Source organism: Ochotona princeps, chromosome X (genome assembly GCF_030435755.1).
Source record: "Ochotona princeps isolate mOchPri1 chromosome X, mOchPri1.hap1, whole genome shotgun sequence".
Classification (NCBI taxonomy): domain Eukaryota; kingdom Metazoa; phylum Chordata; class Mammalia; order Lagomorpha; family Ochotonidae; genus Ochotona; species Ochotona princeps.
This window is the reverse complement of record NC_080865.1, coordinates 70,172,270-70,294,165: the sequence shown is the minus strand read 5'-3', so window position 1 is coordinate 70,294,165 and position 121,896 is coordinate 70,172,270. Positions and strand designations below refer to the sequence as shown.

At 40.9% G+C, this 121,896-nt stretch overlaps 1 protein-coding gene and 1 non-coding gene across 3 annotated transcripts; one reads left to right on the top strand and one right to left on the bottom strand.

The window, feature by feature from the left end:
- Positions 1–3,295: 3,295 nt before the first annotated feature.
- On the bottom strand, positions 3,296–68,057 carry RADX (RPA1 related single stranded DNA binding protein, X-linked). Of its 2 annotated transcripts, none has more exons than XM_004590241.2 (14): positions 67,256–68,057; positions 53,368–53,510; positions 52,220–52,412; positions 50,288–50,396; positions 50,000–50,091; positions 49,768–49,890; positions 46,198–46,302; positions 45,286–45,453; positions 44,539–44,699; positions 43,611–43,786; positions 37,127–37,200; positions 21,997–22,275; positions 13,580–13,747; positions 3,296–4,476 (listed from the first exon to the last, which is right to left on the bottom strand). In XM_004590241.2, the coding sequence occupies exons 1-14, from the start codon at positions 67,893–67,895 to the stop codon at positions 4,346–4,348; spliced, it is 2,562 nt and encodes an 853-aa protein (XP_004590298.1). In that variant the 5' UTR covers positions 67,896–68,057; the 3' UTR covers positions 3,296–4,345. The 2 variants fall into 2 exon arrangements, with proteins under 2 accessions (XP_004590298.1, XP_058514989.1); XM_058659006.1 differs by having other exon boundaries at positions 45,286–45,450.
- A 47,352-nt stretch (positions 68,058–115,409) lies between these two features.
- LOC118760536 (U6 spliceosomal RNA) lies at positions 115,410–115,516 on the top strand. The gene has a single exon (XR_004996843.1). It is a non-coding gene; the product is annotated as a U6 spliceosomal RNA (small nuclear RNA).
- Positions 115,517–121,896: the final 6,380 nt, after the last annotated feature.

Genomic DNA, 121,896 nt, shown 5'->3' with positions numbered 1-121,896 from the left:
GTCAACTTCCAACCTGGAAAAGCTTGGTGTTTACTTGTACTTTGAGTCATGCTCTGAACATTTAGGAAGTATTTTACAAACCACATTTCCACAAGTGGCAATTTGACAACAACTAGGATGATATCCTTGAGAAAATAAAGCCCTATCTGGGTCATTTTCCTGATTTCAGAGTAAAGGAGTTCATATTAGGATTTCTCTACAAGCTCTCTTCCAGATATGGCTAGACATCTATAAAAATGACAGTTGCATAAAAATAACCAATTTCAGGCCTGGCGCTATGGTGCCAGCATCCCATATTGGTGCCGGTTTCGTGTCCTGCCTGCTTCACTTCTCACCCAGCTTGCTTCTGAGGGCTTGGGAAAGTAGAGGAAGGTGGCAGGAAATGCTTGGACCCGTTGCACCCACGTGAGAGACCTACATGAAGCTCCTGGCTACAACTGGGCAAAACCCTGCTCATTGCAGTCACATGATGGAAGATATTCTCTGTTTCTCGTTGGCTCACTCCTGCCCTGTCTTCCACTTAGTCTTCATGATAACATTCTTATCATGGCCTATAAGGTTCTGCATAGTCTGCAAGGGCCCATATACATTTATTTGTCTCCCTCCTATTCAATCCTACTTTGTGCAGTCTAGCCACATCAGCCTTTATTCAGTAAGTTTTTATTCTTTAATAATTTTGTGAAGTTTTTTTTAAGATTTCTTAATTTTTATTTCAAAGGCATAGTTAGAGAGTGTGTAGCAGTTAAGATGGTATCTGAGTACAAGTCCTGGCTGTGCTTCTTATTTCAGCTTTCTGCTAATGCATACACTGTGAGGCAGGAGCTGACAGTTCTAATAGTTGGGTCCCTGACTTCCACATGGGAGACCTGAAGTCCTGTGCCAGTCCCAGTTGTGGGAATTTGGGGAGTGAGCTGGTGAACAGATCTCTGTCCATTTGTCTCTCTTAAGCAGGCAACAAACTAGGAGGATTATTGACAGCAAAATAACTTGGATTAACAAATTTGGGGGAGGGATTACAGTATCACTAATTATAATCAATATGGCTAGGAATGGTTTGATGACTTTAACATGTTCCTCATACAGAATCACTTTTGCATGAAATACATGAAAAGAACTCAAAGACACCTTCGGTGCTTTAATATATACCAACAGATCAAAACAGCAATATACAAGGGTAAGATCATTATTATGCCAATTTTATTAATAACAAAACTAGGACCAAGAAGTTTAAGTGGCTTTCCCTAAGGGGGGATTAAGGAACAGAACTGTTACTAACTTTAAATTGGTGCATTCCAAAAATTATGGATTTTTTGGGGGGGTTGCTGTTTAGCACAAAGGGAAGCAAAAACTTAAGAGTTATAACAGTATAAGAATGAGGAATAATATAGCTGGTGGTGTGATCTGGAAAAAAATGTTTTTAGTGTCTAGAAATTCCGTTTTGGAAACTTGACACCAACTCAAAATCTTGGGGACGACCTTTATGACACAGCAGTTTAAGCTGCTGCTAGCAATTCTGGCATCCCATGTAAGCGCACATTCATGTCCAGGCTGCTACACTTCTGATCCAGCTGCCTGCTAATGGCCCAGGAAAACAGCGGTAGATGATCCAAGTGGTTGGGCTCCTGCCACCCACATGAGAGGCCTGGATGAAGCTTCTGGTTCCCAGATTGTGCCTGGCCCAGGATCAGCTGTTGCAACCATTTTGGGAATGAACCAGTGGATGGAAAATCTCTATGAAATTCTGTCTTTCAAATAAATAAATAAATCTTAAAAAAAAAAAAAAAAACAAGCCCCAAACTACAAGTCTCAAATAACTGAAAATGTCATTTAATTTTCAAATATCTTTATATAGTTTTAAAACATTTTAGGGCCTGGAGCAACAGCCTAGCAGCTGAAGTCCTCACCTTGAATGCTCCTGGATCCCATATAGGCACCGATTCTAAACCCGCAGCCCCACTTCCTATGCAGCTCCCTGCTTGTGGCCTGGGAAAGGAGTCAAGGACAGCCCAAAGCCTTGGGACCCTGCACCTATGTAGGAGAACCGGAAGAAGCTCTGGGCTCCTGGCTTCAGATCGGCTCAGCTCTGGCCATTGTGGTCATTTGAGGAGTGGATCATCGGACGGAAGATCTTCCTCTCTGTCTTTCCTCCTCTCTGTATATCTGCCTTTCCAATAAAAATAAATGAATCTTTAAGAAACATTTTAAATTTATTTACTGAAATTAGCTGATTACTTCAACAAGCAGATTGGTTAATGTATATCCCATCTTCCAGCAATTTACTAAGGAATTATTGGATAATAATGCTTACCACAGGAAAGTAATGGTACCTGAAAGTTCACCAATGAAACAGCAAGCAGATCAATTACAAGTCATATGCATGAATGTAGAGAAATGAAAATTAGAGCTTATAGTTTATATAAAATAACATTGTATCACCAAGTAAGAATTTCAGATTTCTTAAAAATACTTGATATGAGTAAATTAAATACAAGGTAGTTCTGACAAGCCAATCAGAACGGAAGATGGAGCATGTGGTTCCATTCCTCCTTTATCAGTCTTCAAAAGATTCCAGGGGTCCATCCAAAGCACCACCCAGAATCAAAGGCTTCATTGAGAGACTGATGTTTTGAGAAATGACATCGTTCATATTTTACTAATGCTCTGTTACAGTGAAGTTGTATCATAATAGTGTGTTTTGTTGCTTTGTGATTAATGAATATATATTATCACTTGAAGATAGACTTTTCTGTGGTTTGCTACTTTGCTCACCCAGTTTTTCAACAACCAGAAATGATGGGCACAGATGCTTAACTCCAGATATAGACAGAAAAAAAAAAAGGTTACAAGAACAGAAATAGGGAAGTTGTTTGTAAAACTAAAATTTTAAGGTAGCTCTTGCTTTCCATGTAATGTAAAAACAAAAATTATACCTGTGTATAGTTTGGAAATTTTGTCAGAAAGTTTCCTATTTAAGCAATTTAAGGCTTTTTTTCTTCTTACAAAATTCATGTTGCACTAAAATTAAATTGACTTTTTAAAAGTTACAATACCTCAACACAAAACTCATATTTCATTTCATAAACATCAGTCTTCAAACCCATATTGGAAGAATTATCCTGGCTCATTCAGCAAGTACATACCTACTCCCCAAATGAGGAAGAAATACAACATACCTCAAATGTATTCAAAATGAGATTGGAAACCAAAAACATTATTGCATTTTAGCTTCTTTAATAACACCCAAAAACTGTAACAAGAAGAATCCACTATTTCAATAAATGCTTAAATACAGTTACAAAGAATGAAACAAACACATTTATAAAGAAACTGCAGTATGTCTTTAGGTTTGCAGGCTGTCATACACATTTTAAATATGTAGCATATGAAATCTCAGAACAACAGGGCTACAGAGAAATTCCACATGTTAATAGCTTAAACATAATCAGATTAATCTTGATACAGAATAATCATTAAGCTCACTTAATGCCCAATCTGGCTCATCTAAGAAGCCACATAGATGTCAACCACAGGGTTTTACAAATATGGAGTGGCCATTTACATTTCAAATGAAGTACAATGGATAACCAGAGTAAAAATTATTCCCTTAGCTACTGTTTTCTACATTTAATATGAGCATTTAAAGTGTTAATATAAAATAAAATTTCACTTATTTAAATTCACATTAGATATACTGAAACTACAAATGAATACAGCTAGAGACACATATCAACCTCTGGTTTTAGCATAACATACCAATCAAAATATTTAAGAATCTCAAGTCTATGATGTCACAATATGGAGCGAAATGACCTTAAGGCAATTTAATTCACCACGTTCATTTTACAGCTGATCAGATTAACACACAACAACCCATATATGCTTTTGAAAATGATGAGAACTACCTTGGTTCTGAGAAATGCAGACTGGCCAACTTTGGAAAATTTAGTCTTCAAGTTGACAATTCAAAATTTTCCATTATGCGTGAATAAAACTGGAATGATACTGAATCTTCATGAATCCTGTCTTCTTCTAAGACAGGATGTCTTATGTTGAGGCTTAGGATAAAAGTACACTTCACAAATGGAACATCAAATAAAAATTATTACAATTCAAGGTAATGGTAATATATAGAGAGGGTAAATTCTTATGATACAAATAAGCTGCTCTGATGACCTTTTTCAATAGTGAATCTAAAATAATGTGATGAAATATAAGTACAAATAAACATAAAACCAAACGAATTGACCTCACATTCTATTTTTGCTACTGAAATTAACAATAAGATAACAGAATATCTTTAAAGCAGAAATCTCTTTATATATGCAATAATTTCATTTGCCAATTCTTAAGATGTATCCTCTGGAGTATAAATTTTCTGCAAATAGATTTCCACTTTATTGTTACCCAAATTACAGATATCCAAGATACCGACGATATGTACTCTATCCAGTTCAGTTACTGCTTTTATAATATCACCTAAAAAGTAAAAAGCAGATGGTAAGTATTGTAAAATAGTTAAATATTTACTTGCATTTAGAATCAGATAGGGTGATGACTTCTTTCTTGCAATATTAACACTGTCCCTCATCGTTTCACTCTTCCCTCTAATTCATTGAATTGATTAAAGTTATAGTAACTTTTGCAGATACAGGGAAAAAACTCAAAAAGATGCTACCTATATTGTTAAAACATGGACTGCTATTCTAAAAGCTGTATTTAGTTTTAGCTTAGTTTATAGTGTAGCAGTGTAGAAAGATTTAGGAACAACAAGGACAAGATTAATAACAAAAGAAACTGCAGCACTATGAATGTGCTACAATGCTTTAAAACAGCTTGCCTATCTTCTGTCTCATTCATAATGATGGCAGCTTGCACTCCTACCAAAGAGCGCAATACAGACCTTATTCTCAAAGATGCTGTTGTGTCTTTAGACCCATATGGCAGCTTTGCCAAGGATAGAAGCAAGAGCTTGTTTCTGTTTCATGCAATTTGGAATATTCCCCTAGCTCCAGTGACTTTGACGGAAAGCATATAGAAGGCCAGTGCAACTGGTAGGATACAAAGTTGGAGCAAGCAATAACCAGACTAAAAGGTACAGGTAAGAAGAGACTGGGAAAGAGATGTGAGTAAATAAGGGTATTTCAAAGCTCCTGTGTACACTGGGCACTCAAGAAGACCATAAAAATACACAGGGCTAGACACATGCTCAGAAAAGACTTGAACATTCATTCACCTCTAACTGACTTTCAGTTTATGAATAATATGAAGAGAGAGCTAAGGCAGAGTTATGAAAAAAAAAAGCCTGGTTAAATGTTGAAAGAGTATTATAATACAGGGCCAATCTGGAAAACTAGAACAGTATTTTGCTGCATTTCTTTTTTCCTTTTTCTTGGATCAAGGAGTTTAATGTAATACTTTCAGAACATGAGCTGGCTACTACTAGGCTAATGGATCACAGACTTCAAAGGCTACACACAATAAACACTTCATTTTAAATATGAGAAAACCAACACTCTTAGAAGTTATATAACGAGGGATTCCAAAATGGATGAATATAGAAAAGACATGCTGGTTTGTGATCAGAGGTATCAAGTGGAAAGAAAAGCAGAAGAAGTGCATTCCCATGGGGATTAGAGAGACGGTTCCAGGGGTAACTTTACAAATAGCAGAAACAGACCATGGAGAAGCATGGACAGTTGTCATGTAGTAGTGAGAACACCACCGGCCAGGAACTGGAAGAGATGGCAGTTTCTAGTGAAGAAAGTGTGAACAGACCATCAAAGCCAGTCATTGCAGTACTGTCTGGTGTTGAATCTAGCACCTGTAGCTAGAGTAGGGGGCAGGGTAGCTACAGATCATAGTGAGAGAGGAGCATATTTCTTCTCATTTCCTCTCAGAGGGTCCAATGGCAGTAGGGAGATTATTTGAAGTCAACACAGGTTGCAGCAACTTTAGCACATATCACCACAAAAACCAGTGTCACTGGAGATGTTGTCTGATGTGGACTCTTGCGGACCACACTCCTTTGGTTTAGACGGGGGTCAAAGTGGGGACAGGGAATAAACAAATTACCCTGGAGGAAGAGGCCACTGCTTTCTCCCCTAGTGGTGCCCAGACCAACTGTGAAATAGTACCATCTTAAGATCAGTAAACGCTGGAAATAGCGAGATGATTCTCTTGGCTAATCCTCAGAACACAAGTGCTGGCATCCCGTACAGGGACCGGTTTGAGATGACTGCTCCACTTCTTTTTTTTTTTTTAAAGATTTATTATTATTGGAAAGCCAGATATACAGAGAGGAAGATCTTCCATCCGATGTTTCACTCCCCAAGTGAGCCGCAATGGGCCGGTGCGCGCCGATCCGAAGCCCAGAACCAGAAACCTCTTCCAGGTGTCCCACGCGGGTGCAGGGTCCCAAAGCTTTGGACCGGCCTCGACTGTTTTCCCAGGCCACAAGCAGGGAGCTGGATGGGAAGTGGAACTGCCGGGATTAGAACCGGCGCCCATATGGGATCCCAGGGCATTCAAGGAGAGGACTTTAGCCGCTAGGCCACGCCGCCAGGCCCGACTGCTCCACTTCTAATCTAGCTCCTTGATTATGGCCTGGAAAAGCAGCAGAGGATGACCCAAGTTGCACATGTGCACGATGGGCTGATTTAATCTGAGGCATAGATTTGAGTCTGGGCTAGTAGCTTGGCAGGGAGCCACACACAACCATCCAGGACTGTGAAAAACACACATCCGCCTACCATACTATAGGCTCTGGGGCAAAAACTTCCAAGGTAGAGCACTCTTAGGAAGCTGGCACTGGATATGCTTCTGTATTCTCTATGGACACAGCAGGAGTGGCACCCCAGGACCCTGTGACTATGGGAATCTTGCATGCAAAGACTGAGAATTCTGTGACTTCATAATAGGGTATGGTGTGTAGCTCTTTGGGCATTCAATGTGTCTGACATCAGAGGCTAAAAGATCCCTGTTTACTATAGGTGGATTACTGTAGGATTGTGTACTCACATAGAGAATCACACAGATCCTTTGTGTGGTTCATGTGCAGGTGTGGGTGGGGGTTTTAGCCAGTGTGCTACCCCTGGGTTTTGATCACCTTGAAAGAAAAGACGTGAGGCTATGATTATGCTAGCAGACATTCCCTTCCCTCTGCTGATAAAAGAGATCTACAACATCCAATGTGGGTGTTACTCTGGACTCTCACCCTATACTCAAGCACTGACCAGAGTACTCCAGCCCCACCCAGCACACACTCCTGAATATTCACCCAAGGAGCAACAGAGGCATAGTTCAAAGATATAAAAAAAATCAAATGAAAAAACCAGCAAGTGTTTCCACAAATGCCTAAAAATAAACGCAGATACATAAGAAACAAAAGCAAGGAAGATGGGGTAAGTGAAGTGGCTCAACAGGCTAACAATCATCCACCTTACAGCGCCAGCATCCCATATGAGCACTGGTGGTACTCCAGGCTGGTCTACTTCCAATCCAGCTCCCTACTTATGGACTAGGAAGGCAGCAGAGCATGGCTCAAGCCCTTGGGCCCCTGTGGGAGACTCAGAAGAAGCTCCTGGCTTCTGGTTTCTGGCCTTGGATCAACTTATCTCTGGCCGTTGCAGTCATTTGGGGAGTGAAACAGTGAGTAGATGATCTCTTTCTCTTACTCTCTATAAATCTGCCTTTCAAATAAAAAAAAAATCTTACAAAAAATAAGAAAAAAAACAAGAAATATATCATGACTGCCCAAAAGAAATACAACTATTCAATATTAGGATGTGAAGATTGAGATTGATGAAATACCTGAAAATGAATGGAGAAAAAAGTTTGCCAAATTACTCAAAAACAGACAGAAACAAATTAATGAGACAAAGACATCTAGATACAATATCAATGAAAAACTCTGCCAAGAGATTAAGATATTGGTCAATCCGGAAAATAGTACCCATATATTATAATTTTATTTTAACCTCAATCAGCCTGTATCTAATGCATTAAGATATTCTGATGTAATCAATGAACATACAATTAATGTGAATCAGACTGCTTATGTTCAATATCAAAAAACTGTAAAACCTAATATACTCTTGGGCCTGGCGGTATGGCCTAGCAGCTAAAGTCCTCGCCTTGAATGCCCCGGGATCCCATATGGGCGCCGGTTCTAATCCCGGCAGTTCCACTTCCCATCCAGCTCCCTGCTTGTAGCCTGGGAAAGTGGTCAAGGGCAGCCCAGGGCCTTGGGACCCTGCACCCGTGTGGGAGACCCGGAAGAGGTTTCAGGCTCCTGGCTTCAGATCGGCGCGCACCGGCCCATTGCGGCTCACTTGGGGAGTGAAACATCGGATGGAAGATCTTCCTCTGTCTCTCCTCCTCTCTGTATATCTGACTTTGTTATAATAATAAATAAATCTAAAAAAAATACCTAATATACTCTTAAGACCCTAAGCTACTCGAAAATAGGACGGGAGGGCAGAGAAGTCTTCCATCTCCTTAGAATGTGTGAGGATGATGTAAAATATAACCTATCAGAAACATAACAGGTAATTCATAGACAACAGACTCAAATCAGCATTAAACAATAGTTAAATTAAAAAGACATATAGGGGGAACCTGGAGAGATCCTGACAATCTCTTAACAGGAGGTCATATGCACAGAGCAGCGGGGGACCCCAGAGTGGACCAGGTGGACAGGAGGAGGCTTGTATCCCAACCCTGAAGACTTGGATCCTCACCAAGGACTATCAGTATGGCCACCAAGGAATACATCCCAACAGACAAGGAGAACACGGGGAATTGGAGTGCCTTCAGAGACTGAGAACTCCGAAGTCACCCAGCCCCGTCTGGATCTACCACATGGGATGGAAGAGGCCCAAATCCTTCCTTGCAGGACCCAAGGTCATCGGAACATCAGCCAGGAGCCCTGAGGGATCTGCAGAAATAGAAGAACAGCAAACTTCCTTCGGGACTAGGGAGAGAAGCTTCTCCTGGTCCTTACTTGTTCCAACTTTGGATCCCCACCCTCGCTTGCAATGACCGTCAGGATTGCTCCAGAAACCACCCCCCCCCAAAAAAAAAAATAGAATAGATAGTCAGAGAAATACAAGGAAAGCTTAGAACCAAACAGGAAACGATCAGCATGGATCCACATATACCTTACTAGATAGGACACAAAGATTAGTTACCCTTCACTAGGGTATGGAAGATTTCTCTGCACACCACTCCTAAAACTGTTCTGCACCTCAACTGTTGACAAAGGCATTGTTAGATTTATAAGCCAATTTAGATTATCCTAAAGTCTACCAAGTTCAGCAAAATTATGCGTCAAAACAATAAACTGCTGAATGCTAAAATGAAAACAGACACGAGACAGCTGAATAGTACCCTATAGCCACTTTAAGATGTGTAGCAGCCGGTTCTGTGTACAAACAAAAATTGAATGGTCAATGACATAGTCACAGGATGTGGATGAGAACTTGCACTGTTATAATGTATTGATTACTCAATACCATGTCAATTAATTCCATAATGTTGTAAATTGTTGTTGATGTTGTGCTGGGGCTTCTAATTGATCGGGACAATATTCTGCCAGCTCTGCCTTCAGACCAGAGATGGTCTCCCCAAGAAACTGTTGAATTTATCTGGACAATAAGATGCTGGACTCTATGTTTGGTATATGCTTGCAATGAAAGAATCTTGACTGAATTTGAACTGTACTACTGCAACAAGGTGGAGGAATCCACCATGGGGGGAGGGCACGGGGAGGGGATGGGGGAATCCCAGAGCCCATGAAACTGTGTCACATAATCCAATGTAATAAATAATTTTAAAAAATACATTGAAGAAAACTCGGAAAAGCTGAAAATAGTGTTCAAGATTTATGGGATGCTAGCAAGTAGCCAAACACACATATCTAGGAGTTCCTGCAGGTGTGAAAAGAGAGAATGGACAACAGAAATGTTCAGTGAACATTAGAAGACTTCCCTACTGTGGAGAAAGGGACATCCAGATACAGTAAGTACATAAAAGTCTGAATAAGAATCATCAGAAATGATCTTCATCACAGCACATTAGAGTCAAACTTCCAATAGTAAAACATACAGAGAAGATTTTAAAATGTGCATGAGAGAAATGCCAGATTACCTTCAGAGGATCCCCAATTAGACTAACAGCTGATTTCTCATCAGAAATCTTACAGGCTAGTAGAGAGTTCAGAGATATAGTCCAGGTCCTAAAAGAAACTGCAAACCCAAAATACTGCAACCAGCAAACCTCTCATTTATAATTGAGGGTGAAATAAAGACCTTTGAAAATTAAAAAAAAATTCAATGAATTTGCCACCACTCATCCAGCCTTACAAATGATACTTAAGGATGTGCTACACACAGAAACAGAGAATAATAATCATCATAATCAAAGAATGTGAAAGAAGAAAACCTCCCTTTAAAAGTACAAAAACAATCCAAAAGAAAAAATAGGAATATTTATGGATAATTGACAGGACTAATTTGCTACATTTCAATGATAGCCTTGAATGCAAATTGGCTAAACTCTGGAATATCATAATTCTATTTGCATAAACTCAAAAATAGGCAAATGCATAGAAACATAAAGTGGAATAAAAATTACCAGATACTACTGTTTTCAAGAGATACAGACTTTCTGTTTGGAATGATTAAAAGATTACATAATGCAATGTAATAAAAAAAAAAACCAAAAATGTAATATGGCAACGGGGTGGGGCAGTCCACCGAGGGGGGAGGGTACAGGGAAGGGTTGGGCAAAAAATTAAAAAATGAATAAATAAAAAAAAAGATTGCAGAAGTAGTTATTGGTAATGATAGGACAATACCACGAATGTCTGTAATATTGCTGAATAGGAAATTTCAAATGGTTTCAAAAATCAATTGTTTATTATGCATATTTTATCACAATAAAATATATAAATAATGAATTCATAAAACCATCAGGACAAAAACTAGCAAATAAAAAAATACTCGAACTGGTGATGCATTTCTACGTATGGCACAAAATCAGCAGCCACTAACTAAGGCTGATGCATTTAAATTCAAAAAATTAAAATTATTTAAGATAGTAAAAGTTTAATTGAGTATATGTCAACCTGAGTGAAAGTGTTTGTAACACATGATAAAAGATAGTCCATTTAATATGCAAAAATAATAAGAAAGGAAATAAAGTTAGGGTAGAAAGTTCATATAAAAATATATCTATAAGTGATCAACAAACACATGCAGATTTTTAAAAGATAATTAAGTGGAAATAAAAATAATGTTATTTTACTATTTGTTAATCAGCCAAAGATTGCTAAGATCATCAATACTTAGTATCTACACAGTGTGAGTATAGAGGCACACACACGTATGTGTATGGATACTCACTGCAGTTCTGTTGTGAACAGCCAAAATATTTGGAAATAAGGTAAATATCCATCAGTAGGGTACTGATTAAATTTGGTACAGTCACACAGTGGAATTCTTTATGCTTATTAAAAATCATGAAGGAATTCTCTATATACTAATATGAAAGATGACCAAGTTATATCAACAAAAGGGAAAAGCTAATTATATATTTATAATTAATCAATTTTTGTGTGTTTCTGAAATCCATTTGTATGTATTTCATAAAGAGAGAAAGAGAATATATACTGCTAAATGTAAAAATAATTTCTTCTTAAAAGGTTCAAAGAATTTTGGTTATCCTTAGGGCATAGGCTGGTGGAAGGAACTGAATCTGCTATGGTAAGGAAGGGAACTTTCACATTTACTCAGTAATTTTCTATATCATATCAATGTTCAAATTAACATGTGTAACTTCTGTAATAAAAAAGAAATTAATATAAAAATTCTTTTTTTTTAAAAGATTTATTTTATTTTTATTACAAAGTCAGATATACTGAGAGGAGGAGAGACAGAGAGGATGTGGAGCTGCCGGGATTAGAACCAGCGGCCATATGGGATCAAGGCGAGGACCTTAGCCACTAGGCCACGCTGCCGAGCCCATAATATAAAAATTCTTAAAAGATTATGCCAGTGTTATACCATGACCCACTGCATTATTACTCTACTACTAATTTTATCTTTCAGTTAGGAAACATGAGAGCAATGGAAAAATCCGAGTTCAAATTTAAGCTCTATTGCCCATGCAGGTGAATTTCTCTCATTTCCAGTTTAGTTTTCTATAAAAATGAGACAATGTTCATCTCTCAAGGATCTTACTGGGACTATTTGTAACTTGTCAGATGCTCAGGCACAGTGCATAACACAGAGTTAAATGAATTTTATTACTGTCATTGTGATTGATCTGTCATGAAAAACACAGCATTCCTTTCAAAATCACTTTACTTCTGATTGGCACTTCATTTTTCTCCATTAGTTAGTCTTCTCTCTCATTTCTGAAGTATTAACTGCTTCGGTGGTATGCTATCAGATATTTTCATGTGACCCCCATGAGTGACTACTAGAACACTAATTGGCACTAACAACAAGCAGATAGCTGAGAAGTCTGAATTTGCATTTTACAGCACATGTACAAAGCAGAAGATATAATAAAAATGAATATCATATGAACCAAAAACTCATGTGCAGAAAAACTTAAAATATACACTAGGACACTACTTAAAAGAATTTGCAATTCTTTAATGTCTAAGAAGCTGCAATACTTTCTATTGTCAACTAGCATGACATTTCTGAAAATGAACTGTGGGACAAAGAAAAAAAAACTGATCTATTATACAGTTAGATACTCAAGCATCTAATTGGCAGCAAGCATTACTGCCAAAAGTTACTTCGTCATCAGGTACAACTCCTGAGACTTATTTGTAAACAGGAACCACTTAAGAGTTTTATCAGCTTAGGAAGACCCACTACACAATCTTAAAATAACAACATTTTTTTCCTTAAAAGTTCTTTTAAATGTAACATCCTGATTGGCTCAATGAAAACTACTAGAAATTTTACCACATGCTTTTGTAACAGAAATGACAACATATAATGAATAGGCTAATTAAATGAGACCAATAATATTAAGGGTATATAGAAATAATTCAACATTTGGTGTATTATGCAGCAGCCTAAACAATTAGTTGCTTGAAATATCTCACTACTGGTATTACATAACTTCTAAAAGTTTTCAAGGAATTTATAAAATATCCCTTGAATAATTACACATTTTTGAAAGAAAATACTATACTATGGAGGTATTGTAATTCCATGCAATTTTAAGGGGTGAGGAGACAAATGGTTATGTTTGAGTTAGGAGAAAATAGTAGAAATCTGCAATGCTTCATTAATCCACTTAGCTTTAATGACAGAATTACACTTAGAATTGTGTTTTAAGATCCTATTCTCTGTACCTGCCTGGAATCGAAAAAAGCCATTCAATTTATTTAAGACATATTCTCAATACATCTTTGGGTACATTACCATGTAACCTTTTAATTCAACAACAGTAAATCTTAAGGCTAATAATAGTGTTTACACAACAACATATGCAGGCGAAGATTATTATGTTCTTATTCTTTTCTGAATGAACAAACAGAACACTGAGATAAGCTCACCTGCAAGAGCTTCTGGATCTGAACATTGGTCAATGTCAGTTACTGTCTGTGGATAGACACAGCTGTAATTCATGCAAGTTAGCAACGTGTCTATTTGTGAAGTTCGGACATCTTCTGGAGAATACATGGGGAGGAATGCGACATCAATTGCTATGTCATGGTTTAAACCTGTTGGAGAAAAATCACGTTATCCAAAGTTCAGTGAGTTAGTACATGCTGCTAATAAGGTTAATTTTGTTGGTTTGATCCTAAAAGGTGCTAAATAGTTTCAGATCTGGAAAAACCCGTGTTACAAAACTGGGGACTAAACTCAAAAATATTGCTCTATTGGTTTAAAATGCAAACATACTTCAGTGGCATCTATCACTATGGTTACAATTAACCCTTAAATGGTTCCCATAATGATGATAGGTTGGAATTTGTTTTTTTTTTTTTTTTGAAAGGTTGAAATTTTACTTTCAAGTCTGATGAGAGACAGAGAGAGAGAGATGAGAGAGACAGTGTTTTCCTGGCCCATTCTTTTTTTTTAAAGATTTTTTTAAATTATTATTATTGGAAAGCTGGATATACAGAGAGGAGGAGAGACAGAGAGGAAGATCTTCCATCCGATGTTTCACTCCCCAAGTGAGCCGCAATGGGCCGGTGCGCGCCGATCTGAAGCCGGGACCAGGAACCTCTTCCAGGTCTCCCACGCGGGTGCAGTGTCCCAATGCATTGGGCCATCCTCGACTGCTTTCCCAGGCCACAGGCAGGGAGCTGGATGGGAAGTGGAGCTGCCGGGATTAGAACCGGTGCCCATATGGGATCCCGGGGCTTTCAAGGTGAGGACTTTAGCCACTAGGCCACGCCGCCGGGCCCTCCTGGCCCATTCTTGACAGGTCTTCTAAGGAAGAGAATTCAGAAAAGGCTACGGGTTCCCTTATTATTTCTTTGATCTAAGTATATTTGAGTTAAGCAAAGTAAGAGAGGGTGGCTACTAGGTCTCAACTGTTGTCAAATATACAAAATGAGCTCCCTACACACACTTCGTTAAACATATAAAAGGTTGTGGTAGAGCTCAGTTCCAAGGTGAAGTGGGCTAAGTCTCTGTCTGCAGTGCCCACATCCCATATGGGTACAGTTAAATTCCTTGCTGCTGCACTTCCCATCCACTTCCCTATTTATGGCCTGGGAAAGCAGCAGAGGATGGCCAAAGTCCTTTGGCCCCTGTAGCTACATAGGTGACCTGGGGAAAGCTCCTGGTTTTTGGTTTCAAACCGGCCCATTTCCAGTTGTTGAGGCCATTTGGTGAGTGAACCAACAGATGGAAGATCTGTCTCTCTCCTCTGCAACTCTGCCTTTCAAATGAAAACAAACTTCAGGGACACCACCATGGTGCTGTAGGCTAAGCTTCCACCTGCAACACCGGCATCCAATATGGGTACAGGTTCTTATTCCGGCTGCTTCACCACTGATCCAGCGTTTTGCTAATGACCTAGGAACGTAGTTAAGGATGACTCAAGTGCTTGGGCCACTGCACCCATGAGGGAGAAACTCCTGGCTTCAGACCCGCAGAGCTCCAGCTGTTGAGGCCATTTGGGGAATGAACCAGCAGATGGAATATATCTAACTCTCCCTCTCTGTAATTCTGCCTTTCAAACAAAATAAATCTTAAAAAAAAGTGTAGCAACCTATTGGCATCGCCACAAAATTCCTGTAAATGTGCACCTCAGAAGCCAATTTTCTTAATTTTAAAAAAGCATTTATTTATTTGAAATTTGGAGTTGCAGACACAGAGAAAGGAGAAACACATATACACAGACAGAGATATTCCATCCATTGGTTCATTCCCCAGCTGACCAAAACAGTCAGGGTTGGACAAGGCCAAAGTGAGGAGCTGGGAGTATCTTCCAGGGGCCCAAACCCTTGAGCAATCTGTTGTTGCTTTTCCCAGTCCATTTGAGGGGAGCTAGATTAAGTGCAGCTACCAAGGCACGAACCAGCATCCATGTGGATGTTGGCGCCACACACACTGGTTTGACCTGCATGTGACATCCATTATTCCTTTGATTATAACATTAAACTTAATGCTAAGATATGCTATTAATTTAATAAAAAATGTTAGGATAAGCATTTTATATATATATATATATATATATATATATATATATATATATATATATACACACACATATATATGTTATGGGGTATAGTAACGTATTTCAGTAGAAACACAATGAATAAACCAATTGTATTGGAAAGGCAGATTTACAGAGAGAAGGAGAGACAGAGACTGATCTTCCATTCTCTGGTTCACTCCCCAAATGGCTGCAATGGTTGGAGCTGAGCCAATATCATGCCAGGAACCTCTTCTGCGTCTGCCACATGGGTGCAGGGGCCCAAGGGCTTAGACCATCTGCTCCTGCTTTTGTTGGTCATAAGTAGGGTGCTGGATCAGAAGTGGAGCAGTCACAACAAAAATTGATGACCATATGGGATGATGGTGCTTGAAGGTGGAGGATTAGCCTGTTAAGCCATGATAGCAGCCCCTAGAGCCATTCTACTTTCCATCTCGTGCACTATAATACTATTCCGTTGAACATCAGAACCCACTGGTCTGTGTGCATGATAATGAGACAGGCTACGTGAACCAACCAGGGAACTGAAATTGGAGTAGCCTGTTATGCACAGAAGTATGCAAAGTTCTCAGATCAGTTTAGCAGACCGAACATTAGGATTACTGGAGAATTACTGTGTGTTTTCCCTCTGCTATGTTGTTCATGGCTTTCCAGATGCATGAGCAGTCCACTTGACTAGCCTCAAGTAAGCACTATTTTTGATTTGTATAAACTATATGTGTGGGTATATATAAGCTTGTACATGAGATGATATATTTGTGTGACTATTTCACTTAAAATAATGATCTCCAATTCCATCCATTTTGTTACAAATGTCAGCATATCACTTCTTTTGTTGGCTGAATTACATTCCACTGTGCATCTAGGTCATCCATTGATGAAATCTAGTTTAATTCCCTATCTTGGGTATTATGAATAGTGCTATAAAGAGTTTTGTCTTTTTCATATGCCAATGTAATTTCATATTGGGTAATATGGTTCTATTTTTAGTTTTGAAGGATATGTGTAACATTTCCCATAATGACTATTACTAAGTTGCATTCCTACCAGCATTCTGTTAGGGTTCCATTCTATACAACCAAACCATTATTAGCTGTTTTTCCTTTTTTTTGATAACAGCTGCCCTAATCGGAATGATAGTTGTGTTCTTGAGCTGCACTTCCCTGATGGCTTGTGATACTGAGCATTTATTTTAAATTTTAATATTACAAAAGTGAGGAGTTTGCAGACCCATGTGGGCCTCCAATTCCAATTAAGATGGGGTGGGAATAAAATGTGCGGCTCCTTGCTGTCATATAGTGCCCAGGAATGCAGTCGTTTGGAATCCTATATGGGGAAGAATGTTCCAAGGGTGTTACCTGGTGATTGTTATGAGAAGTTGTTGGCTTTGTTACACCAGAGGTGAAAAATTCTAAGAGTGGTTGGCTGTCCATGTCTACCTCAGTGTGCCCACAGACCTAGGTGCTTGTTGTAGAGCCTAGTCTATAGTGTTGTTTAAAGTGTCTTTCTTTCCATTTTTGATGAGTTACTTGAAGTCTTCAGTTAGTTTAAATAAGCTTGCTGTCTTTTTTTTAGAGATTTATTTATTTTTATTGAAAGGCAGATTTACAGAGGAGACACAGAGAAAAAGAGAGAAAGAACTTTCGTTCACTGGTTTCACTCCCCAAGTGGCCACAATGGCTGGAGCTGAACTGATCTGAAGCCAGTAGCTAGGAGCTTCTTCTCGTTCTTCCACATGGTTGCAGGGTTCCAAAGCTTTAGGGGCCACTCTCTACTGCTTTCCCAGACCATAAGTAGGGAGCTGGATGGGAAGTGGAGCAGCCAGGACAAGAACCAGTGCTTTTGTGGGATCCTGGGCATGGAAGGTGAGGAATCAGCCACTAGGCTATTGCGTCAGGCCCTGTCTTTTCTTTTGTGTTCATCTGGGTATGCTTTCCATTCTTGCATAAGGGTCAGCAACTGAAGTGGCCCAGTCCTGCAACATGTGCTCCAGGATTGGACCACATGCCTATGTGGTTTAACTGGAGGTCAGGCATAAAGCACAGTGGTCTAGCTGGGCAGCCATTAAGAAACCTCACCTGGGAGAGCTTGAAACCTTAACTCTTGTCTGTGCCAGCTGGCGAAGGGTCAGGCTCAGTCTACCCTCTGCACTGGCTCTAGCATATGCTGGCAGGTGCTACAGTCTAGCAGGGGCATCTCCAAAGATCCCCTACCAGATCTGCAGTCAAACATGGTTTTCCTTGGTGCTGGTGAGTACTGCAACTTATCCTGGCCATTCTGCCTCCAGCCCCAGCTCTTGTGCAGGTGGGTGGGTGCTCTGGCTTGACCCAGGGAAGTCCTCTAGATTCCCCCTTCTGATCCATCCCTATCTCAGCTTCCTTGATTATCTGTGGGTGTAGTAGTCCAGACCATGGAAGCCTCCAGAAATGATTTTATATATGTCAAACAAGCCCTCAGTGGCTGCTGTTCTAACCCATCCCCAGTCCCTAGTGATGTGGTGGTGGTAATGGCACTACAGTGGCCCTGGCTGGTGTGTGCCTATGGTGGCACAGTGGCATAGCAGGCTCTCTGACCCTCTCCCCACTATATCTTAAAAAAATAGAATGGACAGCCATACTGGCACACTGATATGGTTAACAGAGGTGGCATTAACCAGCAGCTGCTGGCTGCTTTTGCTTCTAGCAGTATAACATTTGCCTAGGTCCAAGGCACTCTAGGTTGCTGTCTATAGCTGCGAAGAAACAATTGTTAGATTTGGAAAAGATAGATCAAGAAATTTTAAGTGTTGCAAATGGGCTAAGGGCACTGAAAACTTAGTTATCTCACATCAATATATTTTCATTATAGTGTGTGCACTCACATTGTAGGCAATATGCTGAAGTTTTAGTGGCTTACAATCAATTGATTTGAGGTGAGCAAGATGGAATAACAAGGATGTTAAGATAATAACCAGCATTTGGGGGATTGATTTTGGATATTGTCATGGTACTCACTGATTATTGAGAGGCATTATTACTTGGGGAAGGCTGAATAATAATTCTACTCAATGTTTTCAGTAATGATTCACCCTGTACCAGTCAGAGCTAATGATAAAGTAACAAGGTTATAGTTCAGATAACCTTTGTAGCACTAAGAATGAGGCATTTCAAAATCATCAGGCCCTTTAAGGAATAGTAAGATACTGCAGAGGGATAATAATTTACCAGAAGACAGTATCAACATGAGAGCTTTAAACATTATATAGACTTATCAGCTTGGATTATTCTAGGCAGTCTTAACTATGAACAGAGGCCTAGAAGAGAGGTCAGAAAACTCTGACCTTGAGGGCCAAATCCAGCCTGTGCTTGTTTTTTGTATATTTCATGAGGTAAGAATGCCATTTCTAAACAGTTAAGAAGTCAAAAGAACAATATTTTATAATACATGATAATAATGAAATCTAAGTTCCAGTATAAGTATAAAGTTTTTATTCAAACAGCCATGTGACTCATTAACATTTGATCTATTGCTGCTTTCACACCAAAACAGTAACCTGAACAGTTGCAACAGAAATTAAATGGCCTGGAAAGCCTTAAACACTATTTGGACTTTTATAGAACAAGCATTCTACCTTGTACAGGATATAAGTAAAGTCATCTTTTAGTTTTCAGACTCTATATTTCAGTAAATAGTATCTTAGGAAGAGATAAAATCCTCTTTTCTTAGTTCATTGTTGATGTTCATGCTTAAAATATTTGATTATATAAAACCATCTGTGTTCATATTTTCCTAAAATATATGTCAAATGTACCACTTTAACATTTCACAATCAGCTCTCATCTTAACCAGTACTACTCATTTTAACCAATACTACTTAGAAAATAACAGCTCTCAACTTTTATTTGATTCTTAACACTCCTGTTGGGTAGGATGCACTCCTGCCAGTGGTACTGTATCTGCAGCAACAAGAATCATGTAGGAGGGACAGGAGACTGAATGGGCTACTTGTGTGTACCAGAAGGCCAAGGAGTATGGGCAGTCTCCTTAAGGTGGGCTACCCCCTCCCACAAATGTAATGTGAGGATTACTTGATTAAGTATTATTACCTTCATTTTCTATATTATATACATATACTAAGTTAAATCATAACAGTACCTGGATTATATAACAAATGTTCTTTCATAGAAATGTGTTACCAAGACATAACTAATGATTATCCTGCTTATGTACATTAATAGCGTTGACACAGCAGGAATCAATTATCTGAAAATATATTCGTATTTTTAAAAAAGAAAACTACAGTTGAAGGTCTCACCCCTTTCATTATTCTGTTATTTATATAATAATTTCATATAGTAAGTTCAGACTTGAATTTTGCTTAAGGAAAAAACATGAAATTCTTACATGTGCTTGTTTTCTCTGCAACAAAAGATGTGTTTAGTCTAAGGAGACCTGATTTTTAATGTCCTGGCTTTTAGCGAGGCAGTAATCTAGCTAGACACAAGGTTTTCAGCTCCCAAATTGAGTATTTCGTCAGAATTATAACAACAAAAACCCACTCTTTTTTCCCTTCTTGCCAGACAGCTTAGGGAAGATTACTGACAAATGGTAGTAATTTGGTTATGTGCAGGTACCTAGTAACATCTACGTTTTCTACTTCCTTTAACATGTCGTGTTTTATTCATAAACAGCTTGCTTTCACTGTCATTTAATCCTGTAATATATCTCTGAAAACCAGATCTAAAATTTATATATAAAAATAGCATAAATTTATCTGAGCTCATGAGCAGACTGGTAAATTTACCTCCTTCGCATTTGCTTTTGGTTGATTCAGAGCCAAAGCTGCGGAAGCTTACAGTTATGTGCGAGACAACTGACATGTCTTAGTCAATCTGTCTCAGTGGATCAGTGCCATGTCAAAAGGAAGAAAAAGAATCAATTTCTGTGTATAATCAAGCTATCATTTCCATGGTTAGCATTTTGTGATGTATGTGAAATAATGCTGTGAACTTTGTTTCCTAGATATAAAACTAAGGTAGAAAAACTACTTGAAGATCAAATAATTGAATGCAGGGAAAGCACTTGAAACTTTGGTCTGTGATTCTGTAAGAGTTAGTGGAAACTCATACAATAAACATTTATGTATGTGTGGTGAAGTAAATAATTTTTCAGTTGATTTATTTCCATTTTATTAGACAGGCTGTGAAACACACACACACACACACACACACACACACACACACACACGGCACAGAGACAGTTCTATCATCTAATGGTTCACTCCTCAAATGCCCATAAAAGCCAAGACTGTGCCAGGCTGGGGAGGATCCTGGAAGTCAATCCAGGTCTCCCACATGATTGGGGGGGGCATAACCTCTTGAACTGTCACCTGCTGTCTCCTAGGGTACATGATGCTAAAATGGGAAGCAGAGATTGGACTCCAGGCTCTCCAGTATGGGATGCAGTGCTTGAAGCGGCATCTTAACTCCTGGACCACATGTCCAAACCTAAGATGTTATTTTATGGTCATTTTTTATTTATTAGAAACAGGGACCAGTGCTGTGGTGTAGCAGGTCCTGGCTACTCTGCTTCTGATCCACCTCCTTCCTAATGTAGCTGGGACAGCAGTGGAGGATGGCCCAAGATCTTGGGCCTGCACCTACATGGGAGACACAGAAGAAGCTCTTGACTCCAGGCTCCAGATCTAACTAGCTGTGGCCATTGTGGCCATCTGGGGAGTGAACCAGTGGATACAAAGCCTCTTTTCCTTTCCCCTCTCTCAACTGTCTTTCAAATAAATTTTTTTGAAAAAGGACACAAATAAAAATAAATCTAATTAAAAAAATTTTTGTTTGCGTTTTTCTAATCCTATAGTTAGCTTATTTTCCATTATCAGACATGGAAACCTTTTCAATCAGCTTTTTTTGTTCAGTCTGAGTTACTTCAGGAATTTATTTTGTTCAGGAATAAACAGAGCTTTTGTGTTGAAGCTGTTTCCTATTATACTTTACCCTTCAATGCACTGAGAAATAAGCAGAGAATATGGGTTAAAGGGAAAAAAAACCCCAGTAACTGAGAGAGAACAGAACTGATCTTAAAAGCTTGGTAGTCAGATGGTCAGGAAAGTTTCCTTAGCTTTTATTCTTTCTCCAAATATTTTCTAAGCACTTGCTAATGTTTACTCTAGAATGAGAGCTCTATTCCTCTTGTTTTGGTCAAATAACAGCTCATCTGGAGGTTAATTCTTCTTAAAGCAAACTTGACTACATGTTTAAAGTATGTTAAATTAATATTATTCAAAGAGAAAAATAGTTGACTTACCTAGGATGGTTATTTCAAAATGTCCAAGACTTCGTGCACTCTTAAAATCTTCAAGTTTGGGGGGCCTTTCTGCTGGTGGTATGTATTTTGAGGGCTGAGAATTATACTGCTGAGTAAGAAAATTCCTATGTTCAAAAAGAAATTTTCGTGGAATGCTTTCAGGATAAACTTGGCTGTAATGCAGGTGATCTGTTACATGATACTTTTTGTCTCTCCACATCTGACTTTCCCATCTGTCAGTGAAGGTTTTTGGCATCTTCCCTTCAGAACTTTTCCAATCTGTTTTAAAGACACAAAGGGATACAACTGACTTAATCAGATATTCAGAATTATAGGTGATTTTAATCATCAGTCATCTACAAAATGTAAAAAGCATACACCAAAGATAAATATGTTACAGTGAGAAACTAGCTAAATTCACTTTCAAAATAAAAATGCAGTACAAATTTTTTAAAGTGGCAATGCCTTCTCTTGTAATTATGGAGACTTGTAATTATCCTCATAATTCTCCTATATTCCCTATAATTTTAAATTAACACATACTTAATGCATGCTCAGTGACAAACTTAGTTAAATCAAATTCATGAATATAGTATTCTTTACAGATACTCATTACTGGTGGAATTGAGATTAAAATAAGATTGTGTTCATCTCTGCTAAACATAGACTAAAAACACAGTTTCTTTCTTGGATACATTTCTCATGCAAAAAATAATATACAAATTATCTATGACACCCAGTCAGGATATAAATAACATATGGAGCTAAACTGAGGTGAACAATGCCCTACGATCTTTATTGTTTTCTGTCACCAGACCAATGTACTCATGTACAACTGATCAAACTTATTTAGCTTCTAAGCCAATTATAATTTATCCCTTATGAATTATGACCTTCATGTATTCAACAAATAGTTATTAAATATCTATTATGTGCTGAACACCATGTTAAGAAATTTGGTACAAATAAAATTTTAATGGAATTACGTGCACTGGGAACTAAGATATCTGGTAAATTTAGAAAGAAAAATGATTTTGTGACAAGACTTCTCATGTTGTCAACTCTGCTATCTGAGACAAGCTGATAGCATTTCTTTTTAGAGTACTTTGCCAAGGTTGCTGAGGTGCTACCTTGCAAGCTGTGTTGATTTCTATCATAGCATTAAAAAAAAACCTTGCTGAGGCAGGGCAGAAGGTGGATTCATTTGCAAGGTTTCAGCATAGTTAATTTAGCATCTCATTTCAGACTTTATTCCATATCCCAGATTGCTTGCTTGGCTTCTTTAAAATAGCTGGACACTTCCAGAAAAAAAATTTATCGCATGATAGAATACTAGATTGATTTGTAAGGGAAGATGAAGCTGAACAATTTTCTTACCAGGAATTGAAAACACAGCAATATAACCAAAGAATGTTTTAACTAAAAAAATTCAGTGCATGAACACACTAAAACACCTCTAATAATACGTTACAACAAAATGAATAAAATTAATCACATATGAAAAGGAAAGAAAGGAATTAGTCAAAATCAAAACTCAATGACAACAGTACTAAGAACTGGGAAATGACTTAAACTAATCTCTTACATTCAAGCTAATAAAGTTGCATAGCTAATAAGCAGTAAGGAGGTGTAGCAATGACAAAAGCCATAGTAAACATTCCTGGCTGAGTTGCTCTACAAAATAAACTGTAAAAAACTTGCAGGTTATATGTTGTGTATAAACTAAAATTGAAGTATAGGTGAGGTGGTCACAGAAGGTGGCTGGGAACCCGCATTTACTTTTAACATATTGGTTACTCATTACTATGTCAATTAATTCCATAATGATGTAAATTTTTGCTGATGGTATGTTGGAGCTTTCAATTGACTGGGATGATACTCTGCTGGCTCTGTCATCAGACCAGAGAGGGTATACCTAAGAAGCCGTTGAACTTGACGGGACAATAAGATGCTGGACTCTATGTTTGGTATACGCTTGCAATGGGGAAATCTCAACTGAACTTGAGCTGTGGTTATGCAACAAGGTGGAGGAATCCACCATGGTGGGAGGGTTTGGGGAGGGGTGGGGAGAACCCAAGTATCTATGTAACTGTGTCACATAATACAATGTAATTACTGAAGTTAAATAATAAATAATTAAAAAAAAAAAACAAAAAAACCTTGCAGGTTATATAATTTAAAAAAAATCAATTAAGTCCATCTATTTACATAAAACAAAACAAAATCGCAACATTGACACTGTCAGGAATAAGTCCATATTTTCAATTGAGTTTTTTTTTTAATTCTTTTATTTTAATAATTGCTACTTAGTTGATTAAGGAACAAAGGTTCAATGTCTATAGGAAAGTGGGTAAGACCATTGTTTCCACATTAATATTATTATTACTTTTTAAAGTATCCGGGGTAAGGGAGATAAAAGGAAAAGCCCCACCCAGTCTCCCACCGATCCCAGGTCCCCATGTGAGGCATGCTCCGAGGGTCCTGCTCAAGCAGTTTTGATAGTTCAACAGGTCTGAATTGCTGCCAATCTCCCTGCTCTAAGTGTGATGAACTTTCTTCAGAATCCACTGGCTGACAGTCTCTTCATGGTTGGGGTTCTGAGATCAGCAGTTCAACTGGAGGAATCTCCAAAAAACTTGGGCTAAGGTGATCCCAGACCTGATTCTTGTGTGTGTTTGCCAGTACAGGGTCCGGCATAGTCCGTCGCCCCAATCAGCTTATGCATATGCTGGTGGTTGCAATTGCTGGGTCAGCTCTGTTTACAGCCCTGTCTTTCACGCGAACCAATGGGTGTTGCAGTGCAGCCCAATTCTGCCCACTTTATACTCGGCCCTCATGCAAACCAGTGGGGGCTGCAGACTAGTCAGAGCGACTCCCCATCACCCCCACTAAGCCTGCCCCCTACCCTGGTTCCCATGATTGCCAATATGCTTTGCAGACTTGTTCAGTCTGTCCCATATCCCATTTAGCTCTCATAAATGTCAATGGGCATTGAAGCCTAGTTCAATCCAACCTGCCCTACTATCCAGTCCACACACATATTGGTGTGTGCTGTTCTGTCTAGCCACCTCTGCCCCAGTCCTGGTTTTCATGCTCTCCAGTGGGAGTGGTAACCCAAGATGGAGGCACCCATTATCTCCCTTCTAGGGCACTCCCACTCCCGGATTATGTACTCTCCAAGGGGTTCTGCAAGTTTAACTTGACAGAATTAGCCCCCAGTGCCTGCCTCTGCCAGCTGATGCTGCGGCAAAGCCCAACCAACCCTCACCCACTCTAATTTATGCTTACACCAGTAGGAACATTTAGCCCAGCCCGGCTTTTCCCTGATGTAGCTCACATGAAGCCCACAGGTATTATAGGCCTGCCTGGTCTGGATGCCCCGTTCCAACTCACACTCTCCAGTGGGAGTGGCTGTCCAGCAAGGAAGCCCTCCACATTCCCCCCACTGGCTTTGATCCCTCCCTCCCTGGTTCTCACATGTGCTAGTTGGGTGCTGTGGCCCATTCTGGCATGGTCCACCTCACCTTGGCATTTGCCAAGTGGGTGTTATAGCCTAGCCCGGCCTACCCCCAATTCTAGCCCAGCAGGCACCCAATCCCAGTCGTAATGTGCACTGGTATGTGTCGCGACCGAACCTGGCTTGACCCACACTCTGTTCTGGTGCTTCGCCAGCAAGTGATGTGAACTGATTCAGCCTGGTCTGCCCCCGACCTATGGCAAATGTATGCTGGTGGGTATCTTTCTCTGGCTTGGTCTGGGCTGCTCCCTATCATGCTTCTTGCGCTCACCGGCAGGGATTGTGTCCTGACAGAGGAGTTTCCCAAGCTCCTCCATCAGAATCTCTCCCAATGCCAGATCTCGTGCATACTGGTGGGTCCATGAGCCAGTCCTACTTAGTCCACCTCCTGTCCTGGTAGGAACAGTGGCCTTTCCTGACTGGCCTTCAACCCATTCTGGTTCTTACTGTTGGATGTTTCAGGCCAGCCAAGGCTCGTCCATACCCAGACACTGCTCACACATGGCTCAGCAGGGGCAAAGATCTAGCCTAGTCCATCCTGTATCTTCGCTGGTTCTCCAGAGCACCAGATGGTGCTGCAGTCTAGCCCGATTAGGTGTGAACAGCCCCAGTTCACACTTGTGCCAAGGGATACTGCAGCCATATCCAGACCAGAACGCAGCCCCCACTCCAGCCCCCATACTCACCAGTGGGAACCCCAACCCAGCAAGGGTGTACTCTCATAGCTCTCTGTCTTTCCTCTCAGCAAAATTACCTTTCCAATTAAAAAAACAAACAAACAACTAAATCTTAAAAAAAAAAAAAGGAGATGGAGATTAAGCCACAGCATTTGTAGCTACAAACTGCGACTCAGGGCAGGCTGGGCCAGGCTCGGCTGCAGCACCCATCAGTGAAAGTGACAGTCTTGAGGTAGGCCTGGTAGCGGCTCTCGGGAGTCTCTGACTAGGCTGCAGCACCTGCCGGTACAAGGACAAGCTGGATATTGGTCAGGCTGTGCCAGCATGCGGTATATAAATGGCATGCACAGAAGCTGGATTTGCGCACGTGCCTGATCGGGGTTCTTTGTGGGGTGGGAGTGTCCCTCAACTAGACCACAGAACCTGCAAGTTCAAATAAGCGTTGGGTCTGGGAGCAGACTATGCTTCCTTGGGCTCAAGCGTACAAGAGAGTCAGCACTCTTAGGAGTCAGGCCACTTGGTCCACTCTACCTAATCCCCAACCTCAGAGAATACCACATGGAAGTCTGGTCTGGTCTCGGAGCACATGATGTGGGACTGGGTTGTCCAACTGCTGACTCCACATAAAGAAAGACAACATACAGGGATGCACATGAAAGACAGAATAGTCAGCCTCTCTGATTCATCAGAGGACCTGGAATGCCTTATCAAAAGACAAAAAGCAGGCTGAACAAAGCTACAGGCCAAAATTTCCAGTAAGCATTTAAGGCTATGGACATACTAAAACATAAACAGCCGGAAAGTATTGTAAGTGGTATCTCATATCTGGCTCAATGAAGCCAGCACCATTTCAGAACAATTGAAACTACTGAAGTTAACACTTTCAGGACATCCCTGCACCCCTATCAGGGTCCCTGGGATGAAATCAGGGAATGATCTCTATCCTCTGGTGCTGAAGTGATCTTCCAGGAAGGAGTAGAGCCATGGTGCAACATGCTCCCCTATCCCAATGGCCATAGGAGGGAGGGCAGGGTCTTTCCTTCACCCATCTCTCCCCCCATCCCTTCCAATGAGACCTAGAGATCTGCATGGGTCTTGCAAACCTCTCACCTATGTAACAAACATTTAAAAATAACTGAATTTTAAATGAAAATAAAAGCACAATTAAGATGCATTATAAAATTGAAATTATGGTGAGAGTAGACAAATAGGATATGAGATAGAGACAGAAGCCACACTTCTTTGAAGATATATCATTTTCCCCAGCTGTAGGCAATGGCCTAGGTTGCATTGTACCTAGGCAAGTGTTATACTGCTGGAGAAAAGCAGCTAATAGCTGGCGGGCATCTTGGGCCTGGTTAATGCGAAATTTGTGTTAACTATACTAGTGTGCCAGCATAGTTGCTTATTCTATTTTTTTTTTTAGTGTTGTGGGCAGACACCAGCACACAGACAGGGTATGGAGACCCACACGTGAGTATGCGTGGGTTCTAGGTAAGCAGGTAGGTCCCCAGGCACATTACACCACCAGATCCAGATTCGGAGGCTGTGGATTGCTCAGGAAAGTGGGTTTGGAGATTTGTGGGACAACTGCTAGGAAGAATGTGATAGGTGAAGAGTGACTTCCAGGGGGACTTCCACCAACCTGGCTACTGTACTTGCAGGTAAACAAGGGGGCTAAGACTGAATGTTTTAAAGCAGGGAAACCAGAGGACTTTTGGGTGCCAAGTCAATACACCCACCTATGTTGGAGATGTGAGTTGGAATTGTTGGTATCAACCACTGCCTACGAGTGTACACAAAAGCCACTGCTGGGGGTAAGGGATTTGCCGGGGAGGTTGCCTGGCAGGTCTCGAACACAGATTATTGGGGAAGGGCGTGGACCATCTTAGGCTGAGCCATGACACTAACCAGTCACGAGAGAACTGGGACTAGGAGAAGATTCTGTTGGGGGTCGTGGGCTCATGCCTGTGGAACTGCCATACCAGCTAGTTTGCTTGAGGGCTGGGGTGCTAATGGGCTTAGCTAGGCATGACCATGGAACTCGACAACAGTGTGCTGGTAGATGCTGCAGCCTGGCCCAGCCCACAGCCAATCCTTGCGAGCGCCTATGGGTGCTAAAGTCTGGATCAGCACAGCCTGTTCCCTACCACAGTACCGATGGATGTTGTTGAGTTCCAGTACTTTTGGAACACACTCCATATCGGGAACCCAGGAATGACATCAAGTGGCCTTCCCCCATTCCTAGGTATTTTAATGTAGTTGGGTTGCTGGGAGCAGCCCTCTCCCTTTCTCTCTCCATTTTCCCCAGAAACCAGAAGGAAAAAGAAGATGGGAGGTAGTTGTCTCATCCACTTTCCCTCATTCCTTGACCCTCTTTACTCTAACAGGTGGTCCACATGGGCATGCATTCCTCTCAACTATATAAAATATCATCAAAAATAAAATGAATTTATTATTAAACAGGAAGATATATCATTTTGTATACTTTACTTTGGAACCACAAAAAAATCACAAAACAAAATTAAATGTTTCATTTAAAGAGAGCAATCATTACACTCTAAAATAAATGAATCTAAATGGTTATTCAGCAGACTCATTCAGAAGGATGTATTACAACTGACTATAACAATCTGACTATATACACCTCGTGGGGTATATCTTAAGAAAAAAATGAATTGGTATGGTGGCATTGCATGCTAGTTCTCCGCCTGCATCCTCCACTTCCCACCCAGCTCCCTGTTAATTGTCTGGAAAAGTAGTGGAGGATGGCCTTGCACCCACATGGGAGGCCCAGAAGAAGCTCCTGAATCCCAGCTTCGGATTGAGTCAGCTCTGGCCTTTGCAGCCATTTAGGGGAGTGAACCAGCAGATTGAAGATATCTCTGTCTTTCCCTTTCTCTTTGTTAACACTGCCTTTCAAATAAACGAAATAAATCTTAAACAACCAAAAGAATTGCAAAACAAATAAATCTTAAAATTAATAGTCTGAGACTTTTTACATGTGGTTGGTAAAGACAAACAGACAAGGTGCTATAGGATATTCTAACTCTCTTATTGCAAGAGTTTTTCAGAGCCAGATTTTTAACTCTTTGAAAGGCAGACTGACAGAGAGGAGAGGGGGATATAGATAGACAGCGAGACAGACAGAGACATATTCACCTGCCAGTTTACTTCACAAATGGTTGCAATGAGGGAGTATGATCTAGGCCAAAGCCAAAATCTTACAACTTTATCAGGGTATCTCATGTGTGTGGCAGGAGCCCAAGCATGTGGGCCATTTTCTGCTGCTTTCCCAGACACGTTACCAAGTATCTCAGCCCCTGCACAAAAATCCCAGCTCCCCTGAAGCCCCCCACCCAAGTCAGAACCTTTAACTGTACAAACACTCTTTAACTGATAAGTGACAAGTCTTCTGAATTTGAATTGGAAATATAAATGTGAAATATTGACATCCTCTAGGTTAACTAACCAGCCAATAAAACCAATATGCTGAGCATACTTTATAGTTCTATATGCTGAAAAGACTTAGAGATAACAACCAGGACAGTAGTAAATTGAACCTATGATACCCAAACTGCACACTCTAAATACTGAACTTTGGGGGAAAAAATCAAATTTCATGTCTAGGACAAGAAAATTATTCAAGATAAACATGTAAATGTTGTCAAACAACACAGAAAAACAACAAAAAAATGAACAAGAAAAACTCAAAACAACACCACTGTTACTACCACTGCCACTACCAACCACCACTATCAATAAAACCCATACACTTATAGGGTCATATCAATAACACTTGTTAGCATATACAAGGATGATAATTATAAATAAAAAGGCACAACAATTATGGTTAAATTGATGAGTTCATAATAACAAAAATCAAAAACCTTTTCAGCATTTTGATGTGCTATTGGTTTGACCCTCTTCCCTGGTTTGGCAGCAGTCTTTAAGAAGGAAGCCTAGCGCCTCAGCACAGTAGCCTAGAGGCTAAAGTCCTTGCCTTGCACATTCCGGGATCCCATATGGGCACCAGTTCTAATCCTAGTGGCCTCACTTCCCATCCAGCTCCCTGCTTGTGGCCTGGGAAAGCAGTGGAGAACGGCTTGGGAGGCCTGGAGGACGCTCCTGGTGCCTCGCTTTGGATCAGCTCAGCCCTGGCTGCTGCGGCCAATTGGGGAGTGGGTCGGTGTAGGGATGATCTTCCTCTCTGTCTCTCCTCCTCTCTCTATATCCGACTTTCAAATAAAAATGAACAAATCTTAAAAAAAAAAAAAAGAAGGAAGCCTAAGTTTCTGAATAAGGATGTTGGTCCTACCTAGCTCTGGGGTGAGCAAACAAGATTTTATTCATAAATCATTACGCAGGATTCTGCTGTTTTGGAATCTGCCTGAATGCCAAAGCAAGACTCAGCTTGCAGTGTTTTCAAAGTCGTAGTGTTTAATTTAACTTGGAATTTACTCAAATTGAAAAAGTAGTGAGTACAACTCACAAACAGTGGACAGTGAATAAATAACCCACAGACACAAAGGGTACAAGATTAGAATTGAGACAAAATAAACTTTCAAAGGGCAGAAGAAAAGCCAGGTAAAAATTTAGCAAATTCAAATATTCAAAGTCATATACATGCACTCTGGAGATCTGGAAAATCAAATGGCAAACCCAAAGCAAGTTGCATGTTCAGAAAAGATCTAAGACTTTAAACCAAGGCTGCTCAGGCCAGCAAGGTGGCATAGCACCCTAATCCTCTGCCTGCAGCACTAGCATCCTTTATGGGCAGTGGCTCTAGTCTGAGTTGCTCCTCTTCCAGTCCAGCTCCCCGCTAATAGCCTAAAAAAGCAATGAAGATGGATGAAAAACTTGGGACCCTGAAAGATGTGGAAGACCTGGCTCCCAGCTTCAGATCAGCCTAGCTCTGACTGTTGTGGCCATTTGGGGAGTAAACCAACAGATGGAAGATCTCTCTCTCTCTGTAATTATAACTAAGATCTCTCTCTGTAATTATAACTTTCAAAAACAAATAAATCTCAGGTAAAAACAAATCTTAGGTAAAAATAAATAAATCTGCTCATAGGCCAAGGGCAAGTCAAGTAAAGGGATGAAGATGGTCCTAGCACAGAGCCCATCTTCAAAGATGGAAAGAGGTAGTGTTTTTTGGGTTCTCATTACTCAAAGAAATCTCTGTTAATAGAAGGTAAACATAAAATAAGAAACAGACTTCAGGACTGTCTACATATAAGAAATAGTTTCTGGGCTGGTATGATGGCTCAGTTTCCTCATCCTTCACCTGCAAGTGCTGGCATCCAATAGAGGCATCAGTTTGTGTCTTGGCTGCTCTCCAGCTCCCTGCTTGTGGCTTGGGAAAACAGCGGAGGTTGACCTAAGACCTTGGGACTCTGCACCCATGTACGAGACTCAGAACAGGCTCCTGGCCATTTGGGAAGTGAGCCAGCAGATGGAAGATAGATCTATCTCTCTGTTTCTCTTTCGCATGTAAATCTGCCTTTCCAATTAAAAAAAATCTTTTTTAAAAAAACAGTTTCTGGAAAATAATTAGGAAGCTTAAAAAGTCACAATACAGATGGGTTATGACAGATTTTAAAAATAATAATTTAAAAAATCTCAAAACCTTTAGATGGGAAAGAATATGATTTACACAGTTAAAATTAAATTATCTAACGTCTGACATTCAGCATGAAATCAGAGGCATACAAAGAAACAGGGAAACACATATCACTCAAAGGCAAAATACTCTGATAGAAATGGACTCTTAAAAATGTTTTATGTTGGGCCTGGCGGCGTAGCCTAGCGGCTAAAGTCCTCACCTTGAACGCACTGGGATCCCATATGGGTGCCGGTTCTAATCCCGGCAGCTCCACTTCCCATCCAGCTCCCTGCTTGTGGCCTGGGAAAGCAGTCGAGGACGGCCCAAGGCTTTGGGACCCTGCACCCGCGTGGGAGACCCGGAAGAGGTTCCTGGTTCCCGGCTTCAGATAGGCACAGAACCAGCCCGTTGCGGCTCACTTGGGGAGTGAATCATCAGACGGAAGATCTTCCTCTCTGTCTCTCCTCCTCTCTGTATATCTGACTTTGTAATAAAAATGAATAAATCTTTAAAAAAAAGTCTTATGTTAAGGCAGTCAAAAACCTGTAAACCCCAAGAAAATGTATGAGTAAAATTAGAATATCACTAATATCAGTCATATTAGTACTGATAAACATTATAAAAAGGAAGCAAACACAAAATCTAGAACTGATAAGTTCAATAACGAAAATCAACATCAATGATAGAAATAACCAGGCAAAATAATTTGAAGGTAAATTGAAGCCATCCAGTCTCCGGAGCAGAAAAAAAATGAAAAAAAGTGAAGAGTCTAGGAATTTGTTGTGATAAAATCAAGCAAATAAAAATTCACATTTATGGAAAAATAGAAGAAAAATATTTAAATAATAACCTCAAAGTTTCAAAAGTTGAAGAAAGATACAAATCTATACATCTAAACATTTCAGTGAACTCCAAGTAGTTTTGATAAACTCAGAAATTCATGAGACAGGTTATAATCAAATGTTTTAAAAATGAACATGAAAAAGAACCATGAAGGCACCAATAGAAGTCGCTTCTCAACTACAAAGCAGCCTCAATGAATTTAATATAGTTCTCATTAAAAACCATGGAACCAGAAGGCAGTGAGATGGCATATTTAGAAGGCATATTTAGAAGCTCCCAGCTTCGGACTGGGAAAAATTCTGTCAAACAAAAATTCGATACACAGTAAAACTATCATTATTAAATCAGGAAAAAAAATCTGAAGAGAACCTGAAATAGAATGTGTTTGATAGCATTAGTCCTATCCAACAAGAAATGTTAGAAGAATGTTACAGCTTGAAATGAAAGCTAGTTAGTAAATTGAAGCTATAGGATGGAGAAATACGATGTAGAAATAGATATCTTATAAAGATAAAATCATGGGCAAAAGAGCTAGCATTATTGTATTCTTAGCTTTTAACTTTTTATGTGAGAGTATGTACAATGCCCAAATATAAATATAATTATGAATTATGTAATACAACACACAAAGTATGTAGATATAATCTGTGATAATAAGAATATCTAAGAACCATGTAGGAACACAAGTTTTGGATGTTATTCAAGTTATCAAAAGTTCAGATTACAATGTTACAATATCAGGATGTTAAATTGAATCCCCATGGTAACCATCTGTATCTGTGGGTTCCTCATTCGTATATTCAATCAACAACAGATTGAAAATTTTGGAGAAATTAATTGTAACTGTAATTTTAATTCTTGTCATTCTCTACACAATATACAACAACTAATTATATAGTGTACATTGTGTCAGGTACTATAGTGGCTTAAAGATGTTTTAACTAGTATAGAAAGTATCTGGGACCTTAAGCTAACCTTTACTTACATCAGATTATGACCATTATGCTGATCTCTTCTAGCCCTTGGCTTATGGCAGAAAATGGCTTATATATGTAATCTAAGATTAAGGAAAGGAAAGAAAATTTATGGAAACAGACAACAGCAGAGTAAGTACCAGTATACTCACCAATCAGAATTACACATTTTTACACTTATATACTGTTTCATCTCTAAATACTTCAATATATATATCTGCAGCCTGTCCCAGACCTTAATGTTGTAGTCATCTGGAGAATGAGCCACAAGACAGATGATCCATCTCCCCTCATTCTGTCTCTTCCTGTCACTCTGCCTTTCGAATAAATAATAAATGTGTAAAAGGAAAATAGCATGATAGCTAAATCTATAATTATCAACAATAAATTTCATTTATTTATATTTATTTGAGAGGCAGAGGGATAGACACAGCAAGACAGACAAGGAGAAGGAGGGTGGGAAGAAAGAGTGCTCTAACATATCTGCTTGTTCACTCTTCAAATGACCACAACATCAAGAGCTAAGCAATCAAGCTTAGTCTCCCATGTGGGTAGCAGGGATCCAAATACCTGCAAACTCCAGGTTTGCATTACAGGGAAACTAGAATTGGAAGTACAGCAGGGACTCCAACCCAGGCAGATTGATATGGCATGTGGGCATCTTAACTATTAGGCGAGACATCTATCACTAAATATTAAATATTATCAAATACTGTTTAAATTTCTCCCATTGCTTGTATTTTGCTCTGCTCACATATTTTTAAATCAAGTAAATACAACATTAAAGATAAGGTTTTAATCTTTTTACTGTTCTTGGTCGCATTCTCCTATTTCTTCCATTCTCAAAAGATATATATATATATATATATATATATATATATATATATATATATAAAAGATATATATAGGTATATATATGTATATATATGTGTGTGTGTGTGTGTGTGTGTGTATATATATATATATATATATATATATATATATATATATATATATTCCAATCCAGATTCCTATATATGTACATTTAGGCTTTCTATTTTATTTATTTTAAATGCAGAATAATTACACGGGAGTATGGGAGACAGAGATTTTCATCTTTGGGATCACTCCCTAAATGGGCCAGGCTGACGTCAGGGGTCAGAACCTTCATCTCAAGACCCTCGCACTGGGGCAGGGATGCTAGGACTTGGACCAAATTCTGCTAGTTTTCTAGGTGCATTAACAGGGAGCTGGATTGGATGTGGAGCAGCTGGGATTTGTATTAGTTACAAAACATTTTATATATCACTAATAAAATCAAGTGCCAATTAAACCATAGTGTATTAATTATTTCAAATATGCAATGTTAGAGATGCTTTCTATTATATGAGGGAAAATAGAACTAAATCAAGTTTATTTTGCTATAAAATTTTTTTAAACTAGAACTGTGTGCAGAGGTGGGACTTGAACCCAGGTTGTTCCATTTGGGTATCCCAAGCAGTATGTTAACTACTAATACCTGTCCCATATTTGGATGCAAAGTGTTTTGAAGTTCATGAGTAGTTTCTTGATAATATGGATTTTTCATGAGCTTAAAAAAAAAACCTTATGTGCAGTACTAACTTAAATTCCCATGAATGGTGTGTAAGAGTTTTCCTTTCCACATTCTTGCCAATAATTGTTACTTGTTTAGCTTTTACATAACAGCCATTCTAAATTTGAGTGAGGTTATATCTCATTGTAATTTTGTTTTGCACTTCCTGTTTGGGGCATTTTTTATACATATTTGTTGGCCATTTTTGTTTCTTATTTTGAGAAATATCTATTCAGATCCTTTGCCCATTACTTAACTGAACTGTATGACTATTAGGTGGACTTTTTGAATTCCTTATAATTTATGGCTCTTAATCCTTCATTCAATTAATTGAGAAGCAGAGCACGTGCATACACATGCTCAGAGAGACAGCATATGCCTATCTACTGCTTCACTTTCTAAATGCCTCCAATGGCTAGGGGTGGGGACACACAGAAAAGCTCAGAGCCAGGAGTTCTACTCAGGCCTCCCACCAAGGAGACAGGGACTCATTTCCTACTGCCTCCAGAGGTGTGTGTTAAAATAAAAGCTCTCCCTGTGTCTCCCCTTCTTTCTGTAACTCTGACCTTCAAATAAATAAATAATTAAAAAATCAACACATAGCAATAAATGTCTGCCATAGGTCTAACAGGCTGTTCTTGAATTTACTACTCTTTCATTTTGGTTAGCAAAGGAGATATAGCTTGACAACTACACAAATGTTCCCACCAAACAGTATGGAACAAGAAGGAAAAGGTTAGACTGACTTCAAATAATCACTCCCTGTAGATAAATAAAATGTACACATAAGCTCAGTATGGTACCTGGCACATAAATGTTCAGTAAGTGGCTGGCACTATCATAATATAAACATAGGACGTACCATATTACTTTTTGTAGGTGAAACAGAAGGGGTAATTAAAGCAAGTGCTAATATAAAACATCTATGAAATTTTATGCCATAAGTGATAAATGGAAGAACTGATATTTACACATTTATTAGGTTGTCTGCAGATAATCATAAAATTGAAAAAAATCCTGATTTTTCCCTTAATTTTTACAACTGATGATCCCAGAAAGATTGCTTTTATGAAACCATTTCTTTTTTACTTTCAAATTATACCTAAAGAGTAAAAAAAATTTTGAGTCCCAAGATTATATTCTTTTAGTTATTTTTCTTGTCATTATTCATTATTATTTTTCCATGATACAGTTTTGTACAGGGATTCTCCCCTTCCTCCTTCTCCATTCTGCCCACACTATTTTCCCCCATATTATTATAATAGTATACTCCTTCAGGAACAGTCACAAGTATATTCTTTTATGCGATGATCTAAAATTCTCACTGTAATTATTGGATTACATGTTTAGCCTTAGTCATAGAACAGTTCATGTTCAAAACACAATTATTCGAAATGTCCCAATTACATATCACGCAGCAATCAACAAAAATCACACACAAATACTTACAGATTCTTTGAGGCATCAAATTAGTGTGAAATAAAATGACAATATCACTTCTCTTTAGATGGAGAATAAACTAAGAATAACACCAAAAGTAAGTGTGTGCTAAGGTGGTAAAAGTTTACTTTAGAGTGATGAGCCCTTAAAAGATGTGATTTAAACTTTATAGTTAGTCCTAAGAACATCTTAATAGAACTAAATTACATTATATATTCACATGTTGAGCAAACCTAGTACATTTGAAAGGATGTACTATTAACAAGCAAAAAGTATATTTTTAGTTTCTTTAACTTCTGGGTTGATAGCAAATGATCTGTAGGTAAGTCCTGACAATGATGGAAGCTAATATAAATGAAAACAGCAAAAATTTGATATATCAATCTAAAGCACTTGTATTACACTGTTAGCAGATAAGAGACAAAAATGCAGAAGCAATGGAGTTCTGCAATGAGCATATTCAATAAGTTTTTTTAGAAATTATAATATGTAATAACATACATTGGAAGATGCTAGGCATGCCAAGTCTATCTCCAGAAATCTGTGTAGAAGCTTCTGTCTGAGGAACAGCAAATCTACAAAGGATAAAAGAACCAATAGTTAAAAGAACTTGATTAAAAAAAACTGAACTAATTCTAATCAGAATTTTCTCCTTTTTTATACTTAGTAGAAAGGAAGACAGATAGACACACACAGAGAGAAATATCTGCCATCCATTGGTTCACTTCCCAAATGCCTACAACAGCCAAAGCTGGGACTCAGAAACTCCAAACATGTCTACAATGCTCAAGTGCTGCCTTCCAGGAAGATAGAATCATGGTAGTGGAGCCTGGATACTGATGCATTCTGACATTGCCACGATGGTGAATCAAGTGGTCTCTTACCCACATTTACCATGTCTAATGCCTGCCTCAAACATGTATATGTTTATAAAATACACATTAACAATCTTAAAAGTAACACATTAAAAATGAACTCATAGGGCCCAGTGCGGTAGCCGAGTGGCTAAAGTCCTCGCTTTGCATGCACCGGGATCCCATATGGGTGCTGGTTCATGTCCCAGCTGCTCCACTTCCCATCCGGCTCCCTGCTTGTGGCCTAGGAAAGCAGTCGAGGACGACCCAAAGCCTTGGGACCCTGCACCCATGTGGGAAACCCGGAAGAAGCTCCTGGCTCCTGGCTTCAGATTGGCTCAGTTCTGACTGTTACAGCCACTTGGGGAGTGAACCAGCAGATAGAAGATCTTTTTGTCTCTCCTTCTCTCTGTAAATCTGCCTTTCCAAGGAAAATAAATCAATCTTTTCTAAAAAAAAAATGTACTCATAGGAAAAAATTTCTATACATGATATAATTTAACACCATAACATCTCATTTTCTTTTAAATATTCTATAACAGAGAGAATTTAACTACACTGAATGTCTATCAAGGATGGAAATATTTCATTCTCTCTAAATGGAATTTACAAACTAGTAAAACAGCCATGTTTTTTTTTTCAAGAATTCTGTAAGAAAATCTTACCTATACCTTTAGTCTCAAACCATAACTTTTTCAAAAATAAGATGTATGCTGCTTCAAATCTTTATGTCTTTCTTTCTTTCTGGAAAAATCCTATGCTATTTTCTCCTTATGGGTCTCTTACTCATTCCTCACAATTTAACTCTCTGGTTATATACCCTCAAGAATTCACCAATGATCTCTACCCAATGTTAACTTCTTGTACATTCTGTTGTAGCATTGTAAGTTCTGTAATACCATTAATCTCAATATACTGAAGTTAGAGATTTAAATCTTCATCTCTACAAGCATAGACTTGACTTTGTCTTTCTATTTCTACCTGAGAGTGGTTCAGTAATGAATGAAGGAAAGAAAATAAATCTTATCTGGACATCAACTAGAATCACAGTTTTATAAAGGAAACTTTATATATTATAGGCTTTCACTACATCATTGGGATAAATATTCTTTTATTGTATTTCCAAAACCAAAGCCATAAAATGAAACTGAAATGCCATATTACTTAATGACACAAAATAATGCTCAATTTACTTTTATATTACATAATATTTTATACTACATATTTTACATATTACAAATACTTTTATATTACATAATGCCACATAATAGCATTCAATTTAATAGACATATGTCTTGTAATATTATTCTTTTTTAAAAATATGGGATGCCAGTGCTGCAAGCAGAGGCTTAGCCTACTACATCCTGGCACTGGCCCCCATACGTTATTATTTATTCTGAGTTTGTTCCAGAAATAAGAGAAATTAAGCTTGAAAAATAATCTAACTCTACAAGTTAAATTATATATACTGAAATATTTAAAACTCATGTATGAATTTTTTTTAAAGATTTATTGTTATTTGAAAGGCAGCGTTCAGAGAGGAGAGACAGAAAGACCAAGAGCTGAGCCAATCACAAGCCATGAGCTTTTCTGGGTCTCCCATGTGGGTGCAGGAACCTGAGGACTTGAGCTGTCCTCTGCTGCTTTTCTAGGCCATAAGCAGGAGGCTGGATCAGAAGTGGGGCAGCTGGAAACAAAACCAGCACCCATAATATATAGCATTGTAAGTATATATTAGAAAATAATTCAAATTTAGTAATTTTGAATTTATCTAAGGTAGCTAGACAAAGAAAAGGAATATTTAACATATAAAGAAAACAAACTATTTTGAGCATGAAAATGGAATATCACAGAGCCTGCAGAAATAGGAAAGAAGATACAGTAAATTTTTAAAGATAAAGACACTACTGAGATATTCTGAATGTATATATAGTAGTATTCATAAAGATGAAATACAGAGGGAGAATAAGATCAAGAGAATGTCCATCAATGGATTCATTTTCCAAATGCTCACAACAGCAGGAGTTAGGCCAGGCCAAAGCCAAGATCCAGGAACTTTATCTAGGTTTCCTATATAGGTTGCAAGAGACCAAGTATCTGAGCCTCCCAAGATGTGTATTTGCAAGCAGTTGAGTTGGGAGAGTACCTAGGACTTGAACCATCCTCTCCTCTACAGCACACAGGCACCCCCAATAGCAATTTAACCCACTACACTACAGAATAATTTTATACTAGTAAATGTCACAATTTAGATGTGAGATATCAAATTTTTTGTAAAACAATACTGCAAGAGAAGAAACTTAATATATGAATATGACACCATATACATAATATATACAAGTAAAACTAATCATAAGGATACATGCAGTGAGCCCAGCATTGTGGCAAAATGACTAAAGCTGCTGCCTGTAGCGCCAGAATCTCATATGAGCACCAGTTCTGGTCTCAGCTGTTTCACTTGCAATCCAGCTACCTGGCAATGTGGCTGGGAAAACAGAGGAATACAGTACAAGTCCTTGAGCTCTAAACCAATAAAGGAGACTCAGAAGAAGCACCTGGATCCTAGCTCCTGATTGGCTCAGCTCTAGACATTGCAGCCATTTGTGGAGTGAACTAGCAAATGGGATATGTCTCAGTCTCTCCTTCTCAAAAATCTGTCTTTTAAAAAATGGATTATACTTATACAATGGTTAGTATAGATCCTGGAACATTCCTAACTTCCGAGCCACCCAGCTTCAGCCATTGTGGCCATTTAGAAAGTGAACCAGCAAATGGAAGATATTTTTCTATTCCTGTCTCTATAACTTGCCCTTTCAAATACACAGGTCTTTATAAAAAAAATACACAATTGGGGTTCCACGCTGTGCCATACCATACGGGAGGCCGTTTCAGGTCTAGGCTGTTCCACCCTGATCCAGCTCACTGCTAACGGCCTGCGAAAGCAGCTGAAAATAGTCCAAGTTCCTGGGTTCCTGTACCTATGTGGGAACCCAGGATGAAGCCTCTGGCTCCTGGTTTTGGCCTTCCTCAGCACTAAGTGTGGTACTCAGTTGGGGAGTGAACCTGCAGATGGCAGACCTCTCTCTCCGTCTCTCCTGGGGAGTGAACCAGACAATAAAGATATCTCTCTGTGTAACCCTTTCAAAATAAATCTTTTTCTCTGTGGAGCCAGGATCCATTATGGATTTTTAAAAAGTATTTATTTTACAGAGAGAGATCCTCCATCTGCTGTTTTACTTCACAAATGACTCAAACAGCAGAGCTGAGCTGATCTGAAGCTAGGAGCCAGGAGCTTCTTTTGGGTCTCACATGGGTGCAGGAGCTCAAGTACTTGGGCCATGCTCCATTGCTTTCCTAGGCCACTAACAGGTAGCTGAATCAGAAATGGACTAACCAGGACTTGAACCAAGTCCTGCTAAGGGATCCTGGCACTGTGATTATCTGCAGCCAGTTGATGGCCAGCACCTGCTTGTCAGATTGACAGAGCCCATTTCTGTGTCCTGCCCTTCCTACCTCCTCTCATACCATTCAAGGTGATTGAAGCCACGAAACTGACTCAGGAGGCCCCTCAACCACACCCAGCCCCTAATGCCTCCCGGGCCATTCAAGGTAATTGACAGCACAAAAATGGCTTCAGAGGCTCCATGCACCTGGCCCCTCCTGCCTCCTATGGTACTACTTTAGGTTAATAAAAACTATGGGGAAACTTTAGGCTGTGGCAGCTCCATTCCTGCCTCTGAACACTGCCTCTGAACACTTAGCTAATTGAATGCATGGAAATTTTGTTTGTCCTATATAGCTCTCAATCTGATTGGAAGATGAGAGCTTAAAAACCTCTTCTTAAAAACTTCTGCTGCGAGGTACAGAAGCTCCTGGAATGTAGCGGGAGCTGCTGTCACTAAGCTTAGCCAATAAAGACTACTCCTAACATCCTACACTTGTGTCTGGCATAATCTCTCTCGCACTCCACAACACCACCACAGGAAAAATAAATAAATCTTTTTTTAAAGGTGATTTTGGTTGTTTCAGATATAAATGAAAACTCTATTATTGGAAAGGTGACTTTATTATAAAGCAGCTACAGTTGAGCTTCTATGTGATATACCTGGATGTTTACATTAAGAGTTATCCAAATGAAGTATTGAAGAGCATGGCCTGGTTCCTGATTGTTTGTGGTAAGCAATATGAGGGGAATGGATCAACTTGAAAAAGAGAATTATTAGAAAATGAAAAGCCAGGGCTTCAGTGTCTGTGGCACCAGCACACCAGGAGTTCTGGTTGCTCCATCTCTAATCCAGTTCCCTGTTAATGGCCTGGGATAGCAGCAGTGATAGCTTAAGTAATTGGGTATGCCCCTGCACCCACATGGAAGACCTGGAAGAAGCTCCTGGCTTCATATTAGCCCAGCTCTGGTCATTGTGGCCAATTAGCGAATGAATCAGCGGATGGAAGATCTGCATCTCTCTGATTCTATTTCTCTCTGTAACAATATCTTTCAAATAAATAAAAAAAATTCTTTTGAAAAACAAAATATAAAGCCAGAACATGATGACATGGAAAATCTTCCAACTATTTAGACTGCAGACAATGAAAAACTTGTAGTGGAGAGAGCACCAAAGGTGTTGACATTATTTGCTCAAGAGATTAGTCTTATGGTTTATGGATCCAATCAACCATCAAACCAGAAGAGTTGTCTGTTTGGAATGAAGAAAAATGAGATAGCATAAGAACGAGGAGTGCTATCAGACTTGTGTGATTTTTTTAAAAAAAATTGTATTTTATTTTTATTGGAAAGTAAGATTTACACATAGAAGGAGAGACAAAGAGAAAGATCTTCAATCTGCTGCTTCACTTGCCAAATGACCGCTACGGCGGAACTGAGCTGATCCTACGTTAAGATCCAGGAGCTGGGCCCAGCGGCGTGGCCTAGCGCCTAAAGTCCTCGCCTTGAATGCACCGGGATCCCATATGGGCGCCGGTTCTAATCCCGGCTGCTCCACTTCCCATCCAGCTCCCTGCTTGTGGCCTGGGAAAGCAGTCGAGGACGGCCCAAAGCTTTGGGACACTGCACCCGCGTGGGAGACCCGGAAGAGGTTCCTGGTTCCCGGCATCGGATCGGCACAGTACCGGCCCGCTGCGGCTCACTTGGGGAGTGAAACATCGGACGGAAGATCTTCCTCTCTGTCTCTCCTCCTCTGTGTATATCTGGCTGTAATAAAAAAAAATGAATAAATCTTTAAAAAAAAAAAAAAAAGAAGAGGACATAGTGTGCCCGCCACAATTGCTCAGTGGCTAAATCCTCACGTTGCAAATGCTAGGAACCCATACGGGTACCAGTTCATGCCCCAGCTCCCTGCTTATGGCCTGAGAAAGCTCCCATCCAGCTCCCTGCTTATGGCCTGGGAAAGCAGCAGAGTATGGCCTAAAGCCTTGGATCCCTGCACTCACTTGGGAGACCCTGAAGAAGCTCCTGACTTTGGATTGGTTCAACTCCAACTGTTGTGGCCATTTGGGGACTGATTCAGCAAATACAAGATCTTTCTCTGTCTCTTTTCTCTGTAAATCTGATCTGCCCTCCAATAAAAAGAAATAAATCTTAAAAATAAAAAGGACATAGGGGAGAATGACTAGTGTTCTTATCCAAAGTGGAAAATCTGCACACAGAGAGGGACACAGAGAGAACTCCAAGTGAAGATGAAGACAGATTGGGATAATCCTTCTATAAGTTAAGGAAGGCCAAAGATTGACAGCAAACCAACAGAATCCAAGGTAAAAGCACAAAACAGATACTTCCTCAGAATCCTCAAAAGGATCCAACCCTATCAACACCTGGTTCTCTGAGTCTAGCATCCAGAACTGGTTTACCATAAATTTGTGTTTTATTTTGTTTTGTTTGTTGTTAAATTTTTATCTTGAATTTTGTGGTACAATTTTGTATAGACTGGGATTCCACCCCACCAAACTCCACCCTCCCAAATATTTGTTTTTAAGACATCCAGGTGTGGTACGTTGTTATGTCATTCCTTATTATATTAATACAACTTCTACTATCATAAGTACTTCTTTATATGATGGAAATACACCAAAAGAAAAAAAAAATGCCTTGCACATGCATGACACAAATGACTTACGGTTTAGCACATGGGCCTTGAAGAATTCTTCTTTTATGGCTTGGGCTGAAACTTGAAGATATTGTTTGAATACACTGAGAACTCACGGGTCTGTCATATTGATAACATTTCCTGTTTCCTTCCTGACTTTCAGTTTCTTCTCTAGCTGCTGGGGATGCTGAGGATCTGTTAGCGTTCTAAAACCAGTAATTTAGAGAAAGCATTTTAAACTAATCCACAAAAATATTTCTGTTTTACAAGACTGCAATTTTAGTTTACCCTTTTTGTATTATCTGAAGAGTTGTGGGAAAACCATAATGGTGTTTTTATAAAGAAGATAATCTAAAACATTGATGAGATATTTCAAAAAGGAAAAATAAAACCCTTTCCTACAGCTGTAAACTAAAATGTTGCATTAAATGCTCATTTCCATATGAAGAATAATTCTAGACACAGTTTTTAAAAAAGAAAAGCTCATGGGAAAACAAAACTCATTTGTCCTGACTGTATCTATACTTCAGAGCTGACCTCTCTGCTAAACCATTTAGCCTCTAAGATGCACTGGTATCTCTTTGTAACTCCTGGGAAAGACTACCACAGAGGTGAAATTTTACTGTGGAAACTTTTTTATAGTCCTGTAATAGACAAAAGGTAGGGAAACCATACAGTCACGTACAGCCCCTGATAGCCTCACTTTATACACAAAGCAAACATGATAAGTTTTGAAATTTTTGATCCAACAATCAGGAGCTGTGACTGTTAGTTCAGGTTGTCCCAAAATAAATTACTGAAAAAAAAACTGAAATGAAGTCTTTCTGAAAGGCTTATATCATTAATGAGTCCTGAGGTTTATATCATATGTGAGTCCTGAATAAAATGTCCTAGTTATCAATTACAGCCATGATCAGAGTGCTTTCAGAGACATATAATCAATTCTCTGGCACCATACCCAAAGTGTTTCTGATGCTGAGGCACTTTTCACTGCACTGCTATGGGGAATATATTTTATAACAGTAATAATCCCCTGAATTGCAATTCGTTTTTGTTCCCTGTACTGTAAGACTTCAATCTCCTTCTTCACTTCACTCACAGGTGTCAAGAACGAATGAGCTGTAAAAGAGTAAAGGTGAGGAAATTGTAAGTTTTAAAGAACTGAAATGACACAAATAAGAACTGCATTTGCAAAACAATTTCCCAACAAGAAATTATACAGTTGCCACACTAACTTAAATACAAGAAATTTTGTATGGTTATATAGCACCCCCTTATGAATTTTTATAAAATTAACATAAAGCATTTATCAATTAAATTATGATACACATTTCCAGTCGAATTTTCCTCTTCAACAGATATTTGACTTTCTGAGTGTAATTTATATAACGTATTTGAAACATCTAATTGCCCAATGTCTATTTTAGGTATCTTCAGACTTTCTATGCAATATCATAGGAATTGAAATCTACCAAGGTCACATACGAGCTCAGTGACACTAAATCAAGATATTCAGTTAGTCACCTTCCATGTTCTCTCTTTTCATCTAATTTGGTAAGGTCAAAATATTAACCTTTAGGAAGCATGACATTTAGGTTTTACAACTGCATTAAGACAGAAGTATTATCAGTGAATGTTGCTACACTGCTATAAAATAAAAGCAATGATGAAAGAAATAGTGTGTAAAATAGCAATTACACAGTACCTTTAATAAAATTACTGTACTTGGAAAAGGTCTCCGGCACTGGTGGATAGGGATAATATCCACCAATAACAGTATTCTCCACTTGCCCAGATTCAGTCTTTCTGGTAACCCACTGAATAAAGTTTTGTACCTTGATATCGTTGGTATAGGGCTGATCATTTAGCTCTCCTCGCAAGCAGGATAAAGCACACAAAAGAAGAAAGAGATCACTATAATAAAACTGTACAAGCCTTTTAAAATCTATTTTAACATTAAAATAACTTCTTATATCAGCAGTTTAAAAAAGCCCAATTTGCTTATTTGCTGTATAGTAATTTACTCAAAGATGGTAAACAAATGCCAAGAAGGAATGCAGACATAAGAGCTCAAGAGGGCTAAATTGTCCCTATCATACGCTAAAATTCACAGGAAAAGCAGAAACTATTAAGCTGCATTTTTGTAACTATATAAATGATTGATATCTTCTGAACAAATTGAGTTCACATATTAACTGGAAAGCATAGTGTTGGGTATAAACAAAACTGCTTATGAAAGTCGCTCAGAATTTAAATTCATGTTCTTAAAGCATACTCAAAACTGCCATACTTATACCTGATACTAAATTATCTATAAAGTATTGACAAACACCTCCAAGTATGTGACACCTTTGCTTGTCTTCTTCTGTTGACAATTTAATTAACTGCCACCATGATAGAATTCTGCGAAACATTCCAAATTTTTTCCTCATGTATATTAGGGTCAACTGTGTCTGTAGGCAAGTGCTAAAACTTTTCTTGCTTTATAAATAAAAGAGGTAAAAAATAAAACTGTCTTGTCACCGAGTGTTACAATGTAAAAATTAAAATGTGTTAAAGGGTACCAGTGAAGAGAAAATATATTAAATGCTTAATATAGTATATAGAAAGAAATTACCGATAATAAACACTCGACTTTCATTTGTAGTTGTGAGGTAAAGCAGCTTAGGTACTTGAGCATCGTGTCTGACAACTTTTAGCTGGGTGCACATAAAATGTGTCACTGTAGGAAATGGAAACATTTATCAATTGAAAGTTTGCATCTCAATGAGGACACATCAAAGTCATGATGTAAACATGCTTAATAAGCTATAATACTTATCAGATTCTTATAGCAGCATGATCAAAATTTAGATTTAGTAGGTCTGGAGAGATGCCTGAGAATATACATTTCTTTTTCTTTAAAAGTTTATTTACTTGAAAGGCAAAGTGACAAAGAAGGAGAGATTGAGGGTAGTTCCTATCTCCTTCTTCACTCCCCAAATGACTAAGGCTTGGTCAGGATGAACGCTGAATCCAGAACTCTATTCAGATCTTCCATGTTAGTGGCAGGGGCCCAAGAACATAGGCCATATTCTGCTGCTTTCCCAGGTATATCTGAAAGGAGTTACACTGGAAGTGGAGCAACTAGGACTCCATATGGGGTGCTGGTGATGCAGGCAGTAGCTTTTGCTGCATCATAACACTGGTCCCAAGAATCTGCTCTCTAATACAATCCTAGTTGGTATTGGTACTGTTGAAGTAAAAAAGAATCTACTATTTACAAACCTGCTTTTATTATTATTTTTTTAACCGGGGGCTTTTCATTTAGAAAACCAATGGTTGCACCTAATCAAATTCATTTGCTTGTTATACTTGCCAAAAGTATGGTCTTACAAACTAGAAATTGAAAAAACGTATTTTTGTAATTACATAAGAGTATATTCTAATTTAAAATAAAAATTTCTCAGGGCCAAGGTTGTGGCTTAACAGGTTATGCTCATGCCTATGATATCATCATCTCCTATGGGCACCGCTTCAAGTTGTAGCTGCCCTACTTCCAATCCAGCTCCCTCGTAATGACATGGGACAAATAGCAGAAGATATCCCCAGTATTTAGGCTCCTGCCATCCATGTAGGAGACAAAAAGAAGCTCCTGGCTCCTAGCTTTGACCTGGCTCCTAGCTTTGACCTGGCCCAGCCTTAGACACTGAAGCCATTTGTGAAGTCAAATAGTGAATGGAAAATCTTTCTCTGCCTCTTTTCCACTCGCTGTAAACTATGCCTATAAAAAAAAAAACCAAAAAAAAAAAACACCAAAAAACAAACAAACAAACAAAAAAACAAAAACAAAAAACCCTAAAACAATAGTTTTTAAAAACTGAAAAATGTCCCTAAAGCGTAACCAAAAACATTCATTGCATCTTATATTTACTAGTTTATTGTCTTCTGTAGCAATGAGAATAAACTTATCTGAATGCTAAGAAGTACCTTTAAGTCTATAGCTTTTATTTGAAAAAAATCTTAAAAACTAATGGTTAAAAAATTCTCTAGGAGCCAACATAGTGGTGCAGCACATTAAAAGGTCACCTGCAATGAAGGGACCCCCAATATCATAGGCCTGATTAGTCCCAACGACCTTGGCTTCTGACTCAGCTTCCTGTTAATTGGCCTGAGAAGGCAGATGAAGATGGTTCAGGTACTTGGGCCCCTGCAACTGAGGTGAGGCCCAGGATAGAGTTCCTGGGTCCTGACTTCAACCTGACCCAGATCTGCCTGGTGCAGCCATCTGCTCCCTTGTTGCTCTTTCAAAGAAAGTCAATAAATCTTTAAAAAGAAACAAATGTCTAAAATCTGCTAAGACAGCAGAGAGCACATTGTGCTTATAATAAAAATTTTTAAAAGATGTTTCTCTTGCTAACTTTTGACTACTAAAAATCTGAGTTATATTTGATGTTTTCAAACTCTTTGACATCCAGGACACAAGTTAAACTCCTGAATATTGACTTGAAGATTTTGTAAAGGATAACAGAGAATACAAAATTCGATAATATCTATAAGCATCTGGCCTATTTTAACCTCATAATATTAACTTCTCTTATTTCTTTTAATTTCCTTTGTTGTGTGTATGATTGAGGGATCTCCAAAAAGTTCATGGAAATACATATTGTAAAAATGCAGGGCCAGTACTGGTGGCATATAAACCTAATCGTCCACCAGCAGGCACCAGCATCCCATAGAGGAAGCAGTTCATATCTCAGCTGCTCTACTCCAGATTCAGCTCCCTGATGGTGACCTAGGAAAGCAGCAGAGAATGGTTTAAGTTCCTGGGCCCCTGTAACCACATGGGAGACCCAGAGGAGATTCCTGGCTTCAGGTTAGCTCAGTTTCGGCTCATGCAACAGCATACCCATGATGTTCTTTCTGTAACATTCCACAAAACATAGAGTGAAGTTCAGTTTTATAAAGACACATTAGAAACAGTCTCACAAGCAAAGAGCAAAACCTAATGATACACATGTGGGTAATACTGTTTTGCACAGAGACCAAAAGGAGCAGAAGGACAGCTTTGCATATAGCCACTAGATCTCTTGGCACTCAATATTTTCTATCTTATTTCTGATAAAAAAATTAAGTATAGTAGATACTGGGAGTCTCCTCCATGTTGATAAACATTGAATGTAGATAACAATCATTATCAACTCATGTAATTACTTAGACAAATAGCATTTATACTAAAAGAGCTTTATGTTCAAAATTCAAGCAAGGAAACATTTCTTGAAATTCTTGAAAAATAAATGTACTTTTCTTCTGATGCTATATCTTAAGACTAGCATGCTTCATGAAACATATAATGGGATATTCCTAAAGTAATTTAAAATAAAACAAATAAAAACTATATATAGATATATATATTTTAAAGATGCACTTATTTTCATTGGGAAGGTAGATTTACAGAGAGAATGGGAGAAAGAAAAGATCTTCCATCCGCTGGTTCACTCCCCAAATGACCTCAATGGCCAGAGCCAAACCAGTCCAAAGCCAGGAGCCAGGAGCTTCTTCTGGGTCTCCTATGTAGTTGCAGGGTCTTCATAGGCCACAAGCAGGGAGCTTGATGGGAAGTGGAGCAGCCAGGAATTGAACCAGTGCCCATATGGGATGTCAGTGCTTGGAGGTGGAGAGTTAGCCAATTGAGGCATCATACCAAGCCCAGAAAAATAGCATTTTATCTGAATGAATGCCAGGGGAAATGCCAATGCCAAATTATCGAAGTATGGTATAAGACTATCAAACCTAATAATAATCTCTTATTCAAATGGAATTTAAAATTGCTGCAATTCTTCTACCAATAAGTGCCATGTTAGGAATGTCTGATTTATCAAGGGGCCTCAGGCAATTTTCAAAAGAATTAAATGGGAAAGTACTGCTCGTGCTTAAATTTTCTAAATGTTATGCTTAAACGAGTTACCTGTTTTCTAAAACACTAGCTTCACTCCCAAGTTAATTCTTTGGACAAGCAGATAATTAATAGCTATAATATCAAATGTCATACTGATTTAGAAAATACTAAGCCTACTGTCACATTGCTTGAATTTGCTAACTCAATAACATGCAACTTCTGTAAGTCAGCTTCTTTCACTGTTATTTTTTTTAAGTTAATGCTTCTACTTTAAAACCAAAAGTATAAAAAATATTAAGAATTAAGTACTTGGATAAATATTTTCAAAGATTTCTGGCTGAGATGTAGAAAACAGTTCCACAATAAATGGCTGCTCTGAAGTTCCATCAGCAAGGTGTATCCAGCGATATGACCAAAAATCTTCACAGTTTTCTACATTTGGATAGAATATTAACATAAATGAAGACAGATGATTATATATGCACATGAACACAGAATTACTTACTGAAATACTATTTATGATTTACAAACTTAGTTTTACCTTTCTTTTTTGATCGCTGGACCCTTCCTACAAAAACCAAAAGGCCAATAACATCACAGATAGTATCTTTTGGCATATCATCCAGTTCTGATCTAAAAAAAATAATAAAGCACATATTATATCTTAAACCATCAAAAAGGTATCCCTACAATTGGGACTGTGAAAATGTATAACTGTATAGCTGCTGCAGCATAATTGTGGGGGGATTTTGAGCAATTGTAATACATTATTTTTTAGAAGCTAACATTAAAAATTTATATTTAAGACACTTATGATAAATCATAGTACCTTGTGATAAACTGATAATTTAATTTTGGCAATTTCCATTCAGGTTTCACTTGGTTTTCTGGAATGATGATTATATTAGTTGGAGGATCTTGAAGATTCAGGCCAATTTCTGAAAAACAAATATATTATTTTAATATAATATCTAATAAGTACTAAAGACTATGTCTGCATAAATTACACAAATAACAGACTGTATATGTTTAAATCTGCCAATAAAATCAAGTACTAGATCATTATCAATGACCTTCTTTACCTGTCATCATCACATTCATCCATACCCCCATCAAAGCTGAACCATATTATTTTGTGTTATTTGGTCACAAAAAAGTCCCCAGGTTAAAGTTATCACTTGTGTTTTTATATACATGTAATCAATTATGGCAATATTGCTTCCTAAATAATTCCTCCTACCATACCTATATAGAATATCTCTCATACATAGAACTTCTGTATGTTTAGTGCTACATGTTGGCTCTTTATTCTGGCTCAATCAATTTCTCTATCGTTGCATCAATTTCACACTGTCAGATGTGAGTTCTTTCAAAAGTTCATAGAAATTTGAACTACAATGTAATTTGGTGTAAAACTAAAATTCAAGTATTTGAAGGGTCCTCAAACAGTTAATGAAAATGCGTATTATTATAAAACTGTATATGAGTTAAATTTTTTAACTGAAACATGCATTTTCAAATTCTATTTCTAAGAACTTTCACTTAAAACATTAATTTTTAAATTTGTATTGGAAAGGCAGATTGATAGAGAGAATGATATTCCATCCACTGGTTCACTCCTCAAGTGGTCACAACAGCCAGAGCTGAGCCTATCTGAATCCAGGAGCCAGGAGCTTCTTCTGGGTCTCCCATGTGAGTGCAGGGACCCAAGGCTTTGGACTGTCCTCCACTGCTTTCCCAGGCCACAAGCAGGGAGGGAAGCAAAGATTTACCCACTGAGCCATAGTGCCAGGTCCTTCTATGAATTTTTGAAAGCAGCCTTACTAAAAGCTGTCTTAATAAACAAATGGATTCCAGGGCTGGTGCCATGGCATAGCACATTAAGCCTCCACCTACAGTGCTGACATCCCATATGTGTGCCAGCTCATGTCCCAGCTGCTCTACTTCTGATCTAGCTCCCTGTTAGTTGCCTGGGGAAGCAGCAGAAGATGGCCTAAGAGATTGGACTCCTGTACCCATCCATGTGAGAAGAAGCTCCTGGTTCCCAACTTCAGACCAGTTGTCAGGGTAATTTGAGCAGTGAAACAGCAGATGAGTGATCTCTGTTTCCTTTCTTTCTGTAACTGTCTTTTAAATAAATATAAGTAAATCTTTAAAATATATAGATTTGAGACCAGCAGGATGACTCAAAATGGCTGATTTTCTTCCTGGAAGTCACTGGAATTCCATATAAGTGCCTGTTCATATATATCCCAGCTGTTTCACTTCTGATCCAGCTCTCTGGTTATTGGGTAGTCATCCTGAAGTAGTAGGTTAAGTCTCCACTTGCATTGTCAGCATCCCATAGGAGTTGACTGAAGTCCTGGTTGCTCCACTCCTGATCCAGCTCCATGCTAAAGCGCCAGGTAAAGCAGCAGAGGATGGCCCAAGTCCTTGGCCCCCTGCACCCGGAAGTTTCAGTCTGCTGGCTTTGGATTAGGCCAGCTCAGGTTGTTGAGGTCATTAGGGGAATTAGGGGAGTGAACCAGTAAATGGAGGATCTTTCTCTGTTTCTCCTTTGCTCTGTAAATATGCCTTTTCAATAAAAATATAAATATTTTAAAATAAATAAATTCAGTAAATTAAATAAATGCTTGAAAATATTGTAGATGAAAGAACCAAAAGGTTTATCAGCCTATAACATCTTCAGTAATTTTATGATTCTTTATAAATTTATATAAACAAAAAGCAATAAAACAATTAAATTTATCAAATACTCAACCCATTGTAGAAATTGATTTGATGTGTGGATTCACAGGGAGCGGATGCATCCTGAATTGATAACTCTTTTTAACTGAATAATCTTGAAGCAGAAGAACCAAACCAACCCGCAAACTTTTGTACCACTCAGGACACAAAGCATTCCACAGGATCACTAACACTGTGCCTGAACGGTCAGCAACTTCCAAAACAGTCTAGAAAAACAGTGTAGGAACACGTACATATTGGTTACATATATATATATATATATATATATTCATATGTATATATATTCACCCTTGACATGACATATTATCTGAGACAAGTTAAACTCGAAGATAACATTAAAATTTAATTCTTTTTTTTACTAGTGATGTGGTTGTCAGTTCTGCTAATACTGGTCAGTTAAAGGCAAGCATTCCTTTTCAGTTGTAGTAACTTTCTGACTGACTATAAACAGGGCATAAGCTATTTACAGTTAGTTCTCCCATAATGCTTAGTACAGTACCTTATACCAAGTAATCACATGATTATGAAGGAAATCACATTTAAAAATTTTTAAGGGACAATCTTGACATCATTTAAGGCCTTGCTATTTATGTTATAAAACAATAAACATTTATACCTCTTATAATAAAAGCGTAAGCACCTAAAATAGTTATTTTATTAAACATCGGAAAAATATAATAAACTATTAAACAGAAAGAAACAACACAAAGCTATCAAGATAGAGCTCATCACCATTACAGAAAGTCAAAGTTACAGAAGAGTCTCAGCTTTGACTATTGGAAGGCTACTAGCAAATGATCAGTTGAAAAAACAAACAAACAAACAAAAAAAACCTAAACGGATTCTGCGATTCTGTTGGGAAGTCAATGGGAGGCAGGAAAATGAAAACATGCAGCGTGGTGTACTTCAAGAAGACTACCTGAATAGAAAAGATGAAAATATCAAAGACCAGGTGCATCAAGATTAGCTAAAACGCACCAATACAGGAACAATTCTTTTTTGTAAAATAAATTACATAACAAATACCTTGCAATATAGACCTACATACATTTTAAAATTGCTAAATTGAAATGTTATTTAAACAGTTACTCTATTATGCAGTCAGGTCTTTAAAGTTAGAATCTACAACTTTAATATGTAATATTTGATCATTTCTTGTACCTGGTAGGGCTCAATCGTCTTTTTATCAGGTTTCCCATAGTATCGCAGTTTTGATTGACGCAAGATCCTCACAAGCAGTGCAGGGAAATCACTTCTGTCAGTCCAGGTTGTTTCAAGATGAGAAAGGGAAATTATTTTAGTATCTAGAACACACACACAAAAAAGAAAAAATTTTAACATTATCATGGTAACTTTACAGATATATTTTAACTGTTAAAAATCTGGCCAGGTACTCTGTGCACTTCGACATCCTAATGGCACTATTTTTTTTTTACTAGTAACAGATACATATGTTTAGAACATAATTTCATGTGAAACTCCCTCTACTTTATGAAACCACTTAATGACTTCTTGAGAAACCTAGAGCTAAACTCAAGTCCTTTAAGATGTCCTATGGGAGAAAAAAATGTAACAATTCCCCACTACTAAACACTTACATGTTTATAGAATGATACATTCCTGTACGGCCCTCTCAAAATTCACATGTGTAAATTCTATGTTTCCCAAACACATCAGATCTGATGCCGTTTCAGGGTCTATGCACTTGATGCTAACTATCTGAAATGGTACTCCTTCAACTGTCCAAGTGATTTACTGTTCCTATTCAAGCTTTGCTCAAAGGTCATTTCCTTAGTGATGGTGTCCCCAACCAAACTGAAAATTGACCCCTTTTCTTATCCAGCACTCCACTTTATTTTTCTGCCTAAAACTTATTGCCTAGTCATATACCATATAATTTACTTCGAGATGGTTTAATGTTCAAGCCAGCTGGCAAGCAGAAAAGTTGATCAAAACCTATCAATCATCTTAAAGGATTAACTTGTACTTCTGCTTTTATTATTCCTAGCGTTAACAGGAGTGTCATTTATAGTTCTCACATTTTTCTTACAATCTACTCCCCCAACTTTTAAAACCGGAATTTGCATTAGTTCCAGTAGTCATTTTCTTATGACATCCTTCACTTTGGGAGCCAGTGCCCAGGTCCAGTAGGTTAAGCCTCCACCTGCAGGGCTGGCAACATCTTTATTTTGGTACAAAATCATACTTGTCATTTCTTTTTAATAAGTGTTTAAATGTGCTTCACAATAATGCCTATAAACACACACACATGTACATACACAATTTTCAGTGTTTTAGGACATTTTGTGTAATCCTTCTCCCAGTCTCCCAATATAGACAATCTCTTATTTATGATGGTCTGCTTACAAATTTTCAAATTTACAATGTTACAAGCAACATGCACTCAGTAAAAACTATGCATAAATTTTGATCTTTTCACAGGCAAGTGCTGTTTCAATTTATGATGGGTTCATCAGGACATACTTATCCTAAGTTGAAGAGAATCTGTACATTGTTAGCCAAGTCCTAACAGTCAGTCTTTTATGGACTAGGTTGATAATATTCCTTTTATAGGAATACCTCTCCAGTACCCTTAGTTGGCAACGGATTCACAGGGTTGATGACCCAGCACATCTCGGTAATGTCTCAGGTGCATCTAAATATGAGCCTGATATTTGGTGAAGTTTTCTACTGTTCGTCACTGATGCCCTTTAATTTCTAAAACTCGTGTAAAGTTTGAACCTCAAGCAGCTGCCTTTAAGTCAGCTCCGTGGCTTCCTCCACCAAGGTTGCTTAGCTACAAAGGTCATTGGGCATGCAGACCATCCCACAGCCCCTCAATTTTAGTTGTTAGACAAATAGGGCACTGGTCAGTGAAACCAATTTCTTAGGTAGTACTCCTCAAGCTACCCCGTTTCTCTGCTATAAACAAGGTGAAACGTTTATTCATATTAGGGATTCTTAGGGGGCTGGAGCTTCTGTTAATAGCTCTATAATTCTTTGGAAGGCTTTTTGCAGGTCTCTTGTCCAGCATGTTGGATCTGTGTCAGAACCCTTTAAAGCCTCACATAAAGGTTTGACTACCAACCCAAATCCGAGAATTCATATTCTACAAAGTCCTGACAACCCTAGGAAAGTCCTTATTTGCTTTTTTTTTTTTTTCATCTGTGGTGGCCCTATAACACAATATAGCTTCCTTTCTCTTGATTGAACGAGCACACTTTCCTTGTGTCAGAGTATATCCTGGGTAAATTTACCTCTGGTTTAGAAATCTGAACTTTGCTGGGGGAACGCTTATCCTCATTCTAGATTCTGGATTTAATGGGATGCAGAAGAAAGCATCTTCTCGGTAAGAAAATTCATCACATTAGGATGAATTGAAATGACTGCCTCATTAACAGCCCTGAGATCTTGAGCCATTCTGTACTCTACATTTGGCTTCAAAACAGGTAAGCTGAGGGGCCTGGCGGCGTGGCCTAGTGGCTAAAATCCTCGCCTTGAACACCCCGGGATCCCATATGGGCGCTGGTTCTAGTCCCGGCTGCTTCACTTCCCATCCAGCTCCCTGCTTGTGGCCTGGGAAAGCAGTCGAGGATGGCCCAAAGCCTTGGGACCCTGCACCCACGTGGGAGACCCGGAAGAGGTTCCTGGTTCCGGGCTTCGGATCGGCGCGCACCGGCCTGTTGCGGCTCACTTGGGGAGTGAATCATCGGACGGAAGATCTTCCTCTCTGTATATCTGACTTTGTAATAAAAATAAATAAATCTTTAAAAAAAAAAAAAAGAAACTAATTGGAAATAGAAACCACAATGCCGGCCCTAGAACACTGTCATACATTTTCATAAACTCTTTAATATTTAGCTAAACAGAAGACAGCTGCACACTCTCTTTGGCATTCAGTCTGTTTTAATGTTACATATCACAAAGCCTCTGTAAAAATCCACAGCTTATAAGAGAATGAGAATGCAAAAAGGTAAGTGAAGCCTTAATATTATTATGAAGGTAATTTTGTCCTCATAAAGACTTTATAAAACATTTTGGGAAAGCTCTAGGGGTGCCCTGGAAGATACCTTAAAAATGCCATAAAAATAAATCAAGGAAATACAGACAAAAACTAAAGACAATGAATCAGAGAACATGATACCAAAATAAAATTAAGCGGCACTTATAAATTTAATTATTTAGAAAGATTAACGAAAACATAAAACTTTGGGAATTCTCAAGAAAAAAAATAAACGTAGTGTTCAGAATGCAGCCAACATTACGAATGATTCTTAAAAAAAAAGATGTATTTATGTTTATTGGAAAGGCAAATTTACATACAGAGAAAAGGAGACAGATCTTCCATAGACTGGTTCACGCCGCATATGGTCACAACAACCACAGCTGAGCTGATCCAAAGCCAGGAGCCTCTTCCGGGTCTCCCATGCATCCAAGGCTTTGGCCTATCCTCTACTGCTTTCCCAGGCCACAAGCAGGGAGCTGGATGGAAAGTGGAGCAGTCAGGACATGAACTGGCACCCATACAGGATCCTGGTGCTTCCAAGGTGAGGATTTAGCTATTGAGACATCACGCCAGGCCCTTTAGGCATGATTCTACATAACACATTTGAAAGCGGCAGTGAAAGATAATCTAGAAAATAAATTATTAGTATTGCCTGAAGAAGGAGAAGAAATCGGAATAGGAAGAAAATTTTAAAAATACTGGCCTCCAAAAATGGTGGCAGGGTTTTATAAAGAACTTCTATTGTAACACTTGCCAGCAAGAGTCAGGGATGTGTGTAGGCTGGCCAGTTAGGCCAGCAAGTGTCAGGACAGTAGGTGGGCCATATCAGAATGGGCCAAAACACTCATCAGCATGCTCAAAATCCAGGGCTGGGAGCAAGTTCCCCCAGTAGGGGAATTTTGGGCACTCCCCTGCAAGGCTGCAGCTCACTCTTGTAAGAGTAAGAGCCAGGGCTAGGGGCAGGCCAGGCTGGACAAGGTTGCAAAATTACTTTTGGGGAGTATAGGGGCTGATTGGACTAAATTAGGCCACAGCATCTAAGAGTGCACATAAGATCCAGGCACGGGCCCGGCGGCGTGGCCTAGTGGCTAAGTCACTCGCCTTGAACGCCCCGGGATCCCATATGGGCGCCGGTTCTAATCCCGGCAGCTCCACTTCCCATCCAGCTCCCTGCTTGTGGCCTGGGAAAGAAGGAGAGGACGGCCCAAGGCTTTGGGACACTGCACCCACGTGGGAGACCTGGAAGAGGTTCCTGGTTCCCGGCATTGGATCGGTGCGTACCAGCCCGCTGCGGCTCACTTGGGGAGTGAATCATCGGACGGAAGATCTTCCTCTCTGTCTCTCCTCCTCTCTGTATATCCGGCTTTCCAATAACAGTAAAAATCTTACCAAAAAAAAAAAAAAAAAAAAAAAAAAGCTGGGTTTAAAAAAAAAAAAGATCCAGGCACGATATGCACCCACAACTATCAAGACCACTCAAGCAACATCCTTGGAACATTCTTCCCCACAGCAGGGTCTCTAAGGTTACATTAAATTGCCATCTTCATCCCTGGGGGCTAATGTAGTTTGACAGAAAGAAGGTGGGGGGTGGCTTCCCCAACCCTGTGGACAGAGGAAGAAGAAAAAAAGAACGGAAACATTTATTTCACCCACCTACTTCCACACCTCAATACTTCCTACCCTAATCAGAGGCCTACATTGGGCATTCATCCCTCTCAGTTATGTAAACAATATTTAAAAAAAAAGATTGGGGCCCCGTGCAGTAGCCTAGCGGGTAAAGTCCTCGCCTTGGAAGCCCCGGGATCCCATATGGGCGCCGGTTCTAGTCCCAGCTGCTCCGCTTCCCATCCAGCTCCCTGCTTGTGGCCTGGGAAAGCAGTCGAGGACGGCCCAGGACTTTGGGACCCTGCACCCGCGTGGGAGACCCAGAGGAGGTTCCAGGTTCCTGGCTTTGGATCGGCGCAACACCGGCTGTTGTGGCTCACTTGGGGAGTGAATCATCGGACGGAAGATCTTCCTCTCTGTCTCTCCTCTCTGTATATCTGACTTTGTATTAAAAATAAATAAATTATTAAAGATTTATTTTATTTTTATTGGAAAGAAATACAGAGAGAGAAGAGACAGAGAAGAAGATCTTCCATCCGTTGATTCACTCCCCAAGCAGCCTCAACGGCCAGAGCAGCACTGATCCGAAGCCGGGAACCTGGAGACTTCTGGGTCTCCCATGCGGGTGCAGGGTCCCAAGGCTTTGGGCCATCCTTGACTGCTTTCCCAGGCCACAAGCAGGGAGCTGGATGGGAAGCGGAGCAGCCGGGACTAGAACCGGTGCCCATATGGGATCCCGGTGCGTTCAAGGCGAGGACTTTACCCGCTAGGCCACGCCGCTGGGCTCGAAAATAAAATAAATCTTTAAAAAAGAAAATTTAGCTTTAAAATCATAGCATTAAAAAAGGAAATTTGAACAATATTCAAAACATTGCTCTTATTCTTAACAATAATCTGTCCCAGACATTAGGAGAATATAAGTGTAACTACAATAAAGGTATCTACCATTCTCTTCTTTTCACATTTTTATATTAAAAAAACAGGTAGTGGAATCAGTATCCTGGCATAATAGGTTGAGCCTCTACCTGCAATGCCAGCATCCCATAAAGGCTGGCTGAAGTCCTGGCCACTTCATTTCTGATCTAACTGCAGGCTAATGTGCCAGATAAACCAGCAGAGGATGGCCCAATTCCTTGAGTCCCTGTACCCATGCGGGAAACCTAGAAGAAGCTCTAGGCTCCTGGCTACAGATGGGCCCAGCTTCTGCCTTTATGGTCATCTGGGGAGTGAACCACCAGATAGAAGATCTCTCTCTCTCTCTCTCTCTGTAAATCTGCCTTTCCAATGAAAAAAAAAATCTCTAATACACCCCCCCCACCCCATCTACAGATACAGTGAATTACCTGTGCCTAGTGAATTTCGGGAGCCTCCTAAGGGGAGACCATCTGCAATGGCTGACTGCCATCTAGCTATGGAAGAAATCACCACAACCTACCTGGCACTTAGTCCCAATGCCTGGACACTTCTGAGGCAAGGGCAAGACCAGGAGGCACTGGACTGCCCACATCAGAACAAAGTTGGAACATCTGCATACCTGTCAACTGAATGGATTCATTGTTTCCTTTTTTTTTTAAAAGATTTTTTTTATTTTTTTATTACAAAGTCAGATATACAGAGGAGGAGAGACAGAGAGGAAGATCTTCCGTCCGATGATTCACGCCCCAAGTGAGCTGCAACGGGCCGGTGCGTGCCAATCCGATGCCGGGAACCTAGAACCTCTTCCGGGTCTCCCACGCGGGTGCAGTGTCCCAATGCATTGGGCTGTCCTTGACTGCTTTCCCAGGCCACAAGCAGGGAGCTGGATGGGAAGTGGAGCTGCCGGGATTAGAACCGGCGCCCATATGGGATCCCGGGGCGTTCAAGGCGAGGACTTTAGTCGCTAGGCCATGCCGCCGGGCTCCATTGTTTCCTTTTTAAGGTTCCCCTGTAACTTCACGTGTCCCTTAAAAAGAGAAAAAAATTGCTGGCGTCTTAAGTGGAAAGAGCACATTTTGGCTCCAGGGATCTCTTCCCAAGATGCCAGCTTCTCAAAATAAATTTTCTATTATCAACACTGGTGAACTGGCAATCCCAGCAGTTAACAGTGCTGGCCTGGTTATTTGTCCAGCAACATCAATTCATGTTATAAACAGAATAATCAGCGAAGTTTTATAGAAATAGGTACAAAACAGAAAATATTTGTTGTTGGTTCAGGAAGAGTATAGTATAAATCTTCAGTCATTCTGAAGACTGACACTGACATACAAGTTTAAATGATTTTATTAAAACATGAAATGCAACCCTAGGAGAACATATTATAATGCATAATTCCAGAACCACAAAAAGAAAAAAAAATATTGCAAGCTTCACAAAAGTTGAAAAGCTAAATAATAGGAACCAGCACCATGGCTTTGGAAGCTAAGCCTCTGTGAGGGCCTAGTATGTGCTGGGCAGAACCAGCCTGGACTGCAACACCCATTGGTTCCAGTGGAAGTCGGGGCTGAAAACAACCAACCCAGCAACTGCAATCACCAGCTGATTGGGGCAATGGACTGTGCCGGGCCCTGTAGTTGCTAGTACATACAAGAATCTAGTCTGGGAACACCTCAGACAAAGTTTCTTTGGGGATCTCCCCAATCGAACTGCCGGATCAAAACCCTAACCAAGAAAAGACAGAAGACAGAACAAGTCAATCAACCACTTCAGCTATATGTTGGCAGTGAAACACTGGGCAAATGGAGACTCTATGATGGACTAGGTCAATCAGTGGATTCTTCAACGACCTCATCGTGTTTTGAGAGGCAAGATTGGCAGCAATTCATAACTGGTGAACTATCAAAATCACTTGAGCAAGTATCTCAGAGAATGCCCCACATCTGAGACTTGGGGTAGGTGGGAAACTGGGTGGGGCCTCTTTCTCAATATCCCCATTTACCTCAGATACATGAAGGAAACAATATGGAAATAATAGTCTTACCCACTCTCCCATAGCCCTTGAACCTTTTTACCCAAATTAACTTTGTAAAGATTATAAAAAATAAAATAAAAAAAAGGAAGCTAAGCCTCCACCTTTGGCACTGGCATCCCATAAAGGCGCTGGTTCAACTACTGCCCGCTCCACTTTGGTCCTGGCACCCATGTGGAGACCTGTAAGAAGCTCCAGACTCCTGGCTTTGGATAAGTCCAGTTCTGGTCATCAAGGCCAACTGGGAAGTGAACCAACAGATAAAAGATCTCTCTCTGTCGCCTTCTCTCTCTGTTAACTCTGCCTTTCAAATAAAAACAAATCTTAAAACATACAATGGGATATCAAAATAGAAATAAAGCTCATTATTCATACTAGATTTAACTGCACAAAATTCATCTCTTAAAGGAAGAAAGACTATTTGTGTCAAAAAGTAAGCCCTTAGTTGCTTCTTTATTTTAAGATATACTTATTATACTTGAAAGTCAGAGTTACAGAGAAAGGGAGGCAGAGATCATCCATCCCTTGGTTCACTCCCCATTGGCTGTTATGGCCTAAGCTGGGTTAGTCCAAAGCCAAGAGCTTCTTCTGGGTCTCCTACATGGTTGCAGAGTCCAAAGGCCTTGAGCCATCCTCCACTGCTTTCCCAGGCCCTTAGCATGCTAGCACTGCAGGTGGAGAAGTAGGCTGCTATGCTACTTTGTGAGCCCCAGCTAGATGCTTCTTAAGAAAGATAAATTTTGAGAGAAAGAAAAAAAGAAAGGAAGGAAGGAAGGAAGGGAGAAAGAAAGAAAGAAAGAAAGAAAGAAAGAAAGAAAGAAAGAAAGAAAGAAAGAAAGAAAGAAAAAGAAAAGAAAGAAAAAAAAAGAAAGAAAAAGAAAGAAAGATAGATAGATCTTGGGCAGGCATGGTGGCCTAACAGGCTCCACCTGCAGAGCCTACATCCCATATGGGCACAGGTTCCTGTTCCAGCTGCTCCATTTCCCATCCAGTTGCCTGCCTGTGGAGGGGGAAGGCAACAGAGAACGGCCCAAAGCCTTGGGGCCCTGGACCTACGTGGGAGACCTGAAAGAAGATCCTGACTTTGTTCAGCTCAGCTTTGGTCACTGAGGTGCTTTGGGGGAGTGAACAAGCAGCTCTGTCTTTTCTTCTCTCTCTGCCTTTCAAATACAATATAGGTAATATAGGTAAATCTTTTTTAAAAAGGAATAAATCAAAATAAACCTAAAATAAAGTGCAAATGGGGGGCAGTGCCTTGGTGAAACAGCTAAGTCTCAGACTGCAGCACCAGCATCCCATATGTACACCAGTTCCTGTCCCAACGACTCCACTTCCCATCCAGCTCCCTGCTAATGCACCTGGGGAAGCAGCAGAGGATGGACCAAGTCCTTGAGCCCCTGTGGGAGGCCCAGAAGAGGCTCCAGGCTCCTGGCTTTGGATTGGCTCACCTCTGCTGTAATGGCCATTGTGGGAGTGCACCAGTAGGCGAGCTCTCTCTGTTTCTTCTCTCTTTATGTGTATCTGCCTTTCAAATAATAAACATATCTTTAAAAACCCCACAATTTCAAGTGGAAATAATGATATGGAGAAGGATGCTCTAGCCCAGTGGATCACAAGTATCATTTTTAAAAAAGATTTACTTATTTCAAAGGCAAAACGACAGAAATGCAGGAGTGCGGGTTAGGTGGAAGGAGGCTGGTGGAGAGACAGAGAGATAGAGGGAGAGACAGAGAGACAAAATAATTCACCAGGTCCAAGCTAGAAGCCCCAAACTCCATCCAGTCTGAATGTCGGGACCCCAAATACCTGGGCCCTCTTCTGCTGCTTTCCCAGACATATTAGCAGGGAGCTGGATTATAAACAGAATAGCTTCAAACTCAAACCAGGGCTCAATGATAGGGATAGCCGGCCTGAGGCCGCTTTAACCAGCTGTACCAGGACAAGTTCAGCCACTCAGGTGTCATTTTGTATCTGTTAGAAATGCAAATCCCAGGGTAACATCCCAGACCAGAAACTGGTTGTGTATTTTAAAATGCTACTGAGATGACATGCATGGCCAATTTCTATTTAAGAATCACTGTTTAAATGGTACCAAAAGACAGAAAGAGTAGTAAACCAAGTCAACAGACTCCAGCCAAAAAGTGACCATGAGGCAAATTTCATGTTGATAAGGGGTAAGTTTCCTTAACAAAATACTAATCAGTCACAATATTTTACAAATTATAGCAACATCTAAAGCAAAAGGTTTTAGAAATATAATAAACAAAACCATTATTATAGAGGAAAGCCAATATTCCTCTCAGAGACACAGGCAAAAATATTATAAAGGGTTTAGAATACCTGCACTAAATTTTTTTTAAAAGATTTTATTATTATTGGAAAGCCGGATATACAGAGAGGAGGAGAGACAAGAGAGGAAGATCTTCCACCCGATGTTTCACTCCCCAAGTGAGCCGCAACGGGCCGGTACGCGCCGATCCGAAGCCGGGACCAGGAACCTCTTCCAGGTCTCCCACGCGGGTGCAGGGTCCCAAGGCTTTGGGCCGTCCTCTCCTGCTTCCCAGGCCACAGGCAGGGAGCTGGATGGGAAGTGGAGCTGCCGGGATTAGAACCGGCGCCCATATGGGATCCCGGGGCTTCCAAGGCGAGGACTTTAGCCGCTAGGCTACGCCGCCGGTCCCAACCTGCATTAAATTTTAAAAGCCTGGTCTATTACGGACGTTCAGATCTCATAAATAACCTTTTTGTAAACTTTTAGAGGTTTCAAATTAAAATCAGAGTATATGTATAATGAATAACAATAAAATCCCTAAGCTTCAAAAATCTGAGATGCAGTTAATGCAGTACTCTTTGGGGATTTAAGATTTTTTTAAAGCTTGTGTCAGAAGTAAATGACTCGAGCATTCAACTCACAATAGTAGAAGATAAACATGAACCAAAGAAGTGGGAATTGAAGAGGATAGCAGAGTTAAGTAGAAAATATCTTCTCACTTGATTTCTTTGCTAATAAGGCCAAGAGTCCTTATTTTCTTATACAATAAAACAGAAACCTTTGGCAAGGCTGATCACGAGAAGTGAACACACAAATATTATGACTGTGAAATGGAACACAACAAGGCAGATTAAAAAATGTAAATTACACATACAACTTTGAGACCGAGGTAAAATGAGCTTTCCTAGTGAAATATCAGCTCTCATAAATGGACTCAAGAAAAAGATGATATTGGTTTCTCTACAAGCCATTGAAAGGAGTTATTCCAAACACCTTCCAATTGTAGCTGAAGACACGATTCAGACAGTTTTAGGGGTAACTGTTAATGTATCTTTAAAGAATATATGGTTTCTATAAACACAGGAAAACAGGTAAACTGTTCAAGTCATTGCTTGAAGCTAATATTAATCTAATACTAAATTTGGGCTGAAAAAGCATTCTTCCATTAGGGGGAAAAACATATATATATATACATATACACACCAAATTCATTTAAATATAAGTACAGAGTTAAAATAATAATCATCACCAACTAGGGATGCAGAAGTAGTTTAACATTAGAAAATTGATGAATATAATTTATTTCACTCATTTCTTTATTCATCAAACACTTAATTGAACGCCTACTAGATGACACACCGTTCTGTATCTAGTGTACACAGCCCACAACAGCCATAGTGCTTATAAACAGGTGGGGAGAATAATTTCAAAGTGTTAATGATTCTATGAAGGGAACCTGCAGGGTGATGTAATAAGAATAAACAGGGAGGGAGTAGTTACTGAAACAGTAGTTTATAGTATACTTAGTAAATCTGAGCTGAGACCTGAGGATAGGAAGCAGCTTCCTAGAAAGAGGAAAGGGCAAAGTATCTGAGGCAAGTGTAAGTCTGGAGGCTTGAAGATCAAAAAGAAGACTGGTATTGCCAGAATAAAATCATGGAGATGAAGTTAGAAAGGTGAATAGGGGGATTGTCAGCAAACTATCGCCCATAAACCAAATCCTGCGTGTCCCTGGTTTTTGTAAATGAATCTGTTGGAACAAGGCCAGATCGATATATTTACAGGCTACCTATAGCTACTCGCCCTATACAATGGCAAAACAAAACAGTTGCCACGGAGACCCTGCATTCTGTCAAGACAGAAAGAGTTCTTATCTGGTTCTTTACAGAAAACTGGCCGACCTTTGCGGCAAAGCCTTGTGGATCCTGGTTGAGGTTCTGGTTTGCTGTGTAAACGCAACAGGGAAGCCACTGGATAGATTCAGGCAGGAGAGTGTCATACCTAATCTCAATCTTTAAAACAAAACACTTTTGAGGTCAAGTGTTTTCTTTGAGTTAAGGTGTTGATTAGACAGGAGTGTGGGGGAGTTATCCAGGTGCTTGAAATGGATATATCTTGACACCAGTGCTCACACAGGAATATATATGTAAATATTTACCAAGCTGGATTTTAGAGACATTTTTTACTTTGCTGTGTACAAATTATACCTTAATGAAAAGTTTCAAAAGCACAAAAGTGTCTCACAAGCAAATATAATGAGAAAAGAACATTATTTTCTCCCAGAAAATAACTTGTAGTATGTAATGCTCTAAAATGCAACAGTCAACAAAAAACAAAAAAATTATTTAAATTACTAGAAGTCAAAACATACAACTTAAAATCAGTAAGATAGGGGGAGACAGGCACACCCAGACATATGCTGGTTAATGTAAATCAGCAAGAACTTTTCCAAAGATGATTTGTCACTATCCAATTGAAAAATCAAATACCTTTTAAGCTAGCAATTTCACTTCTAAGAATCTATCCATTCAACATATTCAAATTCACAAAAATATGCACACACCTTAATGACATCAGCATGGCACTTAACAAACCTTTTAATTGTCTAAAATTATAAGCCATCCATTGACAGGGACACAATTATAAGAATAATCATACAATTACACTACAGACTACCATTTGTAGGGATGAAAATGAAAAATGTCTTGCATTCTTTTTTTTTTTTTCTGCAAAGATACACACCAAACTACTGACAGCCTAGAATTCTGAGAGGTAAGCTGAAGGCATGAGTAGAGGTAAAAAAGGTCTCTCACTACACCCCCAAATTTTATTATTAACAACTTCAAGCATATTGCAAACTCAAAAGAATTTTACAGTTGATCATTAGATTTTTGGCACCAGCGTTTTACTATGCTTGAGTTTTGCATGTTTAACATAATATAAGCAAGCAGTTTGGGATTTTATGTAGCACATTGATATTGCCTTTTGTAATAAGAAGATGGTCTTGATAAATGAATAGATCTTACTATAAATTATTATTCCTTTCTTAATTCTCCCAGGGCATCAATTTTTCATTTACATATTCAATATAAAAAAGATCAACATTTAGAGTAATAACACACAACTGCCTTATTCCATGTTTGAGATAAAATTATTCCATTATTTCATCCTGAGCAGAACTATTTTGCTTTTACATTTTAAATCATTTTTGCTTACACATTTCTATAACATCATTTTTCTCCTTCTAAATGAATATGATTGCAGTTGCATCTTAAGTCAGTTATCCTTTCTTTCATTTTCAAGTTTGTTGACGTTACACATTTTAATAAAATCGCCTATGATTTAGCACTGTGACCACAAAAAAAGGACCAAAAAGCAGTAAATACAAAATTATAATCTTTCTCCTTCTGGTACTTTTATTTTTTCTTTTATATCTTATTCACTATTGCATGTGTGTCTATGCCCACAATACTATCCTACCCCTTCATTCCATCTCCTACATGTGAAAAAATATTTTAGAGCAGTTGCTGGTGAGGAGCTGGCATTTTTAAATTTAACTTCATTCTTTTTACTTGTAAAAAAAAAAATCGTACTTTTAACATCAGATCAGCCCCTGGGCATAGTAAACCATAAGAAACAGTAAAATGAGAATTAGAAGTCTCCCCCACCCTCCACAAACACACACACACACACAATCACATATTCAGAAATTGATATTTACTAACTGTGACACTCAAAAAGTGGTGTTTCGGTTTAAAGCCAATTATGAAGGAATACATCACAGAACATCTTTCTTGAACGGAGGTTAAAACGTGCACGGTTACAACTATCTAAATCTTTGATTCTAAATTCATATCTACACATTGTTCAAGGGATACAAGGCGCTTTTTCCATGACCGAAACGGAAATGAAAGTGGCAATAATTCTACCGCATCCAAATGTATAGTGAATACCTGAGAATAAATTCCACGCGTGCCAGACTAATCTGTCATCAGACACCCTTCTGAATGGCCACTCAGCAGTCAAACCAATCCACAAGCTGCGTGATTTCTTTAAACATCTTTCCTCCTCATTGAACTTATCTATCTAGTACCACTAACAGCTTTTAATTAACAACACACACACAAAAAAAATCTCTCCTTTTCTCTTACCCTCAACTGAACTCCCGCAAACTATTTTTGAACCCTCCGTTGGCTCCCACCCTCTCCTCCCCATTACTTACTTGTAAAATTGTGTTCCTTGGGTTGCTTGTCAGTCAACCAGATATCTCCATACGGATCTTCATTATTCCACAGCGCCAAGTAATGACTCTTGCCGCCCCTCAGGGGTCTCTCGGGCTTGACCCCTTGCGCTCTGTTTCTGAAGGGAGTTTCTAAAGAAATCGCATCTAAAGTCCGTCCGCATTGGACGTTATCTATGCACAGGATCCCCTGGCCTAATCTTTTCTCATTGTACAGACACGAGACTCTGGAAATTTTCATCTCTATGCCAACTTTAAGAATATTTTTATAAACGAGAGAGTTAAGGCTGGGGTCCAGGTAGCACTTTTCCCGATATACCCCGTCAGAGATCGTTACGTCGTAGCAGTACAGTGGGCCCCCTCGTACATTGTCGTCCGGCTCCTCCAACAGGTATCTTTGGACGGCCAGTACGCTGACAAAAGCCACCTCCTTCGGGGTGACCCACGTGAGAGGTGAATCTACAATCTGCTCAAGAACTTTTTGGATCCAGGACATACACCCTTGCCCACTAGCCCTTCTAATCACCCCTCCCGGGACCCCAGCCCGATTTCTCTCAAGATTCGGCCAATCTAGCCCAGCACTTGAGGGGCCGGCCTGAGGCTCATCTGACTCCTCAGACATTGTGGACTAAACCTGTACCTACTTAACTTCCAGAAACTACTTTGCCCTGACCAAAAGCCGGACGCCCCGGCGCCGGCGCCGAGAGCTTTTCGCGGCAACCGCTACTCTGCCGCGGCTGAGGTAAAACGCCAGAAGCAAACTACTGGGAAGACGCTACGCGTGTGAGCGCCTCCTCTCCAGCCTAGCCCTCGCCCAGCGCGCTTCTGATTGGCCGGCACTGTTGCTAGGCAGCCGTACGTGTGGTTTGCGTAGCCAAGCGTTGGATCAGGCAGGGTGGGAGGGGGCGGTGAGGAGGAAAGAGAAGTGAGCCAGAGGAGGGAAGGAAGGCTTGGTGGGTTTCGCGGTTCTCATAACAAAGCAAGTGGGAGGGAGACCTCTCTACGGTAGGCTGCCCTAGAACAGGGGTAAGGGTGGCAGTAGGCACCGGAAAAAGAGAGGGCAGGAATGGAGTGCAGCTATTTATAACTCCAGGGCATTGAGTGTTTGAATATTGGGCCAGCAATAGTAAATAATGTAGAATTAATTAATTTACATTGTAACATTGATTTCCTGTGATACAAACTAGATAATGTATGCAGACTTAACCACCGACTTTCTCTGGCTGGCACCTGTGGTGCCAAGATCCCATATGTCCCGAGTTCATGTCCTGGCTACTCCACTTCCCATCCAGCTCCCTGCTTGTGGCCTGGGAAAGCAGTGGGGGATGGCCCAAAGCTTAGGGACCCTGCACCCACGTGTCGAAACTCGTTAGAAGCTCCTGGCTTCGGATCAGCTCAGCTCCGATCATTGTAGCTATTTGGGGAGTGAACAAATGGATGGAAGATCTTTCTCTATAAATCTGCCTTTCCAATAAAATAGGTAAATCTTTTTTAAACACTCTGCCTTATCACCATCCCCTAAACCACATACTCAGTGAAATTTCCATGTAGTCAAATTATATCATCACATTCTGTATCCTTCTAATTCATGAAAAATTGATATTGGCAGTGGTACTTGATAGCTACCCAATGACTGAAGTTGGGAAGAAATCACATCTGTGTTTTTAAAATAAGATTTATTTATTTTATTTGAAAGGCAGAGTTACACACACACACAGAGGAAGAGACACACAGAGAGATATCTCCCATTCATTGCTTTATTTCCCAAACAGCCACAACAACTGGAACTGAGTTGAGCTGAAGCCAGGAGCCAAGAGCTTCTTTCGGGTCTCCCAGGTGGGTGCAGCGGTCCAATGACTTGGGCCAATTCCATGGCTTTAACAGGCCATAAGCAGTGAGCTAGATCATAAGTAGAGCAGCTGGGACTTGAACTGGTGCCATATGGATTGCTCGCACTGCAGGCGAATCTTAACCTACAACACCACAGCACCAGGTCATCCTTTTTTTTTTAATACAATGCCAACAATAAAGATGTTCAGTGACTATGGATACACATTTGGAACCTTTCGCATTGTTCTACTGACAATTCTCCCCAAGAATTCATGTGTTTACTGGAGGAGTAGTAATGCTTGTTGAAGTATGGATGCATTATTAACTACTTGTTTCAGAATTAATTACAGTACATGGTAACAGAACAACTAAGGCAAATGATCCTCAAAATGGACATCATTTTTTTAAAGATTTATTTTTTTTTATTGGAAAGTCAGATGTACAGAGAGGAGAGACAGAAAGATCTTCCATCCGTTGATTCACTCCCAAAGTGGCTGCAATGGCCAGAGCTGCGCCGATTCAAAACCAGGAGCCAGGAGCTTCTTCCAGGTCTCCCACACAGGTGCAGGGTCCCAAGGCTTTGGGCTGTCCTCGACTGCTTTCCCAGGCCACAAGCAGGGAGCTGGATTGGAAGTGGGGCGTCCGGGATTAGAACCAGTGCCCACATGGGATCCCGGGACGGGCAAGGCTGCTAGGGTACCATGCCAGGCAAAAGTAGACTTCTTACTGATTCATTTGAAAGAGCAGCACACACACACACACACACACACACACACACCATGGGCTGGGAGCTGTTGGGGAAAGAGAGAGAGAGAGAGAAGTCTTTGATTCTCTGGTTCGTTCCCCGAAGGGCTCCAACAGCTGTGGGCCAGGCCAAAGACACAAGCCTGGAACTCCAGCTTGATTTCCTAGATGGGCATTAGGAGCCCAAGTACTTGGGTCATCTTCCATGGCCTTCTCGGATGGAGTAGTTAGTTGGAAGCTGAATCAGAATGGAGACTCAAATCAGTACTAGTAATTGACATCATTTATGGTGACGGACACCTTTGCTTCCCTCCCATCTGCAAAGTTTATTATGTGCCCTCCAGAGCTGAAAGTGGGAAAAGCAGTCAAGACAATATTTTATAAAATGAGAATGTTGTAAAATACTCAGAACACATTAACTATATTACAAATATACAGATATAGATATGTGGTGACTATGATTCAGCTCTATACTAAAGATGAACTCACCAAATGAGGGAGTGGTACAAGGGTCAGGCTGGTCCTACAATATCTTGGATTACGGGACTCAATTCAACGATGTTATGGCTAACATCCTCCTGTCAAGCTGTTTTTTAGATTTTTTTTTTTTTCAGGAACTTCAAACTCTGATCAAAGAAACGAATCACAAATGTAGGCACAGACTCCCAACTGGCCGGAGCCCACTCTGCCATCCCAGCTTGTTCAGAACACATCGGCCTCCTGTTGCTGACTCAGACGTCTTTTTTTTTTTTTAAAGGTTTTCCATAACATTAAATCATAGAGCCTACATTATCCCCAAAATTTATCTTGCTCTTAAATTTGAAAATATTTGTTTTCATCTGTCCATGCATTCTTCCAATGTTCCTTTCATCCATTTGCCTGAGTAGTCAAATTAGCAGCCTCTTCCGGCCTTGGGCCTTGGAAGTGCACTGGTAAATTGATCAAATTCACAAGATTATGAGTGTGGAGGTGGAAATGTGGGGGCGGAGGAAAAATAAGTGGCGTGACTAGTTGGTGCTAAAGGGATGTGGAGAGGTGGGATACTACCTCAAGCCTGTTTAGGTAAGCTGTGCACACATCACCACGGTAACAAGAGGGGTTGAGGGTGGCTGCCTGGCAACCAGAGCACTATCCGGCTTCCAGCTCAATCCTGCCCTTTCTTAACATCCTTCTCTTTTAAGGCTGCTGCTGGTGATTTTATTAGCTAAATTGCCTCTACCTGCAAGGATAAATCTATAAGGCTTATAACACACAGTTTCATTAGAATCAAGTATGTTACTGTGCTGCCTTTCTATCTGATGTAGAAGATGGCTTGGTTTATTTCCTGGAAGTGCATAAACACAAATCTTTAATGCAGATTCACCATTTCAGTGGTTCTAGACTGCTTTTGCCCCTCAAAACCTCAAACAATTGCACACATTTATTCTTATGCCTTTGATTATGCTGAATATGTACCAGATACAACATGAATGGTTCATTGATGCTCTGCTCACTTACCTGCCGCCCACTAAAATCTTGTTACCATTTTCATAAAGATATGTTACCTTCTTTTCTAAGCCTCAATATTATATGTTTGTATGAGATGTGGATTTTAGAATGTAGATCTGCTTATCTTAAATTCACTAGGCCTTTTCCCAACACTATTAAAGAAAGGGCCCTGCTATTAAATTTCTGGGATTTTGGCCAGTGTGATGGGGTAGCACATTAAGCCTTCGGTTGTAGTGACAGTATCCTATACATATTCTAGTTTCCGTTATTCCACTTTGAATCTAGGTTGCTGTTAATGGCCTGGGAAGCCAGTGCAGGAGGACTCAAGTGCACAGGACACCTTATTGGAACTTTGATATTCATTCCTTAAATTTCTATATAAATAAATTTGGAGGTTATTGAGTGTTTTTTTCTTTTCTTTCTTTCTTTTTTTTTTGTTACCTACTTTGAGCCTTTTAAATGTATGAGAAAAAGTGATAATCAAGATGGCAGAATAGAGTAAGGACACGTTTAAACAGATGATAAATTTTAGCCAGTGTGAAGCAGAGAGGGCACATTCCAGGAAATAGGAGAGGACAGAACAACAGCAGAGGGGTACCTGGAGACTGACAGACACAGGAAAGCAGTGGACACAACGGGGTGGTGCTGCAGTGACTGATACTCCAGCAGCATTCAGCTAATGGCGATCTGAACTCCACCAGCAGCCGGAACTCCACCAGCCACAGGGTTCCACCCAAGTCAAGTCCGGGTAGCCCTCAGACCTGACAGCCAGCAGATCAAGAACTCAAGTAGTAGCACATCAGACACCATTTCTTACAGTGTGGCAAAGAATTTAAGACTGCAGGGGACAACAGTGAGCTGTGCATGTGCTGAACTTGGCGAGAAATCACTGAGCTCAGTGTAATGCATTTTCCCATAGGAAAATAATACCGACCATATCATTGCATGGGTCAAAATAGATCTGTGTGGCCTTCAGACCTAACAGCCAACAGCTTCTGGCAAGATCAGCACCACCAACCACCTACCTATATAGAACACCTGGTATCTCCCTAATCCTGGGACCTATTCCAACCGGAAGTGGGAAAAAGGTTGTAGAGACAATGGTGCAGCCTCAGCACGGTATCACAGGAGGTGGAGAGTGGTGAGCCAGGAGCTGGGGCTACAGAGACCATGGTAGAAATCTAACATAAGAACCCAGACCTGGAACACACTGGAGGGAGTGGCACAAGTGACTGCCAACAAAGAGCTGTGTACCAGCTACAATAAGTAAAATTGAATTGTAGACCTGTGGATGACAAGGCTTAGAAATCTGTCCCAAGGAAAAGATTTTGCTAACCAGAAGTACAATGACCAAGAGTAAAAGAAGATACAAAGGCACAGTAAATATTACTGAAGGTTCCTCTGCAAAGGATCAAAAGCCTTTGCCAACTTGAGTTTACTGAGGAAAACATCAAGAAAATGGGGGATACACAATTCAAAACACTTGTTATAGAACTTCTTATCAACAATGAGAAGCACATAATGCAGGAGTTCAAGGAATCCAAGGAACATGTCACACAGAAAATGAATCAAATGAAAGCTAACTGATATATCAGAAATGAAGAATACAGTGGAACAAAAGTACAGTGAAGAGTCTCCAAAACAGAGTGAAGGAGGCAGAAGAAAAAAATCTCAGAATTGGAAGCTATTTCCTATCATCATGGGGAAACGAACAAAAAGCTGAAAGCAGAGCTGAGTCAAGTTAAAAAAAAAGTATTCAAGAATTGAAAGACCCTATTAAAAGGCCAAGTATTAGAGTTATGGGAGTTGCAGAAGGTGCAGATACAGAAGCTGGGTTTAAAAAGTATTTAATGAAATAAGGGAAAATTTCCCTAATCTAGAGAAAGAATTAGGAAACAACATCCAGGAGGGGCACAGAACTCCCAACAGGGTTGACCAAAAGCAATCTTCATCAAGACACATGATCATCAAGCTCTCTTCAATCAAACATAAGGAAAAGATCCTTAAATGTGCACGTGAAAAAAAAAATCAACTGACATATAAAGGAATGCCAATTAAACTCACATGAGACCTCTCGCAGGAAACTCTACTGGCCAGAAGAGAATGGAGTGACATATTCCAGATTCTAAAAGAAAAAATTGTCGGCCCAGGATAGTGTACCCAGCAAAGCTTTCCTTTGTCTTTGAAAATGAAAGAAAATTCTTCCACAGTAAAGAAAAGTTCAAAGAATATGCCTCTTCCAAACCTGCTCTACAAATGATACTTAAAGATGTTCTCTTGACAAAGAAGAGGATTAGCACCCACCAAAATCAAAGGCAAATGGGAAGAACAGCCCAGTAAAATAACATCAGAAGACTGAATCAATGAACAACGCATTGTTAAAATGACAGGACCAAATTACCACCCATTCATATTAACCCTGAATGTAAATGACTTAAACTCATCAATCAAACATCATAAAATAGTAGACTAGATTATAAAAACAAAACCCATCTATTTGTTGCCTACAGGAGACATACCACACCAGCAAAGATCCGCGGAAGCTGTACCTCAATGATTTTGATTTTTTTCTTAGTTTCATCTCTTCAAGACAATTTCTTCTGATTAAATTCTTCACCGACTCATAGATCATACAGAAGCATCGTTTTCCTCAAGAGGGTTTTTGATTTTCTTTTCCATTTCTTTAGTGACACATTAGTCATTCAGTAGCATGTCATTTAATTTAATGGTGTTGTTAATTTCTTTTTTTTTCTTCTGTTGATTTTGTTTTGTGGCTTTTCATTTAAGGGGATGTATAGTAACTGTGTAATGGAGACTATCATATCCAGATGTGAGAATACAATGTAGTATGCATTTCTACTTCCACACAAAGATGGACTTACAATGAAACTGTTTACTATATCTTGACAATAGAATGTGGACTCCGCCATTGTCTATGCCCGCAATGATGGACATATGATTGTTTATGACAAATTATACTATAGTAATAATATAGGGGAACTCGGTGAGGGGGGAGGGAATTGGGAACGGGATAAAGGAAATTCCAATGTCTATTGAACTGTATCATAACATGATGATAATAAAAAGTAAAAAAATAAATAAATAAAATCTGAAAAAAATAAATTGATAAAAGTAAATAATGTATTATTGCATAAAATAAGGAAGGAAGAATAAATTGTGGGCTTAATATTGTTTTCTTCTAGTTAATATTGTAATAATGCTTCTTAATTTCTATATTTGTGGGAAACAAGGCATACTAAACTGGTTACATCTCAGAAATGTAAGATAATTGCTTATTTTCTGTGGAGTCATAAACACAAATATGCATTTTAATAACGTAAATATATGCAAACTTAATCAAAAGTTTAAAAGAAACCAATTATTTTACTTAAGTCTCTGAACAGTTGAAGTGCTTTCAAATAGCACTGTCATGTTTTTGGCTCTAAATTAGTTGTGAAGTTATATTTTATTTTATTTTAAATAGAAGCAAAACTGAGATACTTAAGTGAACCAGTGGGTGTTTTAAACCTATGGAAAGTTAATGGCTAAGGGCCCGGCGTGGTAGCGTAGTGGTTAAAGTCCTCGCCTTGCACGCGCCGGGATCCCACATGGTCACCAGTTGTTTTTTTTTAAAGATTTATTTATTTTTATTACAAAGTCAGATGTACAGGGAGGAGGGGAGACAGAGAGAAAGATCTTCCGTCCAATGATTCACTCACCAAGAGACCGCAATGGCCGGTGCTGCGCCGATCCGAAGCCAGGAACCTCTTCCAGGTCTCCCACATGGGTGCAGGGTCCCAAAGCTTTGGGCCATCCTGGACTGCTTTCCCAGGCCACAAGCAGGGAGCTGGATGGGAAGTGGAGCTGCCGGGATTAGAACCGGAGCCCATATGGGATCCTGGAGCATTCAAGGCGAGGACGTTAGCCGCTAGGCCACGGCACCGGGCCCAGGTCACCGGTTCTAATCCCGGAGGCTGGATCCTGGCTTCTGATTGGTTCAGCTCCAGCTGTTGCAGCCACTTGGGGAGTGAACCATCCGACGAAAGATCTTCCTCTCTGTCTCTCCTCCTCTCTGTATATCTGACTTGCCAATAAACAAATGAATCAATCTTGAAAATAAAAAAAAAAAGAATGTTAATGGCTGCATTGGACAAAGCCATTGATCCCATAACATAAAGATGGCCCTGTGGTTTGTCGTACTTATCAGGCATTCTTAACCATTATCCAATCAGGTGGTAAGCAGAGGAGCCTAACCTAGCGAGGCAGACAATGAGCAAATAGATTTCTCTTTCTTGATAAGGCTACAGTTGACTTAGTCATAGTCATACAGTTGCCAGTTCATGAATGCCACTTTATTTTCCCCACATGCAAACATTTTGGAAGGATTGTAAGGAAAACACATGTACTAGATTGTGAAAAATTCCTTTTAATCTTTTAAATTTTTTCATAAATGTACAAGGAGAAAAATGCATTGACTTTAATAAAAAGCTGTTCTGAGGGAAAAAAAAGGAAATGTAAGAACTCTCTTTAGCTGGGCCTTTGATTTCTTTCATTAGCATTTTTTGCTTTTAGCATAAAAGTTCTCTGTATGTTAGATTCTTACCTATTTCAGTTATTTATTTTTATTGGAAAGTCAGATACACAGACAGGAGGAGAGACAGAGAGGAAGATCTCTCGATGATTCACTCCCCAAGTGACCACAACAGCTGGAGCTGAGCTGATCTGAAGCCAGGAGCCTCTTCTGGGTCTCCCACACAGGTACAGGGTCTCAAAAAAGGGATCTGAATGGGAAGTGGAGCTTCTGGGATTAGAACCAGCACCCATATGGGATCCCAGCACATGCAAGGCGGGAACTTTAGCTGTTAGCCTGCCACACTGGGCTCATCTATTTCAGTTTTTGAGCACTTCCACACGTTATTTTTTTCCATTCTTTTTATCATTATTATTTTATGACACAGTTCCATAGGCTCTGGGGTTTCATTATCCCTTTGTCAAAGCCCCCCCTCCCCGATTTCCCCTATATTATTACAGTAGTATAGTGCTTCATAAATAGTAATAAGTCCATCACTGCAGGCATGAACAAAACTCCAGTGTCCAAATATTTACTACCAATATGTGGAAATAAAATTGATATGTGTATGCTTAAATTTGTCTGGCAACCTTGTTACACTAATTCTTACTAATTCAAGAATTTTGGGGAGATTGCTCTGGACATTCTATGAAGATTATAATAAGAGGATTTTTGTTTATTCCTTTCTGAGTTCAATGGTATTTATTCTTTTCCCTGCTCTTGTTGTTACAGTCAGCATCTCCAACATGATGTTGAAGAACAGGAATGTGAGTGGAATCCTTGTCTTTTTCCCCAATCATAATGAAGAAGCATCTAGTCTTCCAATATCAAGTATGATGTTAATATTAGAATTTTTTTGAAACAAAGATTTACTTACATTGGAAAGGCAGATTTATGGAGAGAAGGAGAGACAAAAATCTTCTGTCTTGATTCACTTCCCATGTGGCTACAATGATCAGAGCTGAGTTAATCTCAAGCCAGGAACTAGGAGCTTCCTCCAGATCGCCAACATAGGTGCGGGGTCCCAAGGCTTTGGGCCATCCTCTACTGCTTTCCCAGGCCACAAGCAGGGAGCTGGATGGGAAGTGGAGTAGCTGGGACACGAACCGGCACCCATGTGTTATCCCAGTGCGAGGATTTGGCAATTAAGCCATTACACCAGGCACAATATTAAGATTTTTATTATTGTTTTCTATCAGGTTCATTCAGATATTTTCTGCTTAATCATAATTTTCTGTGGATTTTCCTCCCCAAATCATGAATAGATGTCAGATTTTGTCAAAAGTGTTTGTTGCACTAATTGGTGATTTTTCTTTAGCTCATTTGTATGGTGGCTTGCATTGAATGTTTTTAAATGTTGAGTAAGTCTTACATACTTACAAAGGATCTCATTCGGTCACAATGACTATATATTTAAAAAGGCTTAATTTGATTTGCTATTTTTAGAGAAAGTTTGTCTCTCCATTACTGTGGGATGTTGGCCTGTAGTTTTCATTTTTTTGTACTATCTGATTTTGATATTAGAGTAATAGTGCCTGCACAGAACAGAAATGTTTCACTTCTCTTATTTTAAAGATTTATTTATTTTTATTTGAAAGACAGATTTACGAGTGAAGGAGACAAAAAGAGAAAGACTGTCCACCCACTGGTTCACTCCCCAAATGGCCACAACAGCCAGAGATGGGCCAGTCTGAAGCTAGGAGCTTCTGCTGGGTCTCCCACATAATTTCAGGGTCCCAAGGATTTGAGCCATCCTCTGCTTCCCTCCCCAGGCCACAAACAGGGAACCGGATTGGAAGTGGAGCAGCTGAAACTAGAACTGGCGCCCATATGGGATGCTAGCACTGTAGGTAGAGGCTTAGCCTACTTTGCCACAATGACCCCTTCATTCACCTTTTATTTTCTGGAAAATATTAATTAGAATTAGAGTTCTTCAGTAAAATTGTTAGAACCTGGAGATTTACTCAGGAGTGTTATTATTTTTTTAAATTATCTTAGAGACATATAGGAAATGAGGGAGGGAGGGGAAGGAGGTAGGGAGGTAAGGAGGGAGGAAGGGAGGGGGAGAGAGAGTCCTCATCCATTGGTTCCAATGCCCACAGCATCCCAGAAGGCCAAAGTCAGGAGTCTGACATTTATCCAGGTCTCCCTCATGGAGGCAGGAGCCCTATTACTTCAGCCTTCACTGCTGCCTCTGAGCCTGCATTAGCAGGAAGCTGGAGTGAGAAGGCAGTAATGGAAGCCAGATGCTTTGCTATGGGATGAACACATCTTAACTATGCAATGGCTAAATGCCCACCCCATTTTCAGGAGCTTTTAAAAAAATATTATTCGGCAACAGTGCAGAGGCTTATCAATCTAATCCTCAGCGTGCATTGCTGCCATCCCACGTGGGCAGCGGTTCATGTCCTGGCTGCTCCACTTTTGTTCCAGTTCTCTGTTTATGGCCTGGGAGGGCAGCAGAGGACAACTAAAGGCTTTTAGCAGCCACACTCACATTGGAGACCCAGAAGAAGCTCTTGGCTTGGAGCTTATTTGGACCAGTCTCGCTTTGGCCGTTGAGGCCTTTTGCGGTGTGAACCTGCGGATGGAAGATTCTCTCTTTCTCTGTAAATCTGCCCCTCAAATTTACATATATTTATTATTATTGCAAAGATAGATTTACAGAGAAGAGAGAGAAAGATCTTCTGTCCACTGGCACACTCCCCAAGTGGCTGCAACAACCAGAGCTGAGCCAATCTGAAGCCAGGAGCCAGGAGCCTCTTCTGGGTCTCCCATGCTAATTCATGGACAACTGCCATTGCTCTCTGGCCTGACTACAATCTCACCTCAAACTTCATTATGTTGTGCTTTCTACAATTTAAGTTTTTTTTTTTAAAGTTTTATTGATTTGTGTTGGAAAGTCAGATTTACAGAGAGAAGGAGAGATGATAGAAAAATCTCCCATCTGCTGGCTCACTCCTCAAGTGGCCACAATGGCCAGAGTTGAGCTGATCTGGAGCCAGGAGCCAGGAGCATCTTCTGGATCTCCCACGTGGGTGCAGGGTCCCAAGGCTTTGGGCCATCCTCGACTGCTTTCCCAGGCCACAAGCAGGGAGCTGGATGGGAAGTGGAGCTGCCGGGATTAGAACCGGCGCCCATATGGGATCCCGGGGTGTGTTCAAGGCGAGGACTTTAGCCACTAGACAAATGCTTTGGGCCTGAAAAGAATAAATCTTTTTTTTTTTTTTTAAAGATTTATTCAGTTTATTACAAAGTCAGATTTACAGAGAGGAGGAGAGACAGAGAGGAAGATCTTCCGTCCCATGATTCACTCCCCAAGTGAGTGCAACGGCCAGTGCTGCACCGATCCGAAGCCAGGAACCTGGAACCTCTTCAGGGTCTCCCTCATGGGTACAGGGTCCCAAAGCTTTGGGCCGTCCTCTACTGCTTTCCCAGGCCACAAGCAGGGAGCTGGATGGGAAGTGAAGCAGCCGGGACTAGAACCGGCACCCATATGGGATCCCGGGGCGTTCAAGGCGAGGACTTTGGCCGCTAGGCCACGCTGCCGGGCCCCGAAAAGAATAAATCTTAAAAAAAATACTAATTCCATTACTACACATGCTTTGAACACAGCTTTTGTCCTAACCTATTTTATCTCTCAAGACCTTGTATGGCAGAGAGAAAATAAGAGACCACAAAATGATACTAATGTATTCAGGTTGTCATCAGTTTCATTATTATTTCTATGGGGAAAAACAAGTAAGGAACTGGAGGAGAGGTTGGGAGTGTTACGTTAATATTATAATGGAGAGGCTCTTTCATTGGAAATAATAACTTAAGCAAAAGTCGGTGTGCTCCCAAATAGCTAGCTGTCTGGCAAAAAAAAAAAAAAAAAAAAAAAAAGACTTCAGATTAACCCAATTATCATGCAAGGAATGAACATTATCTTAGAATTTTCTGAATCCTACACTTGACAAAAGAAGATACTATTACATTTCTAAACAAAAGTATTTTTAAACTCCATTTTTAAGTGCTATAGCTCTAGGAAGAAAAATATTTTAAGTAATATCATGGATACACTGAAATTATTGGTAATGCACATTAGTCTTAAGGACACATACACTCCAATTGCTGCGGATGACATTTTCCTGGGCTGGATCCTGTGTGGTTATTCTCCTATTTCTTCCCCTCTTCTTTATTCTTGCTTTTATTGATCTGGTTCATCACTTTCCTTCTTCTTAGGATTTGAATCTCTTCATTCAAGGCATCATTATCACCTTTAACAGCTTCTCCTTAGTGGTATATTGACTCTGGGATTCATAGAAATAGTGTTTCACTTCATCTGCAGCAAGCATTGTCACAACAGCATCATTCAAGGGTCCTTCTCTGGGAACGTCAATAGGATAAAGGTAGCTCAAAGAGAAATCACTGTGTAGCAGTTTGAGTGGCACGAAAGGACATGAGCCTGGGCAGGTAGAGCTACTGCATCTCACAGGGAGGAGCTGGTTCTGTTCCTAGCTCATTTGTTTCCAATCCAGCTTCTTGCTAATTAATGTGGCTGGACGGCAGCAGACGATGGCTCACGTTTAGCAGTCCCTGTTATCCATGGGGGAGACCTGGATAGGATTCCTGGCTCTTGGCTTCAGCCTGGCCCAACACTGACTGTTGAGTGCATTTGGGGAGTGAACCTGTAGATAGAGTTCTCTGGTCTCTGTCTCTCCCTCTTTGTCATGCTGTTTTTAAAATCAGTCAGTCAATCATTTCACCTTTTAAAATTGATACGAATAATCTGTTAGTGAGACTATGAATTATTTTACCTACTTGTAAATTTTAATATGTCCATAGCTTATATCCCTTAAATTCTTCTATGTGTATAATATACCCAAGAGTAATTTCTGTCAAAAGCAGAGAAGGGTTAATTATGTGGGGGAACAATTTTCCTTATCTTGGAAAATATGATATTGCTGATTATATAACATCTCTGTCCATAACTGACAGTTGTAGTTCCCAATCAGTATGATAAACAGTTTTGCCCACATGAGCTACAAGCTTATAGAAATGAGAACAGTCTCAATTGTAAATGTATGTATATGTGTTCGTAGTGTCATTGTTCTTAGTAGGTTTTAACTAAAAACAGCTCAGAGGCCCATAACAGAAGAATGAATGAATAATGTGTGGTGTGATCACACAATGCAATACCCTGTTGATCTCATGGATGCGTGTGAGAGCTGGGGCTGGGTGTGGAGCAGGCTGGGCTAGCCTGCCACAACCTTTGGTGTGCATGAGAGCCAGAATGGCTTTTGTGCCAGTCGGACGAGGCTACTGCACCAGCTGGCAAATGCAAGGACTGGGTGCAGATGCATCTACTGTTATGTGCATTTGGATGATGCGGGAGACAGACCGAGCTTGCCTCTGCACTGGCTGGTGCATACGAGTCAAGCCTGAGGTCACCCCAGGCAAAGCTTCTTAGGGGATTCCCTAACTAGATCATTGGACTCAGACCCTGGCCACAGAGATCATCATAGGATGTGTGGTATGTCCTTTGAGGGCATATTTTGGGACTGGGCCTTTTCTGTTGCTGACACCTGTGTAGTGGAGAAAATGCCCAGATTCACATGGGGGGGCATGACAACCCATTCATCTGGCTAGCAGAGGACGTTGAGTGCCTCGTCAGGATGGAAAGCAGAACAGATTGGACCACTGTTCTGGCCAAGTTTTGCAGCACATATCTGTGTCTGTGGATATACAGAGATAGATTTTGTCAATCAATAGACCTTTAAACGATTTTCCCAACCCTGGAGCAATGAAACCAACAACTTTTCAGAACTATCAAAAGCAATCAAGTAATGCCCTCAGAACACTCTTTACATCAGGGTCTCTAATGTTTCAACAAATGACCATCCCTCAACCCCAAGGTAGTTTGACAACAGGAGCAACCCCCTTCACTTCCTCCCCTGTGGACACAGGAGAAAAAAATTGAAATATCTGCCCCACCCAGCTTCCTCTGATTTTCCCCACCCTAATCAGAGGCCTACATGGGCGTGCACCCCTCTCAACTACGTGAATAATATCCAAAAGAAAAATACATATAAATAGGTAATTATGAATCCATTTAAGCAAAGTTAATGTGATACAAGTGATATTCTGTCATGATCTTGGTGTTGGTTTCATGCCAATGTTCATTTTTTAAAGCAAATTGTTAAGCTCAGGGCTGGCATGGTGGCATAACAAGCTAATCTTCTGTCTCCAGTGCCAGTATCCCATATGGTAACAGGTTTGGAACTTGGGGGCTCCTGTTCTGATCCAGCCTCCTGCTAATGGCCTTGTAAAGCAGTGGAGGATGACCCAAGATCTTGAGCCACTGCGCCCACATGGGGAACTCTGAAAAAGCCCTTGGCTCTCAGCTTTGGACCAGCCCAACTCTGGCCATTGTGGCCATTTGAGGGAGTGAACCAGTGGAAAGGATCTCTCTGTTTGTCTCTTCCTCTCTCTCTATAACTCTGCCTTTCAAGTAAAATAAATAAATCTTATAAAAAATTACCAAGCTCTATGATGTGTACATTATTGCACATGTTATATTTCAGTAGAAATGACAAAAATATTGATGAAAACAGCTGAAAAGGATGTGTAGAGATGGGTATGCTTGCATATTGGATTAAAATCTGACTACAATATTGTTTTTGAATATTGAAATGTACACCTATGAAATTTTTAAATATGCTTATTATTGATCAAGCAATTCTACCTCTGAAAATATAAGGCAGTTAATAAAGCTTTTTGTATAATATGTCTGGCTTCTAACCGAGGTGTATGGTAGTGTTGCTCTTCCCAGCTCCCCAGCTGCCATCGATTTGCTTTGGTCAATGAAACCTTAATGGAAGTGAAGTTTCCACCAATAAAATAGAAATGACCAACAGTTAGGTAAATTGATCAATAAAGCAAGCAAACAAAAAATGAATTAGCAAATAAGCAAACTCAAATGTAAATATTATTATTACTTGTTTTTTCATCGATATGAATTTACAGATCACAAAAAGGAAGCATGGAACTGAGCATGGTTGGGCACTTGCCCCAAGTTACAGAGCTGGGAAAGGAAGTGGTGGGAGGGGAAAAATCAAGTGGGGGAAGAGAGGAAGCAAGAGAGAGAGAGAGAGAGAGAGAGAGGAGAGAGGACAGAGAGAGCAGAAAGAGACAGAGAAAGATGTGTATCTGTGCACAACTGTTTCCTCCATGTGAGCAGGAACGAGAGCGCCCCTCCCCATTGCTGTGCTGTTTATATGCGGGGAAAGGTAAGTGGTTACATGATACTGCCACCAGGTTCCAGGAGAGAAGAGTTACCTCCTGAGGAAGGGGTCATTTGACTGACAGGTGGCTAGAATTACATAGGACGGGAAGGGGGTGACTCCCTGCTGGTGACCCTAATAGAAATACCTGCCAATCCCTCTCTACTGGGACCTATTATTTCATACATAGTCAAGCCCTTCTTTATTATAGGGATCAGTATCAATAAATATGAATGTTGGGACTTCTCAGTTCCAACATCTGAAGCAGCTTGAATGCTGGTGCCACCCTAGTGCATATCCTCCAGGCATATTCTCCCTAAGGACCCTTAGGAGTTAAATACCTTAGGTACAACCATGTAAGCCCCCATGGTGGGAGGGTTTGGGGAGGGGTGGGGAGAGTCCCAGTACCTATGAAACTGTGTCACATAATACAATGTAATTAATGAATTAAAAATAATAATAATAAAAAAAAACACACTGTGATGCTAGTCTTATGTTTATGCTGTTTTCCATCACCCTGAAGCTTAGCCTCCTAGAAGTGCATCTCTAGCAGCCACAGTAACAGCTCCCAGGGATATTTGGAGAGTAGGGGAAATGCCCCAATCAGACGTGCATCTTCTGCTGGCATGCACCCTAAGCAATAGTAACAGTGCCGCCTAGTGGCCAGTATCCTGGTCCCAGAATACCAAATTCCTGTGAGCCAGGTGGTAAAACTAAAAATTAAGATGTTCAAAAATATAGATACAGCTGAAAGAAGAAAGCTGGGAAATAGTTTGAACAACGGATAGTCCAACATGGGAAATAGTCCAAACAACGGATCTCAAACCTCCAAAAAATGTATGATTAGGGGAGTTGATTGTAAATTTCATTCTAGTCCTTTAGTTCGTCAAAGATGTCCTTGGCCCTCTCTAGTTCCTGGTGATGTCTGAATGTCCAACTTCATGCCTTAAGAGAGATTTGTTGTCTTCCCTCAACTTAATTGTTCCTGAACTGATTGTTTCTAAGTAGTGACTACAGAATGGCTTGCCCCAGCCACATGGAGTTAACTCCATACTAGGTGCAAAGAGGCCTAGAAGTTAAAGAACATCCACCGTTAACAGGTGGATGCCTCACAAGATATTCTAAGATCATATTCTCAGTGGTCTCTTTAGGGAAATGCATGACTCCACCCGTTTAGGAAGAGAAGTCCTTATGCAAATAGTTTTTCAGGGATGTGGGGAAAAAAAAGGACTGCACACTATTATAAGGAAGTGACTCCTGACCCTCTGCGAAATATCTGTGGTGTTTACATCAAGCAATCTCCTTGGCTCATTTCTCATCAAAGCAGAAAAGCAGGTGAAGACTGGCAGACTCCACCAGCATGTACCTCGCCCATTTCTTTGCAGCTTTTTTTTTCCCCCTTGGCGTGTATTTTGACCCGTAAACAGAAAATTTTCAAAAACTCTCTGCCTCCCTGTTCATGGACAGGCCTTCTGTATTGCAGGTACTGTTTTCAAGTTTCCCTTTATTCCCTAGTTTGTGGACAACTCTTGGCCCACTCATGTTGTATAGTTCTCTGTGTAGGCAGCCCACAATGAAAAGTGAATGTAGGTTTGTTCCTTCATGGCTGAATAAATTGTTCTGCTTTGCACACAATACCAGTCTCTGCTTAGTATTTCTAGCTCTGTGGGAGACAGGAGCCTGGTTTAAAATTTAATAAGTTCATTGCCCACATCACTCTGATTATAGCACTGTGACCTGGAGAGAGGTACTCTAAGCAGTCAGGCAACTGTTGACATCAAGTACATATACAACAATCTACTCAGCAGCCCCATGGAGAATTCCATTCTCACCTAAAGATGAATCCTTGCATGTGTGTACCAAAATAGAATAGGCCATTTTCAGCTTCAATTCTTTTCCTGATCTTATAAATGTTCATTGAAAAATCGAAGATGCTGAAAATTATGAAGAAGCTAATATATAGTATCAGTCATCTCATAATCTTTTAGGCCTGTAAACTTCCAAATTTTATTCTACTTGTTTTGGTTTAGACTGTGCCTTCCCTAAATGTATGCTGAAATCTATACTACTTCTTTGACCTGGAGATCTGACCTTAGGTAGAAATTCGATGTTTGCAGATGGAGTCAAGTTACTAAGAGATTTTTCTGGATTGAAATGGTCCTAATCCAATATGAAGGAGGAGAGAGGAGAGGAGCAGACAGGAGACGAGAGAGGAGGGAAGGGAATTCTATGGAAGGACACAGACATACAGAGGAGAAGGCCAATGTGAAGATGGAGGCAAAGGCTTCAAGCCAAGGAATATTAAGGATTTCCATCCCACAAGCATCAGAAGTGAGTAGGAAGAATTATTCTGCACACACTCCCCTCCACCCTACTAAATCTGCAGGAAGAACACAGATCTGTCAAAAACCTTCATATTGGACTTTGAGCCTCCATACCATGAAAGAATAAATTTCTCTTGTTTTATGCTATCTAATTTCTGTTGTTTCATTATGGCTGCCCTGGAAAAGATGATAAACAACTTATAATTTTAAAAAATTTAAAGTGTATTTGTATTTTATAATTTACATTTTATTTAAAGTGCACACTTTTTAATTTTAAAAACCATTTTAATTTTCAGAAAATTCCAGTTTATTTGACATTCTTCTGTTTATTATTTACATCATTACTTAGCAAATCACTTGCAGAAGGAGTAATTTCTGTATTTCAAAATTTTTATTACAGTGTCCAGGGTTGTGGTACAGCACATTAAACTGCTGACTATTATGCCGCCACCATATATGGATATTGAGTTGAGTCCTAACTGCTCCACTTCCAAGCTAGCTCCCTGATAATGCACCTGGGAAAGCAGTGGAAGATGGCCCAGCTGTTTGGGCCCCTCTCGCCTATGTAGATTTGGATGGAGTTACTGTCTCCTGGCCTTGGCCTGACCCAGCACTGGCCACTGTGGCCATCTGTGGAGCAAACCAGCAAATGGAAGATCTTTGTCTCTGTTATTCTACCTTTCAAACAAATTAATACAATTTTAGTGTTGGTTTTTTTTTTTTTAATTTCAAGTATTTTTCTGACTAGAAAGGTAACCCATGTTTTAAACTAGCAAACAGTAGGGAAAAATTCTCAAAATGAGATTGTTTATTTTATAGCTTGCAGTGAAGCTGAGTTTCCGGATGCCTGTTGCCAACATCAGAGTGCCTAAAATCAAATCATACCTCTGCTCCCAATTCCAACTTCTTGCCAAAGAAAGGTGTTCAGAAGGCAGCAGTGATGGCTGACGTCTCTGGCACTCATGGGGGAGATTTGTTTATTTTTTTTAAGATTTATTTTTTTATTTTTATTGTAAAATCAGATATACAGAGAGGAGGAGAGACAGTGAGAAAGATCTTCTGTCTGATGATTCACTCCCCAAGTGAGCACAACGGCCGATGCTATGCCGATCTGAAGCCAGAATCCAGGAACTTCTTCCAAGTCTCCCAATTGGGTGCAGAGTCCCAAGGCTTTGGGCTGTCCTCCACTGCTTTCCTAGGCCACAAGCAGGGAGCTGGATGGGAAGCAGGGCTGCCGGGATTAGAACCAGCGCTCATATGGGATCCTGGCGTATTCAAGTCGAGGACTTTAACTGCTAGGCCACGCCGCAGGGCCCAATTGGGGAGATTTGGATTGAGTTTTGGATCCCAGCTTCAGGCTAGTCAAGCCCCGGTTGTAGTAGACATTTGAGGAGTGAGCAAGTTCTCTCTCTCAAATAATCAAAAATACTTCATGCAAATTTCCAAAGTTCTGTCTACAAACAGTTCTGTGAATATTATTCCAGATCTCTTTTTATTTCCGATTTGATGCCAAGAGACACATAACACACTTTTCTTCCTCTTTCCCTCTGAATAAAAGGTGCACATATTTAATTGATATACTATACCAACATAAGCAAGTTCACTGAAGCATTGATTATAATGGCAAATGCTGATAATTAATTATATATCTAGCAGTGAGTAGATGCTTGAATAAATTATACTAACTTTATAATAGGCCATTTTCTTGTTATTAGAAGAAGAATGAGTTATATCCATATGCTGACGAAGTGAAATATTTTGTGGAATATTGTTAAATAAAATGTAGAAACACACATGCAAAATTAATATTGAAGACTGCAGTAACACACAGTAGGCTATCTATAGTTTGCAGGTGATGAAGAAAACGGAGTATATATCATGAGATTTTATTTCTTTAAGGTCATCATATTTCATCCAATTGCTTGATATGAACATATGCTAATTTTATATTCTGGAAGAATATTTGATTGCAACTTAAAAAATACAAATTTGAAAGCTTTTCATTAATAGCATTATGTCATTGAAATAATATATCTTGCAACACTTATAATGTTTTAAACTTATGAGCCAAAAGCAAAAAAAGGACATTACTTCAAATTACAGTACTTAGTACCATAAACATAAAAATATTACTAATGAGTTCTCTCACAGAAAAATCTTTAGCTACAATACACATTTCTTTTTAAAAATGGGCCAATTTGTCATCCAGGAATATGGATTATTTAGTTTTATTTATTAAAAATCCTCATTGATGATAGAAAAAGGTTGGACAAAATTACTTATGAGCAGGTATAATAATAGCATTTACAGAAACCAAACTAAAGAATGGCACAAACAGCGCTTTTGAGAGGCTCTTCAGGGTCATTTCCTTACTCTTGCCATGCATTTCCTTTTGAATGTCTATTTCAGCATGTAATTTCGAAGCAGCTGCTGCTTATAGAAATGAACACTGCTCTACAAAATGCAAGACATTTTCGCAAAATGAAATAGTCCTGCGTCATGGAAATTTTTATCCTGCCGTCACGTTACTATCAATCACTGCTTTCACTTTAATTTATTGTAGGAACCACATCAGTGTCAATATTTTCTCGGTCTGTTAAGCATTGCTAAATGACTGAGAACTGTCACAATGTGTATGTTGCAAGTGGGGCTGTTGGGATGTACCCAGGCTTGTCTATACCAGCTTTTACTGATCAGGATCACAGTTTAATGAATCACAGTGTGTTTCAGAATATGTGCAACATAAAATCATTAACTGGAAGCTTCCTGTTTCCAAGAATTGTACTGAGTATTATATACACATAATATAACATTAAAGACATTTTTATTTGAAAAACAGATTTACAGAAAGGAAAGATGAGAAAGAGGAGAGAGAGAAAGAAAGAGATCTTCTGTCTGCTGGTACTCTCCCCAATTGGCCACCATGGCCAGAGCTGAGCTGGTACAGAACCAGGAGCAGGAACTTTTTCTAAAACTCCCACAGGGGTTCTGGGGCCCAAGGCTTCAGACAATTCTCCACTGCTTTCCAGGCCATAAACAAGGAGCTGGATCAGAAGTGGAGCAACCAGGTCTTGAAACAGCACCCAGGTAGAATGTCAGCACTGCAGATGGAGAATTAGCATTCTAAGCTACTGCGCCGACTCCAACATAATTTAAAGTAATTATTATTATTATTTTATTTTTATTGGAAAGTCAGATATATAGAGAGGAGAAGAGACAGAAAGGAAAATCTTCCATCTGATGATTCACTCCCCAAGCAGCTGCAATGGCCGGAACTGAGCTGATCTGAAGCCAGGAGCCTCTTCTGGGTCTCTCATGTGGTTGCAGGGTCCCAAGGCTTTGGGCTGTCCTCAACCTCTTTCCTAGGCCACAAGCAGGGAGCTGGATGGGAAGGGGGGCCGCCAGAATACGAACTGGTGCCCATATGGGATCCCAGCACATAAAAGGCGAGGACTTCAGCCACTAGGCTACCACGCTGGTACCAAGAGAAATAATTATTCATAGTTACGTATTATTACCCATGCTTTTAAGTCAAAACTCCAGATTTAGGCCATTTGGTAACAACTGGCAGAACCAGGAGGCTTGAATTTAGTTTGTAACTCTGGGTCTATGCATTACCTGCAATATATACTTCTTTCAATAATATGTAAGGTATTCATTACTAGAATTCAACAATATCTGCTTCTCCTCTATACTATGGGCACTGGAACTGTAATTCCTAGTCATATAACTAGTTCAAGGCAAGGGTTTGTGAACAAAAAAATGATATGTCAGTTTCCAGGTTGAAATATTTAATAAACATGTGTAACTTTCTCTTTACCTCTTTCCTAATGCAGCAACTGAGGCAAGCTTATGTCAAAACACGAGAGCTCAAGTGTGAACTTGCCTGAATAATATAAGTCACCATAGAAAGGCAGAGACTTGGGATAATTTTCTGAATCCACAGAAAAATCTGTGTGAGTCAGAAACATATTTTTGATGTGTTAAGCCATTGAGCTGTTCATTGCTATAACAAGCATAACCTATCATTAACCCAGAAAATGGCACTGAAAGTGAGGAAATGCCATCACAGAAACTGGAAATGTGACACTGGCTAAGGGGTTTTGCAGCAGGGTTTTTGCAGTAGTACAATTTGTTACCTGCAATAGACTCAGCATATACCATTAGGAAACCTGTTACTGTTGAAAAAGAGACAATAAGAAAACATTAGCATGGAGCTATTTTAGGGGAAGAAGAATGTTAGTAGTGGTAATAGCAGTAATAGTGTTTGTGTTCGTTCCTGGCTCTGATGGCATTGATATTACATGAAAGAGGTGAACTCAAATAAATAGCTGATTTGCAAACAGAAATAACAGGAAGCAAAAAAGTACAGGAATTTCAGACCTTGTATGGATGAAAAACTAGTTTGAACCCAACATAATTTTTTTTTTTTTTGTAAAACAAACAAATAAAAATGGAAGCAGCAGCAGGGACTGCTGCCCAAGATAGCAGCATTGAGGTGGAGTTCATTGTAATATTCTTCAATCTGTAGTGGGATTACATCTTCATAAAGCTATTTTAAGTTGAAAACAGCATAAATGGAAACTGTATTTAATACACTTAACCTAATCAACATCATTGCCTAGCCTAGCCTATCTTAGAAATCCTTCACTTATATTAACCTATAGCTATGGAGGATTAGGGAACAGGAGTGCATATTGCTAGCTGGGCAAAAAGACCCATTTTTAAAATTCCAAGTACTGTTTCTACTGAATGTTTATTGCTTTGATATCATTGTAAAGTCCCCAAATGTCAAGTTGAACCATCATAAGTCAGAGGGTGTTTGTACTTCAGATCCTTCTAAGGAATATTCAGACCCTTCTAGGAATATATACTGCTTTGTGCCTAATAGAACTGGCATCGTTTCCAAACCTTTGATCTCATTTGCTTTCCCTGCATCATAATTTTAAGAGTTTATTTAAAAAGTTCATTTATTTAGGGAAGCACAAATTAAGATTACAATGAAATATCACCTCACCCCTGTCAAAATTGCTAAAATCCAAAACATAGGGAGTAACAAATGCTGGCAAGGATGTAGAGAAAGTGTTTGTTTATGTTGGGAACGTAAATTAGTGCAGTCACTATGGAAAATATAGTGTGGAGATTTCTGAAAAAAGAAATAACTGGAAATAAACTTGTCATATGGTACAGCAATGCCACTGCTGGATACATATTTCAAAGGCATGAACTCATTGTATCATAGGGATACCTGCATCGCCATGCTTATAGTAGCTCAGTTCATAATAGACAAAATTTCAAATCAACAAAAGGGTTCATCATTGGATGAAAATGTAGTATATATACACAAAGAAATATTGCAGTTATAAAAAGGATGAAATTCTATAATTTGCAGCAAAATAGATGCAACTGGAACACACCATGTTGATGAAATAAGCCAGGCACAGAAAGAGAAATATTGCATGGTTTTCCTTATATGTGGGAAACAAATTTAAAAAAAAGAGAAAGAAATGCTTGTGTGTATCACTGTTGTTGCAAATATAGTGCTTTTAAAATCTTTTTAACTCTTTAATTTTTAATATTTTACCAGTTTCATAGGCCTATGGATTTCCCTCTCCACTCCTCATTTCTCTCCCCACCCCCATCAATTTTTCCCTACATTATTACAGTAATGCAGTCCTTCAAGCACAGTCAACAGTCCATCATTCTGCTATTTAAGTGCATTTAGACAGTTTCATTGGGAGTCCATCTTTTATTTGGGAGCCGAGATGTATACTGTGAAATATATTTTTAATATCTCTGGCAAGCCAATGGTTAAGAGTACCATAGTAATAGTTTTATGATTTGTGATTACTTGAAAGTTTACTGTATATGAAAAACATGATAATTGTTCCATTCAATTATTCTTACAGCCATTGTAAATATTCCCATTGAACCAGGATCTTTTTACTTTTTATTGCTAAACTTCTTCCTTGGTGAAATATTAAGGCTTTTTTACTATAATATAAATTTAAAATGTTATCACAAAAACTAAAAAAGACAGAAAAGGAGAAGAAAGGAGGGTGGGAGGGAGAAAAATGGGAAGGAGGGAGGGAGAGGTAGCCGAAGTGAGTATTCTTGTGCTGTTCTAGACATCAAGCATGAAACTTCCAATGTTTCTTCATAGAATATGATGTTACCTCTGATTTTTTTAATAGTTGCCCTTATTCACATTGAGGAAATTTATTTATGTCACTTGAGATAATCATGTTCTTCATTTAACTTTGATTAGTATGGTTTATTGTGATGATGTGCTAGTACTTACTTGAGGATTTCAACCCACTGAGGACTCCAAGTTCACAACAAAATCTTGGAAATGGAATTTTTTTTTTAAAAAAAAGCTTTATTTATTTTTCATTGCAAAGTCAGATATACAGAGAGGAGAGACAGAGAGGAAGATCTTCCGTCCGATGATTCACTCCCCAAGTGAGCCGCAACGGCCGGTGCTGCGCCGATCCAAAGCCAGGAACCAGGAACCTCCTCCAGGTCTCCCACACGGGTGCAGGGCCCCAAAGCTTTGAGCCGTCCTCGATTGCTTTCCCAGGCCACAAGCAGGGAGCTGGATGGGAAGTGGAGCTGCCGGGATTAGAACCAGCGCTCATATGGGATCCTGGTGTGTTCAAGGCGAGGACTTTAACCACTAGGCCACGCCACGGGGCGCGGAAATGGAATTCAAAGACAAGTTTTTTGGTGCCAAAAATTCTGAAATCCATGCAGATAAGGAGTCTGCAAAAAGTTCGTGAAAATGTGTGTTGTGCAAGCAACTATGTATTTCAACATTTTAAGCACCGAAATAAGCTTAGCTTTTAATTTCATCTGTCATAAACTTGAGGTATCTCACATATTTTTACATTATATTATCCTATAATTTTCTATCATGACAATAGTCATTTTTGTGATAATTTTAATTTTTGATGATTTTTACAGTTGATTAGTGTGTTAAGGGTCGAGGGATACAGGAAGTTAGGTGAGACCATTATTTCCACATCTTCTTTTTCTCCTTCCTGTATCTGGGGTAAGGGGGAGATAAGGAGAGAAACAACACCCAGCCTCCCAAATGCCTTTGTACCCTGGGATGGAGGACAGCCACCTGACACCACCCCAGGGTCCCCAATGTGGGGCATGCTCTGAGCATCGTGCTCAAGTGGTTCTGATAGTTCAACAGTTCTGAATAATTGCTGATCTCACCACTCCAAGTGCAATGAAATCTCTTTATAATTCACTGGTTGACATAGTCCATCTTAAAGTTTCTGCTTGCCCAGATTTTCACTGCCAACACTTGATCAATTTATTCCGTCCTCTGTCCTCTGTTATGTTACCAGGTGTCCTCTGCAGACTTCAATGTACTGCCACATCTGCCATGTGCACCTGGATATGCCATCCTTTTCTCTGTCTAAGCCACTAAGGAGTCCAAGCTCTGACACATGCACTCCACGGTCAGACCATGGGACCTGCAATTCTCTCCATGGTTGGGGTCTGAGTCCAGCAATTCAGTTGCGGGGATCCCCAAAGTTCATCTGAGGTGATTCTTGTGTGTGTGTGCCAATACAGGGTCCTGCACAGTCAGTCACACAAATCAGCTAATGCACATGCTGGTGGTTGCAATTGCTGGGTCAGTTCTATCATCTGCAGGAACCAATGGGTGTTGCAGCCCAGCCTGAACCTGCACATCACACACTTGGCCCTCAAGCAAACCACTGTTTGCAGCCTAGTAGGAGTGACCCACAATAATGCTCAATAAGTCCGCCTCCAGCCCTGGTTCCCATGATTTCCAGTACGTACAGCACACTGGTCCAGGCTGTCCCACATCCCATTCAACTCTCAGACATATCACTGGGCATTGGAGCCTAGTTCAACCCACCAGCCCCACTATCCAGCCCACACACATGCTGTTGAGTGGTGTTCTGTCCAGTCACGCCTGCCCCAGTCCTGCTTTTCATGCTTTCGAGTGGGAGTGGTAACCCAAGAGGGAGGTGCTCACTATTTCCCTACTGAGCCCACTCCCAAACCGGATCATGCACTCTGAAGGTGGTTCTGTACGTTAACAGAATTTGCCCTCTGTGCCAGCTGATGTTGCAGCAAAGCCTGACCAGCCCATACCCACTTTGGCTTGTGCATGCACCAGTAGGAACAGTCAACCCAGTCTGACTTTCCCCTGATCCAGCTCGCATGAAGACAACAGGTGTTGTAGCCCTGCCCAGTCTAGTCTGACCCCATCACAACTCTCACGCTCACCAGCGGGAGTGGTGGTGGTCCAGCAGGGGAGCCCTACCCAGCCCCCCTACTGGGATTACTCTCCACCCCATGGGACTCATGTATGTTGGTTGTGTACTGCGGCCCAGTCTGGCATGACCTGCCTCACCTTGGCATTTGCAGTGGGTGCTGTAGCCTGGCTGGGCCCAGCCCACTCCCAATTCCAACTCACACTGATAGGAGTTAGCTGAGCCGAGCGCAGCTAGCCTCCAGTCCTGGCCTTCATGTGAACTGGCTCGTGCTGAACCCCAGTCTGTCCTGATCCACACTCCATTCTGGTGCTTGGATTTGCCTGTGGGTGATGTGAACTGGCTCGGCCTGGCTTGCCCCCAGAATGGGCCAAATGTATTCCAGTGGGTACCATTATCAGACATGGTCTGGGCTGCTCCCTATTGTGGTTCTTGCGCTCACCTGCAAGGACTGTGTCCCAAGAGAGGAGTTTCCCAAGCTCCTCCATCACAACCTATCCCAGTGTCAGATTTTGCACCCATTGGTGGACCCATGAGCCAGCCCTACTTAGTCTACCTCCTGTCCTAACAGGAACAGAAGCCTTTCATGACCGACCTTCACCCGTTCCAGTTTTTACTGTTGGGTGTTATAGCCCAGCCAAACCTAGTCCACACCTAGACATAGCTCACACATGGCTCAACAGGGGTAGAGACCTAGCCCAGCCCATCCTACACCTACTCATGCTCTCACAAGCAACAATGGGTGCTGGAGTCTATCCTATTTTGGCACACCCAGATCCAGTCCACACTTGTGCCAAGGGACACTGCAGCCATGTCCAAACCATACAGTTGTCCCCACCCAGGACCCACGCTCACCAGTGGGAACCACAACGCAACCAGGGCATCCCCTTTGCTCCCCAACCAGGCCTGTTCCCAGCTGTAGATCTTGTGCATGCCTGTGGTTGCTCTGACTCAGGTTGGCATAGTCTTTCCCTTGTTTTGGCCCTTGCCTTTGGATGCTGTAGCCTGGCCTGACCTGGCCTGCCCCCAGTCCCAACTCTTGCTTAGAGGTGCTGGAACATTGCCCTGCTCAGTGTGCTCCCATCCTTGGATCATGCAAGCTGGCAGGTATGAGAGTCTAACCTGGCGTGAACTGCACTCCAGCCCAATTTCTGTACCTGCCAGTGAGCTAAGGTTTGCTCAGCCCTGCCCACTCTGCCGCCTCCCAAATCCAACCCACACATTTGCCAACAGTTGGAGCTATCTTGCTCAGCCTGCCCAACTCCCAGACCTGGATGTGCTCAACAGCGGGAGCTATGACCCACTAGGGGTTTCCCAACTTTCCCCACTCAGCCCACTCCCAGACTCAAATCTCATGCATGCCAGTGGGAGCTAGGCCCTGGCCCAGCATAACCTGCCCTCCATCTTGGCCTTGTATGACCTGGTGAATGTTGCATTCCAGACCACCTCACACCCTGTTTTAGGATGTATATGCAGGTGGTGCAGCCTGGACCTGCCCAGACTATTCTTGGTCCCTGAACCCATGAGTGTTGGCAGGTTCCATGGTCAGCCCATCACCACCCCAAATCTTGAGTTAACCAGTGGGACTTGTATTTCCACAGGGTTTGGCCCACTTATCATGACAGAATCTACCCATGGACCTGGTTCTCCTGAGTGCTGGTTAGCATTATAGCCCTGCCTAATGTGAATCAGCCCATTCTGACATTCATTCAGGTACTGGGATCTATCCCTGCCAGACTGGCCCCTAGCCTTAGCTTTCGCGTGGACTGGTGTGTGGTGATGAGCAATGTTCCATGCTAACAAGCCTTACTCAGGACTCACATGTGGGCTGGTGTATCAGTCAGACTCATATGGATCTTCAAGTCCAAACCACCAGGTTTCAGTCCCCTCGCTTACCTGCAAGTACAGTGGCCCTGTCGTTGGGTGTCCCTCAGGATTCATTCCACACCTATGTGTATAATGACCTTATCCATGGATGTACCTATGCAATAATTCCACAGCCCCAAGACCCTTGAGCTTATTGCCAGGTAGCCAGCAGGTAAAGCCTGGAGTAGTTGGCACTCTTGTCATCCGCAAGCTCAGATTTTGCCCACCGCCTGGCAGTGGTGGACGGGAGCTAGGATAACCAGCAGGAAGTCTGACCTAGTGCGGATTCCCCGAACCACAGCCATGCGGCTGGGAGTTTCAGACACACTCGCCTCTGCCCAGATTTACCTGGATTCTGCCGATAATACTGTCTTTATGAAATGGATTAGAAAACGTTCACTCTGTCTCTATGCTTTAGGATTTGAGAGGATTGGTGTTAATTTTCCCTTCAACGTTCAGTAGAAGTCATCAGTAAAGCAAGGTTTTCCTTGTTGGAAGCTTCACAGTTACTTCTGGGTAATGGGATCTTTGATTTCTTCTTTCTTGGCACCTTCAGCCTCTCCCTTTGGAGTCCTATGGCAAGGGGAGGGCACAGGAATTTTGGTGACAGGATTGGTTTTCTGTCTGAGCAAACATATATGAATACAATCAGAAGTGTAGGGATGGAAGATATTTTTAAAATATTTATTTTTATTTGAAAAACAAAGTTACACAGGGAGAAAGAGTAACAGAGAGATCTACCATCTGCTATTTCATTGTCCAGATGGCTGCAGTGGCTGAAACTGGGCTCGTCCAAAATCAGGAGCCTGGGAGCTTCTTCCAGGTTTCTTACGTGAGTGCAGGGGCCCAAGCACTTGGGTCACTTTCTTCTGCTTTCACAGGTACATTAGCAAGGAGTTGGATCAGAATTAGGGCATCCAGGACTTGAAGCTGCATTTAAATGGGATGACAGCACCATAGGCAGAGGCTTAACGTGCTATACCATGGTGCCAACCCCTGGAAGATATCCTTGACATCATTTCCACTACGAATTTGTAAATAATTTCAACTGAGCCCCATTAGAGATTCACCCAGCCTCTACAGCTTTGTTCTACCTGCTGAAAAGATATTTGCAATCATGCAGTGTGTCATCCTTATCATTTTCACTTTGTTCCTTTCAGCCTTCATTTTCTGCATTGGCTTTGAGAATATCATTCCTGGGTTAATGTTGGAGTTAATTTGTAACCAGGAGTGTTCCAGTTTTGCAATAGAGGGCATGTTATAAAAATAGCAAGGTGTTGCTCTCTGAGATATTGGTGGCTTCTTGGGCATGTGCTGTACTTCTCCCCCCCACCTTTTTGGGAACTTTGAACATCACTATCAGCAGCTCAGAGTCTGAAATCAACATCAGCTCCGAATTCCTAGCTCTAAGGGCCAAGGTTTAAGAGTGATCACCTGACAGTTGACCTTCTAGCAGCTTGTTAACTTTATCAGGCACAGGACACTGGTAACAATATGGACATTAGAGTGGTGGAAATGGGGGAGTTTGGGATGGAAGAGAGAGGAGGTGTTGCTGCCCACTCAGAGCTGACACAGTAATTCTGGCCATGAAATGAGGCAGTGGCATCAGCCATGGGGTGTGCTTTGAGAAGTACCCTGGAGGTTGGTTGCAAAGGGCATTATGGTTCACTATATGTGTGGATGAGCATGAAGGAGGCCCCTAGGATTAATCTAAAGTTTCTGGCATAGGGTTCTCCATAGACAGTGATGGAATGAAGATGAAAGAGCACACTGCGTCAAAAAGAGCTGATGTGTTCATGTTTGGAAACAGAGACTTTCACATGGGGTTGGGAGCATGTGTGAACCATCCTGGTGGATATATCCAACAGGCAGTTGAATAATGGCTAAAAATTCAGGAGAGCAAGTTAACATAGCTTTGGGCAGTGATAGTTGAGTTTCTGGGATGGTGGAAAACACAGGACTGAGCCCAGTTGACTCCACAGATCATTTCCATCTGAACATAAATGTCCACAGTCATTGTCAGTTCTACCGATGACCCCCTCACTCCAATGCCTTCTTCCAGGTGCAGAACGTCTTATACTATATCTTTCCGGCTTCTTCTCCGATAATTCAGAAATAATGTGTACGAATATAATTAAAGTCAAAATGCGTCAAAGCCAGAAAATGACTCTTTAGATGACCATAACCATATGAATAATCTAAAATGCAGAGAATTACATTTTTATTTTCCTATTGTTTGGCTGTACTCCTGTGACTTCAATACATGGCAAAACTGTATATTTTAGCACATGACTTTTCACATCTCTAACTCTTTCTCTAAAGCTAGATATATTTTGTAAAAATATTATTTTTAAAGATTTATTTTTATTTAAAAGGTAGAGTTACTGGGAAGATGGCGATGGCAGAAATATCTTCCCATCTGCTGGTTTACGCCTCAAATGGTTGCAACAGCTGGAACTGGGCCAGTTTGAAGTCAGAAGTCTAGAGGTCTTTCTGGCTCTCCTACATAGTTGCATGGGTCCAAGCAGTTGGTCTATCCTCTCCTGCCTTCCCAGGCCACAAGCATGGAGCTGAGTCAGAAGTGGAACAGCTGGGACATGAACCAGCTGCATATGGGATGCCAGCACCAAGGGTGGAGGCTTAGCCTACTATGTCACTGGGCTGGCCACTCTTCCTTCTTTTGGACAAAACAATTGCAAATATCCTCTCATCTGTTACAATCTTTAACTTAAAAAATGCCAAATGAAAGTAAAACACAAACTAACAGTATATTCTAGAAAGAACAATGTGTACAGAGAGAATACTGCTTTCACCTAATGATTTCTCCTTAGGCAAAAGGCTGCCTCTGGTTCAAATAAAGAGTGATTCAATTTCCATCAATTTAATTTACTCACAGCATTTTCAGAATGTTGCTGTTACATCTGAGTCAGAGTTCGTGGCATTATTTCTGGTGCCCAGGCAAGCCACTTTTACTCCCTCGCCCTATTAGATGTGTCATCATGTTTTCAGGGGAAAGAGGGCCCATGCACTCCCCCCCCAAGAAGGCCATTAAATAGGTGTTATTGTTGCTTTTGTTGAGGTGGACAATTAGTTTAGTTCAGAATGTGTTTCTTCTATCTAAGCTTCTCTAATGATTCTCCCATGTCACTTATTTTAGATTACCTTCATTTCAAAATGTTACCAATCCTCTCTACTGAGCTTCAGGAGCTAATCCATTGCAGTCTCAGCGCTCTGAAGACAAAGCAACCATCTGCCACTTGCCCCGAAGAAATTTCACTCTCTATAAGGTTATCCATCATTCTGCATGGCTCTCAACCTGTACGGAGGCTCCCGGCAGAGATCGCAGGTAGGAAGATCTTTTCGTCTTGTGAGCATTTCTGCAGTAATGGCCATATTTGTCCTTGGGGCCTTCTCTGGCACCCAAATCCTGGAATGCTTGTAGTTAAACTTCACCAACACTCCAGTGGCACAGATCCATCAAGGATTCCAGAACCTGATATTTTGGTACTTGATATACCCAATGAATTTTCCAAAACAACTGGAATTACAGATGTAAGATTATCTTCATCAGACAGTAGTTGAAGCCACAGGAAAAGTTATTGTGTGAAATAAAAATGCATCAAAACCCATTAAAAGACCTACTTAGTGTATCTACATCACAACAGGAGATCAAGACATCTGGACAAGCAAATCAAAGTCAAAGGAGAACGTGAAGGTCTTTATCCACAAACTCTAATTGAGTGTCACAATGGTCTTGGTGGAATAAATTTGCTTTCAAGGCCATATTAGCTTACAGATCACCTGGAGGTTAAGGAGGAAGCTCACAATGCCATGAAGTTAAATAACAAGATACCAAATGATTAATGTGTCCCTGAAGAAATGAAAACCAAGAACTTTTTTTTAGTATATGTGCTGCCAAAGCGAACACCCAAGAACTTTCTTGAAGAAAATGATGATACTGCATGACCTATGAGTCAATGAACAATTTAAAGAAAAAAAAAGTTTTGAAGAAATTAAAAAAACAAAACAAACTAAACTCCTCACCTTGGACACGCCAGGATCCCATATGGGCGCTGGTTCTAATCTCTGTAGCCCCGCTTCCCATCCAGCTCTCTGCTTGTAGGTTGGGAAAGCAGTCGAAGATGGCCCAAAGCCTTGGGATTCTGCACCCGCGTGGGAGACCCAGAAGAGCTCCTGGCTACGGATTGGTGCAGCACCGGTTCCAGGCTTCTGGCTTCAGATCGGCACAGCTCCGGCCATTGCAGTCACTTGGGAAGTGAATCATCAGACGGAATCATCCTCCTCTATGTATATCTGACTTAGCAATAAAAATAAAATAAATCTTAAAAAAAAACCCAAAATATAAAAATTCACCATATAGGTTACTGTAGGCAACAGATAGATGGGTTTTGTTTTTTTGTTCCACTCCATCAATACATGATGTTTGATTGATGAATTTAAGCCATTTACACCAGGATTAATGACTAGATGGTATTTGATTTTTAATTAAAAGTTATACAGATCATCCATTTGCTGGTTTACTGGTTTACTTGATTTTTAATCAGAACAGTTATGCAGGGAAGAAGATCTTGATTTTTAATCAGAAGAGTTATACAGAGAAGGGGAACATCCATTTGCTGGTTTACTGGTTTACTTTTGAAGCGGTCACAATGGCTGGACCCTATTTGAAAGCAGGACCCAGGAACTTCTTCTAAAAGTCTTCCAGGTGGGCACAGGTTCTGAAGGACTTGACCCATCCTCTGCTGCTCTCCCACACCATAAACAGGGAGCTGGATGGAAGGTAGAGTAACCGGGACTCAAATAAGTGCCCATATGAGATGCTTAGCACATCATGTCATGATGCCAGCCTCTGGACTTTTTAAGGTTTTGTCCCACTATTTTACTTTGAAAATGTTCATATTTACTTTCACTTTATTTGAATGGCAGAAAGAGAAAGAGAGAGAAACAGAGACAAAAACAGAGACACAGATGGACAGTCAGACCTTTCATGGAGTGGTTCAAACCACAAATGCCAAAAACTGTCATAGGGCACCTAGGCCAAAGCCAGAAGCCTAGACTCTCATATCTCATCTGGGTCTCCCATATGGGTACCAGGGATCCAAGTACTTGAGCTATGGTACTCCCCAGCATGATGCATATTTACAGGAACCTGAAATTTAAAGCAGAGTCAGGACTGAAAGTCAGGCACTCTGATAGGTGATGTGAGTGCTCCAAATGTTTGGCCCTCTTCACTATATATTTTTTGAGATTTGTTTTTATTGGAAGGGCAGATTTACAGAGAAGGAGAGACAGAAAGATCTTCTGTCCACTGGATCATTCTTCAAGTGGTTGCAACCACCAGAGTTGAGCTGATCTGAAGCTAGGAGCCTGAAGCCTCCTCCTGGTCTCCCCTGCAGCTGCAGGGTCCCAAGGTTTGGCCCATCCTTGACTGCATTCTCAGGCCACAAGCAGGGAGCTGGATAGGAAATGGAGCTGCCAGGACAGGAACTAGTGTCCATATGGGATCCTGGTGCTTCCAAGGTGAGGATTTTAGCCACTGAGCCAAAGCATTGGGCTCTTCCTCACTTTTACAATTTGCTAAGCTGCATATTTCTCTCTCTCTTTTTTTTTAAAGATTTATTCATTTTATTGCAAAGTCAGATATACAGAGAGGAAGAGAGACAGAGAGGAAGATCTTCCCTCCAATGATTCACTCCCCAAGTGAGCCGCAATGGCTGTTGCGCGCCAATCCGAAGCCGGGAACCAGGAACCTCTTCCGGGTCTCCCACGTGGGTGCAGGGCCCCAAAGTATTGGGCCGTCCTCGATTGCTTTCACAGGCCACAAGCAGACAGCTGGATGTGAAGTGGAGCTTCACATTAGAATTAGAATTAGGATTAGAACCGGCGCCCATATGGGATCCCGGGGCTTTCAAGGCGAGGACTTTAGCTGCTAGGCCACCCCGCCGGGCCCAAGCTGCATATTTCAATTTTGCTTTGTTTTAATACAGCAGGCATAAACTAAGTAAAGGCTTTACAGAGATTCCTGCTTTGTTTTATGGCTTTTTTTTTTTTTTTTTGCAATTTTGACTCCATGAAAATATATTATCACACTGTTGGCTTTCTGTGTACGTGAAACGGCTGAAATATCTTTAGTAAGTGAAGATGGTCTTTTCCAGATGTAAACAGGAAAGATAAAATTTCTGAATGTTATTGCTTTCAGAGCAACTGTACATGCAGTGGGGACTCACTGCAGGCTTTCTTTTTAAATATTTACTTAATTTATTTGCAGAATGGCAGAAAGAGATAGGAGTCTTCCAGGTTCACTCCCCAAATGTCTGTAAAAGCCAGAGCTGAGATGATCTGAAGCCAGGAGCCAGGAGCTTTTTCCAGCCGCAGGGACCCCAGGACTTGGGTCATCTTCTACTGCATTCCCAGGTACATTAATAGGAAGCTGGATCAGAAGCAGAGCAATCAGGATTTGAACTGGTGCTCTGCTATTGGATGTCACTGTCTCAAGCGGCGGCTGAACTTAATGTACCACAATACTGGCCCCTCATCTTAGTTTCTGATATATCTCTTGCAAAAATATAAGTTATATACAATGGCATTTCAGATGAATGCAGTTATAAAGCTAGGTACACACAAACTCATGATATGCATTTGCACATTTTGGTTTTTGACCCATTTCTTTATGATTATGGTTTATCTGCTCATAATTATTTTATACACGTGACTGTTGGGTTGTACGCTTTTAGGAATCTATCCATTTCTTGCATGCTAGTCTATTTGTTGGTGTGTAATTGTTAAAAGTCTCATATGATCATTTGTAGTCTGTTGTATCTGGTATAGTAACTTCTCTTTCATTTATGCTATTATTTATTTAAATATCCTCTCTTTTTAATAGCCTCTCATGTATTTGCTATAACCTTTAAAATACTTATTTTTATTTGAAAGGCAGATTTACAGAGAGAGAGAGGGAGAATGAAAATCTTTCATTTGCTGTTCTATCTGCTGGATACACTCCCCAAATGGATACAAATGACTGGAGTTGGGCTGGTCCAAAGCCGGGGGCATGGAGCTTTCGTTGGGTCTCCCAAGTGGGTGAGGGGGTCCAAGGACTTGGGCCATCTTTTTCTGCTTTCCCAGGCACATCAACAGGGAGCTGCATAAGAAGTGAAGCAGTCAAGAATTGAAGAGGAATCTGATGCCAGTACCCGAGGCTGAGGTCTAATCCACTATGCCTTGGCACAAGCTCTTGTACTTTTTAAAGATTCATTTATTTATTAGGAAGAGTTACAGAGTAACACACACACACACACACACACACACACACACAGCTTCCACCTGCTGGTTCACTCCCCAAATGGCCACAATAACCAGAGCTGGGCTGGTCCAAAGCCAGGAGCTTCTTCTAGGTCTCCCACTTGGGTGCAGGGCTCCAAGGATATGGGCCATCTTCTGATGCTTTCCCAGCTATATTAGTAGGGAGATGCATCGGAAGTGGAGCAACTGGGACTTGAACCAGAGCATATAAAAATGTTAGTGCCATGCTATAGGCAGCTGCTTTATGCACTACACATGCACAGGCCTCTCTGCTATAATCTTTATTGTGTCTTTCCTTCTTGTGACTTTGTGCTGAGTTTCCCATTTTTTTTTCCTAGTTTGGTGGCTTATAAAGTTAGGTTAGTTGTTCGCCACTTTTCTTAAAACAGATAACTGTAACTAAACGCTTTCCTCCCCAAACTACTTTAACTGTATCTTATTTTGGAATGTTTTGCTTCCATTCTTTTTTTTTGGTCAAAGAGTGACTGGATTTACTATTTATTCAGGAGTGCGTTAACTTGTATGTATTTGTCACGCTGATCCTGTTATTGGTTTGCAGTTTCAATCCTTCTGAATTTAAGACATGTGCTGTAGCCTGATCTATATAATGCTCTTTGTGTGCTTGAGAATAATATGTACCCTGGTATTGCTGGATGGAATACTCCATATATATCTGGTTACTTTCATTTTGTCTATAGTGTTGCTCAAATTACCTATTTATTGATTTTGTATCTGGATAATTTATCCATTATTGGAAGTGGAATATTACAGTCCCCTACTGCTGAACTGCTTTTTAGTCTTTGCTTTATACAGGTAAATGCTGCACTATTTATTGCATAGATATTTATGACTGCTTGTCTTCTTGATGAATTTCTTTTTATGGCCATCTAATGAGCTGCTTTGTCTCTTTCTGTTACCACCCATGCCTTCTTTTGGCTATGTCTTCATTTTTAGCCTTTAAGTAATTCTAAAAGTCTTTAAAGCTGATGTGAGCATCTTATAGGCAGTAAAAAGTTGAATCATTTTTTCCCTTATCCATTCAACCATTTGTGTCTTTAAGTAATTACGGATAAGAAGTTTAAAGTTTGGATAAAGACTTTTACAGTTCTTTATTCTTGTCTAGCTACCTTCCTCTGTTACATGTTAATTTTGTGTGTGGGGGGCCCAGTGGCATGGCCTAGCGGCTAAAGTCCTTGCCTTGAAAGCCCCGGGATCCCATATGGGCGCCGGTTCTGATCCCAGCAGCTCCACTTCCCATCCAGCTCTCTGCTTGTGGCCTGGGAAAGCAGGAGAGGACGGCCCAAAGCTTTGGGACCCTGCACCCGCGTGGGAGACCCGGAAGAGGTTCCTGGTTCCTGGCTTCGGATTGGCACGCACCGGCCCGTTGCGGCTCACTTGGGGAGTGAATCATCGGATGGAAGATCTTCCTCTCTGTCTCTCCTCCTCTGTGTATATCCGGTTTTCCAATAATAGTAAAATATTTAAAAAAAAAATTGTGTGTGGGGTAGGTAAGCTTTGATGATTTAAAAAAAAATTTAGTGTATGTGTTGCAGGTTCTTACTTTGTGGTCACTATGAGACTTACATAAAATATCTCATAGTTACAACAGATCCAAAACTGATAAGTTCAATCGTACCCCATTAGCATTTCTTTTGAAAAAAAATTTTAAACAGATTTATTTGAAAGGCAGAGTTACACACACACACATACATAGCATCTTCCATCAGCTGGAAGACGACCTTTGGGCAGAACAAAGCCAGGAGCCTGGGACTCCACCCTGGTCTCCTAAATAGGTAATAGGGGCCCAAGCCGACCCAAGAGCAGAAAAAAAAGCTTGTAGCCATTATCTATTTGCTTCTGAGTATTTCAGTCCCCGCTTGTTAGCACAGACAAATAGTGTTATTCAATGCCAAAATCGTGGACAGATCAGTGCATGTGGGAAAAATATTAGGTGTATTAAGGGAAAGCAGTTAAACCTTATCCATAACTTTGCATGTATGCAATTTCATATTAATTCCTATGGCTTCCATGTAGCTTTATGATATTCAGTCAAAAACCTGCATAACTATAATAGGGAGACAAAGATGCTAAAAAGATACACAAGCAAATGACCTCTTTAATTACATTGTATTATGTGACACAGTTTTATAGGTACTGGGATTCCCCCCACCCCGTCCCCAAACCCTCCCACCATGGTGGATTCCTCCACCTTGTTGCATAACCACAGTTCAGGTTCAGTTGAGATTCCTTCATTGCAAGCATATACCAAGCATAGAGTCCAGCATCTTATTGTCCATTTAAGTTCAACGGCTTCTTAGGGATGAGGCTCAGTCTTATAGGACACAAATCTGACCAAGCCTTATTCTGGCATAGTAATCACTGCTTCTTGCTAAAGATCTTGGTGTCTCATCTCTGTTCATGAATCCTGCTATAGGATCCTAACCTTCTACCTTCTTAGGGACTTTAGCAAGGAGCTGGATCAGAAGTGGAACAGCTGGAAAATCATTTATAAAGTTATTTGTTGGGACTTTTACATTTTCCCTTGATGTGATTATAATTCCCTGATTCTTTTTGATCCCTATATCTTTGCATTGGGTTTTTATTATGGAAGCAATCACTTCAGTCTTCAAAGGCTCTCATCAGCAGAAAAATACATCAATTACTCAATCCAGTCTGGGATTCTGGACAGGATAGCTGCTAGAGTATTGTCTATAGTCAGGGCTTTCTGTTGCAGTCCCTAACTGGCAGGACTGCTGCCCACTGTCTGAGGCCAGGTGGGATCACTTGCTTAGCTCTATACTAGAGTGGATTTGCTGAATAGGTTTTGTGTTCAGATGAAGCCCTTGGTTGGGTTCCTTGGGCAGATAGGGCTACTGGCCTGGCTCTCCAATCACACAGAACCATTGTCTGGCCTCTGCAATTGTGTCTGCTAAGGCATTGTCAGTGGCTTTCTTTGCTCCATGGCCAGGTGGTGCTGCTGATTAAACTGTGTGACTAGGTAGGAATGCAGTTTGGGATCCATAATTAGCAGTATTTGGGAGGTACCCTGACCATGTTTCCTGCCTAAGTGGTGACACTGGTTGGACTTTTCATTTAAATGGGCCTCAGGCTGTGGTTTGGGATGAGCCAGGGCTTTGGTCTGTGCCCCACCACTGGGTGGGTTCATTGGGTTCCCTACCCAGGGAAGGGCTTTTAGCTGTGGTCTACAGTTTATTGAGGCCATTATCAAGCATACAGGCTGAGTGGAGCCACAGGCTGATTGGAGCCATTGGCTGTGTTTCACAGCTGGGTGGGGTTATTGAAAATACTTCATGGTTGGGTGGGGCTTTAGACTGGCATCTGCAATGAACTAGGGTCACATGCTGGACTCTGCACTTCATTGAGGTCATTGGTTATTCTATTTGTTTGGCTCTGTAATTGGGTGGGGTCACAGGCTATGCTCAGCAATCAGGCATGGCTGTAGGCTCTGTTCCTTGTAAAGATAGGGATATGAACGGTTCTGTGACCAGGTGGTGCTATAGGCTGGGCTCTATGATTGGATGGGTTTGCTGGCCGGGGTCCCTGGTTCAGTGGGACCACAGGTTACACTCATGAATTGGTGAAGAATGCTGGTGTCACTCTCTGCTAGTTGGGCTGTGGACTAGGCTCCACAGGTAGATTGGATTGCTGTTTGGGCTTACTGGCCAGGTGAAGTCACAGGTTATGCTTTTCAGGTAAGGTAGTCTTACTGGCTTGACTCTGCCCACAGGAGAATACACACTGGGTTCTAAGGCTGTGCCAAGTTTCTGTTCATCCTATTTGGTCAATCAACTTTGAGGCTGTGCTTGCTAGTTAGGCAGGGCTCACAAGTTAACTTCTTTCCTGAATGCAGCTATTATTAATGGGTTTTGTGAATAGGTGCAGATAACCAGCTAGGGGCCCAAACTGAGAACTATCAATCATGCTTTTCACCAAGGAGCTCATAGCCACTTGTGAGAAAGGAAGTAATCTTTATTTCTTTTCTTTTCTTTTTTTAAGATGTATTCATTTTTTTATACAGCCAGATATACACAGAGGAGGACAGACAGAGAGGAAGATCTTCCGTCCGATGATTCACTCCCCAAGTGAGCCGCAACAGGCCGGTGCGTGCCAATCCGAAGCCAGGAACCAGAAACCTCTTCCGGGTCTCCCATGTGGGTGCAGTGTCCCAATGCATTGGGCCGTCCTCAACTGCTTTCCCAGGCCACAAGCAGGGAGCTGGATGGGAAGTGGAGCTGCTGGGATCAGAACCGGCGCCCATATGGGATCCCGGGGCTTTCAAGGCGAGGACTTTAGCCGCTAGGCCACGCCGCCGGGCCCATAATCTTTATTTCTTATAGATGGCATCAGCCAGTGTCACCTCCAAAAGACTTGACTGTCTCTTGTCATCAGTTTGTATAGGGTGTGGGGAGAAAGCAAGCAGGGAGATACAGAGGCAAAGACTCAGCTGTTAGCCTTGGGCTGTCAAAACATCACAACACAGTTCCCTGTTCACTGAGCAAGCTGTCCTCTATGTGACCTATAGTGAGCCTGTTTTTCAGTGAGACCTACCTGTAAGCCTGCTTTTCTCCTTCACTTCCTGGTTGAATGGGGCCTTAGGCTGCAGGTGGCTAGAGGTATTGGCTGGGCTCCCTACTAGTAGAAAGGCAGGGGCTACCACCAAGATTTATATGCTGGTTGCTATGAGCCCCACCTCCCTTCTTTGAGCCGTGAAGATTTCCTCAGTGTTCTTCAAGAAGCAAGATGCAAATGTGCCTCCACAGAAAGTGCCACAGAGAAATCACAGGCTCAAAGGAAGCCTCTTGGTTGGTGTGCTGCTCTGAGAGCAGCAACATGGAGAAAGTAAAAGCGCTTCCCTTAGCCACCGGCTGCAGAATCTCCCAGTTTGGGTGGTGTAAAACAGTGCTTTAGCTCCCCCTGTCCGTGGTTCTGGGGTTTTCCCTAAAATGTCATTGAAGAGAGTTTCTAGTTGGTCTGTCTGTGACAGGGACTAAAGCTAGGGACCAGGGACCTCCCAACAGCCATCTTGTTGTCAACCCGCACAGCCATGCAATTCAAGTGAGGGTGGAATTTTCCAGAGGCTGGAGAGTGCTGTCTTTATACCCATAGTAACTGTTTCCCTGACTGATTCAGCAATGGTTTCCATTGACACCAGGATATTCATGTTGTAAAGCCCCCTTCAGCCAGCAGGAAATACAAAGCTGTGTATCTGTGTTTTCTCAAGAGAGAGAAAGAATAGAAAGAAGGGGAAGTGATACATCTTTATCTGTTTTCAAGGTGTGACATATGTCATTCCACTCAGAATGTTTTTGAGACTTATCCATGCTGTTACATGGATCAGCATTTTCTTTTCATCCCTGAATTCATCAATAGATGAATGTTATTCCACAATGTTTATTTACTATCCAGTTGATGGACATTTTGGTCATTTCCAGTTTCTGGCTATTGCAAGAAAGCATCTGAGTACATCTCGTGTACAAGCCTTCATACGAAGTTTCTTTTCTCCTGGATATGTGTCTAGTGAGTTAGATGCTAAATTTGTGTTTTGCAATAAAAAGGCCAAATCTGCAGCCATCCCACTGAATTGAATTATTTTGCATTCCTGAGAAGTAGTAGCAGGTACAGGGTAAGCTTGGACACCTGATTTCTATGACTGTTTCTCCAAATTAAATATCAATTTATCTCTAGCCTAATCTGGACCTGCAATGTATTGAACAGGTCTGAGACAGCTGTTTCTGTTAACTGCCTGATTGTACATCTTGTATCTATAACCTTTGCCTCATGACTTAGCGGATGTTCTCTTCAGGATATGGATTGTATTTGCTCAGCCATTGATTTGGTATCTGTCCAGCTGATTGTATTGGCCCATGAGACATTCAAAATGGTGGAGACGAGACATGAAAGAGCAGTTTTTCATTTCAGTTTCAATTCTGGAAGTCTGGCCTCACCAGGAGATTACGCCAAGATTAATCTAATGAAGTATACAAGACTAGTGGACCCCAGTTTATTCTTCTGGGTATCTGGAAGGAGGCCTTTCCAGACTGGCCAGTAGTCAAACAATACAGGTATAAATGAGTGAATCCAATCATACCAGGAAAGCAACTCATTTGAATTCTGACTAAAAAATGTTTTTTTTTTTTAAACTTATTTATTTATTCAAAAATTTTTATTTTTGAGAATTTTAACGTATTTTATTAGGGTGCGAAGGGTCAAAGGCTACAGGAAAGTGGGTAGGACCATTTCTTTTCACATTCTCTTTTTTCCTTCCTGTTTCTGGGGAAAGGGAGGGGAGATAAACAGAGAAGCCACACCCAGCCTCCCATCCATCCCAGGGTCCCCAATGTGGGGCATGATCCGAAGGTCCTGCTAAAGTGGTTTTGACGGTTCAATAATTCTGTATTACTGCCAATCTCACCACTCCAAGCGCTATGAAATCTCTCCAGAACCTACTAGCTGACATAGTCCACCTCAGAGTTTCTACCCAGGTATTCACTATCAACACTTGGCTGGGGTAGTTGATCAATTTATTCTGTCCTCTGTCCTCTGTTATACTACACAGTGTCCTCCATGTGCATCTGGATATGCTGTCTACTGCTCTGTCTAAGCCACTGAGGAAGCCCAGCTTTGACACATGCACTCCACGGTCAGACCATAGAACCTGCAATTTTCTCCATGGTTGGAGTTCTGAGTCCAGTGGTTCAATTGGGGGATTCCCAAAGAAACCTCATCTGAGGTGATCCCAGATCTTATTCTTGTGTGTCCTTGCCAATACAAGGTCCAGCCTACTGACTCTGTTGACCTGAACAATTGTGTTCCAAATAGTTACTGATGTATGGGCTCGGAGGGGTATCCTAGTCCTTGTCTTGCACATGCCAGGATCTCATATGGGCGCTGGTTCTAATCCCTGCAGCCCCGCTTCCCATTCAGCTCCCTGCTTGTGACCTGGGAAAGCAGTCGAGGATGGCCCAAATCCTTGGGACCCTGCACCTGCGTGGGAGGCTCTGGGCTTCTGGCTTCGGATTGGCGCAGCTCCGGCCATTGCACTCACTTGGGAAGGGAATCATCGGACTCTCTGTCTTTCCTCCTCTATGAATATCTGACTTTTCAATAAAAATAAACAAATCTTTAAAAATAAAAGAGTTACTGGGGTACACCAGGAAGGCCTATTATTTCTTCTGGTCAGCATCAATACGGTAATATGTAACTGATACGCAATGTAATGCTAAACTGACACATGTTGAAAAAGCATAAGAGGAATTAGATGTTTTAGGATGACATAAAGTTAAGCAAATAAACTGACCACATGGCACACTCAAATGAATGAAGTCAGAGAACAAATGCTCTGTGATACAGCTTACCCAAAGAGTATCAAGCATTTTCAGTCACTTGGATGACTCTAAAGCACGGCAAAAATCACTCCAGTTCTCATCAGATTCATAGCGAAAGTACCAGAGTGAAGTAGAATACTTCTTATCATTATTCTGAATAAGATTACCATCCTTTACTCAATGAAGCATGGTTAGAGACATACCTCAAGAACTAAGTCTCCAAGCTTTCTACTCTATCATGGAGAAAACAAAATGGAATGTTTTCCTATCCGAGTTTTCTATTCAGACAGACATTCAGAAAGACAAGTCCTACTTAGTGTATGAACCTGAGAATGTTTCTCAACATTCTATATCATATTTTTTTTCCACATATCCCATAAGAATAGTAGTAAAAGTGAACTCCACTTAGGTTATAAAAAGAGCAAACCCATACAACACTTATGTTTATCTGGGAAAATAAACATTTGGAAATAACTACACAATGCTGTTTCCAAAATGAGCAAAACAGCACAATATAGTGAAATACATTGCAGGACTCAGTTGATAAAAAGTTTGGTAGCAGCTAATATCCATAGCAAGAAAATATGATGACATAGGAAGGACAGGAAATTAGAATGAAAGAAAAATTTTACCTTACATGATCCCAGAATACACATAACCTATTGCCATATTATTATTCCAACTAACTATTGTGGCAGGGAGCTGGACCAGAAGTATAGTTGGGACACGAACTGGTGTCCATATTATGGGATGCCAGCACTTGAGTGTGGAGGAAGAGTCAGTTTAGCCATTGTAATGGCCCCCCGAAATAAAGAAATCTTCTTAAAAATGAAATATTCACATGAGACATAAATAAAACATAACACAAATGGCAGGCACAAATGAGAATAATGACAAATGGCTAAACAATCCAATAAGTATAAGAAGTGAATATTTTGACTGAGATAGCGAAAGTACAGGCAACCAAAGCCAAATAAATAAATAAATAAATAGTTATATCAAACTAAGAAGTCTGTTTACAGCAAAGGAAACAACCGAGTGAAATTATAACCAGCCAAATGGTAGAAAATATTTGCAAGTTATTAATCTGACAAAGAATTAATATCTGCAACATATGAGAAACTCAAAGAAACCCCATACCTCAACAACAAAAACTAAACTGCTAAGAAAAGGGATATAAATATTATGAATGATTAAGCACTAGAGTTTTATTCACTTTGCAATAATGGAATTTTTATCCCCACAAAAGCAGGAAACTATCTCTGGATATATATTCCCAAGCATATCCTTTAAATTATTATTGCGGGCCCGGCGGCATGGCCTAGCGGCTAAAGTCCTCACCTTGAACACCCCGGGATCCCATATGGGCTCCGGTTCAAATCCTGGCAGCTCCACTTCCCATCCAGCTCCCTGCTTGTGGCCTGGGAAAGCAGTTGAGGACGGCCCAATGCATTGGGACACTGCACCCACGTGGGAGAGCCGGAAGAAGTTCCTGGTTCCCCGCTTCGGATTGGCACGCACCGGCCTGTTGCGGCTCACTTGGGGAGTGAATCATCGGACGGAAGATCTTCCTCTCTGTCTCTCCTCCTCTCTGTATATCTGGCTGTAATAAAATGAATAAATGTTTAAAAAAAATTATTGCACAGGATTTTGGAATTACTGCCTATTGTAAGGTATATGGACTAGAATATTAAAAGAAAAATTTTGAAAAAATGTTGTCCTCCTGACATGAGTTAGGTCTAAGTCTTGATGAAGAAATGAATAATGTAATGGAGAGGATAAGAAGTACTATTAAAAAATGTTTTGTGGGTGAAACAAGAAAAATACTTTTTACAGATTTAAGTTTCATTTGAAAGAGTTGCAGAAAGGGGGGAGGAGAGAACGAGAGAGAAAAATCTTCCATTCATTGTGTAACCAGGGGAATGGGGGAGATGAGGGGAGAAGCCAAACCCAGCTTCCCAACCGCATTAGTACCTGGGGATGGGGAACAGCCAGACGATGTCATCCCAGGGTCCCTGATGTGGAGTAGAACTTGAGGGTTCTGCTCCTGTGGTCTCAAATAGTTTTGAAATGCTGTTGATCTAGACAATCCAAGGATGAGGAAAACTTTCCAAGGTCCATTGGCTGACATAATCCAGCTGTCTACTGCTCGAAGCCACTGAAGAGGTCCAGCTCTGACACATGCACTCCGTGGTCAGACCACAGATACTATGATTCTCCCCAACTGAACTGAGTCTGGCAGTTCAGTTGGTGGAATCCCAAAAGAAACCTTGACTGAAGTAATCCCAGACCTGAGTCTTATGTGTGCTTGTCAGTACCGGGTCCTGTTCTGTCTGTCCCCCACATCAGCCTACGCACACATTGGTGATGGCAGTTGCTGGGTCAGTTCTGTTTCCAACCCATCTCTTACATAAACCAATGGATACTGTGACCTAGCCCAATCCTGGCCACAACACACTCAGCCCTCACATACACCAGTGGAAACTACAGCCTAGTCAGAGTGACCCTCAATAACCCCCACTATGGCCCAATCTATTCCACATCTCATTCAGCTCGCATACATGTCAACGGGTATTGAAGCCTGGTTCAACATAACTGACACCACTAACCAGCTGACACTCATGTCAGCTGGTGCCACTGTCTGCCTAGCTAGGTCCACCCCAGTCCTGGTTCTTATGCTCACGAAGTGGAAGTTTCAGCACATAAAAGAGGTTCCCAATTTCCCTACTGGACCCACTCCCAGTCCTGGATCTTACCCTCTCCAGGTGGTTCTGCAGTCTAGCTTGACAGGTTTTGCCCCCAGTCCTAGCACTTGCCAGCTGATGCTGTGGCAATGCTCAACCAGCCTGCTCTTATTCTGGCCTATGCATGTATCGGTGGGTCCAGTCGGTTAGTCCAGCCCAGCCTGGTCTACTCCTGATCACAGTTCTCATACTTGCCAGTGTGAGTAGTTGACCCAGCAGGGGAGACACCCACAACCCTACTACCGGGCTCCCACCAGCTTTCCCCTGCCTCGGGGTCTCATGTGAGCTGGTTGGGGCTGCAGCCCAGTCTGGCATGGCCCACCTCACCCAGGTCAGTCGGCTCTCAGTTGCAGCTCACGCTGGTGGGTATTGTAGCCCAGCTCAGCCCAACCTGGCCTGTCCTGCGCCCCATCTTGGGTCTCACTTCTGCCAGTGGGTGTTATGAACTGGCCCACCCTGGCCCGGCCTCAGACATGACCCATACATATGCCGGCAGGTACTGTAACCTGGTTTGGTCTGGGCTGCTCCCAGCTTTGATTCTTGTGCTTACCTGCAGTGGCTGTATCCTGATAGAGAAATTCCCCAAGCTTTTTGCACCAAAATATACATGTTTTGTTTCAATTTTCCATCAGTGTTAAAAGTACTCTCTCATAAAATATACAGTACATTATTTCATTTCGTTTCTATCCTGAGTATACACTTTCCTTTCCTGATGACTCCATGTGGATTTGTTCAAATACTGATCTGCATTATTCTGTGCCAGACTCTATGCCTCAGTGTCTGCTTTCCCTTTCCCTGAACCCGGTGCACTTGTCCTCACTAGGTTTTCTGCTCCTAATGCTATCGCAACGTGCTACTGCAAGCACAACTTGTACAGCCTGTTGTGACAGATGCGGAGACTCCTTGTGATTATACCATCTGTATGAGGCTGCTGTAGAGGAGAACAATAAATTTCTCGGTTGGTTTTCTTATTTCAGTTCTAACAATTTCATTGACATTTCTCATTCATCTTTAGTCATTCCACCATTCGTGCATAGCACTTTGAGGCTTATGAGCAATTGGGATACGGTTTAAGGTTCTTCTCAGGAAAAGCAAATAGGGAGAACTGCAGCAAAAAGGAGAGAGATATGAATTTTGTGAGCCAGCTAACAACCTTGACTCCCTGAGGAACAGATTCATCGTGGTGTCTTAGAAGGGGAGATTTTTAGCTGAAGTTCATGTGAATCACTGAAAGCCAGCATCAGACACCAGGTGACCCATTTATTTTGTGTGTGTTCATGGTTCTATCTTCCTGCAAGAAGGGAGGGAAACATAAGAGGTGTGCCATAGGTGTATACATCTTACTGTTTCTGGAGTTCATGAAAGGATACCCAAAGGGTGGCTATGGACTTGGAGTTGCATAGCTAATAATTTCTAGCACTAGCACTAGCATGTATGCATTATGGCCAGATCGAAGGTTTTTATGGGCTAGAAAGAAAATGATCTCTATGTTGAATGGTTTGAAGAATGTTCTAACCACCTTAACTCTGCATTCCAAGTCCACTTTTCATTGAATGAAACCCTTCACTGTACTGTCTTCCTTTCTCCTCCCCTCCCTGCAATGGACTTAGGCGTAGGTAGCTGAGTTAGGAGTTATGACACTGCTTCTGTGAATTAATTTTCACTTCTGATTGCTAGAGTAGGCAGACATCAGCCAGGGGATCTGGTTTCCATGACAACGAAGACCACTTGTTCCAAGATGACTTCTTTTCTGAGGAGGCAAAAACATTTAGCAACGATGTTTGCAGGCAAGCTGTGTGGAAGACTAACACCAACATTAAGGGTATTTGGCTTCTGTCATTACTGACAGTGCGGAAGGAAGGGGAATTTGTTTAACTGTAAGTGGGCTTCACTTCATCTATTGCGTGAAATGATCACGATTCCTGCTGAGAGGCTTCTAGTGGCTGAGTCACCAGTCTTTACTTCCTCTTCCTAGTTTCTATGTCTTCAAATAAATACTGTAGTGAGAGCACCTTATGACGAATAACTTCTTTCAAAAACGAAGTTTGACAACATTTCTCATCATTTACGACTGTGCAGAAAAATGTATTTGCAAGTATAATTCTATTCGATTATAGCATAGACAAGTAGCCCCTACAATCACATGCTCAATTACTTTAATAAATATTTTCTGCATGTATGCGTATTTGTGTACATATACATATATATAAATACACACATGCAGAAAATGATATTGTATATAATGAAATGCAGTTTGAAGTTAATGAAATATACATCAATATAAATTAAATTATAATATTTTGTTTATTGATCCCCAATTGATCAAATTGTGGATTTCCTGGGTTAATCCTTACTCCTCTTTGGAAATCTTTGCTGTAGTGTTCGCTTCAAAGGCACATATACCAAAATTGTAATGAGATGGAGAAGGTTAGCGTGGCTCTTGTTCAAGAATGACATACAAATTGGTGAAGAGTTTCATATTTTTTCCTAAATCTGTATCGGGAAAAATAGGAAACCTATTCATTCATATAAATTTTAAAATAATAAATAAAAAATTAAATACTGTAAACACATAGTTTAATCACATGAGCATCTTAGTCTAAAAATAGCTCCTTTAGCATGAAGTGCTTTGCTATGTATCTGATCTGTGGGTCCAATTTTTTGCATTTTAAATATTACTAATGTTACAGCTGTTTCTTTTTTTTACTAACTGCATTTCAAAAGTGTGCTGGTTTTTTAATGCTCTAACTTGCCTGAGTTAAACTGTGAGGACAGAGGAGAGCGTGGCAGTTATTATGTAGTACATAGCTACCTTTTCTTAGTTATTCAATTTAGCACAAAAAATCCCTTCAGGGGACTGAAAAGATTTTGAAGATATAGGGAAAGTCTAACACATTGACTTTAAGTAAGGGGGATTATCCTGATTGACTTGACTTAATCATTGGAAGCCCTGAAAAGCAGCTTAGCTATTTCATGACTCAGGCTCTAAGGCGCAGCTGAACAGATGCCCACTCACCCTGACTGCCAGCGCCCTTCCTACTGGCTTGTTGACAATGGCATCGGCTCATGCCCGTGTGGCTCCTTTCCACGTGTGATCCTCCCTTCTAGCCTAGGGATTCTGAATTTCCTTAGCCAGCTCTCATAACCATGGATTCCATTTCCTTGTAATGAAATGCTCTTTGTATCTCTCTCTATCACCTATCTATGTGACTATCTTACTGGTTTTGCTTCTCTAATTAATACCTAACGGAAAGAAAGGAAGCAGTATAGAAAGATTTTCTTTGAAACAATATACAATTTAGGAAGAATCACATATAGTAAGGCATTGCTGAAACTTCCATTTTCTGCATTCATTATTTTGCTTTGATGTGCTGACACAGGGGTTCTTTTAATCTGATTTCTTTATAGAGTTCCCTTATTTTTGTTTGAAAGACAGAGACACATAACAGGGTGTGGGGAGAGACAGACACAGAGATCTTCCATCTGATGGTTCATTCTGAAAGTGCTGGCAATAGCTGGGGCTTGGACAGCCTGGAGCCAGGATCTGGGAAGCCAATCTCCGTTTCCTACGTGAGTGGCAGGAAGTGAACCACTTGAACTATCACTGCTATCTCTCCCAAGATGTGTATTAGCAGAAGCTGGAAATAGAAGTGGAACCAGATATCTCACGGGTAATGATGTTCTAATTTTTATTGTAATTCCTTCAGAACCACATGGGTCATGCAGTAGCTTCAATTTCTACAAGAAGGTTTTTGACTTTCTTTTTCATCACTCTAGCGACACATTGGTATCTTTGTGGCATGTTCCTTACCTTCATGTTGATGAAAGTTTACTATTTTTCTCTATGTTGTGGATTGTGTTCTGTATTTACGGGGATGTATAATAGAAGTGCAGCGGAGACTGGCATGTCCAGATGTGGAGACATAGTGCAGTGTGCCTCTCTGTGTCCAGACCAAAGATGGACTCCCAATGAAACACTTGAAAATATCCTAACAGTAGGATGCTGAACTCTCTGACATTGTCCATGAACACAGCGTTGGGAAACACTTCACTAATAGCATGATGGACTTACATGATGGTTCATGAAGGACCTCCCATTGTAATACTAGAAGGGAAATCACTTGGGTGGGGGGGACCTGAGGAGGGGGATTGGGAATCCCAGAGCCTATGGAACTGTATCATAAAACAATAATAAAAATTTAAAAGAAATAAAGTTCTTAGACTAGAAAAAAAAGTGGAGCCATCTACTACACAGCCTTCAACAACTGAGGAGACCCAGTTCAGACATGTGTATTCCACAGTCAGACCACACAGATCCTGAGTTTCCCTGTGGTTCGAGCTCTGAGTCTAGTAGTCCATTTGGGGGTCCCCAAAGAAACTTCACCAGAGGTGACCCCAAACCTGACTCCTGTGTGTGCCAGTCAGTATGGGGTATGGCTCAGTTTATCATGCAAATCAACCTACACACACACTGGTAGTTTCACTCAGCTGATCAGCTCTGTCACCAGCACCATCTCACACACAAACCAGTGGATGCTGTGGCCAAGGCTAACCCTAACCACCACACACTTGGCCCTCATGTACAGCAGTGGAAACTGGAGCCTAGCCAGAATGACCTCCAATAACCTCCTATAGGCCCACTCCCAGCTCTGGATCCTGTGTATGATGGTATGCGTAGCAGACAGGTCCAGTTTGTCCCACATCCCATTCAATTCTAATATACATCAATGAGCACTGGAGCCTAGCTCAACCCAATCAACTCCACTATCCTGCCCACACTCATGCTGGTGGGTGCCACAACCTGTTTAGCCAGGCCCACCAGCAGCCATGGTTCTCATACTCACTCATGGAAGCTATAGCCCATTGGAGAGGTGCCCATAGTTTCCCTACTGAGCCCATTGCCATCCTCAGATCTTGTATTTTCCAGGCGCTTTTACAGAATAGCTTGACAGGATTTGCCCCCCAGTCCTAGCACTTGCCAGCTTGTGCTATGGCAAACCCAACCAGCCTGCATTTACTATGGCTCATGCCTGCAACAGTGGCTATAGTCAGTTAGCCCAACCTGGCTCTCCCCTTAACCCAGTTCATATGAAGGCCAATGGGTGTTGTAGTCCTGTCCAGCCTGGCTGGGCCCCAGTCCCAGTTCTCACACTTGCCAGCAGGAGCAGTGGCCCAGCAGGGGAGTCCCACAGCTGAGTCTTACATATGCTGGTGGGAGCTGAGGCCCATACTGGAATGGCTTGCCTCACCTCAGCATCCACCCTCAGGGACTGTAGCCTGGCTCAGCCCGGCCTACCCTGAGTTCCAGCTCATGCTGGCAGGTGCAATAGCCTAGCGCAGCCCAGCCAGCCCTCAGTCACAGTCCTAATGTGAACCTGGCCGGTCTTGTACTCCTTCCTGGTTCTCACTTCTGCCAGTGGGTGTTATGAAATGGCCCAGCTTGACCCGTCCCCAGATATGACCCACAAGTGTGCTGGCAGGTACTGTAACCTGGTTTGGTCTGAGCTGCTCCTAGCCTTGGTTCTTGCACTTACCTGCAGGGACTGCATCCTGACAGAAAAATTACCCAAGCTCCTCTATCAGGTCTCCTCCCAGTAGCAGATGTAGGGCATACTTGTGGATCCTTGGCCCGAACTGATTTGGCCCACCTTCTGTCCTGGAGGAATAGTAGCCTTGTCCAAGCAGCCCACACCCATTCCAGTTCTTACTGTTGGGCACTACAGCCAAATCATGCCTGGTCCACCCCTAGACTCAGCTCTTGCATGGTCCAGAGGGTAAAAAGACCTAGCCCAGCTGTCCTACACCTACCCTGGCTCTTGTGAGCACCAGTGGGTCTTGTAGCTTAGCCCAGTCTGACACACCCTAGAACCAGTCCACATCCTGCTGAGAGATGCTGCAGCCAAGTCCAGCCCAGTTTGCAACCGTCATTCCAACTGCCATACTCACTAGTGGGAATAGCAGCCCAGCAGTGGTATCCCCTTAGGTCCCCAACCAAGCTCGCTCTCAGCCACAGATCCTGTGTGTGTTATTGGTTGCTCTGACCCAGTCTGGCATAACCCACTACCCAGCTTGGACTCTGCCATCAGATACTACAGCCTGGCCTGACTTGACCCATCCCCAGTCCCAACTCTCACTAGTGGTTGCTGCAGCCTAGCCCTGTCCAGTCTGCTCCCATCCCTGGCTTTCATGCAACCTGGCAGGTGTGATAGCCGAACGAAGCTCAGCATGGCCTGCACCCCATCCTGGCTCTTGCACATCCCAGTGGGCTGTGCTTTGATTTGGCCCTGCCTGTTCTGCCCCGTACAGAGCCAACCCATACAGCTGCCAACAAGTGAAGCAGCTCTGCCTGGCCTGAGCAATCCCAGCCCTGACTCACATGCTTACCAGCAGGATCAACAGCCCACCAGGGAAGTTCCCCAAGTTCCCTTACCAGGCCCACTACCAGACTCAGATCTCACTCATAACAGTGGGGCTAGGCCCTTATCCGGCAGTCTGCTAGTCTGCCTCTGGCATTTGTGTGTGCTGGTGGATGGGTGTACCTGCGAGTGCTGCAGCCTGGACCAGCCTGACCTGTTCCCAACCCAACAACTATGAGTGTTGTTCAGTTCCACGGTCATTCTAGCTCAGTCCCTCACCACCCAGCCCTCAAGGAAATCAGCTGGTATGGCAGTCGCACAGGTGTGTGCCCAGAATCCCTCAAAGAATCTGCTCCCAGACACAGTTTTCTCGTGAGCTGGTTAGTGTCATGGCCCTGCCTAACATGGTCCACCCTTTACCCCAATACTCACTGGCTGGTACTGTACTGGAGCCTGCGAGGTTTTTGTGTGAGCTGGTAGGCAGTGGTTGAAACCAACAATCCTAGCTCAAGTCGCCCACGTGGGTTAGTGTACTAGTTTGGTCCCAAAAGTTCCTCCAGCTTCCTTCCTCTAAACCACCTAGACTCAGACCCCCTCATTTCCCTGTACGTGCACTAGCCAGGTTGGTGGAAGTTCCCCAGAAGTCACTCTTCACCTGGCATATTCTTTCTCAGCAGTCCTCTCTCCCATATAGCTCCAGACCTGCTTCCCTGAGGAATCCACAGCCTGGTCCTCCGGTGGTGTGCTGCTCCAGCCTGGGGCCCTGTCTGCCTTACCAGGGCCCCACACATTCACGCGTGGGCCCCCAGACCATCTGCTGGCATGCCAGAGTCTGTTCCTCATACAGCATTTGGAAAAAAAAATGAATGAGACTATGCTGTCACACTGTTATAGTTAGCACATATTTGGCACTAACCAGGTCCAGGATGCCCACCAGCTACTAATGACTTTTCTCCTAAAAGTGTAACACTTGTCTAGGTATAATGCAATCTAGGTCACTGCCTTGTAGCTGGGGAGATAGATAAATCTTAAAAAAGAATACTGAGAAAAAGTTTATCACTTTTTGGAAAGTGAAAAAAAAGTTGCAATCCATGCACATGAGAGATCTTCAAAAAGTTCATGAAAAGCGTGCATCAAGAAACAACTACATGGATTTCAACTTTTCTTGCGCCAAAACAAATGTTTTAATTTCATTTTCCACAAGCAGAAGTACCTTGAACTTTTCTATAGAGCTTAAAACCAGGAAAAACTAATCTGCCATGATGGAGGACAGATTAGTTCATTCCTGGAAGTTTTAACTATTTGAAGCAGAACTGAGAGATTACTGGATGTAGCAATATTTTCTCATTCTGAGTGCTGTTTTGTTAGGGTGTGTTCACATTGTGAAAGTTCCCAAGGAAGTATATGTGTATAATTTGTACATTTTTCCATAGATCAAATTTCAGTAAAAATTAGTAGATACGCATAAAAACACATGTGGTCTGAGTGAGGATTGAAGGTAAATCTGTAAGATAGTAAAGGGAAAGTAACTCGTCCTGTGGCTTACTGACACCTACAAAGAATCTCGGAAGTGGGGCTGGCTTTTTGGCACAGGGGGTAAAGCTACTGCCTGTGAAGCAAAGTATTCCTTACGAGTTCCCACTTGCATCCCAACTGCTCCACTTCTGATCCAGCTCTCTGCCTGTGCACCTGGAAAAGCAGCAGAGGATGTCCCTGACACACACATGGGAGTCCTAGAATAAAGTCCAGACTCCTTGCTTCAGCCTGGCCTAATCCTGGCTGCTGTGGCCTTTTGATAAGTAAACCAGTGGACAGAAGATCTTTGTCTTTATCTCCATTTCTGACCCACTCCCTGCCTCCCTTTCTAACTCTGCCTTTCAAATAAGTAAATATATATATATATTTTTTTTAAAGATTTATTTTTACTACAAAGTCAGATACATAGAGAGGAGGAGAGACAGAGAGGAAGATCCTCCGTCCGATGATTCACTCCCCAAGTGAGCCTCAACGGCCGGTGCTGCGCCCATCTGAAGCCAGGAACCAGGAACCTCCTCCGGGTCTCCCACGTGGGTGCAGGGTCCCAAAGCTTTGGGCTGTCCTTGGCTGCTTTCCCAGGCCACAAGCAGGGAGTTGGATGGGAAGTGGAGCTGCCAGGATTAGAACCGGCACTCAAGGCGAGGACTTTAGCCGCTAAGCCACGCCACTGGGCCCAGTAAATATATCTTAAAAAGAAGAAACTCAGAAGTAATCTGTGTTTGATATAGCAGGTGCCTCACCAAGACAAATTTGTGTCTCCTATGCACATGCTGATAAGAGAACCTAACAAACTTTACTGGGTTATAGCAATAGCAGGAAGTAGGGGCAGTGCAAAGGATAGCCTAAGGGTCCCTTGTAGCAATGTTTATCTGTTATTAATAGCAATGCTAATTAGAAATTTATCACCTTCTTCTACAAGTGCTCTAAACTCATTGGCTCCCTGAATGACCTACTAGCGGGTACCTGCTCAGCA

Coding starts and splice junctions, on each gene's coding strand:
- RADX (XM_004590241.2), bottom strand. CDS start 67,895: ATGTCTGAGGAGTCAGATGAGCCTCAGGCCGGCCCCTCAAGTGCTGGG. Junction 53,511..67,255: donor CAAGGAACACAATTTTACAA/GTAAGTAATGGG, acceptor TGTGTGTTCTAG/ATACTAAAATAATTTCCCTT. Junction 37,201..43,610: donor CAAGGCCCATGTGCTAAACC/GTAAGTCATTTG, acceptor TATCCTTTGTAG/ATTTGCTGTTCCTCAGACAG.